Source organism: Prosopis cineraria, unplaced genomic scaffold, assembly GCF_029017545.1.
Source record: "Prosopis cineraria cultivar Desert tree isolate PC_DT_omini unplaced genomic scaffold, ASM2901754v1 PC9, whole genome shotgun sequence".
NCBI classification, from domain to species: Eukaryota; Viridiplantae; Streptophyta; class Magnoliopsida; order Fabales; family Fabaceae; genus Prosopis; species Prosopis cineraria.
Window position 1 is genome coordinate 20,545,363 of NW_026555340.1, and position 144,179 is coordinate 20,689,541.

Genomic DNA, 144,179 nt, shown 5'->3' on the forward strand with positions numbered 1-144,179 from the left:
TTGTTTGACCACTAGGCGTTCTTATACTAGTTTTTACCCCCTCATACATATCTTGTATGGCTTTAATATAAGTAATCCATACTCTCTTTTTTTTCTAACACTTTCCAAAGCACTTCTCTTGGTATACGGTCATAAGCTTTTTCCAAATCAATAAAAACCATGTGTAGATCTTTATCTTTACAACGATACTTTTCCATTAATCCCCTTAGTAGATAAATTGCCTTTGTAGTTGATCTACCTGGCATAAAACCAAACTGATTCTTAGAAATACTTATCTCCAATCTCAACCTGTGCTCAATTACTTTCTCCCACAATTTCATTGTGTGGCTCATGAGTTTAATCCCTTTATAGTTAGTACAATTCTGAATATCTCCTTTATTTTTATAAATAAGAATTAATGTACTTCTCCTCCACTTATCAGGCATTTTCTTGGACTGTAAAATTACATTAAATAACTTAGTTAACCATCTCACCCCTTCTTCACCTAAACATTTCCACGCTTCGATAGATATACAATCAGGTTCGTTGGCTTTACCATTTGCCATTTTCTTAAAAGCTTCATTTACCTCTTTATCACGTATTATTCGATAGAATGACAAATTTTGTTCTCCTTCACCAGTTACTAAATCTTCCAAGTTACTAGATGAACCCTCTCCATCATTGAAAAGTTTAAAAAAGTAAGTCTCCCATCTATTTTTAATTTCATCATCTGTAACTAAAGTTCTTCCCTCTTCATCCTTAATACACCTTACCTGTTTAGATCTTTTGATTTTCTTTCCCTACTCTTGGCAATCTTATAAATATTTTGCTCTCCTTCCTTCGTCTTAAGGCTCTTATAAAATTCTTCAAAAGCTTTAGAACGAGCTTCATCCACAGCTCTCTTAGTTTCCTTCTTAGCCATACGGTACCTCTCCCAATTTTCCTCATTGTTTCACAAATGTATGGCTTTAAAACAGTTCTTCTTATACTTGATTTTGTCCTGTACACTATTATTCCACCATCAAGACTCCTTATCTCTCTAACCAGAACCTTTTGATTCTTCCAAAATTACTTTTGCAACCTCTCATATCTTTTTAGCCATATGTAACATCCTAATTTAAATTTTAATAGTTAATTTTGGTTAATAGAAATTTTAAAAAAATATTTAGAGGTAAGAAAATTAGTAAGAGATGATTATTAAATCTAACTTAGAATATAATTATAAATTAAAATAAAAAATTTAAAAAAAATAATTAAAAAAATATTAATAAATTATTATTATAAAAAAGAGAAAAGGCATGGAAAAAAAAAAACAAAATGAGAAGAACAAGAAGACTTTCGGCATTTCCGCGTGCCATCATTACATATATATTATAATAATAAAAAAAAGGGAGAGAGGAAAGAAGAAATAATAAAAAAAAGATGTGGGACCCATTGAATTTTTATAAAAACTCACCTGTTCCTTCGTTTCTTCATTCATTCCTTCGTGCGTGCTGAGACAGAGAGAACGCGAGTCGCTGGTGTAAAATATCTAAATTTTTAAGGTAAGAGCTTTTAATAGGATATTTAGGGTGTAATTTTAAGCTTTTCAAGACTAAGTAGGTGTTTTAAAAATTTTTTTTAGTCATCCTTCCTCTTTGGTTTCTGATTTTGTAGTCGTAAAAAATTTAGGATCTGAAAGAGGGATGAATTTATGTTGAATGAATATAGTTTTTGAGGTTGTTAGTAGTATAATAAATATTCTAGAGTATAAATTTGTGGCTTATGGATCAAATTCTAGATTAGATCTGAAAATATATATTAATTTATTGAGGTTTAGATGATTATTTGGAATGAGAAATAAATTATTATGGCTATAGGATTATGATTCTAAGCTAGAGACTCAATTTTTAATTTTTGGGTATTTTAGGTACGAATTTATGAAATAAAAAAAATTTTGATAATAGAAATTAGTTTAGAAGTTGATTTTTAGATTATTAATGTTTATTAATAATTAAAAGAGGAGTTAAAAATTTTACTTAATAGTATTAACTATAGATTTGTATTAAGATTGAGATTAAGAATTATGTTATATTTTTAATTCTATTATTAGAATTATTTTATTAGTTTCAAAAAAATTGAAACTAATATTTATGAATAATATGTTATTTGTAGATTGTATTGCTGGTGAAAATTGTGGTGAGAGAGAAATTTTAAGGAATAATTTATTGAAAAAGCCACAAGGTAACCATGCTTTTAATTTGTGATTAGTGTTACTTCATGTTAATTGGGTGATTATTGAGAAAATTATGAATTTTGTAATATTGTACAATTGTGCAATATTATTATGAATTTGTTTAATTATTGTGGGAGGTGTTGGGAGACTTGCTATTATTGTTGTATTTATGTGCCACGTGGTACGCCCCTATTGGAGCTCAATAGGTGGCTTGTAAGGGCTCGGGCTAATCTACCTTTGGCCGGGTAATTTAGCACCGAGTGAGGGCTACGGCCCGAGGTTAATGGAGAGATATAAGGATGGTTGTTTGTATGTATTGTAATATTTCTTATAATTGTTGGAATTATTTTATTTTTAATTTTCACTTAATAAGCACACATTTAACTGTTTGTATACACTATCATAAATTGGCTTTGGTTACTGGGACTTTTGAGTCTCATTATGTGGTTAACAATTTTCAAGAGAAGAGCCATGAGTGACACGTGGAGGAGTCCCAGAGGCTTAGTGGCATAGATCCACTATCTCTTTTGCGTATTTAATTTATGATTTATAATGTGTTATATTGCCAATATTAGAGCTTTTTATTTATTGTCAATTATATGAATATATAAATGTAATCATGCCTTTCAAACTATTTCTATTTTTGGTACAATTTGGATGGTTGTAAATTTTAATATTTGGTTTACTTTGGATTGGTTAAAATGGCATGATTATAAGGCCAAATAACTGGCTTGTGTTGAAAATTGACTAAATTGCTTATTTTACTTGTTGGGAGTATAAGGATGGACAAATATGATTTAGCCTAATGGCATGTGGGAGGTAAAAATTTATCTGAAATGTTATAGTGTGTGAGTTGAAGCCAATTATAAAATATTTTATATTGAAATTATTGATATAAAAATGTGTTGGGTGGCTGTAACCCAACTATGGTTGAGTTAAATTATTAAAAATTTTTTTTTGATATGTTACACCATATCTTCCTACATGATGTTAACACTTCCTTGAGATTTTCAAATTCCTTTATCCAAAAGATTTCGCTTGAAAATATCTTGCTTCTCACCTTTTAATTGCCACCACCTAATCCTTGGTGCTACTATTTGTCGACGTTTTATATTTAGTGATATTTCTCTGTACAAATAGTTTGATAATATTTATAAAGAGTACGATAATATTTATAAATATTATAAATTTTATATTGATATTTTAAAAACGTGATTTTTTTTATGATATAAGAAGATTTGAACTCTAGAAGTTACTTATATCTCACCAAATCTTCAAATAGATGGAATTCAAAGAAGAATAAAAAACATTGAGGGGCATTTTCGATGTAGAATTTGAAAGATGGCGGTAATGAACAATGTACTTTCTAAGCTGGAGAATGGCATATTTGAGAAGCTACTGTAAACAAGACTCGAGTTCTTGCTCGTGGAAACACTTGAATATGTGAAAACTTGGATGGAATTTTTGGTTTGATTACTGGGTTGAGAAGGGTGTACACTGTAAAGCTGCTGAGTAAATGCCTAGGCCCCGCTTGAGGCATTGGAGTTTGGCCCGAGAAAAATAGAAATGGAATTGAAATAATGTTTTGAGGAGTATGCTACGCATCAATTCAAGTTCTTCATATAATCTAATGCAACCAAAGTACTTAGGAATCCAATTCTATCATTATCATGATAAAATTAGAGCTAGTAATTTAAGATGGAGCGGGCTTAATTTAGGCCTGAATAAATTCAAACTTACTAAAACACATATAGTCAAGCCTGCCCTGAATATCCTCAAACTTCAAACTTATTTGGGTCGGCCTGAATAGTAATTTCTCCTATTTTTTAAATTTCAATTTTATTTTAAAATTATTAATTTTTATAATTATAAAAAATATAAAATATGCTTTTAAAATATTTAAAAAATGTAGAAGACTAAAAAATTTGTAGGTCTTAAAATTTAAAAAGAAAAAATTAATCTTTTAATCCTTCAACTTTTAACTTACTTGTAACTCAGTCCCTCAACTATGATTCGCTGCGACTTAGTCCCTTAACTATAACTCGCTGCGACTCAGTTCCTCAACTTTTGATTCACCTATAACTCGGTCCTTATTTTTTAATTTTTTTTTAATTTTTTTATCAAATAAGAGGGATAAAAAAATGCTCATATATTATTTTAAAATACCCTCCTCTTGCTCATTGATGTGAGATATAAGCTAATATGAAAAAAAATTAACAAAAGTTAAGGGACTAAATTGTAAGTAATTCAAAAGTCGAGAGATTGAGTCATAAGCGAGTCATAGTTGAAGGACTAAGTTACAAGTAAAGTAAAAGTTGAAGGACTAAAAGATTAATTTTTTCATTTAAAAATTAATATTAAATTATATTTAAATTTTAAGTTATTTTATAGATTAAAAATAATAAAAATATTACAATATTATTTTTTAAGAAAATTTCTATAATAATGCACTTAAATACTCTCAGTATAAAATAATATAAAAATTAAATAATTAATTAATATTCAATATATTTTTTAAAAAATTAAACATCCATTTAGGTAGTTGGGCCAAAATCAAGCCCAATTGAATTTGATTCAATTTTTTCAAGCTTATTTGAGCCGGCCCAATTAGGGTGAACATAAAAAATACACAATTTTTTTAGCCCGACCTTAAATTTTTTTGAGTTTATTTGAATTGGTCCAAATTATCAACTTTAAGTGAAATTGAGTTGATTCCATGAAATTGCCACCTTTCCCCTTCACGTAGTTGTTATTTTTTTAAAATTTGTTAGGGATATTTTAATCTTTTTTTATTATAAATACATTCAAAATATAAAATTATACAAGATTTCATGTTATATCAAACATATTTTTATAGCTTAATTATATTCTAATTCTAATTCCAATTTCATAAAATCACTTCCGTTATATCAAATGGGGTCATAGTAAATCAGAACAGCATGAGAAGTGTCGTGGATGAGGAAGTAGTGCAGAAGTGAACAATGAGTTCGTTGAGTGGCAGATAGATGATGAAGCACTATTTTTATCAGAATCTTGAAGAAAATTAGTTCAATTAATAAAAAAAAAAAACTCCCTCCATCCTATTTTATAAGTAATTTTTAGAATCTTTTTTTCGGTTTACAATATAAGGGATTTTTTCAAATTTTCTAATAGTTAAACCATTTTTCCTTAGTCGATTTTATATTGTGAAAAAATTTAATTATGCTTTAGAAGGAAATCTTTTAATAAATAAGAGCAAAAATGAAACGAAAGGCCTACTTTGATACCATTTTGAGTAATAAATAACTTAATTTTGTTGATATACATGAAATAGTTGAAAACATTTCATACAAAGGGAGGTGGAGAATACTATTATTCTTAAAGAGAAATACTTTGAAGTCTAACATAAAAGAATTAATTACTACAAAGTTAATTAACAATTGAGTTATGGTTATTAATGGATCTTATTGTAATTAATTTTTTTGCGTGAAATTTGGATATAATTCTCCCTAATTCATTCATTCTCTCTGGTAAAAAAAAAAAAATCATTCATTCTCTTATCCTAATTATTAAGTTTCTAAATTTGTTAAATTAATGTGAAAATTTGTGCTTAAAAATAACTTGAAAGATTAAGCACGAAGTCAAATGCATGAAACATTTTTAGAAAAACTATCTTTAATTAGGCGAAAATGTTCAAATTTACCCCGTCAACTAGCCATATTAAAAAATAACTTTAAAGATGACTTAAATCGGTCAAATTTTTGCTATATAAAATGTCAATAATTGTACTGATGGTTAATAAACCTAAAAAAAATTCCTACACCACTTGTTATTTTACTTGTAAAAAGTAAGACAACTTTTCTTTCTTTTTTAACTACATCTTATAAGACAACTACAAGTGCCCAAAAGTGAAAGGAATTTAAGTTGTTGATAATCTAAACTATTGGATAATGGCTGAATAATAATAATAGTAATAAAAGTAACAAAAAAAAAGCATCAAAATAATAATAAAAAAAAAGAATCTAGGTTAATTCTTTGCCACATTTCTAGGCCTAGGGTTTGGTTCTTATAATGGTTCACAGAATTAATGGTTGGCATTCAAGTAAAGAAATATACAAAAACAAATAAAAGTTGGGTTGGGTGAGAAGTCACCAAACAAAAGGTTCCAACCAAAAGTAAGTGACCTTTTAATGAAGTTTGCTTCGACTTATTCGTAAATGGTTTTAATTAGGTGGCAGTCTAAATATTGTATAAATTAAAGGCTTTGGAATGACTGAATTATATGGTTCGTACGTTGTGAAAAGTTGTGATTTATTATTGATTTTATATTTGATATCGACAATATGATTTTTCAATAGAATTAGATCAATATTACAACAGAAAATTTATCGTTGCAAAATTCATAAAATTTATATATATATATATATATTGTGAAGCTTTTGCAATAGATTTTGTCTGAATATTTTATTTCACGAATCCATCACAAAATTTGCAGCAAAAATTTGTGAAATAGGCAAATTTTGTGAACTAATGTTTAAATTCCATTAAAAGAAATGTTTACATTTAGTGTTTGAGCATATTAATGTATTTGGTGAAATAAAAAATAATAATAACACATACAAGCAAATTGAAAAAGTTCACATCCATAAATCAGAATTTAAAGTAAATCGGCTCATAACATATTCCCTCTGCCGCCCCTGTATATAAGATAGTTTTAATTAAATCACACAAATTAATAAAAATTAGTTATTTAGTTAAAAGCATAATAACATTTTAATTTTGTCCCTAATTATTGTAAATAAAATATATATATCTTTTTTTAAAGTAAATTAATGAGAGTACTTGTGTTTTTTCTTTCTAATTTAATAAGAGTATAATGGTTCATTTATTAAAAATATACTAATAATCTCTTATACTTAGGAACTAAAAAAGATTTTAGAAGACTTTTTATATACAGAGATGGAGAGAGTAGCTATTAAATATTAATTTCATTAAAAAGATTGTACGCATAACGAGTTCAATTGATTACTATAATGTATTTTGAATTTGCCTGATTCTATCAGCCGTTAAGTATTAAACATAGCAAACAAATATTTATTGAGGCTCATAGAGGGTAACCAAAGAAGGTAATATTTACTTCTGTTTTAAATTTTTACCTGCGTCATTCTTAGGTAAAAAGGCTAAGCATTTGGCACGACAAAAATATGCAGTAAAATAAGAACAAGCAATAGATTAAAAGTAAAATTCATAAGTGTATGAGAAAAATAAACGTTATTAAAAAATAAAAACAATAGTAATATGATGAATAGTGTATTTATTTTTTGTTTTTAATACCATTCCCTCCCCTCATGGTATTCCCTCTTTTTCATTCATGATTATTTATTCTTTTAAAAAATATAAAACATTTTTGACTGAATCATATTTTTAATAAAGTAGTTAATTATTTTTCAATTAACATTATATTTTTATATTCATCTTTATTTAATAGAATATTTCACTTTATACTAAATATAAAGTGATTTATTTATTATAGTTACTTTTTAAAAAAACATTAATTATACCTTAAAATATTAAAAATACCTTACATTTTTAAACATCTAAAAACCCTCAAAAAATAGGAAGTACAAAATAAATATAGTCTTAAATGGCAAGCATTCCTAATAAATCAATTTAATTAACCTCTAAAAACTTGAAGCTACAAATCTGATATTGATCAATCTCTCAATGATATGGTTCCCTGAGTCAACGATCAAATCTAGCCATCAAATATAATTGAATTTTGAGAATGAATACTTTCTACGGTACTATTTATAGAGTAAAAAAAGAAAAATTTTTTGACTCTATTTATAAGTCATCTAGTTAAATTTTCATTGCAAATTTTTCAATTTGCCTTTCATTGAACATTGAAAAGAGAAAATATGTTATTAAAGTATGTAAATTTAATATGGCAAAGTTAATAAATTATTAAATTTCTAAATAAAGTTAATAATTTTTGAGATTTTTCTTGATTCCAATGAGATAGGTTAGAAGTGATTTATAAATAGTATTAAAGAAATATGATATTTTGAGAGCTTAGGATCAAATACAATTAAAACTCCTAAATTTGTAATAAATGGAATTAAAGAAATATGATATTTTGAGAGTTGCAGTTAGAATTTAAATAACTTATTTATAATTGAAACTCTTGAATTTGTAATTATTTAAATTAATATTTACTATTTATTTCCTCCATTTTCAAATATGAACAAATTTTAACAACTCACTTTTTAAGAACATGGATTCATCCTAATAATTATGTTTGAAATTGAAAATTTTGAATTAGAATGCTTATTTTTTCTCTAGTTTAATGATATCATCCATTTATGAGGGGCAATTTGAAAAAAAAAAATGTTTCTTGAAATGTGTAGTTTTGCTTAAAAAATTAAGTACATGTTAGTTTCTCTTATAATAATAAACAATGTAGGTAGTATTTTTCAAAAATAATTTATCAAGACCTAACTGTCCTTAATTTTCTTTTAAAACCTCACTGTCCATTATATTCTGCATAATTAATTTAATGTGTGCGCAACAAGGGTTCCTTTTCTTTTCCTCTATTGAAAAAACAAAGGATATTTAACTGTGTGTGAGAGAGGTCGAAGCAGAGGCAAATTAAATTACTATTTTCCCAGTAAATTTGTTGTAACTAAGAGACGAAACAAGACAAATTAAAGTTTTGACTTCACGATCGAGTTCACGTGACCATCTGATATCATGTCTCTCAGATGTAGATGACTATATCTGAACTATGAATTGTTCCTCTATTCCCTTAGCTTGAGACAAAATATATAGTTTTTGTTTGTATATAGAGACATGTATTAATAATTAATGATTACAACAAAATCACAAATATTGAATTTTCTCAGAGTCACATGAATCTACCATTCGCCAAAACATGTCTAGAAATCACCAATTTACAAACATGATACAGACCTGATGTGACAATGATAATAAAGTATGAATTTTAGCATATATGCTTGTTTTGAGACTGAAACATATGCTTAATTAAACCATATAGTGCTAAGCAAGGAATCAATCTCCTTTTTCAGTAACTTGTTTTTTAATGATACAATTATGCAAATCAATCATAAATTACTGTAAGAAATGAGCAATTATATACTTAATCTTGAATGACAAATTAAGAGAAGTGTATTTTATATATATATATATATATATATGTATAGCATTACCTCTCAACACCAGAATTATTCATCTACACAATATTTCAATCACCATTTGGAGACGCATTTAGTGGTATAATTAATTAAAGTTCCTTCTCAACTCTCAACACATCATAAAGGCTAATATATTAGGTTCATTTATAGCATAAATATTCAAAAGATTCTTTCACAATCAATACAAAATCTCAGAACTGGCAATTCACAGAAATCAATTAATGCAGTATCATCAATAAATGCAGAAACTGTATAGCTATGGTTGATAATTAATTATTATTAGTACACATCTGAAGTAATAAGATTTACCAAGGAAGGAGAAATATATAATTGACATATGGTGACACAAAGGAAAATTTTGGGAGAATCAAAATTCAAACCATTAAACTTGATTTTGAAAGGAATATATAAGGAATCTTTACCAAACAAGAGACCTTCATTAAAGTCCAGGGGGAAAAAGACCTCTGGCGAACCAAACTAGACAAAGAAAAAGAAAAGAGAGACACACAGATGCAAAATCCTAGAAGATAATATGTTGATAGAGACTTATACGTATGATGATTCATGAGAACATGAGCTAGCTAGCAGTGCATTTGTTGTCAGAAAAATCTGCAGATCATGACAATGATGATTGTTTCAATGAACTTGTCCTCCTCCTTCATATTCAAATGCCAAAAACAAAGATCAATTCTTCAATAAAAATGATCTGAGGAATTCTTAGTGTACTACAAATATAGATTAATTATAAGATTCTGCAGGATATACATATATATATATATATATATATGCAGTAATGACAGAATAAGCATTAAAAATAAAATATTTTCACTTTGTTTACTTGTTCAAAGCATATAGTCTATGTGGTTACAACTAAGTATATGATTCATCAAATTCCAAAAACCTAAACCAAAAAGTAATGTAGTACTATAGATCCAAGCACGCATGCATGTATATGCCTGCTGATCTGAGGAAGATGCTCAGATAGGACAAATATTAACTATTCCATTGCTGAAGTCATAGTGTAGATTCTCTATATCTCCCAAGTACTTCCCATATCTTACTACTTTCATGATCGTCTTCTAGCTAGGAAACAATGATAGAAGAAAGCAAACATAAAAGTCACTCTAAACTGATATACATGATGTCAGATATGAGGATATTAACTCACTTATCTAGAAAAACTTCATGTTTTGCTGTGATTTATTTTGAGCCTACAAAATATATAAACTCATGCTATCAGGGAGAGTAATTAATCAGCTAAGCCAAGAACAAACAGAGAGAAATATAAAGATAATCTCTTGGGGATATTTTGAAGAAGTTCAAGAAAAGCTCTCATGAACCAGGAGATCAGTAAAAAGAAACCCTAAATGTGATTTTAAATGTTAATGAAAGAGCTGTTAGGTTTATCAGTAATTAATGTGTTCAGAGGGGTACTATATGGTCGTAACGCTGCAAATATGGACAAATATTCATCTGAAAAAAGAAGCAGAAGAAAGGAAGTCCACCAAAAAAAATAATAAACTGTACGGTAATTCCAAAGCCAATAAGGGATAGGGCTCAATCACCAAAGCACGAATTGGATCTCGGAATATTTAATGAACTGCACCGAGCCGCACAATTCCTGTCTTTCAAAGCCCTAACAATCATATACTTGCAGATAAGATTCCATGCCTTCATTAAGCTCATGTGAAAGAAGAAAATGCAATCATGTGTGTGTGTTCTTCTTTCTCATCACGAAAAAGAAAAGAAGGAGAAGCACAAGCACAGCTTTCAAGTGATTGAACAATTAAGCAGACCAAGAACAAGAGAAAAAGCTAAAAGGAAAAGCACCCAAAAAAAAAAAAAAACTAGCTAGATATATATAGATAGGGGCTTCATTTATCACAAGCAGATCCGACGAAGAAGAAGACATGGGCTAGAATTTGATGGGGGAATTAGGGCTTTTTCATGCGGCCGACAACAGGTGAAACTGCCACATGATCTGATCTTTCCTCAACGAAGAAGGAAGTTAAGATCATGCTGGCAGCTTCAACTGGTGGGGGTGCACGGTAACAGCTGCTGAGGGACAACACAGCAGATCAGAGAGACCACTGAGAGAAACACACACACGCATATATACACACATATACATATATTAGAAGGCCCCTAATTACTGGCAGCAACTATATCTCTTCTTGCTAGGGTTTTGGATGAAGAAGAAAGAACGGAAGAGCCCCGATATATATAGCAGAGAGTTCAGGGAAGGAGAGGCAGATGACAGCAAGAGGGTTGAAAGCTGTTAAACTATACAGAGGTTTTCAACTAATCTCTTTCTTCTGATCTCTCTCTCTCTACACTATAACTAATGGAATATTGGAGATATAATTATTAAATTTTAAAGCTAATTAATCAAAACAGGTAATAACATTAAAGTGTGGTCCCTCCAGCTAGTGATGAAAAATTGAATATTGTCACGCCAACACCACTACCATGCAGTTTTGCAGACATAGGGATAGTGAAATTTTCTATATATATTGTAAGAGCATTAATAACTTTTGGGCTGGGTCCTAAGTATGTGGGGGACCCCTCCTCTCTCTCTATATATATAATATGTGATAGAGAAAGAGAGAGAAGGGAAAGGAGTGAGCATGAGCCAAAGGAAAGGGTGTAAATTATAAGAGGGGACCAGTTTGCATGGCTACATAGGCAATGCATTACCTCACAACTCACATACATGGAAGAAGCAAAAGTATCTCAACCACAAACAAAATCAATATGTCTCTTTCTCTATCTTGTTCTCTTTCCTTAGTCTTCTTGCTAATACATACCCAGGATTTTTATTTTTTAGTTTGATATATATATATATATAATAATAATGTCTAGCTATCACATTTATCTCTAAATTAAATAAAATGCATGGAAATGATTGATACATATGTGTGTGTGGATAAATTCTTGATAACTTCATTATAATATCATCCCACCATCTGATTCATTCATCATTGTACATCTTGTGGGTATATATGTGACTAACTAAGAAGTTCTACAAGTGAGTTTCTTCTTCTGGTTGGTAATCATACAACTCAATATAAGCTATGAGTTAAATTCAAATATTAACATAATTAAGAATCCTGTTAATGGGTAACTTGTATATGTGTGTGTGTGTATATTATAATTAAGCAGTATTTAATCCCTAATGTTCATTCTTGCCCTACTTAAGGAGCTCTCAAGATTTAACTCACTTGATTTTCTCCCGTAATATAGATGTGACTCTAAGATCTAATATTTCCTTTGGCATGAATATTGAAGCTAAGTTATTGAACATTATTTGAGAGCTTATAACATAGTTGTTTCTTGAGCATTGTATGCACACACACATGTGTGATCTTTTGCTTTACATTGATAATAGATGCCATCTGGTGCAAGTGTGCCATATTTTGAAAACCTGTTTTCTGCTGCATGTGGTAGGTGCCAGCTGCATAAATACCACTTCCTGGAAACATTTGATTAGGAAAATGACTTGTTTGTTTACAAAGTTAATGCTTTCTGGAATTCTCTTTTAATTTTCTTTTCTCTACTTAAAGTTACTTAGTGCTAGTAGCTCCATACAACCAATTAAAGCATATTCATATAGTATTTTCCATCTTTTAAATCATAGGTTATAATTAATTTGATGCCAATATGATCTTACTCACTTTTACTGCACGTAGTTAAATCCTTTGGTCTGTGTAGAAATTAAATATTATATTATTAGAAATATTATATCATTGCTGAGCATATGCTTCTTCTTCTTTTTTTTTTTTAGCATAATAGAATATATTCTCTGGATGTTCTTCTTTGGTGTTACTATCAAAAATATTTTCTTAGATCAATTCAATCTAGAGCATTAGGATATTTTACATTTTATAATTTTGGTGAAGGATCAATGTCGCATTAATTTAACTATAAGCCATTTAAGCGATGTATCTATATATACATTTTTAAAAATTACCTCTAACCTAGTTCTTCTCACACACACAAACATGTTAACGCCATGTTCAAATTCAGAAGCTCTTTCATGTAAGGGATCAAGGTGGTGCTTCCATTGGGAGTAGTAACCGTTGCCATTAAAACTATTGTAAGTGTGAAAGGTAAGGTGGAGTGTTATATATTTTTATTTTTTTGAATCCTTTAAATTTTACTTTAATTTATTTTATGTATTTACACTTTGAAATTATTCTACTGAAGCTATCTTGAAAAAATATTATGATTTATGCAAGTAGGCCAATCATTTGGACACCAATTTAATTATCTCATATTGGATCAATGGAACATCATAGGTTAATAATACCTATATAAAGGTTCATAATACCTATATAACGGTAATTGCTTATATTTGATTTCCAGCTTTGCTGGTTATATTCCCCACATATTATTACACAAATAAAATACTATAATATTTATGTGTCTCCATGATGATAGCTTCATTGAATGGTTTATATTCCAAATTTCCCGAGATAAGGGAAAAATAATTATTAAAGCAGTCCTTTTCAATGGGATTTAAATTCTGTGTAGCCCACGGTATTCTAACAAATTCAGTCAAAATAATTTTATGCATTCATGGTTGTCATCATTGTATCATATCATTTAATCTACTACAAGCTTCAAAATAATTTCCTTTATTTTTAGTACAACAAATGATATAATACTGATAATTACTAATAATCATCAAATGGATGATATTTTCTTCACAATAAAAAATTACTTTAATCCTTTAATTTTATGCAAGATTTCATTTTTTATAAAATTTTATAAAGTATCTTTCCAATATTCTAGTAATGGTTATTGTATCATATCATTTATTATGAGCTTCAAAATAATTTCCTTTTTTGTGAAGTTTTCCTTTATTTTATTTAGTACAAAAAATTATATAATACTAACAATAATACGATGATATGCCCATAATCATCCATTTCGCACATCGAATGGATGACATTTTCTTAATCGTAAAAGTGTGCCTTTATTCTTTAACTTATGCAAGGTTTCATTTTATGTTCTTTTATGTGTTTTTCTAGTCTTCTAATTCTAATACCCTTAGTTTCATTAACAAAAAAAAATATTGACATTGAACCTTAATTTTAAATGTTGACAAAAAATTCGCAAGTGTTAAGCTTACTTTTTTTAAAATAATGATTGGTACAAAAAATTATCATTTGAGACTAATAATGTTAAAGATAAAAGGACTGAAAATATATACTTTGTAAAATTATGGCCCAAAACCAAACCTTATGTAAAGTCATAGTACTAAACCTGCACTCTTGCCTTTTCTTAACTATATTACTAAACTAAAATTTATAAAATGATGAATTTCTCGCTTTGTAATAGACAATCCTTGGCTTAAACATGGAGAAGAAGCATATAACTATAATTGGTAATTTGGGAGGGTCAGACTTATTTTGGCTGGGCTTTAAAAAGAGCTTAAATACTCAAATATATATAAAAAAAATATAGTCAAGCCTAACTTTAACACTTTGGATTTTCTAACTTATTCAAGCTGGCCCAAATTATTAATTATTATTTTATTTTATTTTTTAGCTAATTTCAATTTTTATTTTAAAAAATTAATGTTTTCAATCTTCATATTATTTTAATTTTATTTTGTTAAAAAGAATTCAAGTATTTGGGTTTAGCCTGAATTTCTTTGAGTTTATTTAAATGACTCAAATAACCTTGAGATAAAAAAATTCTGTTAAATTTTCACATCCAATTCCAAAAATTTTTAAGTTTATTTGGATTAATTTGTTAAGTTTGGCCCAAATTGTCACGTATAAACTAGAGAGCCACGTGCATTTGTATGTGGCAAATATGTTCATCAGGTATTGATAAGCATATTCCATTGATGTGTGTGTGTACATAATACAAATTATTATATATGGATGCTTTAATAAATATGGGGGTGGCGGCTATATATTTATATATTTTAATTTGTGAATTTTGAGTAGGAAAAAAGTGATAAACCTATGGCAGTGGGTGGTAGTCTTTTCAAAATGAATCAATTATTCCTTTAACATATAATGTGATTTCATTCTTTTGTGCCACATGTGCAACTTTTCCATTTCTTTATTTGCTAGATTATAGCCGTATTTAATTTTTATTGTTTTTAAAAAAATAACTTTTGATCATTATACTTTGTTCCCGTCTTGTTATTATTCTTATATTTTTTTATTCTAGGTTCTTACATTTTTATTTTTATTATTTTAGGTCTCTCCACGAATAAAGTGTAGGGACTTTGAAGAAATCTAAACTAATGAAAAACAAAAGTATGGGGGCCTAGATCACCGAAAAAATATGAGGACCAAAAGTAAAACATGAGCAAAGTGCAATGATGCAAAGTTATGTTTTTTATTGTTTCAATTTATTATAATGGTTATCAACACTATGAAGAAAAATTATTTTTTTACAAGAAGTAAACAATTTCATTTGTGAGGAATTATAACAAAACTTCATTTGAAATAATTTATTTTTAGTTTTAAGGAAACAAACTTCTTACCAATTTTTTTAAAAATAAAATACTTGTAATTCTAAATTTTAAAAAAAAAAGGTTATCTGAAGGGGGAAAAAAAATCCAAGTAACTCTTCTCAATTTTAAGTTAGTTAACCAGTTACATAACTACATTAGAAATGTGACATGGCATAGAATCTACCTATATATGACCTAAAGTTTAGGTGCGGATGGCCTACCAGTTTAAAGGTGACATCTACACAAAAGAATATAGTTAAAAGAGTATAATGTCTTTACCAAATCAAATTTTGTTTATTAAATAATGTACACATAAATTATGGGAGGTTTTTTATGGCATACAAATTTAAAATTATAAGGAGTTTTTATTGTAAAGTTTTAAAAATTGAGTGAGTTATCTGCTTGTAACTTAGAACATAGATTTTTTTAAAAGAATTTAGCAAAGAAAAGTTAATTTTTTAACTTTTTGACTTTTTGATGAATGATAAACTATGAAAGCTGAAGATGAAAAGTGATTGAAGCGCAACAATAAACAAGAACAAAACTACCACCAAACATGTTGATGTAGGTGGTGGAGTCTGTTGTAATTATTATATGGGTATGTTAAAAGATTAAGTCCCCATTGTCTATATGAAAAGAATTTCAAGGATATAATTACATACTAAGAGTAAAAGTGAACTAATAATTAAGTTAAGGAGAGGAGAGGAGAGGTTTCATGTAGTGGCTAACATAGCCAAGCCGATTGAAAATTGATAATTTGCCCCGCATGATGTACATGTGATGTCAAGCACTTTTGGCAGAAATAAAAAATACTTATTTAAAAGAGCTAACCAAAAATGCTTCATCTTTCATAAAACAGTGGCTTGCCTTAGTGGTGTTTTATTTTTGTTTAACTGATGGATTAATGGTGATAATATCGGCCAATGGTATTTGTCTAGTTCGTGTCCTATAAATAAGCTTTGAGTTTTCCTCATCGCTCTTCCTCTCTTGCATTTTGCTTCTTGAGGTTCAATTTCTCCCTCTGTATTATTTCTATTGTTTTGTTCCTATTTGTTTTACAAAGAGGTTCATTTAATTTTGAGGAGCTCCTTATAATTGTGCTGGAATAACGCACAAAAACAGTCCTTGAGCATGACTCATTAGACCGAATTCTACTTTGCTATTGTCAATAGCTCCTGTCATTTAAATAAGTAGTTGAGTATTTGAATTCTAACTCTTTTATACTTAACAATCTAGTTGAAATGAGTCTATCATTTGTAATTTGCTGACATCCTGTTTCAGAAAAAATTACTTTTAATAAAAAAGACACATTTGTCAGTCTATCATTTAATTAGAATTAAATTATATCAAATCAAAGTTCAAGAACTAAATTTTAACTTGATAATGATTACATGGATCAAATAATTGATCTTTGTTTTTCTTAAAATTTAAAACTTGAGCAGCAATTGTATAACATAGCCCTGTATGTAGTACATACATGTATAAGCCAGCTAAGATGTAGCAGCAGCAGCAGCAGATAATAATAATGAGTTGGTCTTTAAAAAGATGATAAACACAGAAGAGAGAGAAAGAGATAGAATCTATTTTCCCGGGAAACAAACAGGGTGACTCTAAGTTAGTTGTGTAGCAGAATTGTAATTGTTACCAGTAATGGAAATTTTTGCTGTTTCTACACATCACAAGGGTCCACCATTAATGTCCCACGGACAAGCTCAGTCTCGTCAGACCCAGAGAGCAAGAAAGCAAACCATGCACCATCATCTCTCTTTGGTTCATCGATCAGTTTCAATCTCTCTCAAGTTTTTTTTGCAAAATATGCCAAACTAAGTCTAGATAGTAGAAAAATGGACACAGACCTTTGAAAGGAAAAAGAAAGAGAGAGAGAGAAGGCAACATCACAAGTACACTAAAAGAAGTGCATGAGCCAAAAGTTTTCATTTCCATACTTGAACCAAATTAACTTTCCACCTATGCTACTCTTGTTACTCTAGAATTTATACTAGAACTGATAATTCGGCAGGTCAAATTTATTTGGATTGAGTTTGAAATTAGGTATAACATCCTGAGCTTATTTGAACGGACTTGAATATTCAAATTGTTAATATTACTTTATTTATTTTTTTGATCAATTTCAATTTGCATATTAAAAAATTAAGATTTTTAATTTTTATCTTATTTTATTATTAATAAAAATCAGGTGGTATTTAGGCTAATCTCATTCTAATTCAAACTTCGTCCAGATTTCTTTGAATTCATTCAGGTGGCTCAGATAAGTGTGAAGTAAAGAAAATTTTGTTCTAAACTCTCAAACTTGATTTTAAGATTTTTTATGTTTATTGGGTTGGCTTGAATTACCTACTTTAGTTTGTACACATTCATAATTAGTATTTTAAGAATACTACCATTTTCAATGCTATCAAGAAGATCAAAGTTATTGTTACGCTTAGAATTAGATTAACGTTTTCATTTTCACACTAAACGAAAATTCAATGTGGCTGTTATTTATGTAACACATATCTTATAAGTACATGAATTCGAATTCCACACATAATTAATGTTGGGGTCTTCATTTGTAATAAAATATCTAAATACTTTTGCAAACGTTCTTAAATTGTGTTATTTGCATTAAATTGATATTTAAATTGTTAAATATTACTTTATTTTTTTTTTGATCAATTTAAATTTGCATATTAAAAAATTAAGATTTTTAATTTTTTTTATCTTATTTTATTTATATTTATTATTAATAAAAAATTAGGTATTTAGGCTAAGCTCATTCTAATTCAAGCTTCATCCAGATTTTCTTCAATTTATTCAAGTGGCTCAGATAAGTCTGAAGTAAAGAAAATTTTGTTCTAAACTCTCAAACTTGATTTTAAGATTTTTTCATGTTTATTTGGGTTGGCTTGAATTACCGACTTTAGTTTGTACACATTCATAATGAGTATTTTAAGAATAATACCATTTTCAATGCTATCAAGAAGATCAAAGTATTGTTATGCTTAGAATTAAATTAACGTTTTCATTTTCACACAAACCAAAGTTCAGTGTGGCTGTTATTTATGTAACACATATCTCATAAGTACATGAATTCGAATTCCACACATAATTAATGTGGGGTCTTCATTTGTAATAAAATATCTAAATACTTTTGCAAACGTTCTTTAAACTGTGTTATTTGCATTAATTTTGATGAGTGGTAATAGGAATTAGAAGATTGAGTTCTAATATTTGTGAATACTAAAGATTGAGTTCGAATTAAATATCTTATGTCAAGCGCTTTGCCATATATATATATATATATAATTAAGAAGGTATACATATAACTCAGACTATGACACCACGACACATGTTACGATACAATCATGTATATTAATATTTTGATCCAATAGCTTGATAATTATCGATTTCAGATTTAAGATCAATTCTAGTTTGAGGGTTGAGACATGCTATTACATGTTTTACTGGTCACAATTCAAGTTGATATGATAGAAACGATGTCTTAAGAAAACATTAGATAAATGTATTTTTTTATTTTTTTAATATTTTTTTATATATCAAACACACGCTTATTAATTGATCTTTATATTAAGATGAACTGATGTAAATAAAGAAATAAATCAATATGACAAATAATTATCATACGCTCAAAAGATTTAGAACTCACAGAGTAAAACAAAAAAAAATCTTTTATGTATTTCTAAAAATAATAGCAGTAATAGAGAATAATTAATGACAATTAAATTGCTAGTGAGAGCAAATGAGGAATGGTTAAATAGATATTATTGTGATGTTTAAATATAGTGTTAATATACAATTTGAATCTTGAACTATAAATTCAAGAGTAATTTAAATCTTAAACTTATTTGATACATTTTAAATATTAAACAATTAAATTTAAAGTAATTTTTTCTCACCATTAAATTAAAACAAACTTGGTACTTATAAAAAGATGGGGCTTGATGTTCGATTTCCCTCAAAAGAGGGTAAGAGAGTGAGGGAGTGGAATTTGAAGAAAATTGTATATCAGGCTCCATTTTTTTAAATGCAACGGAGGTTTGTTTTAATTTAACGATAAGGGCGAAATTGTACTAGATTTAATTGTTTAGAATTTAAATGTATCAACTAAAAATTTAGAATTTAAATCATCTTTGAACCTATAAATTAAGAGTTCAAATTGTATATTAACCTTTATATAAATAGTATTGATATATTCATTGCCACTCCAGCTTTTGAAGATACATGTGACTAATGAAATGTATCAAGATGTTTGCTGTGAAGGGATCGATATTAATTTATTTTCTCACTCAACAAATTATTAATTATTAATATATTAAAAGTGGCGTCTCCCCATGACTTAATCATAGTATTATCAGATACAGTATCCAGCATGCAGATATGGATCTTTATGGATATCATTATCACAAGCAGTGTAATTAATTATATTAAAGAAAAAGGCCATTTTGAATATAATTATTAAGTGCTTGATAATTAGTAAATCAGTAATTAGAATCAATATAGATAGCTTTAATGGCTGAGATCACCAGAAACACACATTTCATTGAGTAATGTGGCAGAAAGCGACTGTTCTTGTGGAATGTGTTTTCTAATAAGAATGGTTTAAATAACATTTTTGACTCTCAATTATATATTCAAAAAGAATTTGGTATGTGATATTCGAAACTTTTTTAATTATGCAATATACTCTTTAAACATTTGAAAACAGTATGATTATGCCTTCACTGTTAAATATATAGGTTAACTTTGACTATTATTTGACATCAAAAGTATAAAAATTACATAAAAGATCACATAAGAAATTTTTTTTTTGGTTTTTATCAATATTAATTTTTTATAAGAACCTTTTTTTTAACAAACTTATAGGGAACCTATTTGTAATTTTTGGAAGCTTTTTTTAGGATTTTTATTTCTTTTATATAATTTTTTGACTTAACTAAAAGTTAAAGTTATTCGTTAATGATAAGGTGCCATTGTATTATTTTTAATTGTTGAAAGGTAATATTGTACCATATAAAAAAGTTTAAAATACTAGAAGTTCTTGTGCAAATATTTAAATGGCAAAAATGGTATTTAACTCAAATTTTAAATTATTTGTTTGCATTGCTTATAAGTATTCTCTCATTAAAGGCAATTTTATTCAAGGCAGGAATAAACTTACTAACAATATAGATTATCTCGCCTAGGTATTGAAAAGCAAATGATAGATTTCTCCCATTAACTTGTTATATGCACATAGTTGAAATTTAAACTCCAACTATTTGTTTGAAGTCCTTACCACTCACACCACTAGTTGATTTTAAATTAGTTTTTTAATTTATACTAACATGTGTAGGTTTTAGTGGAAAGCAAATGGCATCTTAATTAAGTACAAAGCCTTGGTTTGAGTCTCCAAGAATGTAGAAAATATCTTCGGTCGAAGTACTATCAATTGAGCTTGACAATATTGGAATCGAATATTGTGAGATAGCTATATAGAAAAAATTTTATTTATTTTTCATTTTAATGATTTTTTTATTGAAATATTAAGTTAGAGTTGCCTAAATTTAGTCTGATGGTTCATAACTAGTACAATGCAGCGGAAAGAAGTCATCTCAAGATCTTGATATAGATCTAACTTCCATTTGTTTGTAAAGAAAAATATGGAAAAGAGAAAGTGGAGAAGAAAACCACCAAGAAAAATGTATTTTCGTCTATTTAAATGAGATAGTTTGAGAAAATATGAAAAAAGTGGAGGAAAAGAAGAGGCAAAAGAAAAAAGTTTCTCTTCAAGGTTTTCTATATTAAAATATAGAGAGAATTAAAAAGGAGACATATTTTCAAAATTATTTTCAAAGGATGCAATACTCTAAGCATGGAAGCTACATTTTTTTTTTCATTTAGATAATTATTGTTATCGTGAAATTAGTTATTTATTTTGTCTTCTCTATATGTTTTTTTCATCCACATGTAAAGAGAAAAATATTTTTTGGTTACTTTTCTCTTTATTAATTTTATTTTTACTCATGGTTTTTTTTAAATGATATCTAAGGATCCTCAAACAACATTAATTACGATTAAAAATCATGAAATTTTGAAATTTCAGAAAAAGACTATGGTGCTTGGTTGGAATTAAAATTTTTCTGTAGTTAATTTTTTTTCAATACTCATTTTTCATATTTTTAGTGTTTATCTTTCACATTTTCAATTATCATCTTCAATATTTTCAACTTAGTTTTTCATTTTTTAGTAGTCATTTTAAATGTTTTCAATGTTTATCTTCCAATATTTTCGGCATTAAGAAGAATGAAAAAAGTCTTGAAAAAATAGAAAATAAATATTGAAAAATTCTAAAATAAATACCAGAAATTCAAAAAATAAATATTGAAAATATGAAAAATGGGTAAAATCTGAAAATATAAGAATAGGGTACTGAAAAAATTATTCCAGAAGAATTGTAATTCCATCCAAGAATCATCACTCTTTTTATTCTAGAAATTTCAAGTTTCAAAATCGTTCTCTCATATTTTTAGAGGGTCCTGGAATATCATTTTCCTTTAATTTTCTTTTCTTTCATTTTCTCATATAATCGAAAATAAATGATTATTACTAGTGTGGTAACACTGTGGCTGATAACAGCGCTCCAGAACTTGAAATAAAGTACCAGTCTACTTTGTGGTAGAGTGGTCCAAAGTTGCTTCAAGCAACTAAACTGCATTATGTAGTGGAATCTTTTTTTTTTTTTAAGTCATAAATGAAAGGGAAAATAATAATAAAATATTTTTAAAATATATAAATAATAATTTGGTTCATTGAAATGTCACAATTTTTTTAAAATTTTTAAAAACTTTTCTGTCATTAATAAATTTATATAAATTATCAAGTTGTCTTTATTAAAAATAAATGATTCACAACGTTCCTTTTTATATTCATAACTTTCCTTTTTATATTCACAACTTTTTTCTTAAATTTTACAACAATGCAATAAGAAATCACAACTTTACATGTTAAATTTTTTATTTGCTGTTATATTGTTGTGAATATAAGAAGGAAAGTTGTGAATCATTTATTTTTAATAAAAGCAATTTAGTAATTTATATAAATTTATTAATGAAAAAAAGTCTCTAAGGACTTCAAGGGACTTATGATATTTTGATGGATCAAATAATCATTTCTATATATTAAAAAAATTTTATTGTCATTTTCCCTAAATGAAATCATATTATTTATAAATTATAAAGAATATGAGTTATTATAGATTTTATGTTTCGTATTAAAGTAAATATTAAAATGCTAACCAGGTTGGGTTTAACTTTAGTAGAAGGGGTTAGCTTCTACAACATGAGGAATAAAGATTTGAATTTTTATTGAAAAAGGCATTCATGTTTAGTGATTGATGTTGTGTCGAATAAGGATTGTTTTAAATAAGAGAATATTTGTAAAAATAAAAAAATAAATATTAAAATTAATGTTAATATTATTTATTTCAATAACTTAAAATTAGAAAGGCAACAAAGCAAAATAAATTTGACTCATTCTAATGATATTATGTTAAAATAACCTCTTACATAACTAAAATAGATATAAATAATATAAAATTTAAAGTAAATCCTAATATTTATAAAAAATGTCTTACTTTAAGCCTTGGGAAAATATGAATTTTTTTAATTCATATAATTTTATTTCATTCGATTCTAGTCCCTTTGGTTTGATTAGTGCATAACGGTGTTTTTGGTAGACGATTAATTTATAATATTAGTTCATATAGGTTTAAAAATACACATTAAAACCATGGGCTGGTATTAACGGAGTTGACACGGTAAAAATATGATGGCATGGAAATAAATTAACCCTAAAAATAAAAAGATAAAGGAATAAAGCTTTCGTTTATATTTGACTCAAACAACACGTGGGAGACAAATGCAAGGTTAAGTCCTTTTAAGTAAAGCTGTAAAAGAGTTATCAGAGTTAAGTACATATTAGCAACATTTATTCCGTCGTGTTAGCTCGATCGTGGTCCTCACATGTATTTTTAAAACTGTAAAAACTAATATTGCAAATGAATTAAACTAAAGGGACTAGGAACAACTAAATAGCATGATTAAAAACAAAACATAGTCAAAGTACATAGACCCACTGCTGTATTTTCCCTTAAACCTTTCACAATTATTATATAGAGCCCAAAAAATAGGCTGAGCTCTTCTAAATGGAGGGTTGAGCTTGAGATTTAGGTGCATCAATGTTTAATTAGGCTTAAATAGGTTGGCCTTAATGGCATTAAAAATAAATGAGCTGTCCCATTTAATCTTGTATGTATTTTTTTTATAGAAAAAATTTATTAACATTTAGTAAACATGGAGGGAGAGATATGAAAAAAAAGAGTAAAAATGTTAAAAAGAAAAAAAAAATCCTAGCTTAAACAAAAAAGAAAGTCATGAAAGTCATGATATTTTTGAAGATGATAATGATCATGATAATGCTGGAAATGTTTGGGTATTATTGATATCTAGAGAAGAGTTGTTTGGTTTAATTAGCTTTGCTTGATTTGATTTTAAAAGTTTGAACAATGACTTGGTATTTTAATTGGTTAATATTTGATTATTTGTAATTTAATTTATTATTTATTTATTTTAAGAAATTCAAAAAATAATTAAACGAGCATGAAGCCATTGGGGTTGGTCCTCACGAGCTCATGAGTCAGGCTTTGAAATCGGTATGATCTATTGAATAATTAGGCTTTTTGACCCGTCTGTTTTCCAAGTACGTACATACATACATATATATAAAATAAAGAGAATTTAGTTATAAAAATAAAGAGAAATGGACTCCCTGTCATGTCTTGCCTGTGTTGAGCATTGCTTGAGGTGGTCACTGAAAAAGGGAACAGAAAAGAGTTGACAGGGGAAGCATCTTCAGGCCTCCATTAAACAAAATCAACTTCTGAGACCAATAATGCATCACTCTGTAATTCACTATTATTGTTGTTCTTGTTATTAATATTAAACAATTTTTTTAGAAAAATGAAAAAGGACGCTGACTTTTTCTTTTTGTTAAAGCTGAGTAGGGTTATTATCATGACAACAAATGGAGCATGTGAAAGCTGGTCAAATGTCAAAGCATTACACTACAACTTGGAGGCCTGCCTGCAACCTTCAATTATATTACTGTGTAAAATTATTGTTTACTGTGTTACCCTTCAACCACCACTTTCATTTTTTTAACCTTCACTAAACACTACTATGAGATTATACTTTGACATGTCCTCGCACCAAAAATCAAGAAAACTTTGTTTACAAATTTAAGTTCTCCACTTTATTCTTAAAACACACCATCATTTAATAACTTTCTCAGCTTTTAATAAGAATAAAAAGATTAAAAAAAAAGACATAAAATCAAGAGAAATGCCATATGATAAGACAAGAGTATAAATTATATATTTCACATTGATATTAATAAAATAGATAATTCATACATTATATTTTAAAAAATAAATCACATTATTCATAACCTACCCATAATAAAAGTTATATACATTTTATAGTTCATAATTGGTGGATTTTGTTGGAAGCAACAATTTTTTACCATTTGTTCCAAAAATATTCAACATCCTTGCACACAATACAGAGGAAAAGATAATTAGGCCATTTTCAAGAAGAGATTTTTAATCATCCATTTCAAAAACCTCTGTTGTGGTCGGACATTAACATTAACTAAGCAAGGACATAAAATCCTACAAAATAAACAATTAACAGCCACAAACGTGCTTTTATTTCATACCATAAGGGAAGAAAACCCTCAAGGCTAAAGAACAGAAGACGTCAAGTTTTCTTTCTTTCTTTCTTTCTTTTTTTGCAAAAATAAAAGATAAAATCCAAGATAAAAGAAAAGGTCCACAACAAAATATGAAATTAGATCATGGATAATATAACATGGTTTGTATGTATGATCATCGAGGGATTACTAGTACTACGGCAAGCTCCATCTTAGAAACCGAGAAAAACCAGAAACAGAATTTTGTAGGCAAATTTCAAGGCAAGCCTACCAGAATCAGGAAGGCTTTGAACAAATTAATCAGATCCAGAGACAGCGTAAGTATACCCTACATTAACTTCTCACCATTGGCAGCCTGAAAAGAGACCTAGCTACAAAATTTTACAGATCTCAATCAGATTGAAAAGAGCCACCTGAATCTAACATCCTGGAATGGAATTGTACATAATGATATTATTATTCACTGCAGACACTATAGGGAGAAAATTATTCTTGAAAAAATTGGAGATTCTTTGTTCCAATGATACAACACTAAGGGACTGTGATCTTCTGCCAGAAGGAGAGGGGGTCAACCAAACTAACAAGTGACAACCTAACTCTTCCTAACATCTTCAACTTTTAGACGGCCTGTTTGTTCAAGAAGCATTTCATAGATTTCTTTTGCTGTAGGCCGTTTGGCTGGATTTTCTTCCACACACTTACGAAACAAATCAACAAGGAATTTCATCGTGTCTACTTCAGTATCTGATTTTTCCGGCTCATCACTGGATTGAATCATTGTGGGTTCGTTTAGCGAACACAGGGCCTCCAGTTCTTCAGTTAACTGTGGTGGTTTACCCATCTGAAAAGATCATAGGAGAAAAATTTAGTCATTCAAGATAGAATATTTCAACTACCATATGTTATTGTCTGCTTTTCTGAGAATGAAAGGGGTGAGCAAACCTGTAAAATGTCATGGAATTGTAAATCAGGTAGCCCAGAATATGGAATACGAAGCGTGAGAAGTTCCAGAAGCAAGCATCCAAATGACCAGATATCAGCTTCCTGTTACAAGCATTACAACCAATACATAATATATCTGGTCAAAAAGCAATTTTAACATGGACATAAAGTAGATTGAATCATTTTCAATATGAAAATTATGTTGATTATAATAAACATCAAAGTACAAAGCAAACAAACTATTATCACTTGTAAATGAAATTATGAATTCAATGTTCACAAACAATATATGCACTCACATTTGAAACTAGCTAGGAATACAACAAAGAAATAGACAAGGAAGGAAGGAACGAATAGTGAACAAGCTAGATATTCTTCTCAATGTAAAATTCGTCCCTAGAGAGTTGCACATTTAAATTGCTTATATTTAACAAATGCAAAGTGTAAACCTAGAATGACATTAACCAAATAAATGGATCAATAATAAGCTCAAGAGTTTAGATAATCAAGAAAAGAATCTTACCAGTCCATAAGTATTTTCTTTATACATAGTTCGCATAACCTCTGGAGCCATCCATCGTGGTGTTCCAGTGCATACATAAGGAGGAGGTGTTCCCACATGAGCAATACAGCAGCTATGCAAAGGTGATCTAAGTGGCACCGCACTATCAAAATCACAAAGCTTCACAGTAGGGGTGCCATCATCTTTCTTTCTTTCCAAAGCAATCAGAATGTTCTCACTTTTTATGTCACGATGAATTATGTGTTTCGAGTGCAGCTCTGACAATGCACACGCAACATCTTTGGCAATATAAAAAGCCAACTCCACTGGAACATGCTTTTCTCCAGCTTTTGATAACTTGTCAAGATAGGTCTGATGGAATAGGAAGGGACAAATCACAAACATTTTTTAAAAAAATTGCCAACAATAACAAAGGAATATAAGCTAGCTTACTCTTAAAGAGCCCCCTTCTATGTACTCCATAAAAATTGCAGACCTTAATAAGCAATGCTCAGGTTTACCATCCTCCGAAAGAGTCCACTTGTAAGATATTTGGTGTCCATACATTTCAACTATACAGGGGTGTTTCAGAGCACCTAGGATTCTCACTTCTCCCAAACAATTATATTCAAAGTTTTTTACTTTGTCTGGCGAACTCTCCTTCACTTCCAAAGTACGCACCTGAAACATCACAACATCACAGATAATATGCATTATAGATATATTATAAAGAAATAATCAGAACAACCAGATAAGAAAGCACCACCTCTTCCCATCTACTGCAATCCAAATCACCCATTAACATTATGCAATAAATTCATATTAAGACATATTACACGCCAATAATTAGAGTTCCATACGAACAGAACAAGCTAAAGTCCCAACAAGACTTTAGGTACCCACCTTTGCTGCAGCCTCAATTGAACCAAATTTACACCGAACTAAGGTACTTGAAGAAGCCTTCTCAAATTCATCACATGTAGAGAGAGATGGAAATGAACAACCAGGACCAGGAGTTCCATCAGGTGAAATAGGAACTTTGGTTCGACTAAGAGGTATATACCTGAAATAAAAAAACAAGTCATCAGATTCCAAAAAATCAATATAAATTTCACCAATCCTAGAATTCAACACACTTCCAAGCAACGCTTGTACAGCACAGTGACATTCATTCAGGAACTCAAAGTAGCATGCCTATCTGATAATATAGAGCCACAATATTTTTTATGCTTGCGTGAAACCGTAAATTATATGCTTTATTTGTATGATAATACAATTATTCTTCACACAGTTCAATCTAAAAATTAAAGAAATTACCAAATTGTCAGTCTCAATTAAGGAACCATAACATTCTACATTTCACAGGGGCAAACTGATCTATGTCTATGAGCACTAGCATGCTATTGGACTTACTGTTAGATCATAAGATCCGAAGTCCAAATTTCATCCATATGAGACAACCTGGCAAGACTGAAAGGAACCCATAGACTATAGAAGCAAAGACAATCACTTCAATAGTTTGCTCATGTTTTCCATTTTCTTTAACCATATAACCTCTCAATTTGCATCCGCGTATGAGCACATGAAAAATTAACGTCATGGCTATGATTTTTAATTACACCAATGATTTATTAATTAATTATCAAGTATTAATGTATTCATTAGATTTTTTTGAGTCTACAGTGATCTTGATGATAGTTAGAAACTTTTTTTCAATTATCAGTTTTTCTTTGGTATATAAGATTATAAGGTAGAAACTTTTATTTCAACATGATATGATTTGGGAGCCCCTCAGCCACTTTTAGGTAGGAATTAGATTTTTGAAAACCACGATTTTATTACAGTGAGAGAGATACGCCTAACACCATTAAGAACCATATCAAGCTAGGGCATAGGTATATGCAATATTTAAAGCACTAAAAGTTGCTTATGCACAATTTCAGGCAACCGTGCACACTTCACATTGGCCTATAAAAGTTTAAATGAAACTGTTCAGAGTTTGCTTCTACAAAGAAATTAAGGACTACTTGAGAATAGAAAAAGAAAATTTGACTCACTCCATCACCACTGATTATAAACAATTTCAAACACCAAGCAACATGTTTTGCATGCTATAGGAACTCATACAAAAATAAGAGAATGCCAAAAGCTATGCTTTAGCAAGCAACTAAGAATGACTAAGGGCTTCTTTAACAACCTATTCTGAGAACAATTTTTTGTTCTCCAAAACAAAAACAAAAACAAAAAAATCTATTTGGTAATTTGTTTTCAAAAAAATATTTTGAAGGAAGAAAAAAAAACATCTTTTAAGTGTTTTGATATTATTATTCTGAAAAACAAGAGAGAATGCGAACAACATCTGTTTTTATTATTTTTTTCTCAAAATATGTTATACAAAATACTAGTTCTCAGAACAATAAAGCAAAAATAGTTTCAAACAAGCCCTAATATTCACCTATATATGGTTTATCTTGATTCTCAACAAAAACAAAATCACATTTTACAAGATAAAGAAATGCTAGTCAAGGTAAAAAGTACAGACCTGCAAAAGAACTCAGGGTCTTCCTCTTCTCTTATGTCATGTGGCCGGCATGCATCAACTAACATTCTAACCTGGGTATCACCTCTATTAACCACAATGGTGTTCCAGGCATGTGGTGAAAAATCCAAGAAACCCCTAACAAGCTCACAAGGTATGGGAGGTTCCATGCGATCACATAAATACTGCACTAACAGAAATTGTATTAGGTCATCATAGGTGCACACTAGTAATTACAGCAAACAAAAGTACATGCAGTATAGTAATATGAATTAAGCAACAATGATTACCTTCAAAAGCAGAGCTCTATGTCTACACACGCCAAACTGCACAGATCCAATGGGAACTATGATAGAACTTCGTCTTCTTTTTATGGACTCGAGAGATTTTTCACAGATATTAGTAAGAGTAATGTCTTCTGCACTGTTTACAACTAGTTTAGAAGAAGCACTAACATCACTGCTGCTTCCAGTTGAGCATGTACAGACAAAAGGCTTGTGATAGTTTGAACCAGAAACTGATTTTCGTGTCCTTTCAACAATAGCACCTCTATCATTGCCCCCAAAATGATCTGATACAAAGAGTGCAAGAAATGAAGCAACCTGAAAGCTGTCAAGAGCAGCTTTGTTCCCATGTTTGGCAACATCATTTAACTGCTTCAAATGAAACACCAATGACTGAGCAGAGAGTGTGATGGCATCCAGTTCTTCATCTTTTTCTCTGATAGAGAACAAACAAACATTGTGAAAAAGCCAACATAATTATCATAACACTCTGCACCCACGAAAATGTTTTGAACGGCCATGTCAAAGTAGATAGTACAGACTTCATGTAATAGTAGTACTAATTATAACTATGACCAATCTACTATAATAGATAAAAATACATGAATACTGTAGTTTTACTGCTGAGCTCCATGCATTTTTTCCTCTACAATATTTTCATCTTTCATCTAAATTTTACCATCTCCATTCAAATTTTGTGTAATGTACATATATAATAGAATCAATAATTACGGTAATATTATTGTACATGTAATGATTATTTTTTCTTAAAAATGTACATAAAATAAAAATTCACATGCATTTGCAAGGAGTAACTTCTAGTTCGTTTACTAATAAATAGTAAAAAAAATATATAACAAACCTGTCCAACAAGATGACTTCACGAGAGGCAAGACAATGATTTTGCTCATAACTCTCAAGGGACATAAAAGGTTGATCACGTCCAGCATCATAAAAGCCATCTGGCATATGGTCTTCAGTGCCACAAAATGATAATCTACTATACTTGTAAGACAAAGATGAGCTATCACCAATTGGTTTTCTAGACTTGCATGGTTTAGGATTATCAAGATCTCTTTCTGAATGTCTCTTTGATTTAGAAATATGCTTCAAAGATTCTGAACTTGATACATTGTCCTGCCCACTAGGTCCATTCTCCAAGGGGCAAAGGGACGCATCTTTTTCATCTTCACTTTTACTAGAACAGCAATCCTTAGAAAACTGCTTCTCAATACCCACTTCGTTATTGTTAACATCAATTACATTTTCATTCCCAGTTTCCTCTGAGACCATCCTTTTAGCTTCATCATCCAGACCCGCACTGTCTGGTGGAGCTTCTCTGCAGTTTTCAAGAGCAAGACTGCCTTTGTTTTCTGATTCACAAATTCCAGACATCTCGATCGGCTGTGATTTATTTAAACCTTTCCACTTCCTGCTATTGTTTAAGCATTCCTGTCGGGCTTTCTGCTGTAAGTAGCGCTGCCGCTTCCACCTTTTACCTGATTTATGGGTTGCAAAACATCTACTGCTGGATGAAGAGCTGGTTAATAGGCTTGATGAGCTATTACGAGGTGCTGCAAAAAGAAATAACATGTGTAACTTTTGCTCCACATATATGAACTGAAATGATGAAAAAGGGAAGACTGCCCAGAAGAAAAAGGTGATTCCAAAACCAAAGGTTAATCTAAAAGCCTCACCATGTGAAAGTAGTCCATCATTCTCTAGTGAACTAGTTTCATTGACATCCATTTCTACAGAAGAACTGCTAAAATCATCACTGCTTTCACCTTTGTCATTTCCTTCCATATTACAGCAAATCCATGAAGGTATCTGAAGCATGTTGCGCAGCTTATTGAACTTAACAATAAAAAATCAAAGGTGTTAAATTCATATGACCAAGAAGAACATGAAAAGACCCCACTAACACAATGCCAAATTTTTAAATTATACAATTACAAACATACAAAACAGAAGTATAGATGGTTATGTGTGTGCACATGCATGTGCATAAAGGCCCCAAGTCATCATGTTTTGCTTCATAGGCAAGTTCTACTAATAGCTACAAAATTAATACCTTGGATGCACAAAGGCACCTTCATTCTGGGGTCCCCCCATGTCCAACACTGTCAGATGCCACCATGTTAAACAATTTTAAACCAAATACTTGGGAAAGAAAAACAGAGCATATCATACACTAGCACACGCATAGCTAAACTAACCAATAAAAACAAATTAAAAAACGCAACATTTCATTCAACACAATGATTTGAATAAAAATATATAACTTGCGTTATAAGATGTAGTTAAAATACACAAGTTACAAACATATTAAGCAATATCTTAAAAAGATCATAAGATATATTCAGAACATAAAATGACCAAGAAAAGTCAGGTGCAAAAAAGAAAGAAAGAAAAGAAAAGCACAGGACAACATGTATGAGGAAAAAATCTCAATATCTAGCAGACAAAGCACTGTGATCCAAAAAGATCATACTTAGGTACCTGAAGATTTAAATTCTGAAGTTTATGCATAGACCCTAGCTCAAGAGGCCCCAATGAAGTCAACCTATTATTTGACAGGTCCAAGTTCTCAAGCCCTGACAGAGAGGCCATAGTTGATGGTAGTTCCACCAACTTATTATTGGAAACTTTCAAAGATATCAAGCCATTCAAATAACTGATTTCAGAGGGCAATGTCTTCATCTTATTGAATGAAAGATCAAGATACTCCAGTTTCTTTAAGAGGCCAATTTCAGGAGGAAGGTATCTACGGCAAAACAGAAAGCAAAATGAATTAGAACTAAAAACACTGAGAAATAGACAGTGCACTGAAAATGCTAATGATCCAACTAAACACCAAATGAGTAGTAAAATGATAAATCATGAGGCTTGTGAAATAAATTAAGGATGCTGTTAATGATACTATCAGCTAATAAATTAAACGTCTAAAACAGAACTGCAATCAAGTGTCAAATTAAACCTATGACGGGATATAGGGATTTTACTGTATCTAGAAACATTCAATATTCCTGGCAGAGTATGGAGTCCAATTTACCATCCATATCACGTCCTGCCACTTTTAAAAGTTGACAACGTGAAAACTGCTCATGTACAAACAATGCATTCACACAAGTGCTTTTCAAAGTTAACCTCTTAATGGTGTGCCAAATTGATATCATAATAAAAAGCCGTTTTCATTCTTCCTCAACTCCTCTGGTTCCTTAATTATAAGCAAAATTCAAAAAATATTCCAAACAGTGGACCATTTGAAATCATAAGGCAGCAAATTTTTCACATAATAATCAAGAGTTGTAGCTTGAAAATCAAAACTTCATCTAAACACGCCCAGAGAAAAGGGGGAAAACCACCAAATCAGTGTTGGTAAGAAACCAACCAGATATGACAAGTTTATTTTATCAACATAAGTTACCGTATTCTTCAATAATCAAGACAAGTTAACAAATATATCAATCACCAAGATCGATGCGTATATCTGAATTCGATTTATAATTGGAAATGCTCAGAGATTGAGTCATGACTTATTCATTCTAGGCCTGAAGTCTCAAAAAGCAAAGCTTGAACTGTTGATATACATCAAATAAATAATTGAAACTAATTGATCGCACTATGATGGCATGATCAAGTATTTAGTCCCAAAAGAAAGTAAATATGCATCAAACTAGATAAATAATAAATTATAACCATGTCACCACAAATGCAATCAAACTATCAGCATAGTTGCTTTCAATATTCTCCACCATGTGAATACTCGCTAATCTAGTGCAATTACTTTGGGAGGGGAAAAGAATTGGCTAGACGAAGGAGAGATGATTATAATGTGGAAGGTTCCGATTTTAATTGAACCCAATAGGCACTGTTTAAACTTGAAACAGGGAAAGTTGGCAATCCAACTCAAGCATTCCGCACATACATTAGCTGCCAACGAAAGCAAAAATTATGTTATAAAATTGAAATTAGGATATAATTGATTAGTTAGTTAGTTAATATAGTCGTTGGGAAGAGCGTTGGAAAGGGACATCTATACATAGGCTGATAATTGTATTTTGATGTTTTTATGAAAGAAGACGTATTATTCAGTGACACCGCTACTTCTCAATCTCTCTCAACTTCTCCCCTTTAATCTTTTTTTCTTCTCTGCTCTCTCTACCTTCCTGTTCTTCTCTCATCAATTTCTGCTCTCTCTCAATTTTCTATCATTCCAAATTATTCTTATCTATCAATGGTATCAGAGCAGATGCTCCTTGGCTCCCTTTCTATATCTCCAATCACAGTTCACAGTCAAGACGCGCAGCAGAAACCAACAAAGCCGACAAGAAATGGAAGATTTCATGGTCAAGATCAAAGAAAACAATGGAAAGATTGATGCTTTGATAGAATTGGTTGATGGGCTTTCCCAACAACTTCAGTCCTTGGTAAGGGACCGAGAGGCTAAAAGAGAAGGCCACCACCAAAACGAACATATTGCTGAACGTCATCACAAGCATGAGGACCATAGACACAAAGATGGGTATGAACGAAGAGAATATAGAAGGCCCACTCAGTTCACGAAGATGGAATTCCCAAAGTTTACTCAGGAAGACGTTCTAGGCTGGATTATGAAATGCGAGCGAAATTTCAAGCTTGATGAGACGCCAGAAGAAACCAAGATCAAGATAGCGAGCATGCATCTTGACCCAAGAGCCTTCCAATGGCATCAAGCTTATGAGAAATCATGGGAAGGAGTTTGGCTGACCTGGGAAGAATATAGAAGAAGTGAAAGATCGTTTCAGACCTATTCATGAGACCCCGATGAGCGATTTAGCTCGTCTGAAGCAACGAGGAGTTCTAGCCGAGTATTATGATGAGTTTGATATGATCGCATGTAAGCTGCAACTGCCAGAAGAGTATTTGGTGGACATGTATCTCTTGGGTCTTCGAGAGGAATATGAAGGTCCAGTCCGCCTCTTCAAACCTCGGACCCTGAGAGAGGCTCAGAAGCTTGCGAGAATGCAAGAAATCATATTTCAAAGACAGACCAAGAAGAAAAGCCAGAATAAAGGGGGAGGATACGTGTAGAGTTGGAAATAAGGGCCGAGCCTAGTGGGCCGCCCATTTAAGCCCATTTTAATAAGGGCTTGAGCTTGAAAATTTGATGTTTTTTAAGATAACCGAGCTTCAAAGCCTGGCCCTTTTAAGCCCTAAAAAAAGGGGCTCGGGCCCGGGCGGCCCGTCAAACCCGTTTAACTTTTTTTTTCCTTCTATGTTGGACTTTGGAGAGTGGCCGAATTGAGGTTGGACTTTCAACCTCCAAAGAAACCCTACGCAGCACACTCGTACTCAGTCTTTCACTCTCTCACTCTCAGACCTATAACAGAGTTGGAAATAACATTTTATTTGTGGATGATGCTGAGGGAGATCTTGATTAGCATTGATGATGACTTTTGTCTTTATCTTATTTGGACTTCTAAATCTTGAGTTTATTTTTTAAATTATGTGAGACTTTGGTTTGATGTATTTTGAATTTTAGAATACTCTAAGTAAATTAAAATGTTAAATTTTATTTTATTTTTTTCCGTAAACGGGTTTATGGGCTCAACCCTAAGCCCTTTGAATAAGGGTCGGGCCTCAACTTTTGGGTGAAATTGGGATAACTGGGCTTTCGGGCTTAGGCCCATCAGGGCCGAGCCCATATAAGCCAGGTCTACCCGTTTCCCAACTTTAGATACGTGGCCCCCTCAGTTTTGGCCACCCAACCCTCAGCACCAGCCACACAACCCTTCCAGTCAAACACATGGGCTCCCTATAAGGGCAGTGGATCCCATACTAAAGGAAAGACACCCTCTTTACTTAAGAAAAGTGTCCCAATTACTCAAAAATTGGTCGATAATGTTCCTAAAATTCTTTCTGTGGACAAAGAAGCTAAGCACAGAAGAAAAAATTTGTGCTTCTACTGTCATGAAAAATTTTGCTGCCCCTAGACTATTACAGCCTTTGCCTATTCCTAGCAAGGTTAAGGTATGGGAGAGTAACACTATAGATTTTATTGAAGGACTCCCTAAACCCTTGGGAAAGGACACTATTTGGGTAGTAATTGACCATATGAGTAAGCATGCACACTTTTTACCACTCACTCATCCCTTTTCAGCTTCTATTTTAGCTCAAATTTTTATGGATCAGGTTTACAAATTACATGGAGCACCATCTGAAATTATTAGTGATTATGACCCTTTATTTGTTAGTGGCTTTTGGAAAGAGTTTTTGTAGGTTTTGGGGGTAAAGCAACTTCTTTCCACTGCTTATCACCCTCAAACGGATGGTCAGTCCGAAGTGCTTAATTGTTCTTTGGGAACCTACCTTCGATGTATGTGTTGGGAACAGCCCAAGCAGTGGAGTAAGTGGTTGTCTCATGTAGAGTGGTGGTATAATACCACTTTTCACACAGCAACTAAGGCTACTCCCTATGAACTTCTATACGGTCAGAAACCTCCTCTCCATTCTCCTTATTTACCTCATAATAGTGTGCTAGATGCTGTGGATAGGTCATTCACAGCAAGAGAAGAGATGATAGCTGTTCTCAAACATCATCTATGATGAAGCAAAGGGCAGATTCACACAGATCTGATCGGGAATTTGCAGTGGGACAATGGGTTTTCTTAAAGTTACGACCCTATAGACAACTTTCTGCAGTTTCTAGGAGTAACCAAAAATTGGCTCCTCGATATTTTGGTCCTTACAAAGTGATTCAAAGAGTTGGAGCAGTGGCGTCCAAGTTAGAACTACCACCTGATTCTAGAATACATGCAACCTTTCATGTATCCCTATTGAAGCTATGTCCTGATCTTCAAGTCAAGCAGAGGCATCCATCTCTTGACTGGCTTGAAATACCTCCTGTTTTAGAACCCCAATGCATTTTGCAGAAAAGAGTTGGCCGGAAAAAGAGGAGGATAATTACTGAAATTTTGGTCAAGTGGAAGCAATTACCAGAGGAAGAAGCATGCTGGACAGCTTTGCATCAGTTTCAGCAGCAATTTCCTCAATTTGTTATTACTGATCCTTGAGGGCAAGGATCTCTTTGAGGGGGGGAGTTGTTATAAAATTGTAACTAGGATATAATTGGTTAGTTATTTAGTTAGTTAGTTAATATAGCCGTTGGGAAGAGCGTTGAGAAGGGACGTCTATATATAGGCTGATAATTGTATTTTGATGTTTTTATGAAAGAGGACGTATTATTCAGTGACACCGCTACTTCTCAATCTCTCTCAACTTCTCCTCTTTAATCTCTCTTTCTTCTCCGCTCTCTCTACCTTCCTGTTCTTCTCTCATCGATTTCCTCTCTCTCTCAGTTTTCTATCATTCCAAATTATTCTTACCTATCAAATTACCATTGAACAAATAGCTCAATTGAATTACCAACCTTATAGAAAAGTGGCAAATGGATAGCTTGGTCAAGGAATCAAGACCGGCAACCTCAGTCAATATAGGGAACGCAGAAGGCCGCGGAGGCACTTTGGACAACTCTAGCTCCTTCAAACCCTTCAACTTTTGCAATGGCAACCCACCAATCCCAGGCGAAGATATCTTCATCTGCAAGCACTCCAAGCCCGTCAAGTTTCCGAACTCCGGCGCAAACAAATTGATCTCATTCCCAAAGAACTTCAATGTCTTCAACCGAGCAAGACCTCCCAGAGACTTGGGGATCAAATTGTAAACATTCTTATAAAAATACAAGCCCTCCACAGAGTCTTCAGCGTTCTCTAATACCGGGAACTCCACGGTTTTCCCAAAGACATCGAGAACCGCATCACCATTATCAAGACCACGGTCATTGCCTTCAACCACAGAAGAACCCGAGGGTTTGTCTTCTTGGGTTTCCTCCGGAAAGTCGCAAGCCTCAGAGGCGGTTTCCTCAGACTTAAGAAGCTTCATGTGTAGCTAGCAGAAATTGAAGTCGACGAAAAGGATATGGAAATTGATAAGTTTCACATGAGAGGCAAAAATCAGGTATGAAGGACAGAAGAACTTCGGGAAGTGAGAAAATTTGAAAGAACGGAGAAAAAAGGAAATTTATGACGAAAAATGAGGAATAATTATGGTAGGTTTGCTCTGCTATTGTAGGCAGAGAAACCCTAGAATCCAGACGCTGCAATTGCAGCGATTTGAATATTTATATTCTGCATCGAACCAGCGCGCCGTGTTTTTGGTGCTAACGAAAGGCGATAAATGAAAAGACGATAATGGCCTCACTTCACTTATGCCGCAGTCTTGTATGCAAGCTACTCGTTCATTGCATTGTAAAAGAGATTATATTAAAAAAAAGAGTTAAAGATAATTAAAATATATTGTTTTAATTAGGAGTTATGGTGAAAAATAGAGACATATTTTACCATTTTAATGATACTACCCAGTTTTAATTAATTTTTATTATTTATGAAGTAGTTAAAAGTGACAGTTAAATTAGTACAAGTAAGTGAATTAATGATTATTAGATTTTCAATAATTTTTTAAAAATAAATTACAAATACTACAAAATTAAAAAATTATAAATAAAATATTTAAGCTTTAAATAAAACACTCCGGCTGTGACTGAAATTTATGTTTTCTATTGTCTCAATCAATATTATGACTTATTAATCAGAATTTTTCTTTTTTTCACAAAAGCAATTGTTATTAATTTGTTACACTCAAATTATTTTTCCTATTTTTACTCACCCACGGTGGTCAAAGGTCAACAGAGGCTGCGGCTGGGAGATTTAATAAGCGGGTCAGCTTAAAAAAACATCAGGGATGTCCGATTAGTTAGTTCAGCATTATATTGCCTTAGTTAGATGTTAATTACATAATACTACCTCCATGTCAACTTATAAAACATTTTCAAAGGATATTTAACATATCAACATAAAATATTTTGATAAAAAATAAAATTTTATTAATAATATTTTTTGAATATTACTCTTATTATTATATTATCTTTCTTTAATACCCATAGAGTATTAAACAAAAAGTATTTTTGAAAAAAAAATATATTTTTAACTTAAAAAAATAATATACAAAATATATTTAATGAGCTTTATTAGTGTGTGTGATTTTATCTGAAAGTATATTATGAATTGAGATGGAAGGAATACACATAATGGTAATATTTTTCCTGATAACTATATGCATATTTTAGTATAATAAAATTTTTATCACTTATTATATAATTATGGGTTAAATTGTTAATTTACTCTTGAATTTTTTTTCAGATCCACTAAAGCCAAGGGCGGTGCAATATGCCTTTCACGTGTTAAAAAACATAACAATATCGTTTCTTTATTAAATATCCATTAAGTTGACTATTAGTTAATCCAAAAAATTATAAAGAAGAACCTAGAAAATTATAGAAGAGGAATTTATAAGAAAATTGATACTAATTTTGGTCAAAATCTTGGTTAAAATTATATTTTTAATCTTTTATATAGGCAAGAATTAATATTAATCTATTGAAATTTATTTATAATTTAATATAGTTAATCATAATTAATTATCTTATAAGACCCTTTTCTGTAATTTTTTAGATTATTATACGTAATTTTTTTGGGTTAATAATAGTTAAATTAAGAGATATTTAATGAAAAGGTCATATTGCTTCGTTTTGTAATACATGAAGGATAATAGTACAATAAACTCTTGAATGGTTAATTATCGAAAAGAACTGTAGTCCTAAGATTTAATTTTATAATTTTGTAGTCTTGAATGGTTATTTGTACTTTTTGGACATCCTTATTCATGATTTTCCCAAAATGTAAAATAAGAGGCTGACACGAATGCAATATTGTTTGTCTATAATTATAAGAATAACACTCCATATATTGTACTAGTATTTTTTTAGTTTTTTTATAAGATTGATTGGTATTCCAAAATTTAAAATTTAAAATTAGTTAAATCATGGGAAATAAAAAAAATCAAATCGATACTGCATATCACTTTTTATGTGAGGCATGAAAACAAACAAATGACCACAAGAAGACTATAATAGAAAGGGACATTATGATTCCATTTTAAATTCGGGTAGATATAAAAAAAATCTCTAAAAATGTACTCTAATTTAGAGCTTGACTTATCTCAACTTGTATTAGCAAAAGTCTAATATGAGTTTAAATATAAGATGTTTTGATTAAAAAAATTAATCTTTTAATCTTCTAACTTTTAAGGTTATGTTTGGATTAGCTTCAAACTAAAGTTGGAAAGACTCAAATCTCTGTTGAAAATATTAAAAACTCATTGCAAAATAAAAATCATGTTTGGATTGAGAAAAAATTTCAACTGAAATTAGAGTCTAAATGAGCTTTTTTCTCAAAGCTCATTTTCATAGCTTTTGCGTTAGCGTTAAGTATTAAAAGCATTTAATCCATTTAAATTTTTTATTTTTATTTATTTCTGTATCAGTGTTCAGCATGAGAGGGAGAGCTTTTTCTTGTGTTTTACTGACAAAAAGCAGGAGAGAAGTTGGAGAAGAATTTCTAAGGGTCCGTTTAAATTTCAGTTGGGTATATAGATTATGAAAATAATTGATTAAATGATAGATTTTAATCATAATTGATTATATTATAACGTAATCTGTTTGGATACTGTTTTTCTAAAATTGATTTTAACAGAATTGAAGATGTTTGGATAATTTAATCAGAATTAATTTTTAACTATATAAATTACTATATAATTTAATTTTTAAATATCAAATATTAATTTTTTAAATATACAAAGTTTAAATTTTATTAAGAAAAAAAAGGAAAAAGAAGAGAATTAATTTTATTTTTATTAAATTATGTGCTTTCTTTGTAATTTTTTTTGGGGCCTTTCTTTGTAATTTTCCCCAACATTTTTGACAAACTTTTGGCGGAAGCTGGTGAGAGGAGATTATGAAAAACGCGCGTTTTGTCTTTTTAATCGATTTCTACATTTTGTGCTGTTTGGGTGATTTTGTTCAAAAAATCAATTCTAGACTGAAAACGCGTGTTTCTCTACTATCCAAACATACGCTAATTAATTAACCTATTTAATATATATTAATTTATTTAGATTTCTTAACTCTATTTTTTTAAAATAAAATTATAATTTAAAGGTTTATTTTTTAAAACAGAATGTTGGTTAATCACAAGTTTAATACATTTTAAAAAACTAAATTAATCACAAAAATATAAAATAAAATTTATGTCCTTTTTTATCATTTTACTTTTAAACTAACTTTTGAATTAAATCATCCAAATAAATTTTAATTTATCAAACTGACTTTTAAAAAAAAGTATCTAAATAAAAATCACATTAAAGTCATAGATATTTTTTCTAACATTAGTTTGCTAATCTCAGTTGAATCCTAACTTCAATTGAAAATTTTTAATCCAAACACACACTAAATCACTTGTAACTCAATTCTTCAATTATAACTCGCTGTGACTCAGTCCCTCAACTATAACTCACCTATGACTCAGTCCTTCAACATTTGAATCACTTACAAATTAGTCCCTTAACTTTTGTTAATTTTTTTTCATGTTAGCTTATATCTCACATCAATGAATAAAAGGAGGGTATTTTAAAATAATATATAAGCATTTTTTCATCCCTTTTATTTGATAAGAATTTTTTTAAAAAAATAAAAAATAAGGACCGAGTTATAAGTAAATCAAAAGTTGAGGGATTAAGTTACAGCGAGTTATAGTTGAAAGACTGAGTCACAGTGAGTCATAGTTGAGGGCTGAATTACAAGCGAGTTAAAAGTTGAAGAACTAAAAGATTAATTTTTTCTTAAAAAAATAATAATAAGGGGTTAATGTGCCCATGTTATGTTCATTGCATTCACATATCTTATCAAACTTGAAAATTTCATTCAAATCATTTCATGAAACATTATAATTTTTCAATAAAATATGGGTTTATAATTTGAAGTAGAGAATGTTAGAATTTCAAACAACTTGGGCAAAGTCACAAGTGGGCACCATGCTTTGCCTTAATAAAAAACAAACAAACAAGCAGTTTTTTTGGATAATTAATTTGCTTCAGAATTAAGAGGAAAAAGTACCCACACACACAAAAAAGGTCGGCCGGCAAAGCATGACAAATTAACACATATACATATGATGTTTAATAATAGGAGACAAGCATGTTAGGCAACTAACGAGTATGTTTGATATGCTTCAATGTATTTTTCATGTCTTTGTTGAAGCGTGAACGCGTGAAATAGTTGCGGTCATTTATACACGAGGCTTGAAATTGAAAAAATGACAATAATATTTTTAAAATTATACAAATGATATTTTGATCCTTTAAAATGTTATAATTTCTGTGAAGTCTCTACAAATTTTTGTCATTAAGAAATTAATATAAATAACTAAATTACCCTTAATTTAAGATTTTAAATATGAACTTGCAAATTATTGTTATATTCTTTCGATTTTAAGAAGAAAAGTTATAAATTTTAAAATAAAATTTATAAATAGAAATTGATATTTGTAACATTTAAAAAATATATTAACATTTAAATGTAAACTTATGAATTGCTGTTGAATTTTTGTAATTTCAAAAAAAAAGTTGTGACTTTTGAAAAAAAATTTGTGAATAACAATTGATATTTGAACTAAAGGTAATTTAGCCGTTTATATTAATTATTTAATGTCAGAAAAGTCACTAGAAACTTCATTGATATTATAGCATTTTGGGGTATCAAATTATTAGTTATACAATTCAAAAAGATTTTATTATCATTTTTATTTTAAATTTGAGTTTATGCTAATATAAAAAGTATTTTAAAAAATTTATCCTCAATTAGATCTAATAATACTTGAATTTAATCTAATCAAACAATCATCTCAAAGAAAAATTGAGTTTTTATTGTACACGTTTACAAAATTAAATTAAGATGATTTACATTTGCAGAGAAATAAAAAAAGAAAAAAATTAATGAGTATAATAATAAAATATGGATCTCATAAATAAGGGAGAATGACAATAATATTTTAAAATAAAAAAAATTAATAACAATTAGATTTTTGATAAATTAATATTAAAAATAAGTTATAAATATTGATTTAAATAGTTATATACAGAAATCTTAATTATAAACTAAGAGTTATATTTAAAATACCTTACTTATAATTTAAATTTTTAAATTTGTAATGTTTGAATTGATATTTGTAACTTATTTTTTAAAATTTTTTATCTAAGACCTAATTGTCTATAATTTCCTTTTTTGAAACTTCATTCTCATTCTTATTGTACACTGATATCTTATTTTACATTTTCTCTTTGAATATATTAATATATGAATAAAACATATCAATGTGAATTGAATCAAATGATAAGATTTATGAAATATAATCGTGTTTAATAAATTATAAAGAGTGTTTTTGCAACCAAGTAAATTATGGTGTGATTGGATTCTCCTAGCATGGTTCTTTGTAATTAATTATCATGAAATCAGAGAATAAGTTGAGTGTTGTATAGTATGACAAACGGTTGAAAAGATTTCAATAATTTTTTGGTTGGATAGTTCAATGGGAACTTTTTTTGGGGCATATTGATACTTTATTATTTGTAAATTGTGACAATATGTTGTTTGAATTACTAAGCTAATCAAGCTAAAATGTAAGATTTGCAGTGTCTTTTTTCATTTTTTCAATGTTTTTTAACATACTTTAGTAGAGTTTAAATGTTAAAAAGATTAGTATATTTTTTAGATTAAAATGTATAAAACTTCCTAAATTTTAAAACAGTTATACATGAACCATTCATTTTTAAATATTTAAAATTAACCTTCTAATCTTTAATTTTATTTTTCAATGCTCTCTATAGTTAATTACTATGTTATGTTGTTTCTCAAATAATAAATGTATAAAAATTATGTTATTTTTTAATATATTTATTTTTTCATTAGTTTTATCCATGTTTTTTTTGTTATCAATGGTGCATCGTTTTCTTGTATTAAATGATAAATTTTTATTTATATAATTTTTATCAATAACAGTTTTTAAATATTTTTATTTTCATTTTTTAATATAAAATATTGTTTTAATTTATAAAAATAATAAAATTATAGTTTTCTCTTAAAATGAATTAACCATGAATAATTAGAAAAATGTTGCTCCACTAAAAAAAAATTGAAAGCATAATCATATGTGTTAAAAGTTAAGGGTATAATTTTGTTCCTCCTCAAATTGTATTAAAAAATTAATAAAAACATTTTTACCTTGTGATGTGTCATGTGTATTTCATTAATCTTACATGACGAACTCTATTAATAACATAATAGAGCTAATTAATGATAGGACGCATTGGAAGATAAAATTAATTTTAAATATTTAAAGGTGATGGGAGTTATATACAAATATCTTAAAATTCAAAATGATTGTATATATTTTAGCCTATTTTTTAAGAAAAAACTTTCTAGATATTATTTCTTAGTGCTTGTGAGAAAAAAGATTAGTGAAGCCTGAACCAATCTCTTTCTTATACATTCATTTAGATTCTGATGATATCATATCATATACATGCATTATCAATGTAAATTTTTTATATCCATAAAATTCAAATTCTTGTAATTATCATTGGATAAACCATTTGTGTATGAAGTAAAATAAAGTTAAATAAATAGACTGCACAAATAAGAAAATTATCCAACCAAACTATAATAAACTTGAACCAATCAATTGGATTAAAGTTGTCACTAATAATGCTTAAAAGGAGTGCTTGTTGGAAAAATTTCTTCCATGATTAGCAATCATATGGCTCATTTGTCTAAATTGATTATGACGTTCCATACGTAAAAAATTTCAGTGTCATTGAAATCTAATATCCGAAGCTTGATGCCAGGGGACATTAGGATAATTTAAACTTTTCTTTTTTAATACAGAGGGTGATTCAACTTTTGTGCTAGTAATTAGTAATTAATCTCATAATTTTATTTTCAGTTACTCTCAAATCAAATTCAACAATTGAGGAGTGAGCTATGTTCAGTTCATTTGTTAAGATGATCCTAAATTATTGTACAAGCAAAAGATGATTGTGCAATTTTTTTTAATTGGGATAATATCATTGAAGCACCCCTACAAAAATTTAATATTCGACAAGGACATTTGATGGATCAAATATTTATTAAAACAATAACTTTACTTGTTAGAAATCTTTTTAAGAAATTGAATTTCTTGCAAGGTCATTTATTGATATTCTTCTTCTTCTTCTTTTGTTACCTAAGGTATCCCTATAGCCGACAATCATGAGTTGATGAGAATAACCCTTCAAGTAATTTAAGCATTATTTAAAATATTGTCATTTCTTAAGCAATGTTTTTCCATATACACCTTTATGAATCGAACCTCATAATAACACTTAAAGGGCTTAGATCGTTATCATTTATACCATACCACTTGGTGATATTCTCCCTTTTTATTCATCCATGAAGCTATCTATGACTAGAGTTGAAAATAAAGGTCGAGGAGGCTCTGTTTAAATAAGAATTTTTAAAATAATTTTTTAAAATAATCAGGTTTGAAGGCATGGCTCTAATAAACCCTGTAAAAAATGACTTGGATGGCCCTTCAAGCCCTATTATATTATTATTATTATTATTATTATTATTATTATTATTTTTCTTTGGTGAAACACACATTTGAAGCCAAGGACCTACTCACTTGAAACCCTGATCCTACACACATTATATTATTATTAATTTTAATTTATTCTAAAATTAATTTATATAATTTAATAAATATCAATGTATAGTATAAAATTTTTGATATTTTTTATTTTTCTATATTTATTATATTTGTGTATTTAAAAAAATGAACTATTTTTTAACCAAGATTTAATTTTATTACTAGACTTCTAAATGTATGTTGTTTAATTTTTAAAAAATTATAAGAATTTTAATTTTTTTAATTTTATAATATTTTAATTAATTTATAGTACTTAATTTTATTTTAATTTTTTTAAAACAGGGCTTACAAGCTTGGCTTTGAGCCCTTCGAATGAGAGTTAGACTTAAAAAAAGAGATTAAAAATGAAAAACTGAACTTAATAGCTTAGGCCCTTAGGGTTAATAAGACTAAAAGTGAGATGAAATATAAGTAGAGGTTAGGGTTCGATTCTTTACTATGTAAGGTAAAAGAGATTTGTTTCAATATAAATGTGAAAGAAAATGTTTAATAATAGGTGTTAACAATTAAGCCCAACCCAAATCTTTTTTTTTTTTAATTTCTTGCAGGTATTCTTCTATTGGAGAATTAATCTTGATTCACAATGTTATGAATAAATGACTCCTTTTATTAGATCTAACATCTGTTAGTCATTTGCTAGAACGTTGAGTTTATATCTATGATCATCACATAGTTGCTATGGCGGACCTCGATCTTTAGCACAAAAGTGCTGCTGAAAGCAGGGATTTAAACCAACCAAGTCCAATTTTAAGATTAATGGTCCAAATGTTTCATATATATATATATATATATATATCTCTCTCTCTCTCTCTCTCTCTCTCTGAAAATGAAACATTTGATCTTTTAAATTAAATTCAGTTATAGATTTGATCCTTCAAAATCAAGCCCAGGAATTTTATATCCATGAATAATTAATCCAAGTTTGGAAAGCACGTGGCGGGTTATGAGCAAGATGGCTTATCCTTCACAATTTAACTCCAAGATTTATAATCCAAGACCGTGATTTTGCATGGTTATGGAACTTTCATGACTCGTTTAATAAAAATTAAATTTCAAAAAAAATTAAGATCAAAAGTTTTACTCCTTCCCATCCAAAATATAAGCACATTTTAACAATAATCCGCCTACTCATAAAATCTTTATTTTCATGATTAGTAATTAATCTCATTAAAACCCATACAAAGATTTAGTTTTCATTTAGTAAATTTAATTTACAAAATAAAATTAATTTTCTAAAAGAAATATTTTCACAAAAATAAAACTATTATAATTCACATGGCAAACCATGGTTTGTATAATTTGCGTGAACTGGATTTGTATGAACTGCAATATTACAACTTACTAGTGGATTTGTAGTATAACTCAAATAATTTTCTTAAAGCAATTTCTTCAGGGGGGAAGGGGGAAAGACGAGTGCTTTATCATTAAAGAAACCGACACAGATATATGCATATTAAGATATAGACTCTAATTCTTGGCTTTATCCACTCTGGGCAAAATACTCATATTCCTTTCCTCTTTCTATCTCTCTCTCATGCAAACAAATCCATTACTCGGAAGAAGCCAGACTGATTTGGTGCATATTTCTTTTTCAAGCAGCTAAAAATTAAAATATTGTAATTTTAGCATTCCTTGATGATTCTCGGCGTCATTGGACTTTTAAAGAGCCACAGTTTGACATTATACTTAACACATCATAAGCTGGGCAGAGATAAAACTATAGCCAAAGTAGATGAACCATACAGAGGCAGAATATTACTTAACATACAGGAAAAAAAAAGGGGTATTCAAGGCCATATTATTGATATTACATGCTTCGTGTGCCCAGAAACCATCAACTTCACCGTACTCAGTGTCTAGCATAAGAAAACAACAGCTTAAGCACCCTGTGAAGCTTCATGAAAATAAAATGAATGTCACAAAGCTTAGCACTCACTAAGGCCTCACTAGTTCTCATGATGGAAACAGATTATGAAATTTAAGTGGGTAATTAGTGCAGATACAACAGGTCTGCATCATCAATAGTTAGACCAGTTAGCAGCACTCCCAACTCTTGGCATGCTGGGACTTTCCTTTTTGGCATCAGGATCGACATTGAAAGTTGCACCGCATACTTCACCGGAGCTGTCAACCCTTGGTACGGGCCTCAACTCGTTAAGTGGATGCTCAAAACTCCTCAAACCTCCAGATGATGTGAAGAAGCATCCTAGAAGAGTAAAAATACAGGTGTTAGTTTGTTGCACCAGACACATGTGAATCAAATGAGTGAAAGCATATGAATGATATGGAAGAAACAATGAAAGTGACAATCTGTAAAAACCTCATGGAAACTTGATAAGAATACATGAAAAGGATGCAATGAAAAAATATACTCGATATGATATGCTGAACATCCATGTAGCCGACCCCACCTAGTGGGATAAAGGCTTGTTGTTGTTGTTGTTGTATGATATGCTGAACATCCTGACACGAATAATGTCATTCATATCAATTTCTATCAGTCCAATGTTCCTAAGTTGATGAATTTGTCATCCCTAACATCACTCTAACTCAGTTTCATTTATTTCTGCGTATTATACCCACATATTAGCAGCCATGTGAATTTATACAAATGAAAATCCACAGGAAATCTTCCAACCACACAAGATTTAGAGGATCAATTATCCTATCACATTCAAGCTTGGCATTACCTTTAGGGAATGGGGCAAAAGATTTCCCACAGCCCTTAATTACAGTCTCCTTTTCATCTGAAAGAACAAGATTTCCATCAGCATCAGTTCCCCAGAAGATGGGAACACTCCCATCAATATCCTGCAAAGGACCAATTTATGCATGCCAGGTCAGATGACAAGGTAATCGAAATATAACTTCACTCTTCCAAGGCTTTCAGGTCTGAACATTCTGAATATACAAGAAAGTCACGGCCTTGAGACAGAGTCCTGTGAGGAAAGTAATGGAAATACATGAAAGGATAGAGGTAGGAAAGAAATGGTTACCCACCACAGCCAAAAATGCAGCTTTAGAACTACTGTCATACAGAATAAATGCAAATTTCCCTTGGAAATCTCTCACAACCTGATCAATGGGGTAAGGACCACGATCTCTTAAAGTACGGTAAGCCTCTATGACAATGATTGCCTCATTTGCTGTTTTGTTCAACCCATATTGCTGCTTGAGATTAGCAACATTCCCAATGTGGCCTTGAAATATGCAGAAGATGTCATCCACAACAACAAATAATCTGCCAAGATGAAGGAAGAATTATATACCAAATATGTTCAAGGAAGCAGCACCTAACAATATAATCTCCCTCCCTCCTTATATATATATATATCTGATAAATAATCACTTTGTCATAATATCTGACAGGATGAGGGCATTTTATAAAGGAAATTTAGCCCACATAGATTAAGGAAAGCAATGTCAGGTGTAACTATAAAGAGGATAAAGATAGACTAATCATGCATGACTTCACGCAGATATACAAGTGCCCATATTTATCTTAATGAATGTGATTGAAAACGTCTTCAATCCAAAACCTTGCTAACTAACAATAACAAGAAAAAACAATGACACTGGCAAAAAGCCAAATAGAACAAGAAAATGAAAAGGGTCCAGTAAGCACACATGCCACTACAATACTATCGTGGGATATCTGGATAAGCACACAACTAATATACTGACAAAGGAAAATTATATTTGGATAGCTGGGAAAATACAATAAGGCCGTCAAAAAAGACAGATCATTCCAGAGGCAACAAGGAGCTCAAACCAGAAAGGGAACCAATAACGGAAAAAACAATAAAAAGAAACAAGAATTTACGAAAGCAAAGCAGTTTAATTCTACTAGTTTCAGACTGTCAAGGGCATCAAAAGAGACAGATAATTCCAGAACCGACAAGGAGCTCAAACCAGAAAAGGAACCAATAACAGAAAAGACAATAAAAGTGCCAATAATTTACGAAAGAAAGCAAAGTAGGGCACAAAAAGCATCACAGAATTGAGAATTGGAGAGTGTTAATTCTAGCAATTTCAGACTGATAGCCCAAAATATAAAAAGAGATTTAAAAAATTACAATAACAAGTGATTGCCAAAAAATTAGAACATATACTATATTCACAGGAGAAAAAAATACAACGAGTGATTATCAAAATATATATACACCAACGAGAAAAAATTATTATAACGTCATCGACCGAGAAACAACTACTATAAGGAGATGCAAAGGTTAGGAAACAGGAATACATCACACATGCCTTACCCAAACATGCACATCAGATAAACGTATCTGAATATAAATTAATCCATGGAAACTAGATGCACCATTGCTCAAACTTAAGACAAAAGGAGCAACCAAAAACCGACATACTATGTTTATCCCATCACAAGAGTCCAAAACATGCGATTCGATCGTCCAGAAACAAAAAAACCGTGAACGAGCCGGAAGAAAAAAAGTACTTGGCTTTTACCATAAGTTCTAATCTCAATCTCATCTACAAAAATCTCTTAGAAGAAAAACAAACACACACAGATCCAGCAAAAAGTGAATTAACAATAATAAATAAAAATATAAAAACTATAAAAACTGAGTGGCAAGCTAATCATTTCTATTTTTTCTGCAATTGAAGTTAAATGCGATGAATCGAGAAATGGAGAGTTCACCTTGGGAGGAGAGGGTTCTGTTTGTCCATAGAATATACCATGAGACCGGCGGAGCCAAGATTGACGGAGACGGGAGTGGAGTGTACGGAGGCGAAGTGCTTTGCGAGGAAGCCATCTTTCAGGGAAGAAACGGAGCCGGATTCAGGACTGGTGAGAGCATCGGGGCCTTTGGCCACCGATTTGTCGAAAACTGCGAGCATTTTTGCGGATCGTTGATGGGAAGAAACACAGGAGCAAGAACAAGAACAAGATTACAGTGAGCAAGGAAGAATGGAGAAAGACGACGAAGGATTGTCAGAAGAAAGAATGGTGATTTATATTTGTGGTTGTTTCTTTCATTCTCCGCTATGCCCTTCCTTTTCGGACAGATTTTCTGAAATTATTAAATTAGCTAGATTTTTTCCTCGAAGTTATTCTTGCCTTCTATTCTTCTTCTTCTTCTTCTTCTGCTTCTTCTTGATTTTTTTTGTTTTGTCAAAAGGAAAAACTTTTTTTCTATTTTCTAAATATATATTATTTTAAAGTGTAAAATTTTAAAAAAATTAATTATTTAATTTTTTTAATTTTAATTCAGTTTTTAAATTTTAACTCATTGTAACTCAATCTTTAAAGTTTTGATTCGATTGGAAATCAGTCATAAACTTTACTTCTTATAATTTAGTCTTTAAAGATTTAACCTCTTAAATATTAATTCATATATTTTAAAAATAAAAATATTTTAAAATTTATTACTAATATATTAAATTAATAAACCTTTTTTATTTTTATAAATATTATAAATTTTAAAATTTTAAAATATTTTTAACCTTTGTAATTTTATTTTAAAATATAGGGACAAATATTTAATAAGTTAAAATTTTAAGAACTAAATTGCAAGAGGTAAAGTTCAGGGATTGACTTATAATCAAATCAAAATCTTAAAATTGATTATAATTAGTCAAAATGTAAGGACTAAGTTATAACTGGATTAAAACTATAAAGATTAAATGATTAATTTTTTTAATTTAAAAAATAAAACCATTATGTATGAGAAGAAAAGTTAATGAAATCGAAGTTTAGAACATCAAAATCGTTATTCAAACGTAGTCTATTTTATCCATTTTTTTTAAATTTTATTTAAGATTTTTGCACAGATAAAAAATATAATTAATATGTTAATTATTGTTTAATTTTTCAATATGGCTTTATGTATTTGGCGTGGCATAAGCGGTGTACTTTGATGATGGTGAAGTCCAATTTCATTAAGAATTTGAGAGCAAATGCAAACTGCTCTTAACCATAACCAGGTATTAAAATAATCAAATTATTTTAACTATTCAGACTCACTAACCAACAGTTCAGTTTGGATTAAAAAATTATTTTTATATCTAAGCCGTTGGATTGCAATTAAATCGTTATTAAGACAAAACTCAAAATTAAGCCAGAAACCAAAACGATTTTTTGAAAATGAGATAGCGTATGAATCTAATATTAAAAAAGTTAAAAAACTTTTAAAAAACTCAGAAAATCTAAAAATTAAACCATAACTTCACTTTATAACCCTCTACAAGTGTATAATATTATTTAGAATTGGAATTTTTTTTAGAAAAATCTTGACAAGTATAAGTGCAAATATTTTTTAGTCTACTCATGATTGATTGATTTAACTAAGATTCATATATATTTGATAAGTTATAAAATTATAATTTAAAATTTATTTTATTTATAGTCAATATTTTTTTTGAGAATATATCCAATTAAAGAATTAAATATAAAGATATAATAAAAAATAGTATTAGAACTGACTTGTTGAACTTCTAAATAGATAAATGAAAATTTTTTATATTATATACAATGTTTTTTTTTTTTTGCCAACATATCTCATCCTTCTCATGACCAATCCGTGGCTTTTTTACAAAATAAGGTGATGTAGGGGACTTTGATTATTATTTTGTCAGTTTTAATATTTTACGAAGGATATATAATTTACCGTGTTAACTTGTTGACTTTAATAATTTAGCATTTTGTTGGTAAGAAATTACATTTTTTTAAAACTTAAAACATGGTATTATGTAAAAATAGAAAAATAAAAACATTTTTTTATGAAATTCACAGTTTAAGTAAGCATATTACCTCTAGACTTTAGATTTAATAAGATCATAGGCCTTAAACTCCTTTATCATATAAATTATTTCTTCACCTTTTAAAAAAAGTACAATCTAACTCTTATTATTAATAAAAATTCACTTTAAATATTAATTGATCATAAAATGATAAAAATGACTTCAAAAGTTATTAAAAAAGGCAAAAGAAATATAATAAAAGATTCAAAAATTATAATAATGATTCAAAAAATTATAGAAAAGGATCAAAAAATCTTTTTGGTCATTTTCTATAATTTTTTAGGTTTCTTCTATTATTTTATTATCAACTAATAATTAAAGTTAACTTTTACTAACAACAGAGGCCAAAATATATGATTTTAAAAGATTGAGAAAAGAATTTACATAATGAACGAATTTAGGATCTATGGTACTACTGAACTTAAAGTTTAGGAAACAATTTGTTTATTTATCTTTAGAATAAGTTTCATCTTGAATTTTATTTTTTAAGTTAATTATTTTATTTAATTTTATTTTTATTTCGAAAACATATTTAATTTTTTAAATTATGCCTCGAGTTTCATTTTTGTTGTTTAATTTTTAATTTAATTTTTTGGTTAATGAACAAATGAAATGAAATCATAAGTTTTTTTATGCCCAATATAAGTACTAATTTGTAAGTGTTGAAAATTTACAATTATTTTTAACATTTAAATTAAATTAATTAAATTGATGAAAAATTTAAAAGAAAAAGTTACACAGAGCTTAAAAAGTAAATAAATTAACTAACAATAACACTCAGAAAAAAATCAATTAATTATAATGTTTATACTGTAATAGTACGGTCTTTTTATAAATATATATTTTATTATTAATTGTTAATTATATTTATTTTTTGGCCTGAAATTATTAATTATCTTGATACTATGACCGAAAACTACACATTTTTTTGTTTATACCGAGTTTAAATTAAGTTGTATTATTGATAATTGGTTAGTGTTTTTTTTTTGTGATGGAAAATACACAATAACGTCCTAATGCAGGAAATTAATGACAGTAGGTTTCCAATATTTTTTTAATAAAATAAATTATAAATGTTGATTTAGAGAATTATAAACAAGAATCTCAATTATAAACTGAGAATTATATTTAAAATTTAAATGTCTTATTTATAATTGAAACTCCAGAATTTATTATTATTTAAATTGATATTTATAATTTATTATTAAACATACATTATCAAATATCTAATTATTAATAATTTCCTGGTTTAAGACTTAATTGTCATTCTCCCTTTTTTTAATCTTATCACGTGTTGCCTATGTATAAATACTCATTTCAAAAATTCAATGAATAACAAAAAAATTTATAAGATTCCAGGTCCAAAAAAACCATAAAATAAAAAAATTAAAGAGTTAAAATGTTTGAGATGCAGAACTTGTAATGTGAAAATGAAATAATTAAAGCATGGGAAGATATGAGCATTTCGATGCATTGAATGGATCTCATTGTAATCCAAATGCAACGGATCTTTTCGTAGACAAATAATAAATTATCCTAATCCTATACAAAACCTTATCTGTTGATTTTTAATATAAAACCCTTCACAAATTTTAATGAAAGATTTAAAACTCATTTCAACAAAAGCTCCCATTTATCTATATGTATACATAGCTAAATAAATAAATTAACTCATGAACTTTTATTCTAATAGCACCATAAATTTTAAATTTGTATATTATATAAATTATTCTCTTAATTTTTAAAAACGTACAATTTGACTATTTACATTAATAAAAATTAATTTTAATTGTTATAGAAAAGGTGTAAAAAGTTATAATAAATGATTTAAAAATTACAAATAAGGACCAAAAAATTACAGAAAGGGACAATGAAATTTTTTTTTGCTTATTTTCTTCTAATTTTTTATGTTCTTTTTTGTTATTTTTTGGTCAGCTAACAGTCATAATTAAGTTGTGTTAACGACAGGAATTAAATTACACTATTTTTACAAGTTGAGTGAATAATTTATATAATAAATAAATTTAAAGTCTATGATGCTATTGAATATAAAATTCAAGAAATAATTTACTTATTTATTATACAACTATCTCCATCATATTCAAACATTAATTGTAGGGTCAATTTAAGGTCAAATGCTTTTATTTCTTCATCTTTACACCCACTTCTCCTATTAAACTATTAAATTAAACAATACTATATAAAAGGGTAATTTTGAAAAGTCATAAAAAAATTTAACATTTAACTAAATTTAAGCAACTAACTTAATCTCATAAAATTTGATAATAGGCCTTTATCAAAAGGATTGGAGAAAGTAATATTTGGAGTAATAATTAATACAGAGATTGGAGGTAATTTTTCATTTATTTATGATGTGTCGGTTGTGTTGTTAAAACTAATATTATGGGTAGATGTCCACTTGCCCAAGATTAAAATTCAAAATTCAGATCTAAAATATAAGTAGGTTTGAAAATTGCTACCCCAGGGCAAGGGAAAAAAAAAAAAAAAGAAGCTAAGCATGTCTTTCTTTATACCAGCATATCATCATCATCATCATTATTATTAGTTACAAGTATCTTTTTATTAAAAACAATCATATTCAAGATATGATTGGATATTGAATATACGTATCTCTTTTTAATAAATATTTAAATATTAATTTTTTATATTGTGAGAATTAGTATCTTTCGTCATATATAATTCCCAGTGATTGGACAACGTAGTTTTAATATGACAAGAAGAAGAGAGAGGACATGGACAAGTATGAAGACATTAGGTTATATTTATCATATTTTAAGTCAATTGATTAATTATTATTATTATTATTATAAGTAAATAATAAAAAAATTATTTTTTTATTATTACTTCAACCCGGTCCACAAAATATTTTAATAAAGAGATAGGAGAGGATGAAAGCATAATTGTTAAACTTTTGAGTCAACTGGAATTGTTTTTATATTTTTAACTTATAAAATCATGATAAACTTAGTTATAAATTCGAATTACATGAAAACTCAACTAAACTCGTGAGTCAACTCTCTAAATTTACTATTTTATATTTTTTTTTAGTTTAAAATCGTGTCAACTTATTTATAAATTTAAACTAAATGCAATCAGTTAAACTTGCTAAACTTATTAATTTTTAATTAAGTTGAGTTAGATATGTACTATGTACAGGTCGCTTTGTAGAAGCAATAGGACATAGTTCAAAAAAAAAAAATAAAAAACAAAAATTAATATTTTTAATTTCAATTATTTACATTTAAAATATATTTAAATCAAATGATGCTATTTAATTATTTAATTATATACTTTAAAGGTTATTTATTAATAAGTTGGTAAAAAGTTATTTTTTATTCATAAAAATAAACTTTTATGAGTTTACAATCCAAATTTATATATCTATTATGAGTTTATTTAAATTCGTAAGTTTGATAACCTTGAATGAAATAATACATTTTATGAGGCTGGATTGAGTAAACGAAATTCAATAATCAATAATACTGATATTTTGAATTTTAAGTCTTATTAGTGGAATATATTATACTGAGAAAGCTACTTCCCGATTTAATACCCAATAATAATAATAATAATATACTTGAATTTAAATTTTTCATGATAGTTGTCACCAAAAAGGATGCTTTGTTTCTCCTCATCAGTATATTTTGTTAGATTAATTATCTTTAAAATAGAATTAAGCAACCAGCTACTTGCACTAAAGCAAGTTGGAAAACTCAAAAATGTGTGCCGGGATAAATAAAGAAAATAAATTTTATTTCACATAATTTTTTACACATGAAAGTCACAGTAAACTATGACGTAAACTCCTAATAATAATAATATAACAATAATAATACTTTTATGAGGACCTTAGAAGATGTTTCATAATTTAGATATTCTCAATCATTTTTTAATAGCTATATATATGATATGATACCCTTTATTTTTCTTCCATATGTTTTCTGTTCTGATACATACTCTAGCATTATGGAGCTATTTGATGTACTTCTGTTTTTGCACTATTTATGTCCTTTTTTGTTGTTTTTTTTTTTGGGTCCAACTATTAATCTATATTCCTTGAGAATGATTGGTAAGTGATTTAAAAATATTTTATAAGCATATTCTTTTACGCCTGAAAAAAAAGCATAATTCTAGTGAGCTCCATAAATTCAATTTCCTAAATATGTACTAAAAAAGGGAAGATCTCTCACTATTGATCTTCTGCAATCCCAAATAACTAAATAGCACACACATTGACACATACATAGATATATATATATAATATATTATATATATAAAGAGAAATTAAAAAAAGGATGAGTATCAAGGGACCAAAAAAAAAAAGGCTGGGTGACTATATATAGATATATAATCACATTTATTTTACAACTATATTACCTTTTCTTCCAACAAGTGCCTGGGTGTACTGTAGGGGATTTAAATTGAATTAAATTAAATTATTGAAATCAATTTTGACTATTACATGTGCAAAAACTATTGTATCTAGGAATTTAAATCTTCTAGTTCAAATACCAGCAACTTTTTTTTTTTGAACGAAAAAATACCAGCAACTTACAACAGACCACAAATAACATTTAATTGTTAAAGTCTTCCCTTGATAGGTCCCAAATCTTGCCATGTTGGGCCTCAGAAATTTTCTTACCTAACCCAAAATAAATCCAAAACTAAACCATTTCACCACTCTAATCTAACCACACTTCTGGAACTATACACATATTGTAACCGGAATTCCTATGAATGATACATTATATTTTGTTTTGCTCATCATCATGAACAAAAAGAATTCCCTATTGCCCAAGCATGGATTGAAAATATGAAAAAGAAGACCATGTCTATACATTACTGCATGTTAAATGTAACGAGGAAGTAAGTGAACTTTTAATATACCACGTGATATAATGTCCTTCACCCAACTACACTTGGCCAACTGTAGCAGTGTTTTGTGACATTCATCCTCCCACCAATTGACTGCAATTCTGCTACAAATGGTTGTTATTGATTGTGATCATACCCAGTATTAATATTATTTAGGGGATCTATGGACATGTGAACCTAAGGATGATTCCTTTATGCATGCATACTTAAAGTTTGTTCCCTATTATGACATGGGATTATTATAAAGATTAATGATAAAAGGTTGAGTACATTATGAAAACCTTGATTACTAATATTGTTATCTCACCCCTTTCTTTCAATAATTCCAGTGAAGAAGCAGGATCAAGCACGGGAAAAGGAGTTGGAGAAGTAGATCTCATTCTTGATCTTCTGAATTAAAACCTAAGTCTATTTTGAATCATTTGATATTAGAGGATCATCCTAGTGTAATAACCTGATGACTTCATTTTTTTCGCGTAATGCTTGCTTCTTTTTTATATTATAGATTATTGGGTTTTTAAATTTAGATTGGTGGTTCTTGATTTTATGCTTAGAAGTTAATTTGAAGCAATTGGAGGAAGCTACAAGATCTGACCCCAGTATTGTTGTTCATCCCCTAGCTCCTCCAGCTTGTCAAAGGAAATGGAAAGAGGCCAAAATCAAGAAAGGCCAATATATTACTCCGGAGGTTGCTAAAGTTGCTTAACGAATTGTAAGTAATTATATTAAACAGATTAAATCAAATTTAGATTTTGTATCTTTTAATATAAATTCATTAATTGTATATTACAGGATTCACTCGAGGAATAAGCTTCCCAAGGTTCATTTCAATTCATTGGAAGAATGAATATCTTGGCATCAGCAATTGGAAAACGAATTATTCTGGTCGTGTTAAAGGGGTAGGAAAGTAGTTGGTTTTAAGGAGTATTTCAGACCAATTCTACGAGGCTCATCAGGAGTTGTATCAAGAGTTAAGCTTGATTACCTTTTCGCAAAGGTTAGAGATGAATGTGCTTGAAAGTAAAAGCAGGATAATTTGTTGCTCTGTGAGCAGATTCTTCAAGAGGTTAGATCCATGGTCATCAACATGGGAACCACACAAGACATTGGGCAGGGAATTGGGTAGTAGGAAACCCTAGGTTTTCATTGCTTTTATTAGTTTGATATTAATTTTGTTTATTTTATTTATTTTCTTCATTGTGTTTACTTATTTCTCCAGACTTCTCTTGTGCTTTTAAAGCACTAAAGATAGCTGTAATTCATCAAAGATGGCACTGCATGCCTCTAGTCTCTTAATAGAAGAGGAACAAAGTTTGTTTTCTTTACTTGGATAATCCTGGAAGCAGATTGTTAGTTCAACATGGCTATATATGCGCACAAAAACAATCCATAACATAGTATTTTAGATTATCAAGTGAAGGTGACAGTTGAGATTATTCTTGAGCCGAACATGAATGTGTCATTCCCTACTGATGAGGTTGAAAAATTAGGCAAAACATAGGATAATTCATTTTATAGCTAAAAACTTGTTGACACAGAGATGACAATTCCAGTGGTAGAAAATCTCTTCATTATTCTTTGATTTTTCTTTTTTAATTACTTATATAACTTTTATTGATTTCATGTTTCATTAGGATTTTGATTATGCTGAGGGACTACGTTGCTCTTTTACAATTACATGAACTTTTTTAAGGCAATGATAAAGCCTATGTCAATTTGGCAATGCCTAAAGGAATTGTGAAGTATAGACAAGTCATATCCTTTTGCAATAGATAAGAAAGACATCTTGTAATTATTATTGATGAGGGAGTTTGGATATCTCATGGCTATGTTTATCTATCATGTAATTTTATTACCTTTATTCTATCTCATTTTCATTTTATTTTAATTTATATAAATAATTTTTTTGTGTCCTTATGTTTATAGGTTCTTAGTAATTTATGCATTGGACCATGAAAAAGATCAATTTGCATTTTTGTGTCCAGCTTCTTTGACATCGGCTTTACAACGATATCAGTGATGGATGAGATACATGGCAATAACTATTTCAAAAATAAAATTGTCATGTTATCTGGCCCCAATGAAGGCAAGCTCTTTTATATACATATAGATATACATATATATATATATATACATATATAATATTAAGTTGATAATTTTTTTATGTTTTCATGTATTGATTTCATTTGTCTCTTTGTATTTACCTTGGTCCCTTTGTGTTGCATGCCCATATTTGCACGAGATGTATTAGTTTTGTTTCCATAGGCAAGCAACCGAATGTTAAAACTAAAAATATATTCAACACGTAAGTTAAGATTATTTTTATAAATATTAGATATTTATTTTTGTTTTAATACTTTATATTTTATTTAAACTTCATGATAGAGCATTAAAGACATATTATATGATTGGGGAGAAAGCACCGCCCATCAAAAAATATATCTCAAAAAAATTCATCACTGACTTGGATTTTTTTTTCCAAATGTAAGCAATTTCAATTTAATACTTTTTATCCACAAATTTTTTACATACATTTTTATTTATACTTATCATTTGATTCTTAATTTTCAATGTCATTGCCAGATAGGGAGTACAGAGTGTGAATATTATATTATTCATTATATGTATGAGATTTCAATTCGAAACTAACGAAAATTTACACATGATAAGTTACATTATTTTTATATTAATAATATTAGTTTTGCGAGGCTTTAAAATTTGAATATCTAATGACATCTGATAAAAATTTGCAGCTTTTTGACAATGAGTACCTCTATACGACTAACATTCAAAACAATTTAGCATGTTATGTTCTTTAAGAGCTTTTACATAGTAATTTTATAGCTTGTCCATTACGTTAGATAGAAGAATATAAGCCCTAATGTGTTTAAGCAGTTTGTTAGAAGTTGGCTGCAATATTGACACTTGTATAGGTGACAATAGTTTTGCTATTCCAATGCATTTGGTATATTTTGTTGTGATAATTTATGAATGATGGTAAATGAGTTGCTATTTTGCTGGATTTTTGTGTTTGAATTGGCCGCTTCTGTGGCATACTTTTAACAGATTTTGTTTTGATTATCAAGTAAATACAAATTGTAATATAAAAAAGAAATTACACAAAACCACATCGCATTATTAAAAGAGAGACGTAATACAGAACAAACCACATCTCCCCTATGATAAAGAGGACGTGGGATAATAGTGTGGATGTGAAATCTCGTCCCTTAATTGGTAGAGGGGAAGTAGGTTTTTAAGAAACCACATCCCCATTACTATCGAGGGATGTGGTTCCTTTTTAGATGGTCATTTGGAATGACAAAGCCCGTCCTCCTTTATAGAGAGGGATGTGGCTTCTCTTCTATGTACTTCAATGAGAAATCATGTTCCCTTTATTAGAGGGGGACGTGGTTTGTTTATGAACCATGTCCAAATCTTATAAGGGAGGATGTGGTTTATATGAAAATCACATCTTTATTTAGTAAAATAAGAATGTGGTCTACGTGGATTATGTAAAAACTACCTCTCTTAATATTAAAAAGGATGTGGGTTTATTCTTTTTCATGTCATAGATATTTTTGACGTAGATAAACTATTATTTTAAGTCACCCAGTATGATATCCTCTCCAATTGTGACGTGAAAAAACTTAAAAATGCAACATGAAAAGTTTATTTTATAGTAGTGCTATGCGGTCTAATTTTTTCATGAGTTGAATGGTATGGCTTTGAAATTTGTATGCTTTGAGTTTGACTTTAATATAATTACTAACTAAGTTGATGTGTTGTTGTAATCTATTTTTTTGCAAGGTTATTTATTTGAGTATATATCCAATATTTTTGGGCCAGTCCATTTTTTTTAAAGGAAATTTGACCCAAAATCTTTCATTATTATAATTGATACTTGATTATAGTGTTGATAGTATGCTTAGTAAAGTAAGGGTGTTATACTTATTAATTATAGTAAGTAATAATAATAATATAGTAAATAATAGAATAGATGGACTCTTATACTGCTCCTACAAATTTTTTAGGTTTTGATATATTGATATTGGTTTATATTTTTATTTAAGGGAGAATAATAATTTTTTTATAAATAAGTAATAAATATTAATTCAAGTAGTTCCAAATAAAAATTTCAATTATAAAATGAGAGTTATTTTAAAATTTAATTAAATAATAAATATTTCATTTATAATTAAAACTTTTGAATTTCCTATTATTTAAATCTGGGCAAATGAATAAATTATTCTTTAAACCCTTAAATCCATAAACCCCTAACTTGTTCATTATACAAATTTCTCCCTTAATTTTTAAAATAGTGTAATTTGATCCCTATCATTAATAAAAATTAATTTTAATCATTAGTTACCATATAATGGCAAAAAAAAAGAACAAAAAAATTATTAAAAAATGCCCCAAAAAATTACAATAAATGATGCAAAAAATTACAGAAAAGGGAAATTTTTTTGTCATTTTCTGTAATTTTTGAGATCCTATTATGTTATTTTCTAGTCAATTAATTATTAAAATTAACTTTTGTCAATAGCAAGGTTAAATTATACCATTTTCAAAAATTAAAAAATAATTTATACAATAGGCAAGTTTAGAAACTATGTTGCTATTGGGTCTAAAATTTAGAGGATAATTCGCTTATTTATCCTTTAAATTAATATTTATAACTTATTTTTCATCAATTTTTATTGGGAACTCCCTCCGTTTCTATTTGTAAGAGAAATTATCATTTTCTATTTTTTTATAAAAGTAAAATTATATATTTCAATAAATATTTATTACACATTTTTTAAATTTTTTTTCATAATTTACATTAATAAAAAATAATTAATGCATGCTTATGTTGATTAACATAAGATATTTTAATTTAATTTTTTTATTTTTAGACATAATTATTATGGTTAACCAACTTTCTTAAATTATGTGATATAATTTTTTTCTCTATATATAGAAACGGAAAGATTATCTAATTATCATTAATTCACTCATTTATGACTTAACTATCATTTTCCCTTTATTTAATACATTGAATAGTTGAATATTTAAATATTATTTCCTCTGTTTAGTATTATAAGACATTTTTAATCAAATTACATCCTTCAAAAAATTAGTTAATTGTCTTTAAAATTATAAATTCTTTCTATGTTTACTCTTTTTGAATATGATGTTTCAGTTATAAAATCTCATTAATTACACTCTTAATTGATATATTTCTTAAAAAAATTATTAATTGTACATTGAAAAATTTAAAATGCTTTATATTTTAAACACAATGCTTTAAAATGAAGCTTTGTAATATATTAAACGGAGGGAGCATGTCACATGGTCATGTTACCTATGTATAAATGCTCATTTCAAAATTTCAATGAATAACAAAAAAAAACATTACAAGATTCGAAGTAAAAAAAATCATAAGATAATATTGGAGTAGTTAAAATGACTAGTGTTAATCACTTAGTTGTCAATGATCCTAAAATGTATTCTCTCCATTCAAAAATATAAAGCATTTTTTGAAGAGTTGGATATTAAAAAATGTAAGGCATTTTTAGTCTTTCAAGGTGTAACCATTGCTGTTTTTTTTCAAAAGTGCCCCTATTAATAGTAACTTTATATTTATTATAAAGTGTTTAATAGGGATAAATATGAAAAGATATGGTTAATTTAAAAATAGGTAACTACTTTATTGAGGGGTGAGATTTAATTAAAAATGCTTTATAGTTTTTAAGTAAGGGAGTATATATATAAAAGGCATCACATTCCATTAAAAGTTAAGGAGGTTTAATCCTACCTAAAAGATGAAATTAACATAGACCCTCACTTCATTATTTCAACTCAAAATAGTTTTGGAATTTGGTGTAAATCCAAAGGGATTATCTTCTTGTATTTTCAATCATAATCATCTTTATTTCATTGTCTTTGTTAAATATTTTATATGTTAACAGATAAAAATTTGAAGCGCTGAAATATTTGAGATGCAGAACTTGTAATGTGAAAATGAAATAATTAAAGCTACAGGAAGATATGAGTATTGAATGGATTGAATGGATCCTGATTGAAATCCAAATGCAATGGATCTTTGCTAGAACAAATAGTAATAAATTAGTGTCCCAATCCTCTATAAAACTTTCATAAATTCTTACATAAAACAGGTAGTCCATATCATTTATATTCTATCCCATAAAAACATATAATATCATATAATTATAAATATAAATTGATTCTATTATTAATAATTATAGAGAGATAAAAAAAATAAAACGACACTCTATTTTAAAAATAAAGTTATTAAAAATGAGGAAACATAAAATTTATTTGATTAAACTGGTGCAATTTTATCAAATAAAGTATGGATGACGTGATATATCAGGTTCATGCAAGAATTTCTCATAAAACCTTATCTATTATTCTTTAATGCAAAACTCTTCACAAACGTTAATGAAATATTTATAACTTATTTTAAAAAAAAATGCTTTTATCTCTTTATTTTTACACCATTATCTGAATAGGTGAAATTTGAGCAGGCCTGTATCTCTTTATTTCTACACCCTCTTCTCCTATTAAATAAACCATTAAACTATACTATTATAAGGGTGATTTTGAAAATTTGTAAAAAATAATAATTGACATTTAACTAATTTTAAGAAGCTTCCTTAATTAATCTCATGAAGTTAGATTATAGGCCATATGAAAAGGATTGGAGGAAGTAATATTTGGAGTAATAATTAATACAGAGATTGGAGGTAATTTTCATTTGTTTATGATTTGTCGGTTGAGTTGTTAAACTAATGTTATGGATAGATGATGTCCGCTTGCCCCAAAACTAAAATTCAAAATTTAAATTTAAAATATAACCAGGGTTACAGCATGCTACAACCAATGCAAACAACAACAACAACAATAAGCATATCTTTTATTTTATTTGCCGACATAATCCTATTTAAGACATAATTGGATATTAATGTAATGTTTAGTAGAAAACACCTGTGTATACTCATAAATAATAATAAACATGCATTAAAAGTAAACATCTCTTCTAATGATGATTTGTTATATTACGAGTAACTAACCACTTTTACATAACCAATTCTTATCAGTTGGTCAACATATCTTTAATATAACATGAAGAAGAGAGAGGAGGTGAACACGTAATATTTATCGTATTTTAAGTTGAGAGGATGAATGATAAAATAGAATTAAGCAACCAGTTACTTGCGCTAGAGCTAGTTGGAAAACCCAAACTTGTGTGCTGAGATAAATAAAGAAAATAAATTTTACTTTCACATAATTTTTTATACATGAACGTCACATAATAAAATATGATGTAAACTTGCAGTACTAACAATAAAAATAGTTTTATATGGACCTTAGAAGTTGTTTCTTAATTAAGATATTCTCAATCATTTCATAATTGCTACTCCCTATGTCTCTGTAGGATATTTTCTATATACTGGTTTTGCCTCTAAATATAAAAAGTGTCAAAATAATTTTGAGTAATTGAATAATTTTGTCATTCTTGAGAAGAGATATTAATAATGTACTTTACTTATCAACAGTATTAATTTTAATATTATTAAGAGCAAAACTAAAAAATTGTTTTATATGCTTTTAACTGAATAACAAAATTTTTATTAATATGTGAAATTTGATTAAAAATAGATTTGGTTAAAAAAAACATTATATAGAGGAACAAAAAGAGTATCTAATATGATACACTTTATTTTTCTTCCATTTATTTCTTGGACCTTACAACATAAATACTCTAGCATCATGGAGCTACTCCTTCAATCCCTATATATAATTTTTTTTTTCCACATGTATCCTCTTATTGAAAACATGATTAGGCATTAAATCTAAGCATTTTCCTTAATGGAAATTCAAACAAGACATTTTTAACTAAAGGTGGAAATAGTCTAGGGACTTGTAGCCAACCTATAACCTGATCTATTTAGCTAAAAAGCTAGGTTAAAGCCTATAATCAAATCTATTTACTTAAAAAGGCCAGTTTTAATTTTTTAAAGCCTAACCTACAAATTTATTAATAGGTCTAATGAACTTTTTCTAATTAATAAACATACATAATTAATATCATAGTGATGGGTAAAACAATTAATATAGTTTTCTTGTTTTAAGATATTAAAAAAAAAAATTATCTAATTACTCAAAATTATTATGATACCCCTCATATTTAGAAACAGAACAAGCTTATAAAAAACACCCTATGTATTGGGACAAAAGGAGCATTTGATGGACTTCTATTTTTGCACACACTTGTTTGTCCACGTCCTTTTTTCTTTTCTATTTTCTGGGTCCAACTATTAATCTATATTCTTTGACTTTGAACGGGAAAAACTTTTGATAGATCAATGCCCACCCATTAAAGTTCCAAATAATCAAAACATGAAAGATCTCAAATAACAAAAGTTGATTTAATTTGTAAGGATTTGGTTTACATCCCACAAGGTCATGAGATTAAATCATAGAATAAAATTCTACTACGGATGTGAGGACTTTGTTGATGAGTAATCCGTAAATACCTCTATAAGCACTCTTCAAACTTGAAAACATGCCCTGCCTTGATGAGCCCAGCTCAACTTCAAATCTGAAATTTTCTCACCCAACCCTAAATCAATCCATACTGATCTATTTCACGACTATAATCTGAACAAACTTCTGGAACTATTCATATATTCTAACAGGAATTTCCTATGAGTGATACATTATATTGTGCAATGCTCATCATCATGTACAAAAAGAATTCCCTATTGCCCACGCGTGGATTGAAAATATGAAAAAGAAGAATCATGTCTAACAACAGATACTAAGATAACCATCTTCTGTTCCAACAAGAAAAAAACGAGAGAATGGAAGGATACTAATACTTGACAACGCTGACAAGCTTTTTGATCCATTGTCGGATGTGTAGAGTTTCTGGGGACTAATGTGATGTTGTCCGTCCTGTGTCATGAAAACCTTAGTCATATTACCTTGATACATTTGGCATTCATAATTTATGATTAACACTTTTGACATTCTAATATTCTCCAAACTCATGCTATGCTACAATCTTTACACTCATGCTGTGGTACAATTTTTACAATTTTACAAGACCTTGAACACAATGTGCGTGTGAGAGAGAGAAACATACCGCTTCATCAGCAGATCTAGACAAGGATAGAAGCCCAATCCTATTTTTCGAAATTGAAATAACATCTTGGCCCCAAATGGAGAAATTTAATATACCATCTGAGTGACCTCTGTAAGCGACGGGCTGTGATTGAAAATTCCTGACACAATAATGAAAAATGAGCACCAAGATATGTCGTTCCAAAGTGCAGAGAAAGGCTTAGTAGTTTCATTACTTTTTTCCTAGGAGGGAAATAGATGTCTGTAATCAGCTAAAATTTATCAAAATCAAGCTAAACAACATTCATATGTAACAACCGACAATCGAGAAGTCTGGCACTTTATTACACAGAATTGGAGATACGAACACATAAAAATTATTGCTGGAACAGTTTTCCAATCATTTTTATCCGCAGACTGATTCTTAATTTTCAAGTGAAACCTGCTTATCATAAATACATTCTAGTTATGAAAACACAAAACCTATGGGTTAGGTGTATATGATACACAGGTCATCATTCCTCTGTCCATCACACACGTCTTGACTTCCACGGATTTTGACGTGTCAAAAATTTGAACTTAAGGTAGAAAAAGAAAAGGATAGAACGAGACACAGAAAATGGTGCTGATGAACCAAAGATTCGGTGTAGCACTTACATCCTTAAGTCCCAGACCCGTAATGTTTTATCAAGAGAGCTAGAAATGAGCAGATGGTCCTCCGGTGTTGCCAACTGCAGTTTAAGATAACATCAATGAAGCTCTGTGCAAAATCAAATTTGGTATTCCCATGGTCACTTGTGAGCATACCTTAGTAACATATCCATCATGAGCTCTCCAAGAGGCAATGACATTTCCGCTCTTTGCATCAAATAATTTACAATGACCAGAACTTAGTCCAGTTGCAATTAAAGATGGCAAAGCAGAAGCTCCACCTGCTTGCATCTTGTCAGCCCTAGGGGAACAAATGGCAGAAATAAGAGAGGGAAAACTAGATTCATTAGATTCCCCTCTCCAGATATGAAGCTTTTGACCTCGAGCAACATCAATGAACCTGTACAGTACAGCAAGAGGTCAAAGTTTTATCACACAAACATCTTCTCCAAAGCATGTGATTGTAATGGAACTTGAACTAGAGAGTAAATTTCACCTGAGAGACCCATTTCCAGTGCCAACTACAAGAATTTCGGGAGAGTCCAATAGATGCATACAAGTATAAAGGCTTGAATCAAAGGCACTAGACAATATTCCATTTGATAATGTATTCAAATTAAGCACATGAGCCTGGTCACCGTTAATCTTTGACTGATAAGATATTTGGCTTGAAAGGTGGGCAACTTCTATTGGCGACTCGGCAAACACTGATACTGTCTTTCCTGTTTGACAATTCCAAACATGAATTGTTCCGTCACAAGATGCCACTCTTCCACTGGAAGATAAGATACAAATATCATTCACAACCTACAATTGAGATAGATGATTAGTGAAATGCATTAAAAGAATTGCTACTAATAATGAAAACGAGAACATCATGTGAGTCATACAATAATCATGAGCACATGTCAACTAGCGGCTAATTCTAGGCTACAATAATTTTTTGTATTTTGTAGAACTACTTCCCACCAACCAGTGAGGTTTCACTATATAACTAAGACACTGCTTAAATGCAAACTCTGTCATCAAAATATGTGATGCTAAAAGGAATTACATAATGCAGCATGTCTAATCATTGAGGAGTATTGTTTTAACCAAGAGATAGAAGAAGCAAACCTCCTCATGGCCATAATAGCCAGATAAACAGTTAGTTCGACTGAGTTCCCACTTCTGGACAGTTCCTTTATACCCTTGGCCAACTCCGGCAGTGAAAACAGTACACTCATCTTGACATACAGCCAAAGACCTAACAGCTCCATGATGTGCACGTATAGAGTATATAACAGATGCTCTGATCTTCCATGGAAGGTCATCTTTTTGAAGCCCCACACGCCCAAGAAATTCAGGCCCATCCCAGATAGTGGCTGGGCTAGGAAACCAAAACCAGGGTTCATAATTCATTTGATATGGCATTCCTTCATACATTAATGCTGAACTTTGATGAAGTGCATTTGATCGTCTCGGGGAGATCAAGTTCTTGGAATTTCTACTTCCTTGGGATTGTGGGATTGACCAGCCAACCCCATTAAGCAATAACTTTGCTGGATTGTATTCATTTTTAAATCCCCTGGCAGTTGTAGGTCTTCGAGCAATAATATTTTCTGAACCACTTTTTAATGACTCTCCTGAATATTCCCACTGAATCATGATGGGTTTAGAAATAAGAGCAATAAAGATGTACATGATGCTATGTCACGGAAACAATCATATTAATAAACACATACAAGTCTCTGCTTGGATGGGGACATATGTAACAACGAAAAAAGTAGCAAACCTTCCAATTATGACGTCGTTGAAGAAATTGTTCAAGAAGCAACCATGTAGCACAACATTGACGAAGTTTTTCTATCCCAAGAAGAGATGCAAAAGAAGGATAGAGAAGCAACCTGCATATGAATATATGTGTGTATGGTATTAGCATTAATTTTGCTTTCTAAAGGTGAAATTTTAAAGCCTTTGTTTTTTTTTCCTGTCTACTTATCTTACACTTCTCTCTCTTATCACCTCTCTTGAATTCATTTCCAGTCTCACATCAAAGAGCTAGCAAAGCATATTTTACCAGCATAAAATCTAGTCTAGTAAGCAAATTTGACACTTACACTAGATCCATTCGACTTTCAATTTGTAACTCCCCACCAATTTTTAAGTTGGCAATCTTCAAGCTTCTGCCAGCAGTAGCAGAACCTTTAGCAACTTCCTTTGAGAAAGCAAGCTCATCAAACAGTTCCTTGAGTTTTGGTAGAATATGAAGCACTGTCAAGTCTTGACCAATCCGTTGACAAATTGCAAATAAAGTTGTGGCAGCAACCTGATCAACATAAGCATGAAGAGCTAATAATTTTTTTTTTTTTTTGGTCAAGAAGAGTCAATAATTAAATCATTAGCTAATGGATCATATGCATGATAAGGAAGGAGAAGCATACTTATCCAACTGCCAGGTATATTAGCCAAAAAATAAGGTAAGAAAGAACCAGAAAGAGTTCATAACTTTGGGGGCTTGCAGGAACATAAGGCATCTACTGTTAGTTTGCTATGCCCTAGAGTCAAGAGACACAAACCTCAATCATACATGACTCTTCATTTTCATCAGTTCCAATACAAAGAAACATGTGAAAAAACCCACTGTCCATTTAACACAAGAAAATTTCTTCATGATTGATGATTAACTCAGAGTGTAAAATCCCTGGGAAACCCAAGAAGCAAAGGTGGCACTAGAACCAACAGATCTTAAAAAGCAATGGATTAAAGCAAGCCAATAGATAATTTGAACCTGAAGCACCGCAATTTCCATATATTTCTGCTTAAGAACCTCAATGCATAGACACCTTTGATCCTGCAAATTTATAATTGATTTGACAGTCAGTTGTTAGACATCATTTTACAGTCAATCAAGCAGTTTGGAGGCTATATAGAACAACAACCATACTTCGAGTAGTTCCTTCACAATAGCTTCTCGTGTGAGGAAAACCACAAGACCATCTAATGTCATCATACAATCAATAAGTGCTAAAGCACTCCAGCTCTGGACAGGATCAGGCTTATTCATGCACGATACATCAATGAAGTAATAAACCATGTGTTTTAGTATTGGCAGCAACTGTTTGACAATAAATGATTCCCCAAAAACGCCACCTGAGAAATCAAAGAATGAAAGGGGCTTACAAGCTGAAGGTCCGATGGAAACCTGCTTTCTGCATATTACTTAGACCAGAATAACACAACCAACTTTACCAATATAGGAGGATAGGTAGAATAGGAGATCCAGTCCAGCAAAGGAAATACAAAATAAACAGCAGGAAAACACATGTAACAATATAAAATGCAAAAATAGTAAAGATAGGGTTTCCACATTCCAAGATGCTAAAATCTCTACTAATTTCCCCAGCAAAATGACACTTCCTTAGTGCACGATCCTTGACATGCCCTCCCACCACTTTCTTTCTCTGCCATCATACAATCATTAGGCGTCAGAGCTAGTTTCTCCAACCTCAAATTCCTTTTCATACCCCTTCATCAGCCTTACCACTCCTCCCTTTTCTAGATTAGGATTGGCTTCCTTAATCTTAATTGGATCAGAACCCACAGGCCCATCTTCTCCTTATCTCTTCAATTAAAGGTGCTAACAACAGCAGGCCCATCAAGGTCTCAAGTTTTTTGAAAGATGGCAAAATCTTAAGCCAAAGAACCAAGATTACCAATTCTGACCAGCACATCAATTCCATCAGCACATAGTCCTTTCCCGAAGCAGTGAACCAGAGGCAAGATTGTCTGATCCAAAAATTGAAGGTTACTAAAACATGACAATGTTTACATGCATGTGAGAGTGTATGTTTGTGCAGAACAACAAAAAAGGTAATCAAGGTTCTTGCAAAAAACCTGATGGATGGTAATGGGTACACCAAGCTCCTCACTAGAACCAATTAACAGCACAGAAGCAGAGATGGCTGAAGTTTTATGTGGAGAAACGTACAGGTTTGACAAGACTAATGGATGAATAGTTTCCAGATATGTTTGTTTACCAACTCGATTCCATATTTCACGTACAAATGTATCTTGTAAAAGAGAAACCTTCAAACGAGAGTCACTTGTAGTCTGCAAAGCGCATACAGATGCATAGGTAAGAAGTCAAATAAAATAAGAGGGCAAAAAATGTCTACATACTTACTGAAATTCACAAAAGTTTAAAACTAGCCTGCAAGATTTTTTGGATGGTTGGCAAGACTAATGTTTTCACTGCTTGTGCTGTTAAGCATTTTATGAATTCTGTAACTAGTATATAGGCCCATTCAGCTTCAGCATCATCCACAGAATCCAAAACAAGTGGCAAACAAAAGGGGGCACAAATTTCAGCTGCAAATGTGCCCATTGCCCCAAAGGCTCCCTGCTTGGCAAAATTTGCAGCATAGCGAAGGCGGGTTTCATTTTTAGCCAGAAGCTGAAGTGGAGCAAGAAACAGGTAGGCAGATTTTACAGTCTTTGGAAAATAAGGTGATTCCAGAAGAGTTTTAGCTGTTGGCCTCCTGTATAACAAAATAGATACTTCAATAAAATGGTAGGAAAACAAGTGGATCCACTAACATAAGATATATAGAAATTCCTGGTGCATAAATGGACAAAACTATTCACAAACACCTAAGCAGATCAACTATGTGCACACAAAAACGTTCACACACTCACACACACAACTTGTTACCGTGTCCAATCTTTTTGAATGCATGCTTCAACAAGTAATCTAATATGAGTAGGTAGTTCCTGTAGAAATCCTGGTAAGGTTCCATCCTCCAGGTATATTGCCAATGAGATTGAATCAAAGAGTGGCCTACACAGATAGAGTTCTGCTATGATACAACCAACAGAAAATATGTCCCTTGCAACATCTTCAGAGATAACTTTTGAACAAGAAAATTTCTGCCTCCAAAGCAACAAGTCTGGGTATCCTGATGAACATTCATCTTCCTCCTTTATATGCTGAAGAAAACTAATTAGATCAATTTTCGAAGGCACTATGTGATCTTTGCCCATCAGAGATAGTTTGGACATAATTTGGCTTAATGTCTCCTTTGGTGCATCTTTTGAAGATAAGGTTTTCCCCTCTAGTATATTTAATGGATAATGGTAAGAAGCACTCAAATGCCTAGCATGTTCACAAAATTTTGATGCTGCTTCTAATTCTTGCAGATAACCAGCTTCAGAAAGGATCTCACTTTGCAATCCAGTCACTTGTCTATAAACCTTGGCATCATTATTGGTAGAATGACTTGTTATTCTGGTGTTGCTATGACGAATGGGGTGTGGGCGAGTAAAGAGCTGCCGGCGTCCTGTTGATCTTGGCATCATTGATTCTGATACAGGAAGCATAACATTCTTGGCAGCAATGGCTGCCTCACCTGACATTTTGAACCCAAATGTGATATCTATCCAATGATGGAGTTGCAATGAAATCCTATTACTTTCTAATGCATCACGATGCAATTTAATGAAATCTTCACAACTCTCTGCCCATGAAGGCACTGCCAAATCTGCCATGCCATCATGAATTGACTTAAAAATTTGAGGATCACAATAGAACTCTGGAATGCATTCATCAGGGGTCCATTGGTAGAGCCTTTGCATTGTAGAAGGATACTCATTAGGTTCATACACTGTACGAACAGCCATTCGAAGAACACTCAGAGGCAGCCTTCTTGCTTTGTAACTGCAGACAGCCAATTCAGACAGACATTCATCGGATACATGATGAGGGATTTCAGAAGTTGCATAGGTAAAATCCAACTGTTCATCACCTTTTGCCAAGCGCCATTTACTCTTGCTTAAATCTCTCCATCCTGCATCACAATTCTCATCAGGTTTTGTGCTAAAATCTATTACCCAAGGCATTACTGGATGAAATGTGTGATCTCCCCACCTTCTCCCTGCCAATTTATTTAAGACCAGTAAATACTCAAAATTACTCAATTCCCCTCTCCACCACTTAGTAAAGCTAGAGTGCCAATCTATTGATGGAGAAAGCTTTAGATCTGCATAAAGGCTAGCAGATTGGCAGGCCCCATTGCAACAGCCAATTTTTGATAGGGTAGAACCATTTCTTTCACTCCTTTGTGGCCTTAAAGCATATTCCAATTCAGGTTCATTCCACAAACGCAGCCAAGACCATAATGAATTATTAGTCAACATGACATTGGATGGGCATATATTCCCACAGGATACCCCGAGAACATGTAGGTGCCATAATGCCGAAAGTAGCTGATATATAAGAAACCTTCTATGCCAGTCGGACTTCAAGGCACTGGGATTATAGTGAAGTATACTTTCCAAGGTATAGGGAGTCTTTGGAAGAACCATGTTAACATGGTTAGATGTTTTCAACATTGCAATAACAGGAGCTATGTTTGGATGCCTCAACGAACCTGGAACAATGTCTTCCTCAAATGATGGCAAACCAATCAAATTAAGGAAATTTATGCTTTCCCGGCCTGATGCTTTGCCCTCAATCATGAGACTAAGTGAATCTAATATGTGATCCTCTAGTGAACCACACATGAAATCAGCTGCAACCTCTTCAAACGTAGAATAGGAAGAGATTCCCGTGCGAGCAAGTGGGACCAGTGCAGCAATTGCCCTGGAGCAAGAAAATCTTCTAGAATGGTTGCAACAAGCTTTTCTTCTTCCAGACTCAAGCAAAGAAGTTCTATCTCTTTGAATACCACCATTGAACCCACTATTATACTGGTTTTCACCAGGTATATAATTACTTGAACGGCAATCATCACTATCCAGACTATATTCGTCACTGAAACACGGGGGGAAAAACAATTTCTAACCATTAGTTACTGAACAGCATAATCCAGCAAGAATGAAAAAGAAGGAATAGACAATAGAGAAAAGGCAACACAATCCCGACCAATGCTCAAACATGGCAAGCGTTTCACACAATCATCATTACAAAGTACCGAATTTACTAAGACTAAGGGCTCGACTCTCACATATATTTAGTGAAACAATCTTGCTCAAGGCTGGGCTTATAGACCAATATAAATTGACCAGCTGAAACCTCACCACCCGTGGCACAAGAAATCTGTGTTTCGAAAAACAAAACAAATCAAGCAAGAAGAAACTGATATGAAAATGAAGGAGCAAAGTAGAAACACAGAAAGTGATACCCCAACGATGGCCGAGGATCCAAAGGGAAAAGCCGAAGGGGAGTTGCCATAGTGGAAAACGAGTTGGTCCGAGAAATCGGATTTGATACGAAGTTGGAGGCACTTGAAGCAGTAATCATGTGCCTCCATTGGCGGTCCCTCCGCCATCGCTTCGGAGATTCAAGAAGTTCCCTCCATTTTCACTCTCGTCTCAAGTGCTTCGTCCTGCAACTACCACAGCACAGAGGCTCACTCTCCGCTCTCTCTCTCTCTCTCCTTTTTTTTTTCCCCGTTTTCGTTTTTCCTTTTTGGGTAATCAGGCTCACTCTTCTTTTATGATGGGTATTGGGTAGGTGCAATTGAATGAAATGAAAGCAACGCATTCACAAGTGTGGCGATTATGGTAATCATGCCAATACTACATTTTACAATGTGGATGTGGGAACGGGAAAATAAAGTTCGTTTCTTAAAAGCATATTTAACAAAAGTTAATTTAAAAAAAATTAGTTATTATAATAAAATTTATATTTAAATATATTTTTTATAAATTAATTTAATAAACTGAAAGTTATTTAAATAATATATAATATAAAGTATTTTTAAATGAATAATTATTAAAAAGGACAAATTTTATAATATGCAGTTTTTGTTGTATTAAAGTTAATTTATTAAAAATATAAATAATACTCATTCTATTTAAAAATATATGGCATTTTTAACCGAATCTCACCCTCAATAAAGTAATTATCTATTTTCAAACTAACCCTATATTTTTAAATTTATTTCTATTAAATACCCTATGATATTTATTGGGGATGAAATTTGATTAAAAATACCTTATATTTTTTACAAAAGAAGTATGTTCTAATCTAACAGAACCTTGTTACATTAGAAGGTTAAGCTTTCTTTTTTTTTAAAAGGTCAGTTATTTCATACAATGTAAGCATATTCATTAAAGGTTAAAGGACACATTTATTCTAGAAGTTTTTTTTTTTCAAGTGCAACTAGCATTCTTAACTTTTAATTAATACAATTGTTATCATAAAATTTCAAAAATAATGTAATATCATCCTATAATAACATTTAACTATCGTTGAGAAATGGTGTTTCACATTCTAACCTTAAGTTTTTTTACAAAAAAAAAAAATTAATCACATACAAATGCCTACACACACTTGCATACCTACCAAGGGTTACCCTTCCACTTGAAAATAAAAGTAACACATGCCCAATATACATACATCCCTTTATCACATGGGCTATAAAACCACGATATCCTTTCCTTAAGAGAGTGTGGGGTGCCATTGAATTGATTCTTGACATTCTAATTTTTTTTTTTTTGGCCAAAAACTAAACATGTATTATTACGCAACAAAATTCATTACACAGATGATAAAAAAACCAATAGTACAAACAAACAGAAAACAAATGAAAGCAGCAAAGCAGAAACTAGCTAATGGGTTTGAAAAAAAATCATGGAGTCGGTAAGACTTTAATCTAGGGGACAAGCAAGCGAAAAAGACCCAATTTGAAAAGCACATCCTTTTTATTGCTGCACGGGCTATCCAATTGGCATCTTTTTTGAGGTGTCTTGGAATCCACTTAAAGTAAACGTAGCTTGGTGATTGACAAAGAGATCAAATATTATCCATGATAGTAAATGAGCTCCAATCAAGAAAAGATTCAACACCATTACTATCATTCAATAGTTGGAGATAGTCAGACAAAATCAAAATATTAGAATATCTACAAAAGCATTTACGCACCTTTGCAAACCCAAAAGCATTATTGAAGCTTCACTGTAGAAAGGCAAAATAGCATCTACAAGGCAACCCATGCTTTTGAAATATTGATTTTAAGGATCTCAAGCTAAGAACCCAACCCTAACCACTTTAGCTTTGCTATCATATGCCCTGCTTGCATTTATTATTGCTTCGTGTTGATCAATATTGATAAAATTGTCAGCATCAATGCACTTGGAGTCTTCATATTGAGCTCTCAGGCTAAGCCCTTTCCAACGATTAGCATCCTGATAAATGTCAAAGTAGCAGAGAGTTGAGTGAATAATCCCTTCAGGCTGCATCACTTGTTTTTCAAAAAATAAAGGAACATTTCGCCTTCCGTATTTGCCATGGAAGAAAAACCAACGTGCATTTAGATTCATCCATCACTTGATCATGTTTAAGCCACTGTAAGAGCCAGACATCAAAGCGGGAAATAGATTCTTCTTCCAACCCTAATTTAAGGGGCTTCCAAACCAAACTAATTTTGTTCTTTCACATAGCAATAGTAAATGGTCAAGGGAGGACATAATGGATTAGAGGAACATTTTCTTTTCCATAAGCTTTCTTGGCATTCTAATCTTAAGTTGGAACATAAGTAAGTTTGCCTCTTGTATTAAAGTTTGTAAAATTGAGATTGAATTAAAAGTCTGTTACTCCAACATGATTTATATTTGGATGTATTTTTAAAAAAATAATTTAATAAATTGACCCAACTTAAGGTTGGAATGAATATATAATTAAGAAGCATTATTCGTAAACACTAAAGAATTGAAATAAATTGATACATGATAAAATATAAAAATGATAATGAAAAATATAATTATTCAAGATTTGCCTCAACTATTGATTTAGTATCTTAGGTTTATTTTCTTATCAATTTAATTTATTAAATTTATATTAATTATTAATTTGGTCCTTATTATTTTAACACTATTAAAATATGTTAACACAAATAATAAAATTTTGATGCCAACCATTTAGGTTAATAAAAAAATTGTAGTTCATTGATTTGAGGGTTAATTTATTCTCATTTAGCTATATATACCAAATTATTAACATACTTTACATATTAAGTTAATTTAATAATTTATTTGTATTTTAAATTTAAAAGAAAATTGTGATAATTTAAAGGAAAAATTAATTTTTCAAGTCCATATTGTTTCCCCCAATTTTAAATTAGGTATTTATAGTTTATTTTATTGAGGCTCTTCTAATTTGATTCATTAGATTTATTAATCCCAAAATTTAAAATCCTTGAATTTTTTATTTTAAAAATAAAAATTAAATTAAATTAAAAAACTTTATGCTCATAATTTTAAAATTAAGTTGACAATTTTTATAACTTCAAAATTTATATAATTAAGTTAGATGTTCCACATAATTATATATATATATAGAAGTTTAATAAAAAATTTAATGAAAATGTAAACATTGAACTAAATAAAAAATTTTGTCTAAATTTATGAAATAAAACTTTCTATAAACTTTAAAAATATTTTTATTTTGAAAAAATTAATCATTCATGAATAATTTTAACTCTCAGATATTAACATACCAAACCAAATAAGCTACAAGGACATGATTAAAATAAAAATAAGTTACAAAGACTTGATTCAAAATTAAGAAAAATTATAAAGACTTGCTGATTAATTTTGTTAATTTAAGAAAATAAGGAATTGAATAATAAAAATTGAATTTAAAGGATGAAATTAATAATTAAGATATATGTAAAAACTAAAACTTTTAAAAAGAATTGGCCCCTAGCACTCTTAATTGTGATGATTATAGGTGTTGAAACTTATACCTATCCTGATCAGTCTAATTTCATTATGATCATATCGAAATGGATCTTTCTTAGCCCTACAAAAAAGTGAGATGAGACTTTGCGAACTAGGATAAAACATAGTATTGCCCTCAAGAACATCCCATCTCAAATATTATATATATTATTTTGTATTTAAAAAAATATGTATTAAATATATTAATTATATTAATATAATTTATTCATATATTAATAAAAAAATTATTTATAATTTCAATGCTTACAATCCCCATTCAAAATTAAAAGTTCTTCACATTGATAATTTTAATGACATAAAGCAATTAGTATGAAGTAACTTTTTTTTTTACAATATATTAATTATATTAATATAATTTATTTTTATATTTATCTATTTAATAATTTTAATTGAGATATTCAAATATCTAAACTAAAAAAAATAACAATGTTTTGATGTTATACTTGGTTTGTCTATTGCTCTTGTTTTTGTAGTATGGAGGTCACTTGTAAATGTTGGCATGTCTTATGTTTCATGCAAACTTGATTTTAAGTTATATATTTATAGTTGTAATTGATATAACTTAATAATTGACTTTAAATCATTGTAATTTATGTATTTATATTATTTTGATTTTAAATTTAACAAGTTATGTAATTTAATATTTTAATAAATATTGATATCCAAGTCGTTCTTTTTTGTTATCCGCTTTATAGGAAAATTTCGATCTCGTTTTAGTTCCATTTCAATTTTTAATATGATGGGACGACTTTTGAAACAGGATGAAACACCAAACCAAAATTTAGTCCCATCATTTTTCAAAATAGGACACAGAACAATGGTATCCTAATCTAATCTTGTCCCATAATCACCCCTAAGCAATGATATCTCAACCAAAAAAAAAATTGAAAGGATATCTTGATATTAAAAAAATAAAAAAAATTAATCACTTAGTCCATGTTGTTTTAATATAGTTATAATTTAGTATTTGAACTTTAGCTTATTATAACTTAATTCTTATAATTTTAACTTAATTATAACTCAATCATTGAAAATAAATTTTAAAGATTAAAATTATTTTAAAATTTAAGGACTAATATTTTAAAATTGCTAAAAAGTTTAATCTTTGTAAGGTTTAAAAATATTAAACTTGATAATTTTATTTGTTAAAGTATATTCCCTCCGTTTAAAAATGTAAAGCATTTTTAACCAAATCTCACTTTTAATAAAGTAGTTACATACTTGTAAACTAATCCTATCTTTTTATAGATATCCTTATTAAATATTCTATAATAAATATTAATTCATTATTAATAAGGGTGTTTTTAAAAAAAGGTAATGATCATACCTCAAAAAATTAAAAATGCTTTATATTTTTTAATATCAAACTCCTTAAAAAATGATTTACATTTTTAAATGTAAGAAGTAGTGATCAATATTTTAAATTTTTAAAATTATAAAGATTAAATTGTATTGAATTAAAATTTGATAACTAAACTATAATTAAATTAAAATTAAGAAGATTGAGTTATAATGAACTGAAGATTAAACATCAATTCACTATTAAGTTAAAATTATAGGATTAAATAATTCATTTTTTTTCAAAAACGAAAAACTCTATAATTTTGCTCAACCAGGGAAGCAAAAAGGGTAAAATTTTGTCCGGTGATTGTCTTCCCTATCCATAGATTCTCTGTTCACTCGCCAGGTCTGGTCGAGTTTCAGTGCGCACGGTCACTCAGTGGACCCCGCGGAGTCCCCGGCAAGAGCATTTACGATCAATTTGTCAATTTTTGTGAGATTAACTTCCTCGTAGTTATAAATCGCGTGATTTCCAAGCGTTTGGCCGAGAAATTCTATTGAACAAGATCGGTGAAACAAGAACGATGGTAGCCTCTGGCAAGGTAATCCTTCTTCTTTTTTGTTTGTCTGCTTCGAAAGTTTGTTTCCTTTCCTTTTTCTTTCGCATGAATTCTTTAAGTGGATATCATGTATGACAAGTTATTGAGCCTTAGAGAGAGCTCTGTGCTAGATGTTGTAGACTTTGATCTTTCGTGGGGTTTATGGTTATAGAGAAAGGATTCATTTTCTTATATGAATTTTGAAGCAAAGTAGATGAACGTCTCTTAAATTGTATGGAGTCTGAAAAAGTAGCTGCAATTTTCGTTGCACTCTTCATTGCCTTTTAGGAGTGCAGTTTATTGATTTTTTTTTTTATATTTTATATTGATATCGATGATCTTTGAAGATGATTGAGGTATATGGTGGGGTAGAACAAATCTGTTGCATTTATTTGTTGTTCGACCTTGATTAATATGGAATCCTGGATAAAAATTTGTCAAATAGTCGGAGGATGTTATGTGTTAAGACTCTAGTGTTTAAATTTTGATCCTTACTCTTCTTCTGGCCATATGTGTTATGAGCTGGTTGAACTTAAGAGTCTAGGCTTTGTTTAATCTCTCTCAATTGAGTTTTCTTTACATGTTGTTTTGGGAATAATTAGATGCATCTGATTGTATCTTAATCTCCAATTTACAGAGAATTGTGTCGATGGTATTTACAAGTAGATCCATTTTTTTCCTTCCGAGTCCTGTCCATAAACTTGGTCAGCCTGATTATATCAGGAATTCTTTATTTGCTTGATTTGAAATGGATCATTGACCAAGCTGCAGTATGCGTTGCATTTTGCTAATGTTCATCTTCTACTCAAATTGTTCGCATGAAGCACAGTATTCCCTTTTTGGGTTGTGTGAGTTCATCACTCAAAGTTGAAAATAAGAAGATTAATTTTTCACAGGATTCCCGGGAGGAAGTCATCCAAGCATGGTACATGGACGATAGTGATGAAGATCAAAGATTGCCTCATCACAAAGAACCCAAGGAGTTTGTGTCTTTGGACCGGCTCACTGGTAAGCACCTGTGGAGCATGTTTTTGTTTTATAAATAAACTGTTTGAGCAGTTCGCACTAGCTCCTTGGGCTTTTGTGTTAATATTGCAGAACTTGGAGTTCTTAGCTGGCGATTGGATGCTGATAATCATGAAACAGATCCTGAACTGAAAAAAATTCGGGAAGAACGTGGCTACTCCTACGAGGTTTGTTATCCTGAACTGAAAAAAGTAGCTCGCATAGTTATGACTAGCTTTGGGAATAATGTTTGTGGAGTTATGGCATGATATTGATGTGTGCCAGTGATTTTGAAATTCAAAATGAGGTGTTTCTGCTGCCATATCTCTTCAATGCTTCATCCCAACATTCTGTCTAGCTTTACGCTTTCACTATAGCCTGAGCAGAGAACCTTTTCTGCAGGATGTTTGTGAGGTTTGCCCAGAAAAGTTGCCAAATTATGAAGAGAAGATCAAAAGCTTTTTTGAAGAACATCTTCACACTGATGAGGAGATCCGTTATTGTGTTGCTGGAAGTGGTATGTGCAGATATTTGTGCTTTCCATTGATGCTTTTGTATGAACTGTGTACTGAATGATTGATACAGTTGCTAAGTCTTCATTCTTTTCTTTAAAGGTTATTTTGATGTCAGGGATCACAATGATGCTTGGATTCGTGTGTGGGTAAAGAAGGGAGGAATGATCATCTTACCTGCTGGAATGTATCATCGGTTTACTCTCGATGAGGGAAACTACATCAAGGTCTTGATTCATACACATAGCCATAGCATAGTTTTAGTACATTTCCAACATGAGATCTTGTCCCCTTTTAATGTCTGATTTGAACAGCATATTTTAGATATTCGCACTTTATTTCTTCGGTTTGATTGCCTTCTTATCTCATCATCGAGAAAGGATTCTTTTGAAATGTCATTTTGATTGAGGAGACAGTGGAAGAGCTGCTGATATCTTTATGCATTTTCATTGCAAATAAACTTGAGTTCATGGCTAATTATAAATATGCAGGCTCTTCGATTTTTTGTTGGTGAACCGGTTTGGACTCCCTACAATCGCCCACATGATCACCTGCCTGCAAGGTAAGTGTATACTCCCTGCTCTCTCTATCTTTCTATAAAAGGTATTTTTAACTAAATTTTTCATATCCATAAAAGTTTGTTATTTAGTTAAAAACACATAAAACCACAGCAGTTTTTCAATTTTGCCTCTAATAATGTTAGAAGAATCATAAAGGAAAATTTGGATGGCTCATCAACCAATGAAGTAATGAGTATGGCTATCTTATTAAAACCACCTCTGACAATCCTCTTCAAAGATAGACCAATGGGAGAACAAGTTTCTGCACCTTACTGGTTGGTTTCGATTTTCAGAGGGTGGTAGGTGAAGCACACTGTTAGTATCTCCTCCTCTTTCATAGAAGACAATAAAGGCAAAATTGTTCAGTTATTCAAAAATATCATGACATCTTTTATATTTAGAAACAAAATAAACTTATAAAAAACACTTATATATAAGGGCAGAAGGAGTATATTAACTTTGAGCGGTATAAACTCAAAGATTATTTTTAGGAAATTTTATGGAGACTTATTATGTGAGCTTGATGTGCAGAAAGGAATATATTGAGACTTTCGTGAACAAGGATGCCACCAACCATGCTGTTGATGCAACTGCCTAAGATCTTGTTTTGCTAAGATTAGCAAGGAATTAATGGGACTGACTCATGTTTCGCCCTAGACCGGAAAGGCCAATAAGAAAAAGGGTCGTTAAATAAAGATACTTATTAATGCTGTCTAGTCTGAGTCTGAGGGACATTTTACTTTGTTGCTATGTATAGCATAAACTTCATGCCACTGGTATGTTATATGGGAAAATTTGAAGTCCAATTAGTGGTTACAGGAAACAGAACAATAGACTTAGTCATGATGTTATGTTTTGTCGTAGCAGATTGTTTACTTTGGAAGATTTCTACATTCACTAGTGCGAAACTGTGAATGCTTATAGTTGGTGAGCATTCATAGTGAAAGAGAAAAAAATAATTGGTATAGAAATGATGTGCGTTTTATATGTAGTCAAATTTTTGTGTCTGTCTCTTTAAAGGTATAAATGCCAATGCATGAATGTCTAAACATAGATAATAATGATACTCCTTTTAGTACAAGACATTGCTCCTTGGTTCTTGTTATTAGGGTTTTTGTAAGTTGTGTATTTTTTTTTAGTTAATTTAAATTGATTCTTAATTTATACGAAGTTATTTATTAACACGCCCTTATAGTAAAGACCAATAGATAGAGTCTCATTTTGTCTCTCCGAGAGCATTCGATAAAATTGGAATTGGAATGATACACAAAAGATTACTATGGTTTCTTTATGAAGATGGCATGTACAAATCGACAGAGTTTCACTTCTTTTAGTCAAGACACAGTTCAATTTTAAAACAGTATTGTTGGAAATAATACCTATTTCTGAAATGCGCATTCAGCAATTATGTTTTATTGTATCGTTCGTCAGGGATTTGGAAGTCTAAGGATGGACTTGTAGAAGAGATACATGTAAAATAATTTGTTTAATAACTCATTCTCAATGCATTTATATTTGCTTTTATAATTGACTTTACTTTCAATTTACAGTTGTAATTTATTCATGGGAAAAATGAGGCGAAGTTGACCAAATGTTTGTTAGTAGCTTTTTATAATAAAATACTTCCAATGTGTAAATGGCAAATAGGTACCGCCGTTGTTTTAAAAAATTGGCCTATATCGGACTGTCAAATTAGTTGGATTGTTGATCAAATCTATCAACGGCTCATTTTTTATCAAAAAATTATTTTTATAATTGAGCAGATTGAATTGAAATTGAGTTACTATTAAGGTGGAAGCCAAAGTTGAATTGGGAACTGGAACGGCTTTCAAAAAATAAATATTTTTAAACATAATCTTAAAAAAAAGCTTAAAGAATTTGAAAAAACTAAAATTTAAAAATTAGATTATATTAAAAGTCAACTTTATTTTTGAATAATTTACGTGTATAAAATATGATTTGAGATCTTTTTTATTATTATAAAGATATTGACAGTTATAAGTATAAATGCAAATATTTTTAATTCTACTCATATGTAATTTAATCAAAATTCACCTGTATTTAACAAGTTATAAAATTATAATTTATAATATTATTAATTTATAATCATATTATCTCATTTTATTAATATATGATATATTTTTTTATATTTATTATATATATGTATATATATTTTTAATATTGTTTTTATTTAATTATTATACCGTCTGACAATTGTTATACTATAAAAATCAAGAATGGTTGACTTTTTCAATATAATTATGTCTGGTCCGGCTTTAAAACATTGTGTACCAGAAATTATGATAATTATTATTTAGTCCTTAGGACTTGTTTTACATTTAAATTTCACATACTTGCCCTTAAAGTGAGTCCTGCATTCAAAAGTCAAAATCCGGCAGAGGAAGCTACTGGATATTACTACCCACTCTACTTCATCCCATATCATCTCTAAAAATCAATCAAAGTTTGAGTTCTTGATTCTCTTTCTGTAGTAGAAAATAAGCTCTTTTTTTTTGTTTTTTTTTTTTTTTACTTTGAAGTTCTCATTCTCAACCTAGTCCTCGTCCCTTTATTCTCATGTCATTTGGGTCTTCCTTCATCCTCCGCCACTATCGCCGCCGCCGCCGCAGCAGCTACCCCACTCTCAGCCTTCGGCAATCTTCGTGGCCGCTACTCGATTGCTGCCGAGCAGCAAAACCCACAGCGTCTCTAATAAGAAACTGCAAGAAAGACAAAGCGAGTAACAAGAATCTCTTCTCAAAGCAAAACACACATTCAAGGCCATCGGTTTCATTGCCGCTTCTCATGCCCAATTTAATGCTCGTTATCGTCCCATCTCTCTCCTCATCAGAATTCAAACCTTTCGAAGGTCCCAATGAGCGTCTTGAACAATCAATCCAAGAGCCACGATTGCTGCAAATAGTAGGGCAGTGGCCTCCAACTTTGTCGGTAAATCAGTCTTTTATTTCCAGAAAGGTAAAATAGTCTTCACACGTTAAAATTAATTAACAGACAAATTCAAATAAATTAAAAAATAATTATTACATTTTGTAATATTTAGTTATTATTTAAATATTTTAATAGTATTTTTTTTATTATCAGTCTTCCTTCTAAAACTGGAAAAACAACAAAAAAAAGGTGAAAAGCCTAATGTCACGGGATCATTACCCTCTCCCCAAAAAGCGAACTTAATGAAGTGTGCAGTATACCTGTTTATATAATTAAAATCCTCCCCAAACCTCTTTCATGTGAAACATGACAGCTTTCCCACCAATCCGTGGCACCTCCATCACAAGTGGCTGACCAAAGGGGCTCATTACTTGGGCAAATTTAGGTCTGATTTTGATATCATTTTATCACGAGGCCATCATCCTTTCTCTAAAAAGTTAGCTTAATAGAGTCTGTAGTATACTTACTTATATAGTCAAGATTCTTTTCAAAACTCTTTGATGAAGGGCATGACATTAAGAAGACCTAGAACTTTTTCGAAATAGCAATAGCAATGGTAGTTTGGACTTTTGATAATATAAATACATATATCAATTTAAAATTATTCATAAATTTTATATATATACCAAATATATTTTTAAACTCAATCATATTCCAATTCTAATTTCTTCTTCTTTTATATTCCAATTCCATAAAGAAATACTTCTATCATACCAAGCTATTACCAATTACCCAACGTGTTTTTAGAATATGTTTGAAAACATATAATGAAACAGAAACAAATGGTTGTTAATGGAATGAAATGAGATAGAGTAAGGTGGAATGTAATGAAATAGAACATTTCATTATTTAAAAATTTTATTAGGAGAATGAATAGTTTTATTTAATAATTATTATAAAATTAATAGATTTAAATTAGATATATTTATGATTTTCAATTTCAATATTAGAAATGAAAGAGAGGGGTAAGAAGGATGATGATAATTTCACAATAATGTTATTAATTTATATCAGACCATCTCATCCTCAACCATCTAAATCGGGAGTCACAAAAAAAAAAAAAATGGGCTTAGGATGACTAAAAAGATCATCCCAAGCCATTTTCACTTCATTTTTAAAAATTGTCTCAAGTGATGGTATAGAATTTTTAACTATCCTACTTCAATTCATTCCATATTAAAAAAAGAATCTCAAGTAATACCTTATTGCCTGATCATGTCTTTGTTTTTTTATAAAAAAAAAAAATGGGGCAATGCCCATATTCCTTTATTTAATTAATAATAGAACTACGGCTGCTAAGACCCTTTACGTCTCAATGTAACCACTGAATAAGCTTTGAAGGAGAATCCTTCCTAATTTTACACTTATGTCCTTAATTAAAGCTAGATTTAGCAAGTTAATCAATACATTTATTGCTTTCTCTATATATGTGTCTAACTATAACATGCCAATCATTATCAATGAAATTAAAAATTTGATGCACCTGCCACTGTTAAACATCGTTACTGTCACATGCCTCTTGATAAGATTTGACCACCAAAGAAGTGTCACACTTTCACAATAATCTTTTTCAAATTAAGTTCGCAAGCAACTTTAAACCCATAATAGATGCCCTAAAATTCAGCTTCCTTAGGCGTGCTAATGCCTAAACTGCACATAAAACAGCCCATTCTCCTATTTCATTTTGAAATATTCTTCCACAGCTTGCTAGATCGAGATTGCCTTTGGTTGCATCATCTATGTTAAGTTTAACCCAATCCTAAGGGGGAGATTCCTGTGTTATCCTACTGCTTATACTCGAATGCTTCTTATTATCCAAGTTTGATTGCACTGTGTTAGCAAAGAGGCAAACTCATTCTTTGAGCCCTATAATGTTCATGTCCTCCTTCTTAAAAATTCTATCATTTTTTTTTTTTGCTTGCCAGATGTTGCAATTTGTAACAGCAAAAAGAATATCCCAACCAATCTTGAAATACCTATTCGTATTTTGGAGGTTCCAGCTAAACAAATCTTGTTTATTCAAAACAAAAAATGTGATCTTCTATCACCACTGGAAGAAGCGTCCTCCAAATCTCCTTAGCTTTAGAACAATCCCTTAGAACATGCATAACATTTTCAGTTTCATTAAGACATATTTCACAACTGCTACATACACTAAATATTATGTTTCTCCTCTTTGCCGTCATGATTCTTTCATGCATAGCCAATCACAACGACTTGCACTCTTATAGGCCCTTTCCATTTTTAAATATGTTGCCAAACCTGTTCATTCCTTCTCCTGTTATCCTAGTTTAAAGCTTCGTACATTGATGAGATAGAGAAATAATTATTTGTCATAAGACCCCAACCAAACTTGTCTTTGTTGTCAAATTTGAGAGCAATGGTATATTCTACTTCCCATCAGCATCAACAACATCAGCCACCTTCATGTTAATAAATTCAGGAGGGACCTGTTGAATGCAACAATCATTCAAAACACCACCATGAATAAGCCACTTCTCCTTCCAGAAAAGGACTCTTGTGCCATTATGACTTTCCATTGAAGGTGATTGACCACATTTGGCCACAAATCACTGATAATGTCTTAAATAAGATTATTTTTAATAAGATATAGGTAAACAATAAAAAAAAACAGACGTAAGCTAAAAAAAATGCAGCAAGCGATCATAGACTTTTGGAGCACGAGGCCTAATTATTTGATGCTAAAGTTTGAATCAAACAAAAAGCCGAAAATAAAAAAAAAATGATAAAAAGGCCAAGACTTATGGGGCCACGTCATTCACCTCCTGATCGGATTGGCTGATTGCTTTTGAATTGTCATGGTTGTATAATTGGGATATTCTATGCCCTTCTACACTCCTCCACATTCCACCCTCACTTTGTCACTTTGCTGTAATATTATTATTTTTTATAATAAAACTTATACTCAACTTTATCTCAATTATTTTGACTTTTTGAATTTATTTTTTATTAATATAATCTCATGAATTTACTTCAATTATTAATTTAATTCTTATTATTTAAAATTAAGTAAGACTGTTAAAATTTATTAACATGATAATGATATATTGATAGAAATCATGTAAATTAATTAAAAGAAGTGTATTACTTGGGTAGGAAGAGACATATTAAAATTTTTAAAAAGCAAAAAAAACACAATTTATGGGATTAAATTGTTAAAAATTAAAAAAAATAATTTAATTCTCATTTAACTGTATATGTGTTAGGTTATTAATATACTTTACAATTTATACATTAAATTAATTTTTGTTTTGAAATTTAAAAGGATAGTATAATAATTTTAAAAAGAAAATATAATGTTTTATATTAATAAAAATTAAATTGATAATTAAAATAAATTTAAAACGTTAAAAACTTTACACATTTTATTAAAAAATGAAAGGCATTTTTAACTAAATTTTACTCTCCATTAAAATAGTTATTTACTTTTAAATTAACTTTATTTTTTTATATTTATTCTTATTAAATATCATGCAATAAATATAAAGTAATTATTAATAAAAAATAAAAAATAATAATAATTATATTTTAAAAGATTGAAAATATTTTATATTTTTAAATATTTAATTTTTAAAAATATATTTTTAAGAGAGAGAATATTATAATTTGGTTATATTGGGGCTCAGTAGGTATGATGCATTGTTTGAAATTTGGTGCACTTTTTGGAGGGGTTCTGGAGTCGAGCGCAAGCGTAGTTACACGTGTCGGGCTCTGGTGGTGACACAAAAAAGAAAAGTCTTTTCCCACAGCAGACATCAGGCAGCAGTGTTTGTTGACGTGTCTGCTTTTTTTAAAAAAACGAACATACTTTTATTTCTTACATTTTTCTTATATTTTATTATAAATTTTTATTTTTTTAATATTTTAAATTTTTAAATTTTTATTTTTTAATATTTTAAATTTTTAAATGAATAAAATAAATAAAATGTAAGGATTTTAAATAAATATAAAATATTAAAAATGAAAGTACAGAAAGTTAAAATATTAAAAAAATTACAGAAATTTATAATAAAATATGAGTAAATTGTAGGAATTAAAAATAATTTTTTTTTTTGGTCAGGTTGACGTGTCTGCTATTGAGTGAAGCTTCCGACCAACGCGCTCCTATTCCTATTCTTCTTCCTTGGATAAGAATATGCTTTCCACACTCACGCTCTATCATGTGTCACCTGCTTCCCAAATGTCGGCAGTCCTTTATTTTAGATCTTCAACGTCTATGGCATTTTTTACTGCATCCTTACTCTCTTTCCTCTCACAAAAAATTCAATCATTACTACATATTTAAAACTTAAAATTTAAGATCTTTGTTTAAGTTAGATTAACACCTCTTAATCAATACTTGTTAATTTCTCACTCCATTCTTTCACAATTAGCTCATTATAAAAGGGTTGGGGTTTCTTTTTCTTTTAATACAAGTCATGAATAATATCATCCAAAGTAAAGCAATTAATGTAAATTAAAAAAAAATCACGACACTCTTAATGGGGGATTGTTGATATATAATCTTTAAAGTGGTATAATCCTGATAAGCTGTTAGGTAAGATAATCTATGCATTTATTAGCTTTTTGTAGATATAATCAAAAGAGGTAATTTTGTAATTTTAAATTTTTTATAAATCTCTATTATTTTTAATTTCAATGGAGGCTTCTCTCTTCCGTTGCATTCATTTGTCAACTTTACTACTTTATTGACTTGGACATCATTGCCTTCAACCAACATCCATTAGGATCAAACCACCGACATCAGCTAGGATCAGAATGCCGACGTCAACCAAGATCGAACCATCAGCGTTGACCAAGACTTGATCGTCGACACTGACAGGGATCGAACCATTGACACCAGCTAGGATTGGATGGTTGACTTTGATTAAGATTGCACATATGGCATCAATTAGGATCAGATCGTTGTCTTTTAATGGGATTGGACTGCCAACTCTAATTGGGACCTAACTGCTGGCACTGACTAGGATCGAACAATTGGTGATGATTAAGACCACACAATTAGAGTTGATCGGGATTAGAAGACCAAAGCCAACTAGGATCAGTCGTGATCAACACTAGACCGATGGTTGTGATTGGGACCGAACAACTGGCGTCGACTGGGATCATAGGGCTGGAGCTGACTAGGATTATACCATTGGTGATGATCAGGACTTGATGGCCAGTTGTGATCAGGACCAAACAACTGGCTTTGATTAGGATTGGAAGGCTGAAACCGACCTGGAACGAACCATTGGTTGTGATCGAGATTGGACTACTAAGGCCAACAGGGAGTAGATAGTTGGTGATGATCGTGACTGCACAACCAAAACTGATTGGGGCCATATTGTCGGGATTGGAGTGTTGGTGTTGACCAACAGTTGATCATTGGCGCAGTCTGGGATCGATCTATGATCACCATCTTCAACTCGTCTACTTTCGTTGTCAAGCACCAAACACCACTATTAACAAGGAATGTTATGGCATCATCATCCAAGTCCAATCCATAGCCCTCGAACTGCTGTAATTGTCCCGTGCTAATTTATAAGCATTGTTTAGGATCGAGTCCCCTATATTGACCATGATCAAACTACACGACTGATTGATGCTAGACTAATAGCATTATTTAGGTTTAGATAGTTGGAGTCAACTGATTTAGATAGACCACCGACTTTGGTGAAGATCAAACAACTAATATTGTCCGAGTTGCCTTTAAATTCAAACATATAATTTAAATTTTGAAATTTTATTTGAGATTTAAATAAAGGTTTTTAATTTTATAATATGAAAACTTTTATATCATCCAAACAAAAAATTTAAAATATATGCATTTTAAATATGAGATTTTAAATTCAAATTTTCAACCCAAATCCACCCATCCCAATGCAACCTAAGCTCTTTTAGAATCGTCGAGAGTTTAGTAGCAATACATTAATGATATTCAAGATATTTAATAAAACCTTTAAGGCACTTTCCATAGTCATCTTGAATAAGGTTACCATATGCAGCAACATTGTTCTGTGATCTGTCTCACAAAGCTATCAACATCCAATTTAACTCAACCCAACAATTAGTAGCAACATTTTTGTAAAATATTGTGTGTGATAAGATAGAGATGTATGAGAAGTTAAAGCAAAAATTCAAGATTTTTATGTTTTAGGGTAAATATATACATTTGAACAATAAGCATGTTGAATATATTTGCTATATAATTATCAAAATAAACGCTCAAAATATCTTTGAGATAGCGTGAAAGAAAAACAAAACAAGTATAATAACTTAGTTGTAATAACAAAAAATAAACACCTTGACTAAAAAGACAAGAAATAAGCATAAATACAAAAAATAATAATTAGATTTCAAAACACTCCAAGATATATATATATATATATATATATAAACTATAAATAATTATTATAATTGAAACGGGAGTTTCAGACTCATCACCAAAAGCGATAAGTTCACACACACACACACAAGTCATTATTTTTTAAATTAAAATGGTCTCTTAAGATGGCAACCTTTCAAATAAAAGTGTCAATCTTGATTTTGATATATGAGAATGAAACGGCAAAAGGGCTTTGGTCTAAAATGGAAATGGTGTCCACAGGCAGCACAGTGGGATCCACTCTCAATAACTTTCTTTCATCACTTTATCACTGAAATTTCAGGACCATCTGACAACTCATTCCCCTTCATTTCCATAACTGGAATCACCAATTTCCCTTGAAACAAGGAAGCCTATCAAAAATGGCAACGACATTGTTTTCTTTACAAGGGACGATAATATTTAATATTATTTTCATTCTATTTTAATATGATTATAAAAATAATTAAATACTACATAAAAAGTCAACTTCAGTAAATAATACCAATATTTCTATCACAAATTAATTGTTATATATTAAAATAAAATTAAAGAAAATATATTTTTTGCCTTTGAATGTTTCTTCAATTTTCAATTCAATTTTTAAAATTTAAATTAGAATAACTTTGTTCATATTCTTTTTTTATTCAAAATAATTAAGTTCTTATAATATTTTGACTTGATGTAATCCAATTCATATAACCCAGTGGGTAGGGGAGAGAGAGAGTAAAATTTAAAAAAATTATACATTAGATCTTATTTTTAAAAAAAGTAATAGATATTTATTTTAATTTAACAGTGAAGGTAAAATTACTTAACTTTAATTATTCAGGATTTAAAATATACCAATATAAATTTAGGTTTAAATTACTTTTAAATTTATAGTTTAATATTTAAATTATATATTAACTCCTTTTTTTATTAAAAAAAGAAAAGAGGATAGTGGGTTTTGTCATTTGTGGGGCATTACAGTTACACTTTCCCAAAAGAGAAAGAAAACATTGGAAAGAGAAAAATATCTCAGTGTCCTATTGAAGCTGCATCGATATGATTTTTCTTGTACTTTACTATCCCCGTAAAGTAAAATTGAATGAAATGAAATGAAATGAGAAGAAAATAATGTTCCACATGGCCTCTTTTATTTATATATTGCACAAAACCCAGCCCCCACCTTCCTCCTCTCTCACTCAACACCAAACTTTGATAATAAAAACCATCAATCAACATTCTCTATTCACTAAGCCCCCCCCCCCTTCCTTCTTCTTACATTTATCACTCAGGGATCTTTTGTCAGTAACCTTACGTGACTACTTTAAAACCATCTCACTCACGACCTGTAGCTAGGTTGGTAAAGCCGATCATAGCTCTTGACTTCTCTTCTTTCTCAACCTTAATATCAAAATCTGACCCGAACCCATTTTTTTGTTACCGAAAAAGAAACGGAGCCAGATCCGAATACTGTGATTATGAATCGTCGAGTGAAGGAGGAGATTGTGGAGTCAAGTATGGCTGCTCCTCTGCCGCAGCCAATGGAAGGGCTCCACGAAGCTGGTCCTCCGCCGTTTCTGACAAAAACATACGACATCGTCGACGATGCTTCCACCAACCACATCGTTTCGTGGAGCCGTGGTAACAATAGCTTCGTTGTCTGGGATCCACAGTCCTTCTCCATGAGCCTCCTTCCTAGATTCTTCAAACACAACAATTTCTCCAGCTTCGTCAGACAGCTTAACACCTATGTGAGTACTGAATCTTTTAATTATTCCTTTGATATGTGAGAGATTTTTGCTTTGTTCTCTTTTGGGTTTCTTTTCTTAGATTCAACAATCAAAGTTTGAAGCTGTAATATCTTAGCTTGGTCCTTCTGTTATTTTTAGGAGTAGGTTTATTGATTTTGGTGTTGTTGATCGCTACTGTGATGATGCAGTAATATTGCTGAAATTAATTAATGGGATTAATAATTTGGTTTCAAGTTGTGATTTATTTTTTCAATCTGGATCTCTTTTAGATGCAATGGGAGTATATGAAACTGCAAAAAATCTTATCTTCAGTCACATTCTTGAAGAAGCTAGAAGCTGGATACATTATTGTATTATTCTGCTATATATCTTTTTTTTTATTCTTTTTTTAATCTCTTATCGTCTACTTTTAATGATAGTTATTGGTCCCATCTTTATATATATATATATATATATATTTGTTTATTCAGCCTTTTCCAGATTGTTTACACATATAATGTTTGCTTAATGTCTTTGAACAGGTACATAATTTACAATTTAAAAAGCTTTACTTCATGCACTCCCGTTATAATCATTATCTTTCAGAGAACTTGGATCTTGATTTGATGTGTTTTTAAATTCTCCCAGAAGGGTTACTGTATATGCTTCTGCAGGAATAGTGAGATTAATTTTGTGTGAATACGTCTTCCCCCCCCCCCCCCAAAAAAAAAATTATGGCCCTTCATATTTGAACTTAACTATCTATGTACCTTTACAAGTTGAGGTCTTTGAACTGATGAAATTAAGGTAATCAAAGAGAAATCTTATTCAAATTAAACACTTCTTTGATTTAGCTAGATTCAAGTTTTATTTTCTCTGTCTCCCTCAATTTTCATTCATTCTATTCAATCAAAGTCTTTTATCAAATTCACATCAATTGATAAAATACATAAGAAATTAAAACTTCACTATATATCTCCCATCTTCATTCATTTTGCTCAATCTATATATATATATATATACACCCTCATATATATAGGGTTTCATCAAAGACCAGCCTATTCTTACATAACATTGTCACTGAGATATTTATATGCACTTCATAACATGAAGAGAAACGTGATGTGTTTCAATGTTACTTATATCTGATATAGAATTCAGATATTCTCAGCCAATAAATATATATATATATATATATATATGCAGCCTCTCTAGCTAGCCATCTGTGATCTGATCCATTAATTAGTTTGATTCAACAATTAACAATGAACCAGACCTACAATGAATCCAACGGGTCATATCACAGAGAGAGGAGAGATACTTCATGATCTTTTTTTTTTTTTTTAAAGGAGAGGACATGAGTATCAAACACATTTTTTAGAAAGATTTTATGGACTTGAAAGTGATAAAGAAGATATTTCATATGCCTTCATATCTTGTTATAGGGATTCAGAAAGGTTGATCCAGATAGGTGGGAATTTGCCAATGAAGGATTTCTCAGAGGACAAAAGCATCTTCTGAAGAACATAAGGAGAAGGAAAACACCTCAACATCATCATCCAGCTCTCCTACACCAACAAGCCCTAGATCCATGTGTGGAAGTAGGCCGGTTTGGACTCGACGGAGAGATCAACCGGCTCAGGCGAGACAAGCAGGTGCTCATGCTAGAACTGGTGAAACTCAGACAACAACAACAGAATACCAAAACCTACCTTCAACAAATGGAAGGTAGGCTCAAGAGAACTGAACAGAAGCAACAACAGATGATGAACTTCTTAGCAAGAGCAATGCAAAACCCTAACTTCGTCCAGCAATTAGTTCAGCAGAAAGAATGGAAGAAGGAGCTTGAAGAAGCAATTTCAAAGAAGAGAAGAAGAACTATAGATCAAGGACCTAGTAGTCATGATAATAATGATAATCTTGAGTTATTAGGTCAATTAGAATCCTCAGACTTCGTTGAAGAACTTGAGACTGATATTATTACTGATCCTGCTGATCATGATGTTGCTGATGAGGATTTGGATTTGATTAAGAAGTTAGAGGAAGAAGATCAACATGCACAACAATTAAATCAACATGATGATGATGATGAGGTCATCCTGGTTGGAAGTGAATGTATTATTAATGGAGAGTCGACACAGATTGACGATGAAGTGTTTTGGCAAGACTTGTTGAACGAGGATGTTGAAGAAGTTATACAAGGTTTCGAGGAAGATGTTGAAGTGTTGGCCGAACAAGTTGGTTATTTAGCCTCTGATCATCATAAGTAAAATAATTACTTCCTGCAAAATATACACTTTGATTTATATTCTGAATTCTGATGATTTCTTCTTCCATGATTAATCCATGCCAACTATTATTAATTTAAATATATATATAATGAAGATGCTATACATATAATCCATCTGTTTTTAAAACGATTAATTTTTTTGGAGATGAGTTTAAACATAGTTTATTGAGAGAAATTAATGGGTTTTGGCTTTGATTTTTTGATGATTGGATTCAATTTTGGTGCAGATTTTTTAGGAGGATGTGCATTGGGTATACTTCTCATCTCAACCCTTCAGTATAATTTAATTTGAATGATATTCTGGTTTTATATAATTTTTTCAATTATTAAACAAGATAATGCTGGTTAGATTCTTCTTGCAGGTTTCTATGCTTCTTTTTCATTAGTTGATGTTTCATGTGCTTTTAGATTGAAGAAAATTAGTAATACATAGTTCATTATATTTTTATTACTAATTTTTTATGAATCAGGAATATGAAAAATGTGCATGTGTGATTTTACAGACGTATGAATAAGTATCTAATTAAATATGCAGTTGTTGCTTTTAAATTAAAAAATTGACATTAAAAATATAACTAAATGTATCTAATTAATTTACTGTCTTTTTTACTATATTGAATAATTCTGATTTCTCTTCCAGTTATAGAGGAATTTCAGATGACATGCGAACCTCTCACATTTTAGATAGTTCTTATTACATAAAAAATTTAGTTTCTAAATGAACTATATACATATACTATAATTTAAATTTTTAAAAGTTGATAAGTGTGTGTATCAATAATCTTTAAAAATGAACTAATTAAATTTTATAATTCATTTGAAATATCTAGATAATTTAATAAAGATATTAAGATCCACACGCATATATACACCTTGAAACTATATTAATATTTAAAAAGTAAATCATGCATGTTGCATAATTAGCAAGATTTCAGAGATTAAAGTTGAATAAACTTCTTAGTTACATAGTTAACTCACTCCTTCAAGTTCGTGAATATCCCTATATATGGCGATTGAGCTCAAAAAATTAATAATTACTTTAGCAGAATGTTGCTCTTTTAGTCCAGTCACAAAATATCTTTGGGTTATATTTAACTATTAATATCAATATTAATATTAATACATATAATATAAAATTTATAAAAATGTACATTATTCATAAGTCATAAGAAAATTAGTATAACATGTGTAATGCATAGAACCATACAGTTATTAATACACATATATGTATCTAAGTGCCTCACCAATCACAACTAATGTTGTTTAATGTGCGTTTGAGGATCCTGCAACTGATACTACTAGAAAAAATAGAATTTACATCACCTTTTCATGTCGGTTATTCAAAAATCAATGTTAAAAAAAGGTGATGACATAGTTGTATAACCAGCATAGAAAATAAGCTTTCTACTTCCTTCTTCTTTAATTTATTGCTCCTTTATAACGACATAAAAAATTTAAAATAATTATTATTAAAAATTCATCCTGCAGTAATGTGAGATTTGTATTGAGATATTATAAAAGTTTTGGTCTATCGTCTTGTTTTAATGAATAACCTTGTTTGGGCTTATTCCAATTTTCTTTTAAAAAAAAAAAAACACGCACGCGCTTCATCGAGGCCATCTTCATGACTAGTTTATCATTGTAAAATATGGGAATAAATTGTTTAAGGTTGAAATTCATAAATTTTTGTAAAGTTTTTTTTAATATCTTCTACATTTTATTTTTTTAAAATATAAAATCTTTTCTTTTTTTAAAAAAGTAAATTTTACATTCACGGATTTTCAATTTTAGAATATCAATTCTCATAAAACATGATTTGGGGTGGGGGGAACTCTTATTTTAAATTTTATGTATTGTATAGAGATCTATCTGATAAGTGAACAAATTACTTCATGCATGAATTTAAAAAATAAGAAATTGATGAAAAATTTAAAATAATTTCAACATAATTTGGATATATATATATATATATATTGTAGAGTAATATCCTATTTATCAACCATTCTATCCCCAATTGGTTGATTCATTAATTCATTCCAAAATCTGTTAGTCTTCTAAACACACATTAGAGGTTGCTTGTATCTCATCATCAAGGAGTGACTTAGCTTTTGCCCTTATATTATGTTATATTATATTAAGTTAATTAATTATTCATGAAATGTGTGATGCGAAATAACCTTTTGGCATGCATAATGCTTCTTTCTCATTCATTCTAACACTTTTCTTCCTCTTTTGATTTTAATAATAATATAATCTAGGAGTTTCCAGACACGAGATGTTTCGTTGAAATTCTAGCAAGGTCTATTAATTTTTAATTAGGTAATAGTATTCAGCTAAATAGAAATAAATGGATCGATAGATTATTCGTATTACCGTAACATTAATCACTGTTCAATGGTTCTACGGTGCATGAGTGATAATGATTCAGTAAGCACTTTTTCCACTATCTGTTCACAATAAAACATAATTTTGTAAATTGGAAAAAATATATATATATATATATATATATATTAGATGGGTTCCCGTCTTTACCGTTTTGAATTTAAAGTAAATTATACATATTTAGTTTTATTTTAAAATATATGCTAGTCTTCTCTAGAGTCTTTATAACATAAAGAGCATGTTTGTGATGATTTGAATGGTCTAGATTTTGATTTGGATGGTTCAAATTTAAAATATTTTTATATATTTTTATTTTATATTTATTAAAATAAAATTATAAAATTATTATAAATTTTTATTTTAATAAATATAATAAAATAATATTTTAAATATGAATCATTCAAATGAAAATATGGAGATTCAGATCTCACCACACCAAATAAGTACAATAGTATTTATTGGTGTGATGAGCATTGAAGTTCAGTCCATATGTGGTGAGAGATCACATATGTGTGTGAAATTTGTACTATTCATTATTTATTTTCATTTAATTTGTATAAGTAAAATTTAAAATGTAAGAAAAGTTATAATTTCAGGATAATACATGTTTGAATCTCTACTAATAGAAATATGAAATTTACTATCTAATGATGCATTGAATAAGATTATCTTTAATAACAAAGTACTCACATACAATGAAAACATTGAGTTAACAAAGCAACATGGGAGGGACAAACATGGAAGTGAGCAAAATTGTGCGGACCAGCAAATACGTGTACATTACTGATCAATGAGGCGCTTAGTATAATTGATTAAAGGAATCAGCTTATTTTGGAGTTTTAAGTTTGAATCTTAATATTTGCAATCATGAGCAGCAAGGCATAATGTCTTTAGATTTTTCAAGATACCAATAATGGAGTGAAAAAATGAAAAATGATAATAAAATTTATCTAAAATATATAAATAATAATTTAGTTTTTTGAAATATCATAATTCTTCTGAAGTCTTTAGGGACTTTTCTGTCATTAATAAATTTATATAAATTATCAAATTATTATTGTTGAAAATAAATGATTCATAAGTTTTATTTAAATATTTACAGCTTTTCTTCTTATTTTCGTAATAATATAATAACAAATTACAACTTTGCATGTTAATTCTTTATTTATTATTGTATTGTTATGAATATTTAAACAAAACTTATAAATTATTTATTTTTAACAAGGATAATTTCATAATTTATATAAATTCATTAATGATATAAAAGTCATTAAAAACTTCAGAGAAATTATGATATTTCGAGAAATTAAATTGTCATTTATACATTTTAGAGGTATTTTATTATCATTTTCTCATAAAAAAACACATATACTCCTTTCGACCTCTATTACAAGACAAGTTCAACTACCTCACCAAAATTAAGGAAAGGTGATTAAATTATTAACTCTTTGAAAATAAAGTCAACTTCAAGTTTTATCCATATTTAAATAATTTTTTTTCAAATTTATGTTGTATTCTCTCTTATAACTAATGAGTTTAAACATGAGAAATATTAAAAAATATAATTAATACTCCATAATATGTTTTACATTAAAAATAAAAAAATATTTCTAGAATATAACTTTATAATAGGGACAGAAGGAAGACAAGGAGTACATCAAATTCTTATGTGTTACTCACCTATTAAGGCTATGTTTGATATCTTAGAATTGTAAGTAAGGAAATGGAGTTAGATATAGAATTGTCTAGTTGACTTGTTTGGTATGCTGGAATTGCTTTCTTGAAGGAATCTGATTCCATCAAAATTGATGGAATCCAATTCCATTGTAGAAGCCATAGAATTGACAAACTTAACATAAAATTGGTTTATGTGTCATTAAAAAAAATAAAATAAAGGGTATTTTAAGCTGTATATTTTTTATTTTTTAATTGCTAAGTTTTTCATTGAAAAAATAAAATAAAAGGTGTTTTATTTTTTTATTTTAAATACATATACTTATTAAAATTATATTATGATTCCATCTTTATACCAAGCACACTTTTAAAATTCAATTCAATTCTAATTCTGATTTCAATTTTAATTCCAATTTCAATTTTAATTTTATTAAAAAATTTTCTATCATATCAAATGAAGCCTAAGAGAGCCGAGCTCATCGAGCTATTTGTCCATTTAAGTACATTTATTTGAAGAATTGAGCCTTCGGTATTATCGATATTAGAAACTTTAATTTTTTTTTAAAAAAAACTCTCTTTTGGTCTTAACCTTGAATCAAATCAATTAGAAGTGGGCTTGGGGGGAAAAAAAAAGAAGAAGAACTAGGCTTGGGAAAAAAAAACCAAAAACTTTGGAATATTACCACTTCTATGAATTTGATCCTTTTAAGTTTTAGGTCCTTAAAAATCCAGCCGGTCTATTTTAATAGGAGTATATACTAATTGAATTCTCGTATGACTCACAGGTCATAACATAGCTAATAATTTTAATTTGTTGGACAGGTAATGCATTTTTCTTAAGGAAGAATGATAGATAAATTACTTTAAAATTAAAAAAAAAAGATAACTTGGTCCTCTGAAATATTATAATGACAGTGAGGTTTTGAGGAATTTATTTAAATTAAATTTTTATGTGAAATTACTTTATAGTACCCTTCTGTGATTTAGAAAGTTATAATTTTTTAAATCATTTTAATCATTGGTAGGGACCAAACTTATGAATACTTGTACAAAACTTGTAAAATGATATAAAATTAGTTGGTCTTTGTTGATATAAAGTTGTAATTTTTTAAATCATTTTAATCATTGACAAAACTCAACTTGTGAATATTTATACTAAGCTTATAAATCATATAAAATCACTAACAAATGGGTACTAGAATAATTTCATACATAAATTTAATCTCAAAAAAATCTCTTAAAATTTGTTGTCTTATTACATTTCACGAGAATTAAATTGTCATTTTTTTATTTTAAAGAAATTTATATATTATTCTCTCCTTTTACAAAGTTTTGAAAACAAGATGAAAAAAAAAAAAAGGTTGAACTGTGTGTCTCTTGGTCTGAACATGATGATGACAATGATGCCAGGTGAATTAAATTGGATGAAATAATAAAAATAGTAATAGTGATAATAACATGTTTCTGCAAAAATTAAAATCGTCTGAGCTAAGTGATAAGGCTGCACTGTTCTCTCCATGGTCCCTCATTTCCTCATTACCTTGCCCTCACCTTTCTTCTCAAAAAGGTTGTGTGTGTGTGTGTGTGTGTGTGTGAGCCATAATTTTAAGGTATAATTGGATCTGGATACAGTAGGTGTCATTGCTGCTGCCTCTCTTAAATGAAAAATATTTATTATTTATCTTTTTGTTTACTTTTTCTTCACATCCCACCATGCAATGAAAAAACTTTTTTTTGGGGACAAAATATGAATAATATAATTATTTAATTTTAAAAACTCTCATCTAATCATCATTGAGTGTTTGTATCAATGGATAAGTAAGTTGACTCGATTTAATATATAATTTTAAGTTTGAACCCGAAATATGCAGTAATAATTATTGGTGATAGACATGCTTTCAAATAGGTGCTCACAAATTATCTTAACCCAGATGAGCCTCGAGATTCCACTCACTTAAACTTATTTGTGTAAAAAAACAAAAGAGAAAGACACTGGTTTCTTCTGATCCAATTTCATAAATATATATATATATATATATATATATGTATTTGATAGACAATAATCATGTATTTCTTCTTCGGTTTCTTTCATCTTCTTAAGAAGCTTTATACCCAACAAAATTTTTGGCCCCAAAATAAAGTTGAACTTTGAATTGGGCTTACATTAGATTTAACCCAAAAACCACTAACACAGGATATAAACCCAAACTCGTATTTTATTTTTGGGTTCATTTGGGCTCCATTTTGCCTTCTTAACCATGGTTGTGTCACGATATTAGTATAATCAATGTACATTTTATTTGGGCCATATAAATAAACATTTAATTTTTTATTATTTGAGAAAACGCAATTATTGGCCTTTTTAATTTATCAATTTTTTTTAATCCTTATAATTTTTTTCAATGTTTTCACTGAAATTATAGGAAATTGAGTAACAAAAGTCACTTAATCTTATTAAAATTATAAGGACTAAAAATACTAAAAAATTACAGAGATTATAAATAAAACTTGATAAAACTATAAGCATAAATGATTATGTTTTCTCCTTTTATTTTGATCATTTATAGTTTTTTTTTGGGTAAAGATGATTGGTTGAAAAGTAAGATGATAATAAAGAGATAAGAATCGAAGCTCAGTTTTCATTAATGGGTGGTTATATTAAGTTAATTAACTTAATGTCATATTAATTAGGTGTGACTGTTGCGAGATGTTACATGATGATGTTTACTTCATGTTATATTATTGATCCTGAATTAATAGGTTAGGCTTCTGAATTGAATAAAAAGTATTGAAGATAAAGTCTAATCAATGTTTTATGAGCTACTTTATATAAAAGCATTGTTTTTATTTTTATTTTTATTTTTTGAAATAAGACACAGTTATATATTAATTAAAAAAGAAAAATAATGTACATAAAGGTTAGAAGAAAGATGTGTGATGCTGGGACCGCATATGCTTCTTGATTTAAGTCTGGATCACAAAGTTATGTATTGCTTTTGGCCCAATTAATATAGTTATTTGTAACAAAATTTTTTAATAATAGTTGGTCAAAAAAACAACTTTATTATAATTTTTAAAATTACAAAATGCTAAATTATTCTTTTTTTTTTCCTTAGTTCTATTCCTTTTAGGATTATTGAGCAATTTCACTCTTCTTTTTTTATTTTATACTCTTTCCAATTCAAAATATAAATATTTTCCCTCAACTAATTTTAGCTCAAAATATAAGCAATTTAATACATGTAAAATTTGTCTCTTATTTGTCTCCTTCTGTTTATTAATCTAGATCCTTGTGTGAAGTTATCTCTTATTCATAACGAAATATATTTATAATTAATTGAAACTAAGGATAAAAAAGAAAAGCAATATATATTTTTATGAAAATAAGAACTTTATTAACATGCAAATTCTTTTAAAAATTATTTATATTTTGGATCAAAATGAATAAATCAAAGCTGAGACACAAAACTACATGGTGTGATGGTGTCCTTTGGACATTGATAATTGATAATAATTAATATATCCCATCATATATCATCTTTAATCTTTAACAGAGCAATTTGGATATTATAAATATAATTGATAATCATTTATCTTATGCATATATATGCTATAAATAATGTGATTTTTTTCTCAAATTTTATTATTTTAGACAACACATGAAAAATTACAGTTAGTATATAATAAAATTTATAGCACCATTTTAACCTAAATTTTATGTTTATAAAAAAAAATTAAATTACAACATTATATGAACTACAAGTTACAATAACATGTTTCATTTCTTAAATATTTTTTAAGGTTAAATGTCAAATTGGTTACTGAATTATTGGTTCAAGAGCATTTAGGATTATAAACTCTTTTCGGTGCAATTTTCTCATTTAACTTTTTAAAATGATGTAATATTATATCTACCATTAATAAATATTAACTTTGATCATTAGTTAATAAAAAATTACAGAAAAAAATACAAAAATTGTTGTGGTTCTTATTTGTAATTTTTAAATTTATTTTTTTATAATTTTTAAGATTCTTTTTTTTATAATTTATTTGTCAAGCAATGGTTAAATTTAATTTTTGTTAATGGTATGAGACAATTTTTAAAAGTTGAAGGAGCACATTATACTAAAAATGAGTTTAATCTCAAGACATTTTTGAACTTATAATTTAAAAGTAAAATTACTTTTTAACCTTACTTTATAACATGTTAGAAAATATCTTCTCTTTTCATTCAAAAATATAAGACATTTTTAATCGAATCTCATCTTTAATAAAGTAGTTGTATACTTTCAAACTAACTATATCTTTTCATATTTACTCCTATTAAATACCCCATAATAAATATAAATTCATTCATTAATAGGGGTACTTTTAAAAAAAACAAGGAAATCATTACACCTTAAAAGACTAAAAATGCTTTATATTTTTAAACATTTAATTTTTAAAAAATACTTTATATTTTTTAATGGAGGGAGTATTTTGATAGTTTTAATTATAAGAAGGTACTAATTAGGGTGGACACACGCACATTGCATCATCTCCTAAAATCTTCTTCATTGCCACCGACAGCACACCTATTTTTAGTTCTTCATGTCCATCTCAAAATTTTCATATTTATTATTTTGGGGGAAAAAAACAGAAAAACGTGCACTCACTCATTGTGCTTCGCCAAAAACGATATATTAAACAAAATAATCATTAACAAAGATATTATTAGGTTTCGTCTTGATGACATAATTTACATAACTGACAATAAAGTATAGATTAAACAAGAGAATTAAACAAAAGAGCTACTGAAAAATACTTATAAAATAATTTTACCAGTTCCAATGAGCCAGATTTTATTTTGTTGCCTGAGACATCAGTCGCATTTTATCCTCAGTAAAAATAAATTAAAATTTTATCAACATTATTTGATAAAAAAAATACTTTATCGACATATACTATTTTTAAAAAATTAAACTACAACTTCTGTGCCCAGGGTGGTCAGAAGAAGAATGCTATACATATTATATGCATGGAAAAAAATATGACAATAGGTCTCTATATTATGATTTCCATTTGCTTTTAGCCCATCATATGGTTTTATTTCATTGTTTCTGGTTCATTTAGTTTGATTTATATGCAATGTTAGTTCCTATAAATTTAAACATGCGTGTGAGGATTATAAGCTGGCACTGACAAGATTAATTTTACTGAAGTGTATCTAACTTCATGTATTTAATCTCGGATTCTTTTTCTCATGTTTTGTTTAAACCAAATATAAAAGAAAGCATTTTTTTTAATAATCTTATTTTTGTCACTTGCCTTTCATTTTTAATAATACTTGGCCAATTTATAAAGGCATTTTTTTCTCACTTGCCTTTTATTTTTTTGATAATACCTGGCCAATTTATTTCTACGTTAACATAGTTTGACTATACTAGTAAAGAAGTCAGCAAAGTCATGACAAAATTACCTCTATCAGTGCCAACCCATGATCTATATGTACATTCTAGCACTTATAACGATTGATATTATATATTGATCAAATTGAAGAAACTAGAAATGACAAAATGTAATTATATGAATTTAAAAAATTGCAATTAAAATATAGGATTCATTGTTGTATTTTTTTTTTCTTACATATAAATTAACATTATTACTTCTCTCATTTGTTTATTTTGTTTTTTTTACTTCTCATACAACTTATTAATCCCACTTTTTCATTGTCCACTATATTTGTCTCCACTAAAACATTCAATTATTCATTTTTTCCCTCTTAATTAGGTACCTTTGCAATTTTGAATTCTACAACTAGAAAAGTGGTATTTAATACTACCTCTGATTTTTATTATAAGATATTTTTAATCGTTTTAAATATTTTAAAAAAAGTTACTCCCTCTGTCTCAAATTATATGACACTTTTGAAGAGGTTTTTTCTTTTCAAAATATAAGACACTTTGATTATATTAAAATTTTATTAAATGTATCAATTTTAACATTACTCTTTCTCTTTCTATGATTAATTTCTGGCCCTTTTTTCAATATATTAAATAATAAATATTTTTAAAAGTTTATATTTTTGTTTTAAAAAGATAAGGTTGTTAAGTGTATTTAATGAGATTTATTGATATGTAAGATTTTATCTAAAAGTGTCTTATAGTTTGGGATAGAAGGAGTAATTTTTTCTTAATATCATAAAAAAGTGAGATATATTTTTATTTTTATTTTTAATTTTAAATAATAATATAATTATATTAAATACCTTCACGCTAATTAAGAAATGATAAAATTAAAAAAGTGATTTAATTATTATAAAGTTTTATATATTTTAGATTAAAAATTATTTTTAAAAAATGTCATATAAATAAAATTAGAAGAGTATATAACAGTGATGGTTTGGAATTTTAGCACTTGGACCAGTATTGGTTAGACAATGGTTTTGTGATAGTAATAAAGCGATTAAGAGTCAAAGTGTACCTACTTTTCTAAGACTAACAAGTCAACGCTAATGGAGATCTAACAACCACCGATCCAAAAGGCGCGTGTCGAACACGTATGGCTTCTATGGGTGTTTGATTCCTTCCAGCTTCCTTAATTACTTCGAAAATAGTTAGCCTTTTGCCACGTACCCTCCTGCTTATTACTCCATTTCTTTTTTTAATATTAAATATACTTAAATTAAATCAATCAATCCCCGCATCCAATGCACACATGAACATATACATTTGCTGGTATATTCTTTGAATGTTACTCCCCCGATTTAAAATATAAATATTTTTAATTAATTTTAATTCAAAATATAAGTAATTTAATATATATAAAAAATAATTTTTTTATTTTATTTATTATATTTACTAAAATTATCTCTCACTTATTATAAAATACATTAATAATTGAGACAAATAATAAAAAAATATATATTTTTATGAAAATAAAAAATTTATTAATGCACTAGTTTTTCTTAAACAAATATTTATATTTTGGCCTAAAGAGAGTATTAAAATCACGTAGACATTTATTTTAAATTTCCGAAGTCATTCTAATCATCTGTATTTTATCTTTCATTTCATGAACTGAAAAATATAAGCATATGTGAATTTTATTAAAATTATAGGCATATTTTATTAACGAAATTCATAAATATGTAATATAATTTATTTTGATATCTTAGGAAAAGAGGGTACATTTATTGAACATATAATGAAAATTCATGTAATTTTATTGAAATTATTTTTTTAAAAAAATTAAGTTTCAAATCAAATAAATGTTATAATTATTATGCTGTATAAATAATATATAAATAAAATATGTGTGCTACTAAATCCTTATTTTTTGTTGTAAATGAGATAATTAAATATATATATATATAGAGGAAAAATTTCAATGTTGAAAATAAAAAGAGAAGGTGTATATCCTTACAAGAAGAGCATGATTTATTTTTTGATTCAACTTGTGATCATTCTTTCTTTTTATTCATTTCTATTTTGAGGTAGTCCGTCCAAAATCACAATTCAAATTTTCAAAAAATATATTATTAAAAAAATTGAAATTTCCACTCTACTCTCACCACTTGTTTTGGATGAGAAGACCAAGTCAGGGGATGGAGACAAGCCTTACCGACTCAGGGAGGCAAAAACTTGTCTGTTTCTATCTTAAAATCGTTCAGATAATAAATAAATAAAATAATATTTAATTTATTGAAATGTTAAATGTTCATGATTTAATGTTTACTAATTGGTAATAGCACTGGACAAAGGAAAAAAAAAAAATAGCCAGTCTCACTAATTACGAAATGTTGTCTCGAAAGAAAAACTTTCAGTTTTGCCATAATTTTTTATGTTGACGTGTGAATATTAATTCGGAAATTAATTTTTATTATTTAGATATATCTAGTGTTGTTATCATTTGTCATGTGTGATTAAAAATGATGTTCATTAGTTATCCTTTATATGTTCAGATTTTGCATACAGTAATAATAAACTGAACAAAAGCAACGATAAATCTTATTTCACTAATTAAAACTGGTTATATAAATTACCTTTCTTCCTTTTTTTTCCCACAAGTTTTTAATAATTTGTTCAAAATAAATTGTTATTCTTTATTTTTAAGTAGTCACTGTTCTTTACATTTTACCAATGAAAAATGACAAAAAGATACTTGTGATTTGCCATTATCCAAGAGAAGTTATCATTTCTTATTTTTAAATACTCACTGTCTTCTATGTGTTAAATTTTATTGATGAAAAAATGATAGAAAAATACTTGTAATTTGCTATTAAGTTTTAGTAATTTGCCTGAATGAAGTTATTATTCACTATTTTTAAGTAATCATTGTCCTTCATATGTTTTCAAATTTTAAATTGATAATAAATTTGTAATTTCGTCAAAAAAATAATGTGCTAGACAAGTCCCTTGAAATTACATAATAATTATCACATTTTGCAGCAACTTTTTGTCATTTCCATATTTCATGGGTCACTCTCCCATTATTATATATTAGAATTTAAATACACAAAATTTATTATGTAACACCCTCAAAAATACAAACCGATTTTTCGCAAATCATTAATTCAATAAATTATTTTTTTTTCATTGAACCCTCATCATACCCTTATCATGGTAGAAAAATTTCTACCATGGTACATCCAAAACAATATACCACAGGTCTTAAAATATCTCAAAAAAACAATTAGAACCATGAGGGACAGACAGGATCCTCATGGCATGATATTTAAATAAGGTTATGAATCAAGAGGGACAGATATAATCCTCTTGGTCATATAAATACTTTTAATAAAAAGGATTAGAGTTTACATGCTTCACAAAGAAGATATGTCCTAAGTTGGCACAAGATACATTGTATAATAAAAATAAGAGGCAACGTAAAAGATGGTGTCTCATACACCATAGTTACACCTCTGGTGCTTTCTCGGCCGGACTCGCTCCTGTAAAAATGTTAACCACGGGGAATGAGACTTAAAAGTCCCAGTAACCAAAAATTAATATGTAATGATGCATGCGGATGTAACTAATCATGCGATTGCTAAGTGGGCACACAAAACATTTAACCGAACAATACTTTCAAACAAATCGAACAAGTATTTAATTTGCATGACTGCACCTTATATCTTCCTTTCGCCATGCTCGGACGCCAAATCATCCAGCCAAAGGTGAGTTGGACCAAGCGACAGGCCACTCATTGGGTCCAATGAGGGCTTACCACGTGGTAATAATTAACCGAACAGAAATTCCCATTAACACCATATATTAAAATACCCTGACAAGTCATGCATCATTCAAGTATCCAAACAGAAATATATCCAAACAATAATATCTCATTATGATAAACAAAAATAAATTTTTAACCTACTTGGCAATGATTTCACGGAAGTATATAACAGTATTTATTTTCAATACTTCATAATTTTTCCAAACAACAAAACAACACATAACCATTCACAAACACACCCATCACAACACATTAATAATGGTTACCTTGTGTCTTGAATAACAAGTTCCCCTTCACAACTCCTTTTTCACCACTATCTTTGTCAATATAATCTACATAATTATTTCACAATACTATATATTAATTTTACATTAAAATAAATAACTCTAATTTAAAGAGTTAGAAAGTCTTGGATCTATAGTCCATATTAACACTAATTTAAGATTTATGCCTCATTTAACTTCCCAAATTCTTTTTCAAAATTCTCGTACCTTAATGAACTATTTTTTTTATCCTCAATTCACTTTTAGTATCACAATTTCATCCTTCTATATTCTAAAAATTCATCCAAAAATAAATTAAAAATTTTAGAATTATCCTGAAGCCTCAAATCACCTTTCTATAACCTTAAAAATACCTATTCATACTTAAATAAATATTTAATAATCATAGGTTTATCCCTACGTCTCAGATTCCACATAAATTCAACCATATAGATCTAGATTTTAACTCAAAAATTCTTAAACATGAGTTTCAACCTTAAGAAAATATTCTATAATATTTTTTATATCCCTAAGAATTTTAACCTATATTTTTAATCCATCATATCATCAGATTAACTATCCTATAGAAAAATCCTAATCAAAATATTTACTCTATCCTACAAAATAATCATATCACTAAAAAGATAATATTATTTAGAAAATAACTATAAAATTAATTTTATAATTAAATAAATTTTTAAATACTAATCTAAACAGGAAAGTTAGAACATACCTGAAGAAAAAGAAAATAATCCCCCCTTGCGAGAAAACGCCGAGCAACGTGAGAGGAAGAGAGAAAATAATATAAAAATGGGATTGTGAGTCCCAAAATTATATTAAAAAAAACTATAGGTTTAAATTTAATTATTCAAACCTTTGGGCCAAAAGTTGCAATTTTCTCTAAATTGCATCTTAGCCTCTCATGCTTCCTAATGCACACACCCCCTCCTTTTTATACATGAAGGCACCTCTTCTCTTTCCTCATCTAACCAATGTGGGACTTAGAAACAACAACCTTCCACCCCTTTTTTTTGTTCCTTCTACCTTCTCTTTTTTTTTTCAACACATACATAAAAAAATTATTTATGTATTATATCTTAACTAAATATTGCTTATGTGGTTTTAAATTTAAATTTTTAAATTCATAATTAAATACCTAACCATAATATTATTTCTAAATAACCTCAAATAATATAAATTCCTATTATTATCATTTTTTTTCTCAAAACCTAAATTTCATAATTTTTTTATTATATAAAAAATCAGGATGTTACATATTACGTTTTGCCAAAATCATGAAGGTTTTTTTTTGTTTTTCTGATTTTGCAAAATCAATACAAATATATTTCCAATTTTTTTAGTTTCAAAATAAGCGCAACTCTACCCTAAAATTAGAAAGGAGGTCTAAATAATTTCAAAAATAAATAAGAGAAGATCTATGTGATATATTTTTTTATTTTTATGGCCAGTTCATTTATTATTTGTTTTTCAGAGAAGATTGTATAAGTTTTAAAAGGATAAGAAAGATATGTGTAATTTAGTGAAAGTCTAGGGACGTCTGTGCAATTTACTTTTTGTTTTTAAAAGATATTTTTTTAGATTTCCAAAATAGGAAAAAAAATCACATAATTTCAAATAGGAAACAAATAATTTTGGACTGTAACTCAAGATTGCAATACAATAAGCATGGAGCTGCAACCTTTTAGAAGTGTTAATTTTTTCCATTTAATAGCAAATTACTTGCCTTGACCTGGCTCTTGATAAATGTCATATCTGATTGCAAAATTGTTAATTTTTCAATTAATCATGCAGATTAGTCAAGCATGGAATTTGTTAGGTAATAGAAGCACTTTTTCACCTTCAAACGTATTAATTTTTGAATAGTTTATGTTGAATATGTTTGAAAAGTTTATTAATTTTACAATTTTTTATATTGAACATGTTTAAAAAGTTTATTAAGTTATTTTTATTATGATTATTTGAAATTTGATTCTATTCTTTTATATTGAATATGTTCAAAAAAGGTAATTAGACTCATGATATGTTCACATTTATGGTCCAGTAAGCCTTTCAAAACACTTAAAAAAGTCACAAAACAAATAGAAAAAATATGCTAATTACAAACTGTGAAGGTAATGATTTATACCAAGCTTTATGCCAATATAAATAGCTCACTTAAAGAGAATATATTTTTGAGATAAAAATCCAACTATTTTCCTCATCCACGAATCAAGAATTGGGGAGATTCAAAAAAATTTCATTTTCGTTATTCTTCTCCTAACACTCACCCCCTTCAATCTTATTCATAAGCTAAAGAGATAAGCTTTTTTTTTTATCATATCTATAAGTCACGTTTTTAATTTTTATAACTAATTTTTTATTTTATTCTCTATTAAATATTAGTGAAAAAATATATTAATAATGTAGGTATATTTAATATGAGTAAAGTTAAAAATTTATTAAATTTTTAGACATAATTTATGAATTTTAATGTTTTTATTAATTTTAATGAAGTGACTTAAAAATAGAAGTAGAAGAGTACTCATTCGTTAAAAAATATAAGACATTTTTTGAAGAGTTTGATGTTAAAAATATAAAATATTTTTAATATTTCAATAGGTAATTAATTTTTTTTTGCAAAAGTGCTATAATAAATAAACTATTATATTTATTTTAAAGTGAAACACTATATTAAACAAAAAATATAAAAAATAATATTATTTTAAAAATAAATAATTATTTTATTGGGAGCTGGATTTAATAAAAAAATATTTTATATTTTTAAATGATATTATTTAACTGTTCAAAGTTATATTAGTCCACGTAATAACAGCAAAACTAAAAAGTTACCGCACGTTTCTTCGAAATTAGAATAGAACTTGCTCAATGGCTGATGATGCATGAAAGTCGGTGTACGATAGTCTCATTTTTTCCAATCCCAACTATGATTTTTTCTCAATCAAGTATTATTTTAATATTTTTATTTAAATTTAAATATCCAATAATTATTTTTTAGAATTACATAATAATGTTATTTAATTATGAACTAAGAATCAGGATTTCTTACCAAATAAAAATATAATAATAATAATAATATTATTATTTGACAAAAAATTAAACTAATATTATTAAATTTTTTGGTCAAATAACATTGTTATTTTGTATTTACAAAAAAGGCCTTGCTTGAATTTCAGTTTATTGGAGGGGCAATACGGTCAATTCAAAAAGAGAATGACGTCTTTAACCCGAACGGAAAACGCCCAAACAAAACGAGTCTTACGTCTCTCTCTCAAAGTCCCCAAAAACCAAAAACCTTCGTTCTGAAGCTCCTCTTCCTTATATATCTCTCTCTGTCTGTTCCTCTTCGTGTGCTTCACGAATTGTCCAGATTTTCAATTTCCATCTCTCTTCTGTTCTCGGGATCGAGCCCTCTTGATCTCTGTGTCAGTTTGAACAATGCCGTTTACGTAAATCTGCTAGCAAGACGAAGAGGATCTCGCTTACTGTAGCTTAGATCACAGTCGACGACCCAACAAACTACTCAGGCACCGAGTCAAGCACGTCAAACCCATTCAGCATATGGGTTCAGTGCCGTCAACTCCGCGCAAGAGCGGTGCATTCTCACAGGACACGGCGGAATATCTTATCGGAACCTTCGTCGGTGGCGAGTCTTTCCCGCTTTCCTCCGAGTTCTGGCAGAAATTGCTCGAGCTTCCTTTCGATCTTCGATGGCCTACCGACCGTGTTCACCAAGCCTACGAGCTGCTGGGTAGTGATACTACAATTACTACTTGTAATCAATTACTAGGATAATAATGATTTGAAGGGGAAGCTTCAATTGGCTGCTATAGTTCTCAATTTGTGGCTAATTCCGTTACCTAAGAATCATGGTCTAATATAATTAGTAGGAGCCAATACATTAGAGAATATATTTTAGGCTAAAAATGATAATTACAAGAAGTTTAGCATGCTTTTGTGATTTCTCTGTTGAACTTTCTAGTTCAAAAAAATGAATACACTCGTGAATTAATACACTGGATGCTAACGTTCTGTTTTTCTGCCCCTAAAGTGCTGGATAGAAATGCTCATTTGACTTTGGACCCAAATTTTTCAGGTTAAATGCTAATTTTGGTGTTAAAGGGAGCGCATTTTTTTCTCATATCACAGTCATTATTCAAGACCTCTTGTAGCCAAATAGATTTGTTCCTGTTCACTCCATCATAATAATATTTGACTCTTATGCTTGTTTCCTTGCATCTTTCTTGCAGTGAAAAACAATCATCGCACCAAACATCTTTCAAAAATTTTGTTCCATCTAGCATGTTACTTGCAGGAATCCATGTCAACATCTGGTGTACCACCAGTGGTTTATGAAAAGGCTGTTAATGCGGTGTACATCACTTCAATATTTTTGAAGCACTTGATTGAAAATGTCAAAGGTGATGATGATCTGGAGTTACATCTTTTGCTAGATGAAAATGAATCTATACCTAAGGATATCTTGGGAGGTATGCAACGTTCATTGTTATGTTAATACAACTTTATGAGATGATATTTTCCTAGTACTTTAGAATGCTTGTTTTTCTGTTCTCTTTATGTTTTGAGTTAAATAGTATACACGACACAGTTAATTTCAGTGATCTGGCGGTGGGGCTTCCACTAGCTATATTCATTAATCAAATTAAGATCTGCAAATTGAAAATCAGTTTAAATATGAAACTTAATGAGTATGTGATTTTTGGTGCTTTTATGAATGTCAATTGGTGTCAAGATTGAAATTTTTTGGAACCTATTTTCCCACAAAAAAAAAAGCTGTTAGTTTAGGTTTTAAATTCCTTTCCTCAAATATGTTGTGATATGTCTCTCCATTGTATGTATTTTTGACATTTGTTGTGTATGTTTTTATATACATACTTTAATCTTAATGCAGATCAAACCATTGAAAATCTTGTCATGCGGAATGTGCTGACCTTTATAACATCAGTAGATGTGAGGTATTTAATAGCTGGAGCTGTTAATTGTTTTTGAGCCTCGACATATATTACCTTTCTTAATATGATATTTTTCTACTCTAGTTCCAACACATATCTCTTGCATCTGGAGCTGCTTAATTTCATGCTTATTGCAATGTCAACTCAGCTTCTCTGTGGGTCATCTCCCAGACCAAATGATGTGAACCCATTTCTTGATGCAGCTATGTCTCAGGTGAGTAGATGAAATTGTAGCATGAAACTTGGGTTGACAAAATTACTCACTAATTTGCCATTGGTGTACTGTTCTTTTTGCAGGATAGCTCTCTAGTTAGTTCTTTTGTGCGCAGACTACTACTAAATTATATATCCCGGCCCAATATCCCTTTTAATCGAGCATCTTATTCCATCTTTAATGAAGGAAGTGAGAGGGGCGTTTTACAGAGAGTTGGTTCTGCAGCTGGTATGGTGACTAAATAACATTAATTGTCTTATATCTGCAAGATTCTAATTTACAAGTTGGAGAGTAACTGAGTCTTTTGTCACTTTTCCCTTTCCCTGCAGCAAATTTTGTTTTACTGCCCTTTGGTTATTTGATCAGTTCAAGCAGTGGGGAATCAAGAAGTCCTTTAGCAGATAGCAGTCTTCATGTGCTTCTTGTTCTCATTCATTATCACAAATGTGTTGCGAGCAAGGACTATAATGCCAATGAGAATGACAAAACTGCTATGTTGGATGCTTTACAGAAAGAAATAACTTACTTTTCTGACAATCCTTACTGCAAGGCCTTAGAACATGCAACTGATTTTGAATGTAGTGTATCTTTTATTTCTATTCATATTCTTTTGGTTGATTTAGAAGGCTTGCCATTTTGATCAATGCTCTGTTTGCAGTGGATCGTGTAGATGTTGAGGGTAATGCTAGCAGTGGTCCACATGTAAAGTTGCCTTTTGCTTCATTATTTGATACCCTTGGCACGTAAGTAGTTGACTATTTGTGTGCATCTTGAACCAATTAATTTACCATGTCTTGCTTTCCTATTGTTTTTATTGGATTATGCTCCAGAATACGTATTGAAATTCTTCCACTGACTTTTGTGCTCTACTCAGAACATTTTTTTAACTAGTTATGCCTCTGCAGGTGCTTGGCTGATGAGACTGCCGTATTACTGCTATACTCATTATTGCAGGGGAATTCTTCCTTTCTGGAGTATGTCCTGGTGCGGACTGATCTGGATACATTGGTATGATGTTGTAGCTTAACTCTCTTCTATGGAAGAAAATTGAAATGAATATAATTCACATAGAAGTCAGTGGAAGAATTTTCGGAGGAAGTTTGGTTAATGCTCTATAACTTAGAAAACATGGAGATCTAATATCTTCACTATCATATCTGTAACTTCCTGTTTCTGAAACCAACAGTTGATGCCCATCCTGGAAGCATTATACAATGCTTCACGTAAGACAGCAAATCAAATTTACATGTTGCTGATCATACTTCTTATACTCAGTCAGGATTCTTCTTTCAACGCCAGCATTCATAAACTGGTAAGAAAATTCTGTGTTTTGGCATTGGGTTTTATCCTAAAACTTCATGTGTTATGTTAATTTGGCATATGCATGAACAGGTATTGCCTGGTGTTCCTTGGTATAAAGAACGTCTCCTCCATCAGACATCTCTTGGTTCTCTCATGGTGATAATTCTCATCAGAACTGTACAATATAATTTGTCCAAATTACGGGTATGAGTCATGAACCTCATTGAGCTATTGCTTTACTTGCTTCAGTTTATTCAAAGTGACATATCCTGCTGATTGATTGTGTAATTCAAACTACTCCCTCTAGTCCTAATTATAAGACGCTTTAAACTGTTTCACCCATTCTAGAAAACGTTAGTTTTTTTCTTGATATCATAAAAAAATGATATGTAATTTTATTTTTACCCTCGACTTTAAATAATGATATAACTACATTAAATACTTTTACGCTAATCAAGAAAGGGTAAACTTGGAAAAAGTAGTTTATTCATTACAAAATTTCATATATTTTGGACTAAAAATTACTTCTAGAAAGTGTCCTATAAATAGGACTGGAGGGAGTACATGGGATTTGTATATTGATCATATGATTGTTTAACTATTTGTTGACTGTACAGTTTTGGAGTTTCGTTTGGCCAGATATAACTTTGAAGTTTAATGCTATTGATTGCGATGGATTTTTTGTGACACAAAAAATCTTCTCTAACTAAATCTGACTCAGCTTGTCAACAAAAGGAATTCCTTCTCAAAAAGAACCTAATTGGACTGGCTTCTGATGCTAAACTGCATCTCCCATAGTTGTTTTTGACCTTCACTTCTCTTTTTTTATTATTATTATTTTTTTAAACTTTAAAAAAGAATGACAATGTTTGGGGCTAGACATTTGAGTTCTTATGGTTAGGTAGTCACTTTTGCTAGCCAAGGGAAGAAAAAGATATTCAAATCTGGTTTCCAACGATTATCATGTTTGATTTGTAAAGGAAAGAAAAAGGTAGCTGCATTTTATTTATATCAGATCTTGGGCTTGGAAAGATGAAAACCTGCTGCCTTAAAAAAGAAGGGGGATGGGAGGAATGAGAGCTGAGGAATCATAAAGGAAATCTCTGCATAGCTTTTCAATTGTAGTTCTTTCCCTAATCTGAATTACGTCTCTAATAATAGAATCTTTTCATTCATGCTCAAAGAAAACCCAGTCTCTTATTTGGCATGTATTTAACTGAAAAATATTTTTTGTCCTGATTTCTTCCCTTACCCCACTTATGCAGAAAAAGAATAAAATCAGTATGGAATACTCCTTTCAGTCCTATTTATAATACACTTTTACCAAATCTCACAGATTAAGAAAAGTGGTTAAAATTAGTTAAAAGTCTTGATTTAAAAAAAAAAAACTGTAGGAATCCCAAATTATCCTTAATATAAATTCTTAATTTTACCTTTAAATCTTGAAGTCAAACATGCCACCCAAATGAACCAATTGGATATGTAGCCATTTTTGGCAGTAATTCATTAATGCTTTATCAAGTTTTATAAGGTGTTTTATATTAAGGACCAAACAAAACTTCTAAAAGGTAGCCTATATTGAGGACTGGAGAGAGTAGATGTTTAGTTTTGAATTTGCATCCGTCCACTAATTTAATTAGTTGATGGCAACTAGATACTATGAGTATCTAGTTGCCATCAACTAATTAAATTAGTTGAACATATAACTTTGAGTCCGATTAAAAGAGGTAGAGGAAGGCCTAAGAGAACGCTCTTGGAAGTTGTTGAACGCGATCTCTTAATTAATAATATTCTTAAAAGCTTGATAAATGATAGAGCACAATGACGTCTTGCAATCTATGTAGCCGACCCCACCTAGTGGGATAAAGGCTTGTTGTTGTTGTTGTTGTATGGCAACTAGATACTCATTATTGAAAATAGTAATTATTTGCATAATGTACCAATTGGCATGTATTGGTGCTTTCAGTCTTAGAAAAGGTTTCCTATATTATGATTTTATACTTTTTTGCATTGGAGGAAGGAAGGATAGAGGGGAAAAAAATCATTCTGTTGTGCCTTGAATATGATAGGATGTGTATCTCCATACAACATGTTTAGCAACTTTGGCAAACATGGCGCCTCATGTCCACCGTCTGAGTGCATATGCATCACAGAGACTAGTCGGACTTTTTGATATGCTATCACGCAAGTATGTCACAGCTCTTGTCATTTATACTGTACTATCTCCATATTTATATTTATATATTCAAGAGTAGCTTCTATTTTTTCTGGCGTAACTGTGATCATATCATTGCTTCTCATTAGGTATAACAAATTAGCAGATCTCAGACATAATAAACTTCATACTGGAAATGGCAACTCAGTTGAAGGAAACGGCCTCATGGAAGATATGGTATATGCTTTGTTCTTTGCTTTTTGTGGTTCCAGTTATTTTCACTTAATATTCCTTTCGGTAAATCGTATTGTCTTTCAATGCAGTCAACTGAATTGCAAATTTATACCGACTTCTTGAGGCTTGTACTTGAAATCATAAATGCTATCTTGAGTTATGCCCTGCCTCAGAATCCTGAGGTATGATTTGATTGATTGTAGATTCTATGCCATCTATTTTGATTTGGTTCCTTTAGTCTACACTATTTACCTGTAGATACTTATTTCATATCTGTATGGGGCAGGTAGTATATGCAATAATGCACAGGCAAGAAGTTTTTCTGCCATTTAAGAATCATCCACGCTTCAATGAGCTGCTTGACAACATTTATACTGTATGTTTCATATGTTTTATTAAATCTTCATCATACATACGTCCTTTTGAAAAGCTTGAAACTCTTTACTGGAGAAAGATTCACTTGTCTCCTGTTGCATTTGCGAAACTCATCTTTGCATAATACATCATGGTTCCAATGTTTGAACAATGTACTCAACATGATGATTGCAGGTGTTGGATTTTTTCAATAGTCGTATGGATGCTCAAAGAGGGGATGGTGACTGGTCAGTCAATGAAGTGCTTCAGGTGATAATTGTCAATTGTCGATCTTGGCGTGGTGAAGGGATGAAGGTAAAATGAGAAAGAAAAAAAATCTAATTTGTTGCTTACTTGTGAAGAGAATTATCTCGACGAGCATTACTTTTGTGGTTTACATGAAGCGTAGCCTATATGTTTTTAGCAGATGTTTACTCAACTGCGCTTCACATATGAACAAGAGAGTCATCCAGAGGAATTTTTTACTCCTTATGTCTGGCAGCTAGTCTTATCCCGATGGTATGATTTCTTCCACTTCTTATCCACATGTTCTCATGACCTGTTGAATTTATTTACTTCTCTTGCAGTTTGAAACTTGTCTAATATATTCACACTTGCGTAGGAACCTAACTTTTTTCTATTCTGCATCTAAGTTCAATGTGTTGGTTATTATAGTACCAGACTTGGATAATCTTCATGAAGGGTTCAAATATCCTCCATTGAGGGATTTAGTTACTCACAAAGAGATTCTGTTGCTGATTAGTGATTATAAGCTTTTTCCATTTCCCTCCTACCTACTTTTTTCCTCAATTTATGCACATGTAACTGATGCGAGCGATTAATTATGTCTTCAGCGGATTCACATTCAACGCAGCAGCAATAAATTTGTTCCCAGTTGATCTTCCTGCGGAAGTACGTATCCAAATTTCTGTTTGATGCACATATCACATGCAGTTCTTATGCTACTCATTTAGCAAATGAATGGCTTGTTTCTTTACAATGTTTACATGGTTTTAGCATTTGATTTGGTTATTGAAATATTATCTCAGCATTCTGTGCGATATATAGGTGGGAACTAAGTGGAAGTTCCATGCAATTAAAGGGAAATTGAGGAACAAAATAAGGATGGGTAGAAAGAGAATAAGTGGACTCTATGCACACTTGGATACCATTTTTGTCTTTTCAAATACATAGAATAGATGGGATCCACTTAATTGGTTTTCACTCCTCACTCTATTTTTCTTCCCCTGCATTGAATTCAATATTTCTGTTGGTCATGGTCCAGTGTGCTCTTAGTTTGTCTGCCGAATTGGAAAGTTTAATGCATTTTGTGGTGATACTTGTCTAATGTAACCCATCGAACAGCGTGATAATCAAATAGATTTTATGAATCAGATGGAGAGGGATGATTTAAATTATTCAACAGCTCAGGTCTGTTTTATATTTTACAACATGCAACATCTACTTATAGGTGCAGCATTTAGACTTGATGTAGAGATGTAGTGTGGAAGCATGTGGGGTCTATTTGGTTACTAGAAAGGAAGAGAATGAAATGGATTAAAGTAATAAAAATAAAAATAGAATAATCAAGATGTGGATGAGAGAAAAGTGAATCATGTTCATTAGGGAGAAGAGTAATTTAATTCACGAGGTTGAGAGTCATCATTTATAAGATTTGTGGAAGATGTGATTCTTATATTTGTGGTATGTGTTATTAGATTTTATCAAGCTTACCATGAGGTGAAAAAGCAATTTAGTTGTCTTTTTTTTTTTTTTAATTTCTTTATTTTATTCTATTCTTAATTTTTTATCCTTTTAAGCTATAGTAGACATTGAAATTCGGTTGATCTCATATTAGGTGTGAATGATTGAGTTGAGTTAATAGCCAGATTTGATGATTGAGTTGTAATGGGAAAATCGACTTGTTTCAGGAACATGCGGATGGAGTGGAGGCAAGCACACTTCCAAACGGGGATCTTGAGAGGCCAGCGTATCAGGTTGATCCATAGCCAGTTCGCCATAATAATATCATGAGTTAGTTTTGTTGGCGAATATCTCTATCTGTACATAACAAGTAGTTGGGAAATCGAGATATACGTGCTGATGATGTTCTTATTCTTTTCTGTTCATAAATTTGTGAGTGTAGAGGTTCATTTCATTATTATGAAAAAGAAAACGAGGTATACGTGTAATAAATAAGTGATGGTGATGCATATCTTGTTGTCGTATTTGTCTATTTGAAGTGGCACATTTTGTTTTTTTCTTTGTTTTTTTTTGTGGGCACATTTTCTGTGTTTTCAGGCAAAATTTATGTATTTAGTCATATTCAATATATTTATATATAATCAAATCAAGATTTATGAAATTTAATGTATTAATAATATTAATAACAAAAGTTTGTTATGGAATAAATAATTTATAAAATATTTATATATTTTAATTTAATTATAAACAGGTATCGTAAGTATGAAATTAAATATATAAGTTTTCTCATTTTTTTGATGCGTCCATCTTGTGCTTCATAATCATATAAACTCATAAAAGAGGGCTAAATCCTTTTCATAAAAAAAAAAGAAGGCTAAAATAAAATTAAAAAAAAGAGAGAGAGAAAAAGGAAGGCGTTATTATAAAGAAGTAATATGAAATGTTGTCAATTGTTTTTTTTTTTTTTTGGAAAAAAAATGTCACGCTAGAGAGGTTGAAATTGGGACATGACATAAGCGTACACTTACGTGTATGTGTGTGTGCATAAAAATTTCACATGTAACATTAAAACATATGTTTCTTCAATAAAAAGTATATTTAAAGTATCAAAATGCACTGTCAATATTTTTATCAATGGTTTTAGTTCTTTGAAAACGGCCCATTTTCCTTTGATAAATTGATTGGTGAAGTTTTCAACACAACTTTTTGGGCTCATAAAAAATGTTAATATTATATTTTTAAATAATTTATTATTATCGTTATAATTTAATTCGTCCGTCAAGGATGAGATTAGATTGATGTTGCAATTTAAATTTATTTGAAAATGTATTTGCTTGGTTCAATTGAGTTTACTAATTACTAGCCTTTCTAACTAAATTACTAGTATAATATCTTTTTGTTAAATGCTGAGAACAATAATGTTATCTAAAAATTCGTTTAGTAGCATTTTCTTTTTTCTTTTTCGGCAACCTACGAAATTATTGCATTTAAAAATTTTAACTTTTATTGTCGTCATTTTTCGGCTAAAAAGATTTTCCTACCTTCTATTTTCATGGAATAATAAAGGAATTAGCTTGGCTTCAACATGGACACGTATTTAGTAGAAGAGTAATAAATCCAGTGACTTAGTGTACTGGTAATAGTAATTACAATTTACAAACAGCAACTTTTTTTTTTTTTTTTTCCATTCCTTTTGGTTGAGCAGATAGTCAAACAAACATGGCTTCAGAAAGTTTTCATATTCCTAAAATTTAATTGATAACTAATATGATAATTTCAAGTAAATGCAAGTAAAATCACACAAGGCTCCCTCCTTTGACATATTCAGTGAAAGCTAGTGCAATTAGTCCAAGCATCGCGAATCTTCCATTCCAGAGCTCTGCATCGGAAGACATGAATGATTGAGATTTCGATTCCACGCTCACTCCTTTGAACAATGGAATCAGCGATGCGAGAGATAGCACGACGCTTGTCCCCAAGAACCACGGAATGCCTCCGTCGGCGATCTGAGCGAATACGTCTTGCCCTTTCGCTACTTCCACCGCCATTGCCGCCACAAACCCTATCATCGCCAATCTCCCGTTGATCCTCTCCGGTGCTGGTCCGCTGAAGGCTAACACGTCCGAGAATTTCGTGCTCACCTGCTTCTATTTACGGTGATCAGTTTATATCATCTAGCAAGGTCAGATCTTATATTGCAAAAAATCACTGACAGAAATATAGGAGGTGGAAAATTATGATCAGGATTTATATTTCGTTTAAACTAATCGGGTTTTTACAGCTTTAGATAGGACCGCATGGGCGAAGCTTTTGTCTCGTGTTACAATCTCTGCCAGTATATCAAGAATTTGTCGTTTTATATACATAATTATACAAATAAAAAAAAAATTCTAGCATATTTGGAACCAAAACATGTATTATTCGAAGCAGAGTGAGCAAATTATCGTTTCAACTGGCCGAAATTTTTCAATTCGGAGTATTTGATTATTGTTACGATTTATATTACGTGTATTATTAGTTACGTAGTGTCGGGGAAAAAAAATTCTCAGGAATCTGAAACTACATTCTTCAGGATGAAAGGGAAACTATACTCATTCGCAGATACTTAAGGAGAAAACTGTTTCACCTAAAGCTCACCTTCTTGGGTGATGGAGAAGAGGTTGTCTGAGTTGCCTTCTCTTTCATTTCTTCCTGAAAATAAGTAGCAATGACATGAAAGAGTAAGTACCACAATTCCCACGTTTACGAGACAATTCTACTTAGATCATTAGTTAGAATATTATCAAGACTATGTTATCGCTGTTTGTGTTGAATATCTTGTAACACATAAGTATATTCATGATTATCAGGAGATGAGAGTGGGAGCAAACCAATACCTCAGCCATGGATCGAACTCTAAGGCTAACATTCCTGCGCAAGGTTGGTATGTATGTTGCGGGAAGGCCGAGCTGGTTCACCCTGGACCTGTTAGAAAGGCGAGAAACAGGGCTCGCCAAGAGAGATTGAATGGCATACGAGGCAGACATATCTAATTGGAAAGAGAGATTTTCCGGGTTGGAACGATTTACTTTATCTCTGGTATAGGAGCTCCGTTTGATCAATCTGCAAATGCCAGATGAAGTGAGTGTGCTTATATAGAAAAGAGGGTGCAAGAGGGTGGTGGATATTTTGGTTCCACGTCATAAGGTATCGGGGTCCTAAAGGTCATTGGTTCACGTGGATGAGCTTGTCCACACATGGAAAAAGCAAGAGGCGTGGCTCTCTTATGGACCAGGAGGTGCTTCTCAGTGAATCTGAGGTTCATAATGGTTGCACACTTGGAGCGTTAAGGACTTTGGGTTAGGCCGACACTAGAACGTTCCATTAGCTTCCACATAATTGGAGGTACGATTTTAATTAATTAATTGAAAAAACAAAACTTCTTTAATGCATTTATAGTGTATTAATTAAAATTCTCTACAGTTAGCACTTGGAAAGTCAGGATAAATTTACCTTCTTGTTTTTTTTTTTTTGTTTTAAATATATCTGACTTACATTTGGCATTCTTTTTCAAGACACGCTATGATATTTTTATTTATTATGACCATTGTGCATTGCGCATAATATTGAAGCTGAACAGAGTTCAAATTAAAAAATTAAATGATACAAGGGAGAGAAAATATCATATTTTATTTTCATTTTAAAAATATTATCCAATCATTATTATATAAGCGAAGTGATTTTTTTTTTTTTTGTTTTGTTGGGGGGGGGGGGGGAATGGGGGAAGCCAGGGGACTCTCCTGAGTCCTATGGCTGCAGACTTTGGAGCGTGCAGACTTCAATTGCTTCAGGCGTTGCATTGGCCTATAGATAATTGGAGGTACCTTTTTTTTTTTAACCATAGATAATCGGAGTTAACTAAGCAATTAAATATTTTTAACTTTTGTTGACCTGTAGTTAAATATTTCTAACTCAATTATACTGTACAGGCAAAAAAAAAAAAACTCACTTATACTGTATTAACATTCTTTCCAATTAATAACTAGAGTGAGTTTTTATCCAAAAAAAAAAGTTACATTATGTTTTTAAGTATTTGTATAATTTATACTCGATATTATTTTTGTTCTGAAAATATCATATAACTACTTCGAAATCGATTATATTTTTGAAAAGTTACCCTGCATATTTTTATAGCATCGAAGTCAACTCTCAGTTCAACATGTATTCTTTTTTAAAATAAAATAAAATAAAGTAATGTAGCTGTCTTTACTGTTACATTAAGTCATTAACCAAGCCTTACTTCAAAACAAAACTGATTTAATTGTTATGCGCAAAAAATGCATTCTGCCTCAACCACCTTTGGTGGAGAGGGATGTGCAAGAATTGAATACATTGAACCTCCACAATGAATAATTAAATATCAATGCATGGATTTTATTCAATGGACTTCACTTTTTCCCCTGAGATTCACCACATAATAACATAATTAAGAGGATTCAACAAGATAACTTAACTCCTAATCCGCATTACAAGTTGGTTCCTTACTTAGGGGAGTGATTACTGGCAAATCGTGAAAGGGGGAAAAGAGGATTGTGTATGGGTTGGTGTTTGTTTACCTTAGTAATGTAATGCACCCTAATCAGCATCGCTTGTGGTAAGTAAAAAAGTGTTTATTCCATTTTCTTTCTTGATACATATATTCTCAATTTTCTTTTTGGAAAACATTTTTTTCGTGCACTAAACTTCAATGTTTGTATACCTTAATCAACATTGATTAAGCTCATGGGATTGATTATTGGCAAATTGGAGGGGGGAAGGGAAAATTGTGCATCCAATGCTTTTTTCTTAAAAAAAAAAAATCTGGCACTTTTTCTGTTTTCCTTTTTCTTTTTTGGCATTCACTCCCAATGAATCTCCCCTAAAAATGGCTTCTAATATTAAGGTTTTAAATGGGGTACTCTGTCTCACATCACATGGATTGCGTAATAGTTACTAGCACAAAGCGAAGTACAGAGAGCCACATGTGACTATTTCAGCATTGAATTAGGAAAAAGCCAAATTGCTAGGTACAAAATAGCTTTCATGTGCGATGTTATGGGCAGACAATCCTTTTTTTCTTTAGCTCCATCTTTCTACCCTTTTTTCCCCTTTCGCTTTTGAGTTGTTTTACTTTTACCTCAACAAGTAATTCTTTTTTAAATTTCAGTTGTTCACGATTAATACACCCAAGCACTTGACATTTAACAAATGATTACTTCCCTGTAAAATGTGTATTTTCAAACACCCAAAATGCAGTTGGCTTAAATCATTACCATAGAGCTGCAAGAATAAACAATTTGCTAGTTATATATCGTTGGATCAGAATTTCTACATTCCTAACTCAAATGGTATGTATATCTTCTCACCCATTTTTTCCTTAAAAGTGGATTCGTGAGTTTATATGTTTAAATAGGAATTTGAGAAGTTGCAAAGAACAAAATTTATGTGCTGCCGGACACTTGTTTCTTTTGACCCTGTATCTGTCCCCTTCTAATGTATTTAAAAAAAAAAAAGTTAGGTAAATTGCACCCCAAAAAAATAAAAGAAAAAAAAAGAGTTTGGTATGCTTTGAAGAGATATTTCCAGAGGAATGAGTAGACAAGAAAGAAAGGTGGGGAAATTAGATTATGAACATATTATTTTATGTGAGCAAGATAAATGTCTTTTACGAGTTGTGAAATTCACTTGGAGTTGGCAACTGCTTCCTCAAGTTCTTATTACAAGCAACTCTCCCATGATCCTTAATATAAGAGCTTTTATCGAAGGCATTGGCTATTTTCCCCAAGTAAACAACACCCATCCACAACTTCTTTGGTTCATGTGATGCACACAAAAATGTATCAAGTGTTAGAATCAATATGCAATATAATAATCTTTTAAGGTCGATCTCACGAGAAATCAAGCAAAATAATAGTTATGTAATAAAGTTTTCATTTTTGTTTATGTCAAGCAAAGCTCATTGAAATTGATTGATTAATCAAAATTAAAATTAAATTTAATAAAAATGCAATGAAATGCTTAAATCTAATAATCATTTGAGAAAAGCAATCAATAGTTATTAATCTCCTATAACTTCTTAGACTCCATTTTAACTCAATTAATTAAGTTCAAAGCCAATTTTGTTAATAGGAAAATGACAATTGAGGACCTTTTATGAATATTAATCTCAATTACGGATTATAAAATTTTAAAATATCAATTAAGTACCATGGTTCTTAATTGTGATAAAAAATATAGTTTGTGAGATGGAATTTATTATTACCACTTGAAGATTCATTAATCCAACTTGAGAAAATTGTTAATGTATATTATGAAAATATGAAACCTCATTTGAAAATTAATTGTTTAACAAAAAGTACCACTTGAGAATTCACTAACTTAACTTGAAAATTTTTTTAACATATATTGTAAAAACATGAAACTTCACTTGGGAATCAATTATTTAATAAAAAAACATCAATTTGGACAAGTCACTTTTTATTAAACAATTAATTCTCAAGTAGGGTTATATTTTTTTTACAATATACCTTAAAAATTTTTTCAAGTCTAGTTAGTGAATTCTCAAGTTGTGCTTTTTGTTAAACATTCGATTCTCAAATCGAGTTTTATATTTTTACAATATACGTTAGAAATTTTTTTAAGTCAGGTTAGTGAATTTTCAAATGGAGGTTTTTGTTAAATAATCAATTTTCAAGTGGGATTTCATGTTTTCATAATATACGTTAGTAATTTTCTCAAATTAGGTTAGTGAATCCCCAAGTAGCGTTAATGAATCCCACCATACAAATTATCTTTTTTTATCACAATTAAGAACCATGATCCTTAACTAAAATTTTAAAATTTTATGATCCGTAATTGAGATTAATGTTCTTAGAAGATTCTTAATTATTATTTTTCCTTCGTTAATTGAGAGTTTTAATAGTTATTAGGGTCATTTAATCTATTAATAACCCTCTCTCAAATTTATTGTGTTAAGTCTAACACAAGTATTCAAGAGGCAATTCAAACCAATAATACATCACAATGATTATACGGGGCAATTAAGTATATGTTAATTTTAATTACAAATTAAATAAAATTTAATCCCATATAACTCAATTCAATAGTTCAAATGGAATTCCCTTTTGTCAAGGAAAAATTTCAAAACCTAAAATCATATTTAATATTGGCCAAGCATTGAATAGATGTTAAAACATAAGATTGAGTAATCAAAATCAACATTAATCTTAAGTAATGGGTAAAAAAGAGTCAAATCCATCAATAGGTTTATAGTTTCTCTAGATTTAAAGATAATCAGCCACACATACTTTTGGAAACAGCAAAAGGGAACAAATAATACATTAAAATGAAGAAGAAAGTAAAAAGAAAAGCTTAATCCATTCATTTCAATAAGATACTATCAAGTATCCCTTCTCATATTTAAAAGTAATTTTCTTTCCTTTTTCTTAAATAATAGTTTCATTTTCTCTCAAAAATACTTAGATGACTCCAAATTGAACTAAAAATGTCCTAATAATACATGAAAATATTTTTTGTCATCATTATGTAAAGTTGTTAACGGAGGTTTTAGGTATTCAAAGCCTCAAAACTACAAATTCTAGTAGTTAATGGAGGTTTCATGTCTTTAAAATTTAATTTTTACACCTAAAGAAATATACTCATTTGCTTATAAGTCATTTTAAATATGTCTCACCGGTATCAAGAAAAATTTTAAATCCCATTAGCTCTGTTTAAAAATTTAATAATTTTTTAACTTCGTCTATATTAAATTTAGAGACATTAACAATATATTATTTCTTTTCAATATTCAATTGAAGATAAAAGAAAAATTTATAATAAAAATTTAATGTTGTAACTTATAATTGAAATAATTTTTTTTTCTGCTCTATAAAAATAATTGAAGGAAGTAATTAACGTCATGTTTATCTCTTTCTCACTTTCTTCCTAACTAAGGGTCAATGAGGTTGGTGGTGTGCCTTCAAGCAGTATATATCTCCAAAAGAGTCTTCAAAGTAAACCAATCCATACCTGCTTTCTTCTTCAAGGCACGTGATCAGATTTGTCTTTCTTCTTAATTGTTATTAACATCTCTAACATATTTGTGTGTGATGGAGAAACAGAGAGGGGGATTTCGGATCTCTTTACTTCTTTTTCCTTCATTTTTTCCATCCTCATCATTTATTAAATTTATCATTTAAAAAAATTATTTAATAAAATAATTCAAATGATAAGGATTGAAGAAATGAAAGAAAAAAAGTGGAGAAACCCTCTTCCTCCCGAGTGAGAGGGTGAGTCTTGATCAAGTAAAAGGCAATACCATATGTTAGGACATATATTGGTACGTGTCATATTCAATACGTTAATACTTTAATTTTTGAAAATATAATATATAATACATTTTTGATACGTGCATGTATATTTATAAAAATATTTTAATTCAGAAAATATTTAAATTAGCATACATATATAATCATTTATAATAATATCAAGTAAAATATAATCATTAATTATATTTTTATTTTATCTATACTTAATTGCCTACCACATGGTCCCTATTAACAGGGATAGTATCAACATTTCTTTCTCGACTATCATAAGATTACATTTTTCACATTTTTATAATTAAAAAAATATAATATTTATTTTTTTATTACATTCAAAACTTATTTTTTTAAGAAAAATCTAATCTTTGACTTTGAAAACAAATCAAAAAATGATATTAGTAATAAAAAAATTTAATAGTACAAGTTTTAATAAATTTAATTTTTTAATATTTTTATTTTTCAAGTATTGATTAACAATCTAAAAGTATCAGATACATATTAAAAATTAATTTTTTTAAAAAATTAAAAAAATATTATTTTAATATTTTATGGATACGTATTAAAAAAGTATCGGTGAGTATCGATATTGGATACAATATTGATACAGATATGTTAGACAATTTAAAGCATCGATGCTTTATAACTTATGGCTCATGAAGAAGTATGACTTGTTAGAATTCTTATATTATACATAGATATCCTATTTTTCACTTCATCGGTTGGCAACGCTTAAGATAAGTATGAGAAATCTAGAAAAGTCAATTGGTAGAATTGTGTTAAGCATGTAAGACAAAAAACTCATGAATCAACAGCAGAAGACAGCAAATAACTCAAACCATCAAGTAAAGGCCTATGATTGATTTCATTAATATATTTACTGCCTATGAGATTGAAGCGGGCAAAACATAGCCCCACTATAAATTTATGTTAAGGAGATTGACATTCCTGATTGTTTGGTCATAAGATTCTGACATCAGGTCAAATACTTCACTGTTAAGCAAAGGCTTACATTGGACGCCTGGCCATAAATATGCTGAAGTCATATCATGAACCATCAAGTTAAAGCTTACTCATAACATCCATAACAAACCAAAATTAAAAAAAAAAAATTGAAATGCTTTAAGTGTAGGGTGACACTACCAGGGATAGGAGCTATATCATTGCCCTGATGGAGAAGCCATGCTAAAGCTAACTGTGAAGGAGTGCAATCATGTTTAGAAGCCAAGTCAGAAAATCGTTTGTATAACATGTTCAATTCCAGAATTTCTCCACTGAACTTTGGATGCGTAGCCTGTTACAGAAACAATATATCAAAAGTATATAACTGATCTACACATTCTTATAAACATTTTCCTTTCATTGTAAAGATCCTACAAGTGCACATTCTTGCAAACTTAAAACTGGATGCATACCAAATGGCTTTGACTAGGCAAACTCTCATCCACTGCTTTCCCTGCAAGAAAGCCTCGACCAAGAGGGCTATATGCCACAATTCCGATCCCTAGTTTTCCGCAAGTGGAAAAAAAGGATTAAGTACGATAACTAATAATTTGACTAGTTCTATAAATATCACACTAGCCTCTCCTATTTTAAGTTTTTATACGTATTAATTTGGCCTTTCAATAATTTGTGATATACACCAAACTAATAATTTGGTTCCTTTATTAATCTAGTTTGAGCCTCTGGAGATCATGAAGTTCAATGCAAAATACTAATTCTTTACGCTCATCTTTCTTTACATATACACGATAAAAATTTATATATGATGAAAAATGCTATCAATTTCCATTGAATTTCACAAACTTCAAAGATAATAGAGAGGAGGTTTATGTGTAAAATAAAATCAGAGATGTAAGTGTAATTCCAAAAATTTCAGGGGAGTGAATGCCTAACAATTTCATTTGAAATGTTTTGCAGATAATCTGACTCGACACCACATATAAACAAATAGAAAACAAATCAAACTGCAAGATCAAAATCAGTATGCGACAAACCTGGCAAAGTGGAATAATCTCTTCTTCAATTTCACGGGTCCAAAAGGAATACTCCATTTGTAGAGCAGTGATAGGATGAACAGCCTGTGCTCTCCTTATAGTATCAGCATTAGCCTCTGACAACCCAATGTATCTTACCTTTCCTTCATTTGCCATTTTTTTTTTAAGTTCCCCTATCTTCCCCAATGTGGTCAGTATAAACAGCACAAGCATTCACAGTTTAGAAGTAGAGGAAAGGTATGCATTGCTCGTACAAGAACAGATGCACCTAAAAACTCTGTCCTCAATTGGCACAGAAGTGTCAATTCCATGCTGATAGTATAAATCAATATAATTGACATCAAGTCGCTTAAGACTAGCTTCACAGCACTCCCTTACATATTCAGGCGTGCCTTTGATGCTGAATTGCATCCCTTCAGACACAACTATACCAAATTTAGCAGCCAGTTGAACTCTTTCCCGAGGCAGTTCTTTTAAAGCCTGGAATATGATGAAAATGTTTCAGTAAGTACATAAAACGTACTGCATTGACCCGAGTATATTACACTCTCAAATACACATTCAACAAATCTTATATTTTCCCATTAAATGATTGCCTCTACGAATCAGTTATAATCAAATACATTGGGCACTAGTAAATGTCAGTAGAGTTAAGGGTATAAATTAGCTGAGCCCTGGCATTCTTAAGCCTGGCTCATTTAAGAAACAAGTTGTTTGACCTCACCTTGTTTAGTTGAATGAAATCTAGGGCCAGGCTCGTGAAAAGTTTGCTTAAGATTATACATGAATGAACCATATGGGATTAATGAGTTAAATGGATTTTTGTCAAACTTAAAACGATGTTAATAATTTATAATATATCATACACGTAATTTTATGAATATCTGAATTTGATACTATTTTATAATTGAATAAACTATTTTAACAGCTGGCTTCATTTATGTAGTCCCAGTTTAAATTCATTGACCACACAATAATAATAATCTAATTTAGGGACCATAGTTAAAAATGAAAAAAAAAATATGAGTAGGAAAGTAATATGAAATACCTTGCCAACCATGATTTCGTTATCATGTTCATCTCCATAAGCATCAGATGTATCAAAGAAGGTTACACCCTTACTGAATGCTTCCCTAATAACTGAGCATCCTGCTTCATGTGAAAGAGGGGCATTATAAACTCCAGATAATCCTCCGCATCCAAAACCCACTGCAGAAACCTGCATTAGATAAATATGGCATAAACAGGCAGCGCTTCATTTATTGTCCGTTTTTCATAAGGGCTAATATAATCAAAGACTGAGATATTAAAACTCAAGCATTAGTACTTCATGAGTCGAAACAGTATCCATTGGAAGGCTTGGAATAAGCTCTGTAAGGCAAAAAAAGATGGAAGGTGGGTTTTCGAGATTTCATGAAATTTAATGATGCCCTTCTAGCCAAATCTGCATGGCGACTTCTTACCAACCCTGATCAGCTCTGGGTAAAGGTATTAAAAAGCATCTATTTCCCTAACAGGTCTTTTCTCGCTGCTGAACATGGTCCAAAAGCCTCTTGGGCTTGGAGTAGCTTGCTTCCGGGTAGAGACATGTTGTTGAAAGATTTTTGCTGGAAAGTTGAAAATGGTAATGACATTAGCTCGTGGGAGGACCCATGGATTCCTGCCTCACCAAACTGCAAAGCTATCCCTGTTGTAGGTGCTGTAATTTATAAAACCCTAAAGGTTTTTAATCTGATTTCACGAGGTCAATGGAATTTAACACCCATTTCAACCTCCTATACCTCTGAAACTATCACTCACATTTTGAAAATTCCAATTCCAATGAACTCGATTATTGATACTGGTGCGTGGGCTGCTGCTAACAATGGTACTTATTCGGCCAAGCTTGGTTACAGATTATTGGTGGCTCAATCCCCACAACTTGTTAGTGCATCTACAAGCTCCTCCGCGTCTCTACCCCATGATATCTAGCAGGGCCTATGGCATCTAAAACAACAACTGAAGGTCAAGCATTTTATGTGGCAAGTAATCAATGATGCGCTTGCCACTAAAGAGGCATTGTATAATCAAAAATGTGCTGTAGATCCTTTATGCCCAATCTGCCATAATTACCCTGAGTTCATTGAACATCTCCTCCTGTTGTGTGATTGGGCTAGACAGGCATGGTATGGGAGTTATCTCACTATCGCCATTAATGTTGCTGACATCACCTCCTTTGATCGTTCGTGTTATGCCCTACTCATGAGCGAAAACTACACAGATGATTATGGTAAGACATACATTGCTAACCTATGTTAGAACATCTGGAAGATGAGATCTGCCTCAATCTTCGCTGGTGCAGTCATTGATCCTTTTCAGGTGGTCTCTCATTCTCATACGGATGCTGCTACATGGGATTACTGGTCAGCCAACTTTATTGATAAGCCTCACTATACAAGCCCTGTTTTTACTCCAAGCACATGGTCTCCTCCTCCATTAGGTTTGATCAAAGTCAATTGTGATGGATCTTTTCTGGCTTCTTCAGGAAATTCTGGTACAGGAATAATATGGAGGTCATCAGATAGCTCATTTATCTAAGGTTGGTGTGAATCTGTTCAAGCTTCATCAGGCTTCATGGCTGAAGTTCTTGCTTGCAAGAAAGCCTTATTACTCATGACAGAATCTATCCATCAACCATTTATACTTGAGCTGGACTGTCAATAACTACACAAAGCTTTATCATCCAATGGAGGGGATCGCTGCAATTGGACTTGGCATAATCTACTGGCTGAGCTATTGGAATCCTTGGAGTCCTTCTCATCGCTTCATCTCTCTCTGGTCAAACGATCAGGGAACGCCGCCGCATATTTTCTTGCAGCCACTGCATCTAAGGGGGTGGAACCATCTGGTTGGGTTTTTGACCCATCACCCTCTCTTCTCGCCATTATCTCTAAGGACTCAATATCTCTCAACAGATCCCTGCAATCTGATGCCACAATGGACCGGGACCGTGAAGGAATAGGCTAGTTTAGTAGTTTCTCTCTTTTACTTTGTATGCCTTTGCCACTGGCTCATGGCTTCACTTTGTTTATTCGATTAATGATTATCCTTTTTCTGGTTAAAAAAAAAAAAGCATTAGAACTGAGCCATTCAACAATGAAAGTGACACTGTCCACCAATCTACACACACGCACGCACGCACGCACGCACATTAAAACTGATTACATATAATATCAAGGCCTGTAGTTTGCTCGAGAAAACCCCTAATTTTCGAAACAATCGACTTCAAGCATTCTCACGCAAAGCTCTGAGCTATGGATGATTCTGGAGAAAGTAAAATTTTATGATCCACTTCGTGTTGAATCATAGCAAATAACAATCAATTCTAAAAAACAGTGAAAAACACTCAAAATCTCGAAATAGGATTGACTGTTTAAAGCTCGGAACTCTGTTTCGACAATACAGTATTGAAGCAGGAATGAAGGTTACCTCCAAGCCTTGACGACCAAGTTTGACTCTGGGCACTCGCGATTCAGTGCTGTCCATATGCGATTCAGCGATTGTACAGAGCCTTGGCGAAGATGTTAAACCAATCATTGAAAAAGAAGAGAGAGCGCGCCGATCAGGGCCGTCATTTTCTTCCACCAACTACCAAAAGCATAACGAAAGGTCGACACCCATATAGGAATGTATTTTTGTAAGTGCGCGCCTTTGTGTGTTTGTGTGTGGAGCTGCAATGGAATCTACAAGGGTTTTTTTTTTTTTTTGGATGGAATCTATACCACCAGGGAAAATGATGATTACTTTGCGTCTCACTTTTAATAAACGTTTTTTTATTATATTTATTGAAAAAAGATAAATAAATTCCCTAGGCAAATAATAAGAGTACCATAAAATAGAATAATTATTTTGAAATTTTTAAAAATTATTTGGCATAATCTTTTATAAAATTACATTTCTAACTTTTATTGAAATGATAGAAAATATAGAACCTAAACTAACATTGTTGATAAAAAGATAAATTTGTTAATATAAAAATTGTAGTTATTAGTTTAGTTATATAATAAGTAACAAATAGGTTTCCATCTTAACAACCTCAGTTTAGATACTAACAACATAACTATCCATGATTTTAGTTTTGTTTTGTAATAATTATACTTCTTACATTAATATCTTTACTTTTTTTTTTATTAGCAACTTTAGTTTAAGTTTTAATAACAATGCTTTATATTATTTTGTAGAATGTCAAAAATATAATTGTACAAAAAATTATGTTAGATAAGTACTTAAGAACTTTAAAGTAACCCATTCCATAGTAATCTTTTGTCAATTGCCTATTTCATTGAGATTTATTTATTATTCTTATTGAGATTTAAAAATTATGAGCACTTTTAAAAAATTATAAATAATAATACAGTGATAGATATAAAGTTAACGTGTAAATTTCACCAAATCAAACGCTTTCTATTCATATATTCATACATCTATCCATTTAAAAAAATGTGATAAAAATTAAGTGACCCAGTTGGTGCAAATTTATCCTCTTAAATTTGTGACGTTTCACTATTCAAATGATCTTGAAATGGTCAGTGATTTATTAATTTTACAACTATTTTTTTCACAACACATTAGAATGAGATTTTGTGATGTCCATGCAATTTATTCATGCATTATTCTTCAAATCTGATAAATGAGCTATAATATTCCCAATTCGTAGACTATTTATCACTGTAAAAAATTTTTGATCTCATGCATTGCATGAAATCTAAGAAATGAATCACATTATTTATAACTTATGAATATTGTAATTTGTTAAAATTTTTACATTATATATGTATGTAAGGATTGGAAATCTAGACCTATTTATAAAAAACAAATGGAGTTATTATACACGAAATATATCTCATTCAGGCATGAGTTACTATAACCAGGTTGTCTGACACACATGCACAACTGCAATTTCTGGTTCATTTAAACAACAGACATGTAAAGTTTGATTCTGTAGAAGTAATACTCTTAACCAAATCTTAACAAACAAAACCCACAATTCATTTTCTTAGGTGTGTACAAGGAAAAGAAAGTTTGTTTCATTTCTCTTGCAATTGCTTTGGAGGGGTAGTTGCAAACTTCCACATATATTTTGAGAACATGTCATATTCTCGTTCCCCAGCAAATTCATGAGCAGGAATTACATCAGAAATTACCCTCACATCTTCATCTGTAAGCTTAACTGTCAGAGATCCAATGTTGTTCTCAAGGTTCTTGACTTTCGTTGTCCCTATCGTATCAAAGCAATATTTCATCACGAAGAACTCAATTAACAGAAATGATACATCTTGGATTTACCCCAAAAAAAAAAAAATTATCATAATTAACAAAGATTAAAGGTACTATTCGTCCAGAAATGCCCATTAGGCAGCGGATAGATAAGACTATAAGAGGATGAATTGATGAAAGAGTTATACAGAAATAGGTAAAAATATCTATGAATATGCCAAAACCAAATAACACCTTCAAAGACCCTTGTCCCCAAATGCTTACACTTTTTTTTTTTTTAATTGCTCACATGAATTCTCCTACTAGAAGCAATCAAGTTTGAGGCATGGTCAAGTGCTAAATGCGGACATCTCTCCCAACGGGACAAATGCTTACACTTTTATTTGAAGAGTATTATTGGTTCAACTAATATGGATACACATGGCATGGAGGCGAGAAGGATTAAATTGACTGCTTGGTTGGAGACTCTGATATTGTATAAAATTCAAATACTATTTGACTCTTAAGTGGAAGCTCAGATTGACCACTTAATCCTAGAAATTCAGGCACAGATTACTTCATAATCAAGTGAGATTCATGGTTAGTTTGGTTAATATTTCTAACTTTAACCAAACAATTAACCTTTTTTCTTTCATTAGAAGAAAGGTATTTTGTTAAGTGCGTAGGTGACTCTACCTGGGATAGGAACTATATCATTCCCCTGATGCAGAAGCCATGCGAGAGCTAATTGAGCAGGAGTGCATGCATGCTTGGAAGCCAAATCAGAGAGTCGTTTATAAAAGAGCTTGTTCTTTTCCAAATTTTCTCCAATGAACCTCGGATGAATTGCCTATTACAGCCAAAAAAAAAAAAGGTGTACCAAATTTCAAAAGCCAATCCTCCGCAGGAATACAAGTATATAATTGTAGTTATCCTTATAGGCATTTCTCACTTGAAGTATCATCCTATTGCAAATTCATGCAAACTTAAAACTGGGACTGTACCAATAAACTTTGGCTTGGTAAACTTTCCTCTACTGCCTTCCCTGCAAAAAAGCCTCGACCAAGAGGACTATACGCTACTATTCCAATTCCTAGTTCTCTGCAAGTTAAAAAAAAAAAAATTGAGTTAAGATAACTAAACATTTGACTAGATGATAAAATATTTCAGTAGCCGCTCTAATTTTAAGTTTTCATAAGTATTAACTTGGCCTCTTGATGATTTGTGCTTGGATTAGTCTTATAGATTGATTTCTCAATTGTTAGGTCTACTTAGTTTTAGCCTAAGAAAACCAAAAAGAACAAGAGGCTTGAAGCGTAATGGATTTGTTATCTTAAATGACTGAATCATGCAGTCATTATTTTTTAAGGAATTAAAACTAAATAACCATAACAGTCAACAGATTAGTCTATAAGTTTAGCCATTTATGCCACGCTGAAGAAGGCTATTGGAAGGAGCATTCAAGGAGTCAAAGTGCATATAGTATTAGCTCAACTAATGATTATCTTAATAGAAGGGAGGTCCCATTAAGTGAGAGTCAAATTTGTTATCTGTTAATACCAAATTAAATTCAAGTTTTGTGAGGTCTAAATAGAAGAAGCTCTTCCAATGTAATTTTTTCCATTCACAAGAACTGAACTCTTAACCATGATCAATAAGTATTGAGTCCCTTACCACCCAATCCAACCACTATTGGTGATATGAGTGCATATCTTAAAACATCAAGGGAGGTGAATGCAATTTACTGCAACAATTTCCATTTAGATATTTTGCAAATAATCACTACATTCAAACCATATCTAAGAAAGTCAGAATAGAAATCACACTACAAGATAAAAGTAGTATTTTAAAAAAACCTGCAAAGTGGAATTATCTCTTCTTCAATGTCACGGGACCATAAAGAATACTCCATTTGCAAAGCAGTGATAGGATGAACAGCATGTGCTCTTCTTATAGTATCAGCATTAGCCTCTGACAACCCAATATATCTTATCTTCCCTTCATTTACCAGCTTTTTAAGCTCCCCTATCTTCCTTGTTCAGTTCAGTGAACCATACAAACATCCACAGATTAGAAATAGTGAAAATGCTATGTATTACACATAACAGAAGAAATGCATCAACAACTTACAGTGTCCTCAATTGGTACAGAAGTATCGATTCGATGCTGATAGTATAAATCAATATAACTGACATCAAGTCGTTTAAGACTAGCTTCACAGCACTCTCTTGCATATTCAGGGGTGCCTTTTACACTGAATTGCATCCCATCAGACATAATAATACCAAATTTAGTAGCCAATTGGACTTCTTCTCGAGGGAGTTCTTTTAAAGCCGGTTACATGATGAAAAAGCACAAATAAGGGCATCAAATGTAGAGAAAGTTGCAATGACCTCAGTGTAAATCATTCTCGGATATAAATGAAATTATATTCAAAGCTAGTTTTCTGTTTCCATGATGGTTACAAACAAATACTTAAACAAGTTCATGGGGCACCAGCATAATTCACTGCCACTTCTAAAATTATATTAAGCACTATGATCTTCCTTTCTATGTTGTTCTTCTAGTCACAAGTGTTCCCAAGCTTAGCACAGAATTAAATATTTTCTTTGGACAATCTTAAGGACGTATTCTCTCGTATCAACTAAGTGCATTTAAGATTAAATTGTTGATAGTTAGCAGAATGCGCAATACCTTGCCAACCATGATTTCATTATCATGTTGATCTCCATAAAGATCAGATGTATCCAAAAAGGTTATGCCTTTATTGAAAACTTCCTTAATAATTGAGCACCCAGCTTGATGTGAGAGAGGGGCATTGTAAATTCCTGATAGTCCCCCACATCCAAAACCCAGTCTGGAGACCTGCATTTCATTATATATGTGATACAAACAGGAAGCACTTAATTTCTCATTAACTTTCCACAAGAAGTCATATTACCAAAGAATGAGCCCTTTTTGGTTAGAAGGCCGGAGAGGGATTCTCATTCTATTTAGATAAAGCGATTTGATCATACAGCTTTTGAATTCTACCAGACAGCGAAGTTAATTGGTTAGTGAAACTTTTTTGGTGATCAAAAGCAGGCGTGTCGGTTAATCAATTTACTGGTTAGATAACTTTGTGGTTATATATAGATGTATTATCTTGAGCTGTCATAGGTGTAATGCAATATATTATTCCCAGTGTTCTGAGAGGATTATATGACGAGAAACTTGACTAAAATTAGAAAATCTCTGACAACATATGTTTTAAGATTTAGGTGATGAAAGTCAAATTTAATATTTTGTGACACAAAACAATGTTATGGCTTGAGAAGTTTGTATTTGTTTCTTCCACATAAACCTCCTTTTGAGCTGAGATTACTTGTGGGAAGCTCATAATCACAATATTTGAATATGGAAAAAATTTTCTGGAGTAGCTCGAGATTGTCAGACTCGGACGACCTCAATACTACTGAAACAGAACCTTTTTCTTCTTATTATTAAACTGAATCAAATAACAACAAATGTGCCAAGCGATAAACCGGTTCAACCAAAACAAAAAAAAAAAATATTGGACTATTTTGTATTGAGATTAAAAAAGAAAAGGAGACTTACCTCTAAGCCTTGACTACCTAGTTTCACTCTTGGGACTTGCACTCGAGTCTCGTCCATTTCCGATGCTTCAGAGCTTTGATGGAGAAGAAGACGACACTACAACGAGTCAACGAAGCATTGAAAGGAAGAGGGCCATGGAATGCTGGAATTTGACAAAAAGCGAGACGGTGAGCTTTCATTTTCTTCCACCAACTTCCAGAAGCATTTCGATTCAAGCTTCCACATGAAATGATTGGGCTTTTATTGAAATACATATATATATATATATATATATTAATAATTAAAATATCAAAATTTATTTATTTTATCTGAGTTTTTTTTTTGTTTTGTATTTAAACTGATTGGAGGATGAGAAACAAGAAGAGATGAAAATTTTTAGGATCTCAAATTAGTTTTAGCTATCAATTTAATTTTTTAAAATTTAATTTCTATTGATTTGATTACTTAAATTTATCTTAACTGTTGATTTGATCTTTATTGTTTAAAGAAAAATTAATACTGTTAAAATTTACTTTATTGATATAAATAAAAAAAATATTAATAATAACAATGTAGATTAATAAAAAGAAGTGAAATTATTTAAGTAGAAAAAAAGTCAAAAATTTTTAAAAATAAAAGAACAAATCAATAAAAATTATTTGAAAATCTATTTGTGTTTAAAAATTTAAAGGATTAACATGATAATTTTAAAAAAATGTAAGATATCATATCGATAAAAATTAAGCTTAAATGACTAAATGTTTTATTATCCCAAATAAAAGAAAGAAGCTAATTTCACTCAACACCACATGTATATTTGTTAGTTATATCGCAACTATTTAATGGTTAATATCAATGATAGGTTGATATTGCACTAATTTTGAAAGGAGGGCACTCCAACAAGAAGTTAAGAATATCGTGTGCTCCTTGTAAAAAAGTTTTAAAATATTCTTTTCCTTTCAACCATTATTTAAAACATAAAAAGACTAAAATATTCTTTTCAAAATTTAAAAATATTATCATGTATCAGCCAAATTTGACAACCACCAACCAAAGCCACATAACCTCTAGTAACCATGGTAGAGCACCAAAATAAAGCACATGCTCAAAGGCTTGCTACATTTCAAGAAATCCTTGTCTCAGGTAAACTAGAGGGACTCTGAGTTCAACAAGAGCATATTAGCAAATGAATTCTTGATTGTTATGACGAAGCTAGCAAGATCCCTAACTTCATGAAATTGACCTAGAAAGGTCAATGCTAACTCTCCACTATCAAGCTCTTGATCAAATCCTCGAGCTTAGGGAAACCTAAGCTTTGCTAACAAGAATCTCCTCATGATGAAATATAACTCATTAATGATCAAAAATGTCACTCCATTGTTTAATCCAAAAAAATGTCATTTCATTAATTTCAAGTGACATTGTATTATTTCAAAAAGCTAGGGGACATTATGTTTTTTGTAGTTAAGAATACCAAAAGCGCCTAGTGCAATACTTTAATGTTGTGTTCAAATAGGTAGATTTAAGTTGAAAATTTGAATTTAAAATTTCATATTTAAAATTCATACATTCTAAATTTTTTGTTTGGATGATATAAAAAATTTTAAATTATAATATCAAAATCCTTTATTTGAATTTAAAGTAAAATTTTAATTTTTAAATTCTATATTTGAATTTAAAAAAAACTTAAAAGATTGGTCAAACTCGATGATTAGAATGGCCAACTTCCAATAAGATCAGACAAACAAAGCTGACTGGCACTGTGGCACTGGTTATGATCGGGACGGGACCTTTGACTTCCACTGATATCGAATCATTACGATAACGAGGATGGGACAGCCAACTTCTACTGAGATCGGATTGATGGTAATGACAAGGATCAGAGATTGACTTTCACCGGGACCAAACCAATGGGAATGACGAGGATCGAACTAAGGGGGACGACAAGGATAGGACAGCCAACTTACATAGGCACCAGATAGGACCAACGGCTACAATAGGGACTGTACGATTGACTTTCACTGGCATCGAATCACACCAATAAAGACAGTGACAACGACTAGACTGAAGGTGATAGGGACGCGGAAGCAGAATCGTGCTAGTTTAGGGATAGAACCCTGAAACAACAAAAACACAAGAACAAAAAGAAAGGGATGAAATTTATGACGGAAATAAAGAAAGGCATGAAGTAAACAATAGGATAATGATCAAGGAGAAGATCCTCTAGAGCACCTGCCTCTAGGAACCTCAACCTTCGAAGACACCACAAGAGTTGATCATGCTCTTGATCACGTCGGTTTCTCACACAGGATACCACCACAAAGCACTAAGGCTCACAAGAGTTATAAACTCTAAAATGAATAATTTCATTCAACTTCTGTGTTGTTTACAATAGGGAGCATGCCTAATTTATATAGGTTCATAGAAAAATATTTCCTAAAATTAAAACCCTAATTTCCTAATACTAAAAGGAGAAATAATGATAAAATATTCAGCCACATAATTTAGGAGATGTGATCCTAAAATTATGGGATTACAAAATTTAGAAATTAATATTATAATTAATTCTAACCTTTGACTAGACTCAAAATAGAAAATCAAATCAAAGGACCATTAAAATAGGAAATAATTTAGGAGACACTCAAGGGATGATAAAGGATTTGAAATCACGCCACCCTTGACTTCTTTACTAGGGTTTCATGCCTCCTTGCATGCAAGAGGCTCAACTTGTAGTCTTCCTTGCATTGGGCTAAGGTCTGCATCTCTTGGGCTTAACTCTTCATGAGTTTGGATCTTAAATACATTATACACGTATAGATGCTCTCCTTTGGACTTGAGGGGAGTGCCCCAATGCTCTCCAAGCTCTTGAACTAACAAGGCTTGCTTCATGGCTTTGGTTCGGGCTCTTGTCATTGGACCTCCAATATGTTGCAATGGGTCTTTAGGTACGTTGGATTGGAAGTATTGGGCTCCTTCTATGTCACCATGCTCATGATTACCATCCTCAGGCTTCGTTGCCATTAATGCTATGTCACCCGTGCCATGGGGTCCATCAGAAGGTGATCGTGAAGAAATGCGGCCATTCGATCCATGCCTGGTGCAAGTTGGACTTTTGGTCCTCGTTATCATCATCGATTAAGTCTTGGTGGAAGTCAGTCGTCCAGTTCCCATCGTCATTGTCTGTCCGATCTTGATTGAAGTCGATCGTTCGATCCCGATCATCATAGTCGATCTAGTGCTAGTGACAATGGGTCGTTCGATTCTCGTCATTGTCAATTTGGTCCCCGTGGAAGCAAGCAATTTGGTCCCCATCATCGCTGTCAATCCAATCCCAGTGGAAGTTGGCCATCCAGGTCCCTGTGGTCGTTGTCAGTCTAGTCGCGGTGGAAGTCAGTCGTTCGGTCCCCTTGGTTGCGATAGGTTTGATCCCAATGAAAGTTGGATGTCTGATCCCTATGGTCACCATTGGTCTAGTCTCATTGGAAGTTGGCTATCTAGTTCCCGTGGTCTCCATCAATCCAGTCCCGATGAAAGTCAGTCTTTTGGTCCTCGTGGTCACCATCAATTCAATTCTAATGGAAGTCAGTTGTCCAATCCCTATATTTGCCTGTAGTCTTGTCCCAATGGAAGTTGGCCATATGGTCCCCCTGGTCGCCGTCAGTCCAATCTCGGTGAAAGTTGGCTGTCCAATTCCAGTCATCGTTGGTCTAGTCCTGTCCCGGTCAATAGTGGCAGCTTGTTTCTGCAAACTTTGGCAGTTCAGTCCAATTATCATTAGAAAGTCGATTAAGCCTTCATGCATTTGGATCAAATTACGAAAGAGCTTAAATTAAGATTTGAAATGATAGGGGCTTAGAAATGATTTCAAATTACAAAAAAATTAAGGAAGATTTTGGGTTTGGGTTTAGGTCAAATCTAAATCCATATATTTTTAATTATCCAAACAAAGGATTTGAATCAAATCCAAATCCATATGTATTCAAATATGGCATAAAGGTAGACTTATACCTTAATCCTAATAAAGAGTAAGGCGGATGCTACATAAATGACCAACTAAGTATTAATTAGTCAAACTAATGGCAACATTCAGGGTTTGTTAAAATTGGGTGTCAATTGCTTTGTTTTAAAAAGATTGGGGATAACATTATCCTTTTCTTTAATTAAGGATATCTCAAGGCAGGTTTTCATTTTAATCCCAAACTTTTATTAGTTAAGACGAAGCAACGATTATGAGTATGATTCATTAGTGCAAAGAATCAGTGCTTCCACAATTGCCGTGAGCAGTACCTTTAACCTATCTTGGCTTCCTCGACTGCTGAGAGATTTATTTCAATTGACATTCGCATCTTACACTAATATGCTCCTCCCGATCTTATAACAAGTGTCTTTGGTTCTTTTCATTAATCACCTTCTAGATTTGTTTGAAACATTAATTTTTTTTTTCACACGTGCCATTAGCAATTAACTCAATGGCATGAAAACTTTTCTATAAGTGAGAAGTTACATGTTTTATCCCATTTATAACTTCAAGGCATTAGTACATATCTCTTTTATTCAACAAAAAAGAAAGTGATATTAGAATAGTAAGACAATTAGATTTTTTACCTAAAAATAATAGAATTTAGTGAAAATCACACATTATATCTCAATTTTAAAAAACTAACAAGTATTTGTTAAAATTTAATGGTGAGGGTAAAATTGTCCCAAATTTTATTATTTAGGGTTTAAGATATACATTTTAAAATTTTAAAATTCAAATTATTCCTATATCTATAGCTTATGATTCAAATTACATATTAACCCTATTAAAAAATTATTTTAATATCCTTAAAATAAAATATATTAATTTTTCCTTTATTTTAACTTAATTATAAAGATTTTTTTATTTTTAAAATATATACTAATCCTGCTTAAAATCAATAATTAAAAGTTACAAAATACAAATATGTCTTCTACTTTTAACTTTTCATTTTCACTCATCCAATCATTAATTAACAACTAAGTCATATATGTTGGACTAAAATACCATTCTTGATATATTCTTTTAAATTTTTATTTATATTTTAAATTTATTAGTCATACAAACTAATTTATTTAGTATTTTTTTAAAAAAATTAAATACATACTCCATCTTTTCAAAAATGTAAGGCATTTATAATCAAATTTTACCTATAATAAAATAGTTAATAGTTTTGAAATAACACCATATTTTCATATTTACTATTTTATTGGGTATTTCAATATAAAATAAATATAAAATGAGATTAAAGTGTAAGTTTTAAAAATAAAGAAAAAGTCTTTATAATTTTAACAAAACAAAGGGTTATCAGTGTATTTTACTATGTAATTTATTAATTTATGCAAATTAAAATCTAAAGAATATTTTATTTCAAAATTTGTTATGTTCTACATTTTAAAAATATAAATAATGACTTATTTTATTTTAAAATAATTGTATTGTCTCTTGTAAGTTAAAATTTAATTCTTTTGGTTTTTTATGGTATCTCTACAGTTGGCAA

At 30.3% G+C, this 144,179-nt stretch overlaps 9 protein-coding genes and 2 long non-coding RNA genes across 23 annotated transcripts; 4 read left to right on the forward strand and 7 right to left on the reverse strand.

The window, feature by feature from the left end:
* Positions 1-25,855: 25,855 nt before the first annotated feature.
* LOC129320211 (uncharacterized) lies at positions 25,856-38,052 on the reverse strand. 2 transcript variants are annotated; one of them, XM_054965509.1, is made up of 11 exons: positions 37,312-38,052; positions 32,400-32,664; positions 31,595-31,727; positions 30,760-31,471; positions 29,904-30,333; positions 29,617-29,798; positions 27,978-28,137; positions 27,528-27,755; positions 27,096-27,446; positions 26,573-26,674; positions 25,856-26,471 (listed from the first exon to the last, which is right to left on the reverse strand). In XM_054965509.1, the coding sequence occupies exons 1-11, from the start codon at positions 37,821-37,823 to the stop codon at positions 26,223-26,225; spliced, it is 3,324 nt and encodes a 1,107-aa protein (XP_054821484.1). In that variant the 5' UTR covers positions 37,824-38,052; the 3' UTR covers positions 25,856-26,222. The 2 variants fall into 2 exon arrangements, with proteins under 2 accessions (XP_054821484.1, XP_054821483.1); XM_054965508.1 differs by having other exon boundaries at positions 31,595-31,754.
* Positions 38,053-47,361: 9,309 nt separating this feature from the next.
* LOC129319818 (stem-specific protein TSJT1-like) lies at positions 47,362-50,563 on the reverse strand. Its single transcript, XM_054964897.1, has 4 exons — positions 50,241-50,563; positions 48,578-48,818; positions 48,268-48,388; positions 47,362-47,783 (listed from the first exon to the last, which is right to left on the reverse strand). The coding sequence occupies exons 1-4, from the start codon at positions 50,438-50,440 to the stop codon at positions 47,596-47,598; spliced, it is 750 nt and encodes a 249-aa protein (XP_054820872.1). The 5' UTR covers positions 50,441-50,563; the 3' UTR covers positions 47,362-47,595.
* A 15,094-nt stretch (positions 50,564-65,657) lies between these two features.
* LOC129320754 (protein GFS12) lies at positions 65,658-74,472 on the reverse strand. Of its 2 annotated transcripts, XM_054966333.1 has the most exons (16): positions 74,185-74,472; positions 74,008-74,099; positions 71,718-73,814; positions 71,217-71,544; positions 70,901-71,116; positions 70,720-70,792; positions 69,951-70,156; positions 69,795-69,857; positions 69,124-69,332; positions 68,799-68,910; positions 68,141-68,662; positions 67,521-67,831; positions 67,181-67,424; positions 67,031-67,104; positions 66,396-66,534; positions 65,658-66,205 (listed from the first exon to the last, which is right to left on the reverse strand). In XM_054966333.1, the coding sequence occupies exons 1-16, from the start codon at positions 74,329-74,331 to the stop codon at positions 66,056-66,058; spliced, it is 4,983 nt and encodes a 1,660-aa protein (XP_054822308.1). In that variant the 5' UTR covers positions 74,332-74,472; the 3' UTR covers positions 65,658-66,055. The 2 variants fall into 2 exon arrangements, with proteins under 2 accessions (XP_054822308.1, XP_054822309.1); XM_054966334.1 differs by lacking the exon at positions 74,008-74,099 and having other exon boundaries at positions 74,185-74,467.
* Positions 74,473-79,382: 4,910 nt separating this feature from the next.
* LOC129320756 (acireductone dioxygenase 2-like) lies at positions 79,383-82,700 on the forward strand. The gene is made up of 7 exons (XM_054966337.1): positions 79,383-79,629; positions 80,523-80,634; positions 80,725-80,819; positions 81,034-81,148; positions 81,246-81,370; positions 81,635-81,705; positions 82,235-82,700. Exons 1-7 carry the CDS (start codon positions 79,612-79,614, stop codon positions 82,299-82,301), a joined length of 603 nt encoding a protein of 200 aa, XP_054822312.1. The 5' UTR covers positions 79,383-79,611; the 3' UTR covers positions 82,302-82,700.
* A 9,523-nt stretch (positions 82,701-92,223) lies between these two features.
* LOC129320755 (heat stress transcription factor A-6b-like) lies at positions 92,224-95,100 on the forward strand. Of its 2 annotated transcripts, none has more exons than XM_054966335.1 (2): positions 92,224-92,758; positions 94,183-95,100. In XM_054966335.1, exons 1-2 carry the CDS (start codon positions 92,486-92,488, stop codon positions 95,005-95,007), a joined length of 1,098 nt encoding a protein of 365 aa, XP_054822310.1. In that variant the 5' UTR covers positions 92,224-92,485; the 3' UTR covers positions 95,008-95,100. The 2 variants fall into 2 exon arrangements, with proteins under 2 accessions (XP_054822310.1, XP_054822311.1); XM_054966336.1 differs by lacking the exon at positions 92,224-92,758 and adding an exon at positions 92,812-93,108.
* Positions 95,101-107,881: 12,781 nt separating this feature from the next.
* On the reverse strand, positions 107,882-109,453 carry LOC129319864 (uncharacterized). Its single transcript, XR_008595534.1, has 3 exons — positions 109,293-109,453; positions 108,563-108,628; positions 107,882-108,012 (listed from the first exon to the last, which is right to left on the reverse strand). It is a non-coding gene; the product is annotated as an uncharacterized LOC129319864 (long non-coding RNA).
* A 2,391-nt stretch (positions 109,454-111,844) lies between these two features.
* LOC129320665 (uncharacterized) lies at positions 111,845-120,067 on the forward strand. Its single transcript, XM_054966215.1, has 18 exons — positions 111,845-112,328; positions 112,828-113,067; positions 113,490-113,553; positions 113,635-113,764; positions 113,848-113,992; positions 114,094-114,342; positions 114,423-114,507; positions 114,670-114,772; positions 114,951-115,076; positions 115,157-115,270; positions 117,136-117,254; positions 117,371-117,458; positions 117,545-117,637; positions 117,742-117,831; positions 118,005-118,124; positions 118,237-118,328; positions 118,664-118,721; positions 119,741-120,067. The coding sequence occupies exons 1-18, from the start codon at positions 112,139-112,141 to the stop codon at positions 119,816-119,818; spliced, it is 2,184 nt and encodes a 727-aa protein (XP_054822190.1). The 5' UTR covers positions 111,845-112,138; the 3' UTR covers positions 119,819-120,067.
* A 1,098-nt stretch (positions 120,068-121,165) lies between these two features.
* Positions 121,166-122,632, reverse strand: LOC129320036 (early light-induced protein, chloroplastic-like). 3 transcript variants are annotated; one of them, XM_054965172.1, is made up of 3 exons: positions 122,390-122,632; positions 122,151-122,204; positions 121,166-121,654 (listed from the first exon to the last, which is right to left on the reverse strand). In XM_054965172.1, exons 1-3 carry the CDS (start codon positions 122,537-122,539, stop codon positions 121,310-121,312), a joined length of 549 nt encoding a protein of 182 aa, XP_054821147.1. In that variant the 5' UTR covers positions 122,540-122,632; the 3' UTR covers positions 121,166-121,309. The 3 variants fall into 3 exon arrangements, with proteins under 3 accessions (XP_054821147.1, XP_054821146.1, XP_054821145.1); XM_054965171.1 differs by having other exon boundaries at positions 121,166-121,657; XM_054965170.1 differs by having other exon boundaries at positions 121,166-121,660; positions 122,390-122,631.
* LOC129320038 (uncharacterized) lies at positions 121,654-122,577 on the forward strand. The gene is made up of 2 exons (XR_008595610.1): positions 121,654-122,233; positions 122,363-122,577. It is a non-coding gene; the product is annotated as an uncharacterized LOC129320038 (long non-coding RNA).
* A 6,049-nt stretch (positions 122,633-128,681) lies between the features above and the next one.
* Positions 128,682-133,547, reverse strand: LOC129320037 (perakine reductase-like). Of its 7 annotated transcripts, none has more exons than XR_008595606.1 (7): positions 133,318-133,547; positions 131,962-132,942; positions 131,177-131,835; positions 130,898-131,068; positions 129,850-130,329; positions 129,268-129,356; positions 128,682-129,146 (listed from the first exon to the last, which is right to left on the reverse strand). XR_008595606.1 is itself a non-coding variant. In XM_054965173.1 (7 exons), exons 1-7 carry the CDS (start codon positions 133,423-133,425, stop codon positions 128,770-128,772), a joined length of 1,011 nt encoding a protein of 336 aa, XP_054821148.1. In that variant the 5' UTR covers positions 133,426-133,542; the 3' UTR covers positions 128,682-128,769. The 7 variants fall into 7 exon arrangements, 1 of the variants encoding a protein (XP_054821148.1); XR_008595607.1 differs by having other exon boundaries at positions 132,139-132,942; positions 133,318-133,546; XM_054965173.1 differs by lacking the exons at positions 131,177-131,835; positions 131,962-132,942 and having other exon boundaries at positions 128,682-128,873; positions 128,996-129,146; positions 129,268-129,365; ... (1 more) ...; positions 130,126-130,329; positions 133,318-133,542.
* Positions 133,548-134,778: 1,231 nt separating this feature from the next.
* LOC129319899 (perakine reductase-like) lies at positions 134,779-138,838 on the reverse strand. 2 transcript variants are annotated; one of them, XM_054965008.1, is made up of 7 exons: positions 138,682-138,838; positions 137,780-137,949; positions 137,215-137,419; positions 136,941-137,113; positions 136,089-136,185; positions 135,781-135,934; positions 134,779-135,106 (listed from the first exon to the last, which is right to left on the reverse strand). In XM_054965008.1, the coding sequence occupies exons 1-7, from the start codon at positions 138,736-138,738 to the stop codon at positions 134,916-134,918; spliced, it is 1,047 nt and encodes a 348-aa protein (XP_054820983.1). In that variant the 5' UTR covers positions 138,739-138,838; the 3' UTR covers positions 134,779-134,915. The 2 variants fall into 2 exon arrangements, with proteins under 2 accessions (XP_054820983.1, XP_054820982.1); XM_054965007.1 differs by having other exon boundaries at positions 137,215-137,338; positions 137,779-137,949.
* Between the last annotated feature and the right edge of the window lie 5,341 nt (positions 138,839-144,179).

Excerpts from the sequence above, each read along its gene's own strand:
- LOC129320754 (XM_054966333.1), bottom strand. The coding sequence starts at position 74,331 with ATGGCGGAGGGACCGCCAATGGAGGCACATGATTACTGCTTCAAGTGC. Across the intron at positions 73,815-74,007 it reads GATTGTTTCACTAAATATAT|TGACGAATATAGTCTGGATA; the intron begins GTGAGAGTCGAG and ends CCCGTGTTTCAG. Across the intron at positions 67,425-67,520 it reads ACTGGAAATGGGTCTCTCAG|GTTCATTGATGTTGCTCGAG; the intron begins GTGAAATTTACT and ends TGTACTGTACAG.
- LOC129320665 (XM_054966215.1), top strand. The coding sequence starts at position 112,139 with ATGGGTTCAGTGCCGTCAACTCCGCGCAAGAGCGGTGCATTCTCACAG. Across the intron at positions 113,554-113,634 it reads ATAACATCAGTAGATGTGAG|TTCCAACACATATCTCTTGC; the intron begins GTATTTAATAGC and ends TTTCTACTCTAG. Across the intron at positions 114,343-114,422 it reads ACATGCAACTGATTTTGAAT|TGGATCGTGTAGATGTTGAG; the intron begins GTAGTGTATCTT and ends CTCTGTTTGCAG.
- LOC129320211 (XM_054965508.1), bottom strand. The coding sequence starts at position 37,823 with ATGAAGCTTCTTAAGTCTGAGGAAACCGCCTCTGAGGCTTGCGACTTT. Across the intron at positions 28,138-29,616 it reads GACCCTGAGTTCTTTTGCAG|GTATATACCTCTTAGTCGAA; the intron begins GTCTGTACTTTT and ends TTTTTATTTCAG. Across the intron at positions 27,447-27,527 it reads TAGAAGGGGGCTCTTTAAGA|ACCTATCTTGACAAGTTATC; the intron begins GTAAGCTAGCTT and ends CTATTCCATCAG.
- LOC129320036 (XM_054965170.1), bottom strand. The coding sequence starts at position 122,539 with ATGTCTGCCTCGTATGCCATTCAATCTCTCTTGGCGAGCCCTGTTTCT. Across the intron at positions 122,205-122,389 it reads GAGTTCGATCCATGGCTGAG|GAAGAAATGAAAGAGAAGGC; the intron begins GTATTGGTTTGC and ends ACTTATTTTCAG. Across the intron at positions 121,661-122,150 it reads CTTCTCCATCACCCAAGAAG|AAGCAGGTGAGCACGAAATT; the intron begins GTGAGCTTTAGG and ends CACCGTAAATAG.
- LOC129320755 (XM_054966335.1), top strand. The coding sequence starts at position 92,486 with ATGAATCGTCGAGTGAAGGAGGAGATTGTGGAGTCAAGTATGGCTGCT. Across the intron at positions 92,759-94,182 it reads TCAGACAGCTTAACACCTAT|GGATTCAGAAAGGTTGATCC; the intron begins GTGAGTACTGAA and ends ATCTTGTTATAG.
- LOC129319818 (XM_054964897.1), bottom strand. The coding sequence starts at position 50,440 with ATGCTCGCAGTTTTCGACAAATCGGTGGCCAAAGGCCCCGATGCTCTC. Across the intron at positions 48,389-48,577 it reads AAGCTGCATTTTTGGCTGTG|GATATTGATGGGAGTGTTCC; the intron begins GTGGGTAACCAT and ends GGTCCTTTGCAG. Across the intron at positions 47,784-48,267 it reads TTTTGCCCCATTCCCTAAAG|GATGCTTCTTCACATCATCT; the intron begins GTAATGCCAAGC and ends TTACTCTTCTAG.
- LOC129320756 (XM_054966337.1), top strand. Across the intron at positions 80,820-81,033 it reads AACGTGGCTACTCCTACGAG|GATGTTTGTGAGGTTTGCCC; the intron begins GTTTGTTATCCT and ends CCTTTTCTGCAG. Across the intron at positions 81,149-81,245 it reads TTATTGTGTTGCTGGAAGTG|GTTATTTTGATGTCAGGGAT; the intron begins GTATGTGCAGAT and ends TTTTCTTTAAAG.
- LOC129319899 (XM_054965008.1), bottom strand. The coding sequence starts at position 138,738 with ATGGACGAGACTCGAGTGCAAGTCCCAAGAGTGAAACTAGGTAGTCAA. Across the intron at positions 137,950-138,681 it reads TAGGTAGTCAAGGCTTAGAG|GTCTCCAGACTGGGTTTTGG; the intron begins GTAAGTCTCCTT and ends AATGAAATGCAG. Across the intron at positions 137,114-137,214 it reads CTGTACCAATTGAGGACACT|ATAGGGGAGCTTAAAAAGCT; the intron begins GTAAGTTGTTGA and ends TGAACAAGGAAG.
- LOC129320037 (XM_054965173.1), bottom strand. The coding sequence starts at position 133,425 with ATGATTGGTTTAACATCTTCGCCAAGGCTCTGTACAATCGCTGAATCG. Across the intron at positions 131,069-133,317 it reads TTGGTCGTCAAGGCTTGGAG|GTTTCTGCAGTGGGTTTTGG; the intron begins GTAACCTTCATT and ends TATCTAATGCAG. Across the intron at positions 130,027-130,125 it reads CTGTGCCAATTGAGGACAGA|ATAGGGGAACTTAAAAAAAA; the intron begins GTTTTTAGGTGC and ends ACATTGGGGAAG.